At 37.0% G+C, this 133,603-nt stretch overlaps 18 protein-coding genes and 3 long non-coding RNA genes across 32 annotated transcripts; 9 read left to right on the top strand and 12 right to left on the bottom strand.

Moving 5' to 3' along the window:
* Window positions 1–24,404: 24,404 nt before the first annotated feature.
* Window positions 24,405–25,871, bottom strand: LOC110853253 (ATP-dependent DNA helicase PIF1-like). The gene is made up of 2 exons (XM_022101506.1): window positions 24,701–25,871; window positions 24,405–24,610 (listed from the first exon to the last, which is right to left on the bottom strand). Exons 1-2 carry the CDS (start codon window positions 25,869–25,871, stop codon window positions 24,405–24,407), a joined length of 1,377 nt encoding a protein of 458 aa, XP_021957198.1.
* A 12,379-nt stretch (window positions 25,872–38,250) lies between these two features.
* LOC110853252 lies at window positions 38,251–42,544 on the bottom strand. Its single transcript, XM_022101505.2, has 7 exons — window positions 41,788–42,544; window positions 41,541–41,710; window positions 41,180–41,313; window positions 40,799–41,112; window positions 40,438–40,727; window positions 39,704–40,086; window positions 38,251–38,946 (listed from the first exon to the last, which is right to left on the bottom strand). The coding sequence occupies exons 1-7, from the start codon at window positions 41,921–41,923 to the stop codon at window positions 38,379–38,381; spliced, it is 1,995 nt and encodes a 664-aa protein (XP_021957197.2). The 5' UTR covers window positions 41,924–42,544; the 3' UTR covers window positions 38,251–38,378.
* Window positions 41,043–41,903, top strand: LOC118436472. Its single transcript, XR_004835481.1, has 2 exons — window positions 41,043–41,095; window positions 41,217–41,903. It is a non-coding gene; the product is annotated as an uncharacterized LOC118436472 (long non-coding RNA).
* A 2,118-nt stretch (window positions 42,545–44,662) lies between the features above and the next one.
* On the top strand, window positions 44,663–47,992 carry LOC110853251. Its single transcript, XM_022101504.2, has 5 exons — window positions 44,663–45,192; window positions 45,266–45,367; window positions 45,736–45,798; window positions 45,863–46,043; window positions 46,375–47,992. The coding sequence occupies exons 1-5, from the start codon at window positions 45,100–45,102 to the stop codon at window positions 46,524–46,526; spliced, it is 591 nt and encodes a 196-aa protein (XP_021957196.1). The 5' UTR covers window positions 44,663–45,099; the 3' UTR covers window positions 46,527–47,992.
* LOC110853288 lies at window positions 47,284–49,548 on the bottom strand. The gene is made up of 3 exons (XR_002548190.2): window positions 49,209–49,548; window positions 48,864–49,056; window positions 47,284–48,454 (listed from the first exon to the last, which is right to left on the bottom strand). It is a non-coding gene; the product is annotated as an uncharacterized LOC110853288 (long non-coding RNA).
* A 495-nt stretch (window positions 49,549–50,043) lies between these two features.
* LOC110853250 (oxygen-dependent choline dehydrogenase) lies at window positions 50,044–54,195 on the bottom strand. Its single transcript, XM_035854390.1, has 11 exons — window positions 54,052–54,195; window positions 53,713–53,931; window positions 53,407–53,593; window positions 53,196–53,330; window positions 52,779–52,900; window positions 52,431–52,543; window positions 52,192–52,261; window positions 51,954–52,110; window positions 51,386–51,721; window positions 50,641–50,866; window positions 50,044–50,329 (listed from the first exon to the last, which is right to left on the bottom strand). The coding sequence occupies exons 1-11, from the start codon at window positions 54,193–54,195 to the stop codon at window positions 50,194–50,196; spliced, it is 1,845 nt and encodes a 614-aa protein (XP_035710283.1). The 3' UTR covers window positions 50,044–50,193.
* Window positions 54,196–55,629: 1,434 nt separating this feature from the next.
* LOC110853442 (keratin-associated protein 21-1) lies at window positions 55,630–56,228 on the top strand. The gene is made up of 2 exons (XM_022101710.2): window positions 55,630–55,782; window positions 55,852–56,228. The coding sequence occupies exons 1-2, from the start codon at window positions 55,768–55,770 to the stop codon at window positions 56,131–56,133; spliced, it is 297 nt and encodes a 98-aa protein (XP_021957402.1). The 5' UTR covers window positions 55,630–55,767; the 3' UTR covers window positions 56,134–56,228.
* A 1,020-nt stretch (window positions 56,229–57,248) lies between these two features.
* Window positions 57,249–58,709, top strand: LOC110853421. Its single transcript, XM_022101683.2, has 2 exons — window positions 57,249–57,721; window positions 58,145–58,709. Exons 1-2 carry the CDS (start codon window positions 57,534–57,536, stop codon window positions 58,575–58,577), a joined length of 621 nt encoding a protein of 206 aa, XP_021957375.1. The 5' UTR covers window positions 57,249–57,533; the 3' UTR covers window positions 58,578–58,709.
* A 1,260-nt stretch (window positions 58,710–59,969) lies between these two features.
* Window positions 59,970–61,134, top strand: LOC110853389. Its single transcript, XR_002548199.2, has 2 exons — window positions 59,970–60,172; window positions 60,615–61,134. It is a non-coding gene; the product is annotated as an uncharacterized LOC110853389 (long non-coding RNA).
* LOC110853249 (thermitase) lies at window positions 60,970–62,826 on the bottom strand. The gene is made up of 2 exons (XM_022101501.2): window positions 61,802–62,826; window positions 60,970–61,734 (listed from the first exon to the last, which is right to left on the bottom strand). The coding sequence occupies exons 1-2, from the start codon at window positions 62,680–62,682 to the stop codon at window positions 61,227–61,229; spliced, it is 1,389 nt and encodes a 462-aa protein (XP_021957193.1). The 5' UTR covers window positions 62,683–62,826; the 3' UTR covers window positions 60,970–61,226.
* A 3,880-nt stretch (window positions 62,827–66,706) lies between these two features.
* Window positions 66,707–70,451, bottom strand: LOC110853697 (alpha-amylase 1). The gene is made up of 10 exons (XM_022102008.2): window positions 70,180–70,451; window positions 69,441–69,693; window positions 69,244–69,335; window positions 69,014–69,129; window positions 68,277–68,530; window positions 67,862–68,073; window positions 67,562–67,636; window positions 67,178–67,354; window positions 66,905–67,060; window positions 66,707–66,841 (listed from the first exon to the last, which is right to left on the bottom strand). Exons 1-10 carry the CDS (start codon window positions 70,366–70,368, stop codon window positions 66,830–66,832), a joined length of 1,536 nt encoding a protein of 511 aa, XP_021957700.1. The 5' UTR covers window positions 70,369–70,451; the 3' UTR covers window positions 66,707–66,829.
* A 550-nt stretch (window positions 70,452–71,001) lies between these two features.
* On the bottom strand, window positions 71,002–73,614 carry LOC110853404. 3 transcript variants are annotated; one of them, XM_022101668.2, is made up of 5 exons: window positions 73,223–73,614; window positions 72,940–73,126; window positions 72,291–72,400; window positions 71,755–72,056; window positions 71,002–71,217 (listed from the first exon to the last, which is right to left on the bottom strand). In XM_022101668.2, the coding sequence occupies exons 1-4, from the start codon at window positions 73,295–73,297 to the stop codon at window positions 71,772–71,774; spliced, it is 657 nt and encodes a 218-aa protein (XP_021957360.1). In that variant the 5' UTR covers window positions 73,298–73,614; the 3' UTR covers window positions 71,002–71,217; window positions 71,755–71,771. The 3 variants fall into 3 exon arrangements, with proteins under 3 accessions (XP_021957360.1, XP_021957358.1, XP_021957359.1); XM_022101666.2 differs by having other exon boundaries at window positions 71,776–72,056; XM_022101667.2 differs by having other exon boundaries at window positions 71,771–72,056; window positions 73,223–73,609.
* Window positions 73,615–74,344: 730 nt separating this feature from the next.
* Window positions 74,345–78,328, bottom strand: LOC110853470. The gene is made up of 6 exons (XM_022101739.2): window positions 77,877–78,328; window positions 76,517–77,813; window positions 76,214–76,370; window positions 75,583–75,686; window positions 75,366–75,513; window positions 74,345–74,695 (listed from the first exon to the last, which is right to left on the bottom strand). Exons 2-6 carry the CDS (start codon window positions 76,589–76,591, stop codon window positions 74,394–74,396), a joined length of 786 nt encoding a protein of 261 aa, XP_021957431.1. The 5' UTR covers window positions 76,592–77,813; window positions 77,877–78,328; the 3' UTR covers window positions 74,345–74,393.
* A 400-nt stretch (window positions 78,329–78,728) lies between these two features.
* On the bottom strand, window positions 78,729–86,494 carry LOC110853065 (trafficking protein particle complex subunit 10). 5 transcript variants are annotated; one of them, XM_035854251.1, is made up of 20 exons: window positions 86,277–86,494; window positions 86,116–86,185; window positions 85,883–86,026; window positions 85,556–85,806; window positions 84,902–85,291; window positions 84,724–84,835; window positions 84,112–84,653; window positions 83,752–84,039; window positions 83,407–83,639; window positions 83,236–83,345; window positions 82,947–83,172; window positions 82,538–82,876; window positions 82,294–82,417; window positions 82,023–82,229; window positions 81,723–81,911; window positions 81,428–81,661; window positions 81,190–81,348; window positions 80,937–81,106; window positions 80,635–80,804; window positions 78,729–80,415 (listed from the first exon to the last, which is right to left on the bottom strand). In XM_035854251.1, the coding sequence occupies exons 3-20, from the start codon at window positions 85,908–85,910 to the stop codon at window positions 80,222–80,224; spliced, it is 3,966 nt and encodes a 1,321-aa protein (XP_035710144.1). In that variant the 5' UTR covers window positions 85,911–86,026; window positions 86,116–86,185; window positions 86,277–86,494; the 3' UTR covers window positions 78,729–80,221. The 5 variants fall into 5 exon arrangements, with proteins under 5 accessions (XP_035710144.1, XP_035710145.1, XP_021956985.1 ...); XM_035854252.1 differs by having other exon boundaries at window positions 85,883–86,023; XM_022101293.2 differs by having other exon boundaries at window positions 86,116–86,494.
* Window positions 86,495–89,386: 2,892 nt separating this feature from the next.
* LOC110853020 (cytochrome b5-related protein) lies at window positions 89,387–91,533 on the top strand. Its single transcript, XM_022101237.2, has 5 exons — window positions 89,387–89,647; window positions 89,725–90,530; window positions 90,608–90,699; window positions 90,768–90,809; window positions 91,099–91,533. The coding sequence occupies exons 1-5, from the start codon at window positions 89,521–89,523 to the stop codon at window positions 91,376–91,378; spliced, it is 1,347 nt and encodes a 448-aa protein (XP_021956929.1). The 5' UTR covers window positions 89,387–89,520; the 3' UTR covers window positions 91,379–91,533.
* Window positions 91,534–93,328: 1,795 nt separating this feature from the next.
* Window positions 93,329–96,029, bottom strand: LOC110853146 (arginase-1; the record flags this gene model as incomplete). Its single annotated transcript, XM_022101388.2, has 8 exons — window positions 93,329–93,643; window positions 93,786–93,970; window positions 94,039–94,110; window positions 94,373–94,641; window positions 95,264–95,388; window positions 95,467–95,539; window positions 95,636–95,681; window positions 96,007–96,029. Coding segments are annotated over 8 exons (978 nt in total), but the record flags the coding sequence as incomplete, so codon positions are not given.
* Window positions 96,030–96,456: 427 nt separating this feature from the next.
* Window positions 96,457–98,514, top strand: LOC110853245. Of its 2 annotated transcripts, none has more exons than XM_035854544.1 (5): window positions 96,457–96,687; window positions 96,920–97,233; window positions 97,474–97,665; window positions 97,733–97,969; window positions 98,049–98,514. In XM_035854544.1, exons 1-5 carry the CDS (start codon window positions 96,492–96,494, stop codon window positions 98,082–98,084), a joined length of 975 nt encoding a protein of 324 aa, XP_035710437.1. In that variant the 5' UTR covers window positions 96,457–96,491; the 3' UTR covers window positions 98,085–98,514. The 2 variants fall into 2 exon arrangements, with proteins under 2 accessions (XP_035710437.1, XP_021957190.2); XM_022101498.2 differs by having other exon boundaries at window positions 96,463–96,687; window positions 98,033–98,257.
* A 402-nt stretch (window positions 98,515–98,916) lies between these two features.
* On the top strand, window positions 98,917–99,913 carry LOC118436432. Its single transcript, XM_035854546.1, has 2 exons — window positions 98,917–99,192; window positions 99,293–99,913. Exons 1-2 carry the CDS (start codon window positions 99,109–99,111, stop codon window positions 99,761–99,763), a joined length of 555 nt encoding a protein of 184 aa, XP_035710439.1. The 5' UTR covers window positions 98,917–99,108; the 3' UTR covers window positions 99,764–99,913.
* A 2,050-nt stretch (window positions 99,914–101,963) lies between these two features.
* Window positions 101,964–108,681, top strand: LOC110853079 (glucose dehydrogenase [FAD, quinone]). Its single transcript, XM_022101309.2, has 8 exons — window positions 101,964–102,607; window positions 102,689–103,961; window positions 104,228–104,455; window positions 104,870–105,037; window positions 105,268–105,524; window positions 105,590–105,760; window positions 105,853–106,517; window positions 108,123–108,681. The coding sequence occupies exons 2-8, from the start codon at window positions 103,757–103,759 to the stop codon at window positions 108,460–108,462; spliced, it is 2,034 nt and encodes a 677-aa protein (XP_021957001.1). The 5' UTR covers window positions 101,964–102,607; window positions 102,689–103,756; the 3' UTR covers window positions 108,463–108,681.
* Window positions 108,682–108,972: 291 nt separating this feature from the next.
* Window positions 108,973–118,317, bottom strand: LOC110853244. 3 transcript variants are annotated; one of them, XM_035854593.1, is made up of 15 exons: window positions 117,733–118,317; window positions 117,512–117,643; window positions 117,243–117,312; window positions 116,574–116,809; window positions 116,324–116,513; window positions 115,529–115,736; window positions 114,826–114,923; window positions 114,630–114,725; window positions 113,948–114,219; window positions 113,433–113,467; window positions 111,959–112,016; window positions 110,494–111,826; window positions 109,601–110,387; window positions 109,346–109,541; window positions 108,973–109,285 (listed from the first exon to the last, which is right to left on the bottom strand). In XM_035854593.1, the coding sequence occupies exons 4-15, from the start codon at window positions 116,586–116,588 to the stop codon at window positions 109,007–109,009; spliced, it is 3,567 nt and encodes a 1,188-aa protein (XP_035710486.1). In that variant the 5' UTR covers window positions 116,589–116,809; window positions 117,243–117,312; window positions 117,512–117,643; window positions 117,733–118,317; the 3' UTR covers window positions 108,973–109,006. The 3 variants fall into 3 exon arrangements, with proteins under 3 accessions (XP_035710486.1, XP_035710485.1, XP_021957189.1); XM_035854592.1 differs by having other exon boundaries at window positions 117,512–118,317; XM_022101497.2 differs by lacking the exons at window positions 111,959–112,016; window positions 113,433–113,467 and having other exon boundaries at window positions 117,512–118,316.
* A 2,786-nt stretch (window positions 118,318–121,103) lies between these two features.
* LOC110853083 lies at window positions 121,104–122,161 on the bottom strand. 3 transcript variants are annotated; one of them, XR_004835463.1, is made up of 4 exons: window positions 122,091–122,161; window positions 121,902–122,005; window positions 121,685–121,796; window positions 121,104–121,555 (listed from the first exon to the last, which is right to left on the bottom strand). XR_004835463.1 is itself a non-coding variant. In XM_022101313.2 (3 exons), exons 1-3 carry the CDS (start codon window positions 122,037–122,039, stop codon window positions 121,233–121,235), a joined length of 567 nt encoding a protein of 188 aa, XP_021957005.1. In that variant the 5' UTR covers window positions 122,040–122,084; the 3' UTR covers window positions 121,104–121,232. The 3 variants fall into 3 exon arrangements, 1 of the variants encoding a protein (XP_021957005.1); XR_002548187.2 differs by having other exon boundaries at window positions 121,902–122,091; XM_022101313.2 differs by lacking the exon at window positions 122,091–122,161 and having other exon boundaries at window positions 121,685–121,790; window positions 121,902–122,084.
* Between the last annotated feature and the right edge of the window lie 11,442 nt (window positions 122,162–133,603).

Below are 133,603 nucleotides of genomic sequence, written 5' to 3'. Positions count from 1 at the left end.
TAATATAGACCTGGAAAAAGATGTCATGTCGCATAATTGCGAGATAATTTATCACACATCGGTTTAGTTGCCTTGCACCAAGTTCCACCTGTAATCGGAAGCAATTGTACCAACTGCAGTTAATTGCAGGTACATTTAATGCGTTGCTTCAATATTGTCAAGCTGACACAATAACGCATTTATCAATGTCTAAAAACAGAATTACATATTTGTATTAAAAAAATGTTATTCACATTTACGCACAAAAAACAGTTTTATATGTTATGTTGTGTTATGCTATTTAAGTTATGTACTAAAATAAGAGTAAATCGTATATAAGTTGTATTGCAAGTATTAAGCGGTACGTTAATACTTGCACTAATTTGAATTTCTGGTTAATAAAAATAGAAAACCAAATATGCGTATTGATCGGAAGTAACAAAGAGGTTGAAATATGTATATGCCCAAGCTACCACACTCGTCATGAGGATCTCCCAAACTCATCGCCATCGTCTAAGGGGGACATGTCGCAGTGACGACCTCCTTAGGATAGAGTAACGATGTATTGATTACGATGTCAGCATATAAATCTCCTATGGACGTCGTTGAACCGATATCCATTGGATATTGTCGATAGACATTCTACGTTTATCGTCTCATGTTGTCCATTAATGAAAAAAGCGCGCATTTTTACAAGTACTTATTTTGTTTAAGATAGATATATACAATGAGATCGTGTTTTTTCAGCTTCCTACGATTTTCGAGTTTGATGGCTTAAAATTTGCGTAATAATGAGTAAATCAATAATCCGTAATAAAATTGGGGGCGCGCTTAGCCAGTTTTCGAGATAAATGCCAAAATGTAAGAATTTTTTGCAAATTTTGAGATATTCAAGTTTTGACTGAACATTTGCTTTAAAATGACTGGAAACAATTTTTATAATTATTTTGGACTAGAATTTGGCCGCTGCCTTGATTTCTGACCCCAGTTTTCTAATTTGTTGAATATTGCAAAATAATTGCATTTTCGCTATTATTAATTAAGATAGTTAAGATAGATATATACAATGAGATCGTGTTTTTTCAGCTTCCTACGATTTTCGAGTTTGATGGCTTAAAATTTGCGTAATAATGAGTAAATCAATAATCCGTAATAAAATTGGGGGCGCGCTTAGCCAGTTTTCGAGATAAATGCCAAAATGTAAGAATTTTTTGCAAATTTTGAGATATTCAAGTTTTGACTGAACATTTACTTTAAAATGACTGGAAACAATTTTTATAATTATTTTGGACTAGAATTTGGCCGCTGCCTTGATTTCTGACCCCAGTTTTCTAATTTGTTGAATATTGCAAAATAATTGCATTTTCGCTATTATTATTAAGATAGATATATACAATGAGATCGTGTTTTTTCAGCTTCCTACGATTTTCGAGTTTGATGGCTTAAAATTTGCGTAATAATGAGTAAATCAATAATCCGTAATAAAATTGGGGGCGCGCTTAGCCAGTTTTCGAGATAAATGCCAAAATGTAAGAATTTTTTGCAAATTTTGAGATATTCAAGTTTTGACTGAACATTTGCTTTAAAATGACTGGAAACAATTTTTATAATTATTTTGGACTAGAATTTGGCCGCTGCCTTGATTTCTGACCCCAGTTTTCTAATTTGTTGAATATTGCAAAATAATTGCATTTTCGCTATTAGCAATCCACGATGGAATAATGTGGTTTTGGTTAGCATTTTAAGTTAACCCATAAGGTTAATGATTAAACGGACTCGGTAGTTGCTCATTCAAACTTTTGTAAACGAGAATGATGTTAATAGTTTGAAATTCTGTAAATTATTCTTCTGCGTTTGTAATTGTATTTTGCCACCAGTTGAATTTGGAGAAAGCGGTTACAGCACATTTTACTGCAAAATTTGAACGGAATTGGAATTCGAAAATAACGATTCCTTATATGCAATGTGGCCAATTTAAAATGTTGATATTGATGCAAAGTTTTGTTAACCACTCAGGATTTTGTTAATGCCGCGGCGACTTGTTAGTCACACCATGAAGTCCTGCACGAGCTTATCGAAACGCCAATTACGCCGTCGTATCGAAAAAACAGTTGCAGCAACAATTAACAATTTAGAAACCAGTGTTTCTGATCAGTCGACTGCCACTTTTTACCACGACCTAAGTGCCCCTGACTTAATTGCTGACTCATTCAACAACGACCACCAAGTAGAATTAGATTCAGAAATTTATGATATTATCGACGACGACGAAATCATATCTGAGCCGTCTTCGTCCGATTTCAGCAGTGATTCTGAAGTAGAAGATAACCAAATTAATGAAGAACTGCGGAAGTGGGCAATAGAGAATAATGTGACTAATTCTGCAACTAGTTCATTGTTGAAAATATTAAAAAAACATTCGTGTTTCTCAGAATTACCAGCCGATGCTAGATCATTATTGTCCACACGCCGTCATTTTATTAAGCGGGATGTGCTGCCTGGTGCATACGCACATTTTGGACTTGAGAATGGGGTTAAAAGTTATGTGAATCAATTAAAAGTTGTGCCAGAAGTGATTAGTTTACTAATTGGAATAGACGGAATACCAATTAGCAAGAGTAGCAAAAGTGAATACTGGCCGATTTTGGCATCAATATTCCAGGATAGAAACTATAAACCGTTTTGTGTTGGCATATACCAAGGATCTAGTAAGCCTAATGATCAGAACGAATACTTACAAGATTTTGTCGCCGAGTGTAAACAACTACTTCAAACTGGGATATTAGTGAAAAATAAGTTAATATCTGTACAAATTAAAGGATTCATCTGTGATGCTCCTGCTAGGGCATTTATTACGTGTACAAAATACCATTCAGGATTTTCAGCGTGTTCAAAATGTACACAGGTTGGAGAGAGGTACGAAAATCGTACCGTTTTCTCCGATAAAATTGCGTCTAGAAGAACTGATGCCAATTTTGGAAATTCAACATCGCTTGAAGATGATCATCATTGTGGATTTACTATTCTTTCTGAACTTGGGATTGGACTTGTATCAAAACTTCCTCTGGAATCAATGCATTTGATATATTTGGGCGTAGTGAAGAAAATTTTAAATTTGTGGATTGGTGGTAAAACAAAATATCTAAAGTTCAGTGCATTTCAAATTTCCACAATTTCTGACAATTTAAGTGCGTTAAGATTTCATATGTGCTGTGAATTTAACCGACAACCTAGGTCGCTTGTCGAACTACCGAGATGGAAAGCAACGGAATTACGACAGTTTCTATTATATACCGGCTTTATTGTGTTGCATAATATTTTGCCACAAAATTATCTGACACATTTTTGGTCTATCCACTGTGCTGCTACAATTTACTCTAATGACGAATTAATTGCAAGTTATGGTGATTATGCTGATCAACTTCTAAATTTTTTTGTTGTGGAATTTAGTGCACTTTATAGGAAAGAAAACTTGTCCTACAATGTCCACGGTTTACTACATGTATGCGAAGACGTAAAGATGTTCGGCAACATCAATAACTATAGTGCCTTTAGTTTTGAAAATCATCTTGGGATTTTAAAACGATTAACAAAAAGTGGACTTTCTCCTCTCTCTCAAATTTGTGGGAGAATTTCAGAAAGGGAATCCAGTTCGCCATCACACATTCAGCGACAAGAGTTGAAACATATTCATAGCACCGGTCCACTAATTAATGGGTATGGTTCCCCACAGTACAAAACATTTGTGAATGGAAATTTTATATTAAAAATTAACAAACGTGATCAGTTTGTACAAATGAGAACTGGTGAACTTGTGAAGGTGAGAAATTTTGCCACTGATCTGGAGAGCGGGGAGGTTTGGATCATTGGTCACGCTTGCCTGAAAACTGCTCCACTTTACACTTCACCGTGCAACTCTGAATTACTGGGAATTTTTACGTTTTCCAAATTTGGACCGTTGAAAAAGTTTCCGCTCTCTGATATTTCACGTAAATATTTGGTTCTACCGAAAACTGTTGGGATATTCGCCGCCCTCCCCCTCGTCCACTGTTAGTCAAAATGGTCTTCTCGGTGGTCCATTTTCCTGAAACGGATGAGGTGGAAGTGACCCCGGACAGTTGGCTGGATCGAGAAGAAGAGGGACGACTAAAATGTTGGTGGCCTCCTTACAAAAATTCAGACAAGGTGAAGACAGCAGTTAAAAATCAGTCGCCAGTAAATTTGGAAACTTGGAATATTTATAACGCTAGGATTCTAAGGTGTTTTGGTTAGTGAATAATTATTTCATTGTAATAAACTCATTTTCATTAATTTAGATTTCATTAATAACTAATTAGTTATTTATGTACATTTCTAGCAACATACGCAGCAGCACGCGAACACTTATCAACAGCAGCATGGACGTCAAACTTGGAATCTGAGGTTGAAGAAAATGACGAAGGAAGTAGGCGCAGTGCGCGCCCTCGAGCGCTGAACATCGAGTATGAAGAAAGTTTGTCTGGGAGCAGCGGTGAGCTATCATCATTCTCAAAACCTGCAGCGAAAGATAAGATGAAGGCGAATTTCCCGCCACCGCCCGTAATATTTACAAATCGGAGCAACGAGTCAAGCTTGGCCTTAACAAATCCTGGATTTGTATTGGCACCGGGCTCAGGTACGCTTAGTCGGTTGGATGACCACAATAAATCGAATGAATCGAGATGTTCAGGTAAATTGAGTGTTACTTTAAGGATCTGTGGGTTGATGTTGTTGAAGGAGTAATAAATATTTCCTTGTATTATGCAGGTAACGCAGACAAACTTCCAGTATTTGATAATAAGCTACAAAAAAATTCAGGTAATATTTAGAACTCGGATGTTTAAGTAATTCTATATTTATTATTCAACACATCTTTAATTTTGTAGAAATTTCGCCATTTGAAAAGCATGTCGTAAAGGAACTCGCCGAACTTAGGCAACGAATGGATCTTCTGACGACGAATGTAAGAATGGTGTATGATTTATATAGCAAAGTCTCGCCAAGTGGTCGTCCTGAGAAAATTGACTACGGCTTTCCATTTGACACAATGGAAGCTTTTGATGAGCTAGAAACTTCAATTCAAGATAAGAAGATGTTTTAACAATTGGTAATATATTATCTGTTCGATGATTAAAATAGTATAATCGTACAAGCATTGGATTTCCCCTTTATGAATAGATCGTGGAGCTAAAAGAGATCGGTGGCACAAATTACAAGGAAAACATTACTAACATAATGACTCGTATGATGACATACAATCTTGGTAGTAAATTTTGCTGGGAGGGGATAAGAAAAATCAACCCCAAACGTGCATTTAAACACTGCAAGATTAAAGACGCTATTTCTGGTAAATAATTTACAATTAAAATCTGCTTCTAAGTGATACGTGAAAAGATATTTACAATTTGTAGCTGCTGTTAAGGATAATCGAAATTGTGCTGGTGTAACTGACTCGGATATCAAAATTAAGCTGGCTTCATGGTTTCAGCACGCACCAGAGAAAAACAAATCGGTAATATGTTATATAGTTTTGTCTTAATCTATCTATAATATAGGTTCGTAAAACTAGTATTTCAAAAGCGTTTCTAAATAATTGCAGGAGCATAAAGAATCTTAGGAGGAGAATTAACACATCAAAATAGGCGTCGTTGTCGCCTTGTATAATTTAATGATTGTATATTTAATGTTCTTAAATGTTATGGTTATTTGTTAATTGTTATTGATTGTTATTAATGTATTCATTGTCATGTTTTGAATTGGAAATAAATATGTGAAAATATAATATGTTCCCAGTGTGAGACTAAATACTGCGCATACCACACATACTAAGTCAGATGTCATAAAGATGACTTCAGGAATATCCCCAAGACATCCAGTGGCATGCTTCCAGAGACGACTTTTTGGCGGACATTGGCTCGTCTTACGGACGTTTTTATTACGTATCCGTATTAAAACCGATGTCGCTACGACAAACTACTCGTCTCGTTTAGATGTCTTAGAGGAGTGCAAATGACATAGTGTGGTAGCTTGGGGTACATTGATTAGTTCGTAGGTAGTAGAAAGTCAAGAGTGGGTCGGATTTCTGAAATCCCCTTAAAACTAGGGCTCATTCCGTAAAATTGAGTCATTTTTTACCTTTCTCGCACAGTCACAAATCAAAACAAAATATTTTGTTGGATTTATCTTGTAAAATAAATATGTTTATCAATTTCCCTTCTTGCATGACATCCTGGTAATTTTAAGCCTTGGTGACCTTTTGACCTTTTCAACAGTGGTGATATTTACGCCCAAAGACTTTTACAGATACGTATTCTGATTCGGCTACAACTATTAAATTAGCTCAGTAATAAATGGTATGATTTATCTTCCGGTAGTTAATTTTTTGTACATTTTCTTATAATTTAAAGAATGGGTATAGGTTAAGTACTTATTTCTTGGCAATTGAGATATTTTTAAGTATTTTTTTAGTCTGTTAAACGCTTTCCTTGTCTGGGTTTTACTTATTGACCTGAAAGGTCACCCAACTTATATTTTATTCCGATTTAAACTCTGACAATTATTTCCACGTGCATTTTTTAAAACAATTATGAATATTAAAGCGGGTCTTATATGTACCCGATCACTTTTTATTTCGGTATCAAAATGGTCAAAAACAAGTTTTGAAATCTGAAATTATTGTAGAATAAGGTAAATATATCTGGCTACGTGTCCCTAAAATTTCATAAGTTTTCCTCGAAACCAAAATTTCCTATACCATTTCAAAACGACTAAGTCGGGAAATAAGTTTTTGTAAGTCCAAAAATTTGCTCGACATTGACTCGTTGAAGGCCTGACTACATTTTAACTGAGAGGGATGTGGCCGTGCAAAAATTAAGACATACATAAAAAAGGATGGAGAATCCGAAAATGACAACCCCAAATACGCAGGATGAGAAAAAACCATCATTTCGACTCCTCCGAAAATGAAAAACGAAAAATTTGTTTAAGAAAATTCTCCATCCACGTCGGGGCCTGATGCGGCCATGAAGTCAAAGATTAATACAAACCACTTGTATCATATTAAGGCCTATAAAATGGGGGTCAAAGCGTATGCAAAGAAATCTCCAGCAAAACAAAGGGGACTGAAGAAAAAATAGTAATCGCACGACCTCCCAAGCCTTACAACAAAATCTCACCAAAAAAGTTGGTCACTGACGACGAGTCCTACGTTCTTAAAAACGTATAAGAAAATCCGGGAAGGCAATTTTTTCATGGGAAATATATCTCCCAACTGAAAACCGTAGAGAAATTCAAATGTTTTTCGAAATTTCTCAAAAAACCTCAGGTTTGGTTGGCGTTCGGGCAATTTGGGCACGTTTCGGACCCCTCAGTTAAAAAGGGCTGTGAGGAGGTACAAGTTTGATTTCGGGAATGGGGGATAGACCGTCTGATTCCTTTCATCAAGGAGTATTATTAAATAGAAAATGTAATTTTTAGACCGACCTTGGACCATTCCACAATCCAACAACTATCAAGCAAGAAATCGAAAAAAAATTCAGTTTGGCGTCGAAAAATGGAAACCCTACATTCATTCATTCATTCATATTCAATTTATTAGCATTTGATATGGCCATGAGCCCTCATCAATATAGAGATTACAGAGTTAGATATGTAAATGTAAATAGAGTAAAATAAAGTAGTCAGAGGAATAGTGGGAAAACCTGGCTATGGTGTAGAGCCAGGAAAACCACTATCACCTCTGGAAATGTGGCCCAGAGGTCCATTCGGCTCTGACTACCTACATCACCCAGGCAGGACAAATGAGTGATAGGGATCATAGGCAGATCCCGAAAGGTGATGGTGATATCCAAATGAGGACGGCGTCGCGAAGGCGGAAGCAAGACGAGTGAAGGTTGTTGGGCGGGGCGTCCACGGACCACGCAATACCTTAGCGCCCTCCCGGGCACGGGCTACGTGTCCCCTTCACGGTCACGCAGTGTGACCAGGGCCGAGCGACACTACCCACTTGCCCCTTCACCCCTCACAGCACAACCGGGTCATGGGACCCCCGTAGGCCCGACTACGCTGCCCACCGCCATGCACGACCCCGTCCTCACTCTTCCACCAACCACCCCCCACGGTCACTACCCCGATATACCAAACAATGACCTACCTGGGGGAGTCCTCCTGGCGTAGATCCTCCCGTGCACAGAGTCCGGCGAGATCCGTCTTCGCCTGATGGCTCAGCTTGTCGTTGCTGGGACGGGTGTGGCAGGGGGTGTCACCAGGCACGCAGGTGGGGGGTGTGAGTGGACGAGGCTCACAGGGCGAAAAGCCTGGGACACACTTCACTTGCCCTGGCGCACCCGCGACCCAGATGGAAGAGAGAGAATCCAGTTGCAGAGCGAGAGAGAGACACGGTTGGAAGCCAAAGAGGATCCTGGAAACCCTACATACATGCCTCATCTTCGCTCAATAAAAAAATGTGACCTATGTGTAAGAAGGAATACTTCCAGCTTTGGGAAACAGTCGATACTTTAAGAAAATTTTGATTCCGGTTGCAGAAAATTAACAATGAAGTTGCAAAGTCTTCCAAAAAATCAGTAACGGCGGGTGTGAAGTAAAAAGTTAAATGCAAAGTGGATAATGGATTAAAGTCCTAATTGTTCTTGGATATGTTGGGCTAGATATATTTTTAGTATTCTACAGAAATTTGAGATTTCAAAACTCGTTTTTGACAATTTTCAGGCCGAAGTTGCAAGTGATCGGGTATATATAAGACCCGCTCTATGTTTTCTGAATAAATTGCAACATTGCATTTTTAAATGATAATGTGTACAAAAGGGCGTTCATTAAATTTAATATTTGTCCTGATAATTTTTGAAGCCCTGTACTAAAAAACGATGGCACTTATAAAGCCAATATTTTTATCAGTACATAAATATATACATACGTTAGCATCTTACATCGTTATCATCGACCAATCGATATTACCGACTTTAATGAGCATCATTTACATACATACATCAAAGTCAAACCAAAGACTTATACATATCTATATACAACTGTGTAACCCTTACATTTAGTAATACATTTTTGGCAATGATAGGTCTCACTGAACAATTGATTCTTCAACCAGCAAGATACATACGCATGTACATATGCAAAAATGAGCTTAAATATTTCCAATATCTTTCAACTTTACAATTTAAAAAACTACTATCTACATATATACACACATGTCAATGACATTTTCTGCCCGTCTATTTTTTCAAATATTGGTTACATTTAGATTAGGCAGCAAATTGCACGTTTAGATCGAATTTATTTACATTCACTGATACATAAAGATACCGTTGAATTCGAAAATTATAAAGATTAAATAAACTAGAGCTTAAATTTCTTCCTAGAAGTTTGACCTAAAATTATTTTGTCCATTCCATACACAACGATACTCAATGGAAAGAAATTTAATACATACTTTTAGGAACGTACATACATAAACTGCGTAAATTATATAAAACTATTTTTACTGAAATATGTGATTTACTGCGTGTACAATTTCAGTGTTGCATACATACATAGCAGCATCAATTTTTTGAAGCTGAAGCTTGAAAATTTTGTAAACTTTGGTAACTTGGTAAAACTACTTTATTATAAGAGAACCCAGTCGCATTTCAATACGACTTTTCACCTTCTCATGCTACAACTACTTTCCAGAAAATAAATAACCTAAAATGGTTCCAAAACTAAAACTTGGCAGATAAAATCTTTGCAAGTCTACATCTCTCAATTTCAAATCTTATACAATTTTCCCCTAATGTTTGACGCGCAGCTTAGTGTGATATCAGAGAGGAAAATTAGCCACCTCATTTTCTTCCTGTTATCGGTAATTTTCGCAATTCTGGAATTTGGTAGTGCCATCATTGTCTGCGGCGGGAGATGGTTGCGCTTCCATAAATTTGAGGATATTCCGATGTGGCGACTCTACACGACGGGATGCATCGGTAAGAAATTAAAAATATATTTTTAGGAACTTATGCATATAAACTGCGTAAATTTAGGGGTGGCGGGTAGCATCATTATCATTTTCCACACCACAACTTATGCGGTCGCACCTCTTGTTCCAAACATTATGGAACAATTTTGGGAACTGCAGGAAACTTGGAGACGATGTAAGTAAAATTCTAATTTTTATATTTTAGGGTGATAGGGTGATAGGGTAGGGTGCAATATACTTTTTTCTAATTTTAGTAAAAATTTCCCCTTCATCCTCAACTTCATGGACTTGGGAACAAATTTTATACGTATCGCTGCAGCTTATCATTCTAGCGGGAAACTTTTTACCCGTATTGACTTCCCTGATCGGCGTGCTTATCGACGTGGATCCTTTCGGGCTTTTATTGCTCTCAAATAAATACAATACTTTCCCCCTCTTCATGTTCAGATGCTTCTTAACATCGGTTTGTATCAGGGAAGCGTATCGAATATTTTGGTTCGTGCTATTTTTTGGCGTCACAATGTGCCGATTCGCGCTAGATTTTGCCACCACGATTGGCCGACTTTGGAATCCGAAAATGTTTACGGATATTTACACCCAGTACTTTCTCCTTTATTCGGCTTTATCAGGGATATCGGAGTTTTCGCTTTTTTGCGCCATGGGAGCAACTCTCATGATTGGAATTGCAATAAACTTTTTGACATTAAGACTATATTCAAAATTACCGCTCATACTGCACCTGACGACGACCGTGTTTGCGGTGGTCATTCCGATCTTGGTGAACCTTACGTTGCCTCCGGTCGTGATGACGCATGAAGAAACGCGCAAGTTGTTGAAAATGAGGTATTTGTGGTATCGCCCGTTCAGGAGACAAAGTCCAGTTTTGTTCAGGGTGATACGTGCCATGCGACCTTTGGCCTTTCATGCAGGCCTCTTTGACCACAGATTCTTCAAGTTGCAGAGGTCCACCTTGTTCACTTTTTATAAGGTTTACGTGGATTACACGATTGTTGCATTATTGTACATTCCGGTTTAATATAACATATATTTATATATGTACATACTCTCTTTCCACGGCAAGTTGAACCTGGAGATATGGGAGACTAAACTCAGTTCAACGTTAATAAGCATGGGCCGGGATTTAGTCTTCCATATCTCCGAGTTCAACTTGCCGTGGATAGACTATATCTGCACTCAAAACAAAACGGTGTCAATATATGACTTAACCGCCTTGTTTACAATTGTGATTCCGAGTAGTAATGAATTTTTTCCGTCCGGTCATAACATTATAACTTCCGGTATCAAAATCATCATATCTCGGATTCAACATTGTAACCAAGGCGGTTAAGTCATATGTTGACACCGGCGGTGTTGATTTAACAAATTTTTATTTTGAGTGTGTGTATTTTCGAAATGTAGACTTGTCAAGTTCTCATATTTTCAGTAAAGTATAGTTCAATTTATACATAGCAAGAGTATTTAACTTCTACTTATTTATTCTAAGTTTTACTGGAAAAAACGAGAAAAAGCTTTACTTTGTTTGTCAATGTTTCGAATCGTATCTAAAATTAATTATCAAGGCATGCTTACGCAGAAAAACGAAAAGATTGCCGAAAATAAATCTATTTTTCATACATTTACTAGTACTGATAAATAGTTTGACAGAGTGGATGCAGGTATGTCCTACATATTTTTAAGAGTATGTAGTGTCGTCTATTAGGCTTACCTTGCCTGGCTTTCGCCTAAAACGTTCAGCCAACTTGACCTTTGTTTTAATTTTAAAAACCTACATAAAGAAGGACAGGGTTATAATAGCAATACCTAAAAAATTGAACCATTCGGGCCTTAGAAAGTACAGACAAACAGAGGCATAAAAGGATTTCACTCGCTAATAAATGATTTAATGTCAAATATCCAATTATTAAGACTCGCATAATATGTGCAAATTACATGCAGCGAGCAATTTGGAACCAAAATTAGCTTATCGTTTTGTAAATAAATATAATACTTTAAACTTTGATGACAATTATTTGCACACATTTTCTAACCAATTATGAATACTACCCATACATTTACCGATAATTATGCAACGCTATATTTTATTAGCTCGCCCTGCGTAGCACGGGAGCTATTGAATTCCTCTTGTCCGTCCGTCTGGTTGTTAACGACCTTTTTGCATCAATTGATGCTAATTAAACAGCCCCTTGACCATTATAAATTATTGGATACGTTAGGCGCACCATTGGTACTAAACAAACCGAATCAAATTTTTTAACAAGTTAATAGGACCATTGATATCTAACAATCGGGAACACAAAATGATGCGAAATAATTGGAGGCACGGACGCAAAACGCACCAATAATGCAGAATATCCGGGAGAAATGATCATACAATTTTGACATAAATTTTTCAAAATTATCGTTGATCGTTGGTAGGTAATTCTGCACCAGTGATGCACTATTTTTGGACTCTTCTATAATAATTATTGATCCACTTTGTTGGATTTTTCTGCACCATTGGTGCATAATTGCAAAAAATTATGTATCTATTTTGTTGCATTTTTCTGCACCTTTGGGGTAAGTTATAACCAAATCATTATTACAGGGTGAGCTACTTCTAACGTTACTACGGTTTATTTAATACTAAAAGGGCTTCATTTAATTCAGTAACATATTCTGCTCTACTTTTTCCTTCTAGTGATTTTTTATTGTACTCAAAAAACGATATGTGTAAGAACCCCTAATATAGTCCGATTTTAATACACCTCTCTTTTTTGTGAACTTTCGGTGAATAATATCCCATTTTTCTAAGGCGAGACCCAAACGTAACAATGCACCCAAAAAAATACGTGCATGGTTACGGCGAAGCCATAGTATGCAGTTAAGTGCCCACCTCAAAACAGTCAGACAAGATTGTGAGAGAACCATAAGTCGTAGAAAAATGCGGTTTCGACCAATGGGTAGTAAATTCTGTGTAGTATTGTTTATAGATCTCTGGGCTTAATCGGTTCATACCTTCATGGTGTATTTCTCGTTTTAGTGACTTTTTTTTCTGTATCTCAAAATATTCCGCTGAAAGTGAAAAATCGGCAAAGGGAAATCGAAAGGGCTTAAAAAATTATTAAGATCATTCTTTATGGTCATGAAAATCGGATGCAAAATGAGGAAGTTATGGCGGTTTGAAATTTTTAAAATTCAGTTACATCCATAGCAACTATAGTAAGGAAATTCTTTATATGTATGTGCAAATGATGGCCTGAGCCAGGGCTTATATAATCGTCACGTCCGTCTGTCTGTAAATTTGTAATGGCTCGTAATGGAACAATATGAATTAAGTAAAATCGGAAACATATTCATCTGGAGGGACCCGAAAGGATTTATTTTAATCGTCGTATCGAACCGCAATTTGTTAACAATTGCTGCCAATTGCTACTAATGTAAGAATGTGAATTTAAATTAGAACCATTAGTTTTTATTTAAAAAATATTGATATGCAATTATGAAAAAATTTGGTGCAATACTTCGGATTGGGTGATAGCAACCTTTTCTTGACTCGGGCATATCAAGTCTGCAATGTGGGTTTTTAATGACGGAGTTAAAAAATTGTTCACTTAAAAACGACAAAATAAACGAATTAAAAAAATAAAACTAAGGCGAGAGGCGCTACTAGAAACAAGAAACAAGCCCTCCCACCAACACCCCCGTCTCGCCGTGGCCCCATTAATATTTTTATATCTGGGGGGTGTAACCACAATTTGTGATTCAAACCTTTAACTACTAATGTAAACTGCATTTAAAATTGATATATAGTACAATATTATATTGCACTGCACTTTTAAAACCTATTACCTGTAGTTCTTACATTAATTTGAATTTAAACATGCAGTCTAGCATTAATCAACAGAGTCAGGATAAATAGATTCTTATAAACCCCGAAACATTTGTGTAAAATGTTTAATAAAATTGGCAAATATGTATAAAAACATTTTTTTAATTTAAGATTTTTGATTAAAGAAAATCTATATACCAGAACCAAGACCCTAAAATTTCAAGTCAATCGGTATTGTTGTTGCAAAAGTTTGGAACATATACATACCCGGACTCTATTCCTCAATCTTCGTACAAAAAATGAAATATTTACTTCTTAAAACCAACTTTTAATGCAGGCAATCATGTGATTAAATACATTCCAAATTTGCATTCAGAAATTTTAGAATTGAGCTAGCTGCTCTGGTAAATGCGTTAAATAAATAAAGCTTTCGTATTTTGATTTCGGACATTTGTGTAACAATTTTATGACACTTTCATGAAAATGACATGTACCCATGTAGGCATACATCACATTATTGGTTTTTTAAATTGTGTATAATGCAGGAAAGAATTTCAAAAAATAAAATTGTAGTTACACCCCCAGATATAAAAATATTAATGGGGCCACGGCGAGACGGGGGTGTTGGTGGGAGGGCTTGTTTCTTGTTTCTAGTAGCGCCTCTCGCCTTAGTTTTATTTTTTTAATTCGTTTATATCACTACTTTTCACAAAATAAACCCAAAATGGTTTCCAAAACTAAAACCTGGCAGCTAAAATCTCTACAAGTTCACATCTCTAAATTTCAAATCTTATACAATTTTCCCATAATGTTTGACGCTCAGCCTAGAGTGATGTCAGAAAGGAAAATTAACCACCTCATTTTTTTCCTGTTAGCGCTAATGTTCGCAATTTTAGAAAGTGGTGCTGCTTTCATAGTCTGCGGCGGGAGATGGTTGCGCTGGCGATGGTTGGCGATGGTTGCGATAGATTTGAAGATATTCCGATGTGGAGACTTTACACGACAGGATGCATCGGTAAGAAATGTAATCCATATTTTTAGGAACTTATGTCCAAAAATTCGTAAATTTAGGGTTGACGCGTTTCGCCATTATCATTTTTCACATCACAACTTATGCAGTCGCACCTTTAATCCCGAACATCATGGAACAATTTTGGAAACTGCAGGAATCTTGGCGAAAGTGTAAGCAAAATTATAATTTTGATTAATTGTTTTTACACCTGAGGTGCAATATAATTTCAGTAAAAATTTCCCCATCGTCCTCAACTTCATGGACTTGGGAACGAATTTTATACATATCACTTCAGCTTATCATTCTAGCGGGAAACTTCTCACCCGTTTGGACTTCCCTGATCGGTGTGTTTATCGATGTGGATCCTTTCGGGCTTCTATCGCTCTCATATAAATACAATACTTTCACCCTATTCATTTTCAGATGCTTCCTAACTTCGCTTTCTATCCGAGAAGCGTATCGAATCTTTTGGTTCGTGCTATTTGTTGGCGTCACAATTTTCTGATTCGCGCTAGATTTTGCGACCACGATTGGTCGACTTTAGAATCCGAAAATGTTTACGGGATTTTACACCCAGTACTTTCTCCTTTATTCGGCTGTATCGGGTATATCCGAGTTGGCATTTTTTTGCGCCATGGGAGCAACCCTCATGATTGGAATTGCAATCAATTTTTTGACATTAAGACTTTATGCAAAATTGCCGCTCGTACTGCACCTGACGACGACCGTGTTTGCCTTGGTCATTCCGATCTTGGTGAATCTTACGCTGCCTCCGGTCGTAATGACGCATGAAGAAACGAGAAAGTTGTTGAAAATGAGATATTTACGATATCGCCCGTACAGGAAGCAAAGCCCAGTTTTGTTCAGGGTGATATGTGCCATGCGACCTTTGACCTTTCATGCGGGCCTCTTTGACCACAGATTCTTCAAGTTGCAGAGGTCCACCTTGTTCACGTATTATAAGGTTTATGTGGATTACACGATTGTAGCATTGTTTTATATTCCGGTTTAATATCCATTCCAAGGATTATTTGGTTTTTGCTCAATTCTTAAATTTACGGTTTTTTAAAGCGAACTTCAAGATCAGCATATTTTGTTTGAAGTATTTAAAAAATTCACCCGGATCTTGCAATTTATAAAGTCGTAAGCAATATCTATCAAGCAATAAGTACCAATTTGCAGTTGTAGGTACATTTAATGTGCTGCTTAAATACTGTCAAAAAGCTGACACAGCGACGCACTTATTTATGTATCAATGTCTAAAACCATAATTGCATATTTGTGTGTATTTATTTTTAAAAACACAGTTCACATTTACGCACACAAAAAAAACATGTTTATGTAAGTAGGTATATTGTACATAAAGTTATATTTACTGTGTTTTACTAGGTTTTATGTACTAAAATAAGAGTAAATAATTTATACTAAAGTTGTAAGCATTAATGTTTGCATTAATTTGTTTTTCTGGCGGAATAAAAATAGAAAGCCATATACATATATATGGTTTGTATATATGTAAACCAAATATGCCGTATTGATCCGAAGTAACAAAGAAGCGAAAATATATGATTAGCATTCGTCTGAAGATGAAAGTAGTCGGATTTCTGAACTTACCGTCTTAAATAACCTCGTGTATGTATGTACCCGTAACCGTATGTATGTATGTATATACATACCACGTATATATATATACGTGCACAATGGGAAATCCGTCCAAATTATCGCTCAAAATTCCAGGAGCACTTTTCCGGAGATATTTTTGCATTATCCGAGCTCTGAGGGGTCGAAGAACTGCTCATAAAATTGATATCTAGCTTCAGCTAGGCAGGAAAAGTCGGTCGCAAGTGAAATTAACCCATGTCGTAAGGGAACGATGTCGACATGTCGAAATTTCGACATGGAGCTAGAGAGCTGAAATTCATAACGAATACTCCTCTACTCTTCAAAATACATATGCAACAGTTTTTGACCACGTCGACAGCAAATTGCCCGAAATATCAGCCGTTGAATGTCGAAATATCAAAATCGAAATCTAGTTTAGCGCCATATGCTGTCGACATGATCAAAAACTGTCGCATATGTATTTTGAAGAGTAGAGAAGTATTCGTAATGAATTTCAGCTCTTTAGCTCCATGTCGAAATTTCGACATGTCGACATCGTTCCCTTACGACATGAGTTAATTTCACTTGCGACCGAAAAATATCAATTCCAAACCGGACTTTAAAATCGGTTTTACTTCTAATTTTAAAAAGTTTGCAAATATACTAACCAAAAATTTAATGCGAAATTCAAATTAAATTTTAAATTAAGGAATTAGAGATTACAATTAATTCTTAATCCAACAATTAGAAAGATTATGTGTAACCATCACCTCCAAAAAAAGTTCGTTTTAATACAAATTGAAAACCAGTTTTCGAGTGTTAAAACCGGTTTTTCACCAAACCTGTTTTTGTAATTTTGAAAATTGTAAACAGGTTTCGGTTAAATCTAAAATCGGTTTTTATCATTTTTTACGAAATCGGAAAAACCGATTTTGGATGCCCTACTTACAGACCCTATACTCATTTTCTTAGGGAAGAGTTCAATTCTCTTGCTAGTTTCTTGAAATAAAATGTTACATGAGATAATGAATTCGTAGGTCTGAAATTATAATGCTACATTTTGTATAACATATATCAATGTTCTCATCAGCAGAAGGTACAATCTCGTAAGAGCAGATTCGGGTCTAAAATCTTTAAATTGTTGAGTAGGAACATCCGGCCTCGCAAATGAAGCACGAACATTTTCATTTTCATTACATTCCTTACATTTTCCTACGCTTAACATGCAATTATCTTTCGGAGTGTGATAGGACAATTATATCTCTGGATTACCATGGGCCATAAGGATTACCATGGGCCATAAGAATTACCATGGGCCATAAGAATTACCATGGGCCATAAGGATTAGCAAGGGCCATAAGGATTACCAAGGGCCATAAGGATTACCATGGGCCATAAGAATTACCATGGGCCATAAGGATTAGCAAGGGCCATAAGGATTACCAAGGGCCATAAGGATTACCATGGGCCATAAGGATTAGCAAGGGCCATAAGGATTACCAAGGGCCATAAGGATTACCATGGGCCATAAGGATTAGCAAGGGCCATAAGGCTTACCAAGGGCCATAAAAATTACCATGGGCCATAAGAATTACCATGGGCCATAAGAATTACCATGGGCCATAAGGATTACCATGGGCCATAAGAATTACCATGGGCCATAAGGATTACCATGGGCCATAAGAATTACCATGGGCCATAAGAATTACCATGGGCCATAAGCATTACCATGGGCCATAAGAATTACCATTGGCCATAAGAATTACCATGGGCCATAAGAATTACCATGGGCCATAAGAATTACCATTGGCCATAAGAATTACCATGGGCCATAAGAATTACCCTGGGCCATAAGAATTACCATGGGCCATAAGGATTACCATGGGCCATAAGGATTACCAAGGGCCATAAGGATTACCAAGGGCCATAACGATTACCATGGGCCATAAGGATTAGCAAGGGCCATAAGGATTACCAAGGACCATAAGGATTACCATGGGTCATAAGGATTAGCAAGGGCCATAAGGATTACCATGGGCCATAAGAATTACCATGGGCCATAAGGATTACCATGGGCCATAAGAATTACCATGGGCCATAAGAATTACCATGGGCCATAAGAATTACCATGGGCCATAAGAATTACCATGGGCCATAAGAATTACCATGGGCCATAAGAATTACCATGGGCCATAAGAATTACCATGGGCCATAAGGATTACCATGGGCCATGAGGATTACCATGGGCCATAAGGATTACCATGGGCCATAAGGATTACCATGGGCCATAAGGATTACCATGGGCCATAAGAATTACCATGAGCCATAAGGTTTACCATGGTAATCCTTATGGCCCATGGTAATCCTTATGGCCCATGGTAATCCTTATGGCCCTTGGTAATGCTTATGGCCCATGGTAATCGTTATGGCCCTTGGTAATCCTTATGGCCCATGGTAATCCTTATGGCCCTTGGTAATCCTTATGGCCCATGGTAATCCTTATGGCCCATGGTAATCCTTATGGCCCATGGTAATCCTTATGGCCCTTGGTAATCCTTATGGCCCATGGTAATCTTTATGGCCCATGGTAATTAATATGGCCCTTGGTAATCCTTATAGCCCATGGTAATCCTAATGGCCCATGGTAATCCTTATGGCCCATGGTAATCCTTATGGCCCTTGGTAATCCTTATGGCCCATGGTAATCTTTATGGCCCATGGTAATCCCTATGGCGATTGGTAATCCTTATGGCCCATGGTAATCCTTATGGCCCATGGTAATCCTTATGGCCCATGGTAATCCTTTTGGCCCCTGGTAATGCTTATGGCCCATGGTAATCCTTATGGCCCTTGGTAATGCTTATGGCCCATGGTAATCCTTATGGCCCATGGTAATTCTTACGGCCCATGGTAATTCTTATGGCCATGGTAATTCTTATGGCCCATGGTAATTCTTATGGCCTATGGTAATTCTTATATCCCATGGTAATTCTTATGGCCTATGGTAATTCTTATGGCCCATGGTAATTCTTATGGCCCATGGTAATTCTTATGGCCCATGGTAATTCTTATGGCCCATGGTAATTCTTATGGCCCATGGTAATTCTTATGGCCCATGGTAATTCTTATGGCCCATGGTAATTCTTATGGCCTATGGTAATCCTTATGGCCCTTGGTAATCCTTATGGCCTATGGTAATTTGTATATCCCATGGTAATTCTTATGGCCCATGGTAATTCTTATGGCCCATGGTAATTCTTATGGACCATGGTAATTCTTATGGCCTATGGTAATCCTTATGGCCCTTGGTAATCCTTATGGCCTATGGTAATTTGTATATCCCATGGTAATTCTTATGGCCTATGGTAATTCTTATGGCCCATGGTAATTCTTATGGCCTATGGTAATCCTTATGGCCCTTGGTAATCCTTATGGCCCTTGCTAATCCTTATGGCCATGGTAATCCTTATGGCCCTTGGTAATCCTTATGGCCCTTGCTAATCCTTATGGCCCATGGTAATCCTTATGGCCCTTGGTAATCCTTATGGCCCTTGCTAATCCTTATGGCCCATGGTAATCCTTATGGCCCTTGGTAATCCTTATGGCCCATGGTAATCCTTATGGCCCATGGTAATCCTTATGGCCCATGGTAATCCTTATGGCCCATGGTAATCCTTATGGCCCTTGGTAATGCTTATGGCCCATGGTAATCCTAATGATTTTCTGCCTCTCTATTTTTTGAGTATTGGTTACATTAAGATTTATTGCACAGTAAAAATCTCTGTGATACGGAGAAATACAAAGTTTGGCCTCTTTTAACATGTGCTGAGATTATAGAGCGGGAAATTTTCCGTCCCACGGAGATTTTTATTCTGTAATAAAACTTCATTTACTTTCACTGAAAAATAAACCCTTACAAACGGATATAAAAAAAGCAGCGTCAGAATGATCGAAATGTTGTTTAAAATTACATCGTATCTGACAATTATGTATTTCTTGACCTTTGACCTCGCCCTCAAGGTTACTAGGTCAAAAATTTTAACGCCATTTTCGTGGTTAAACTTCCTTTAAAATGACACCCCATATGAAAATTAAGGTTAAATTTAATTTTGGACCACACCCCCTGGCGCTGTTGTCGGACTGAGCCAATTTTCGAGCTCGACCGAGAAGTATAAATTAGAAGCACAATGGTGAAAACGGGGTTTAATTTTGTTGGCTCATTCTAGAGATGTCCTGCTTACAGACGGACGGACAAAACTATCACAATAAGTAGCTGACGCTACTTAATAAACGTCCAGTAGAATCCGAAAATTGCAATAAAATATAAAATAACAATAAATAAAGTAGAGCTTATGGCTCTACTTCATTTTCATAGAGTGTTTAGTCTCACTCAACCCGTGCTCAATGTATTTAAATGTAATTTCTAAAATGGCATCAACTTCACCAGTATTGAGATAAATGGGACTTTTGATATTTTAATGTAAAGCTAATTTTGGGTACTACAAAACCTTGGTGTTTTGAAAAATTAGAAAATTCATTTACTATTTTTGCACACTACATTTCTTCAAAAATGAATTCAACACTCATGAAGTTGATGCCATTTTAGAAATGGCATTTAAAGACATTAACACGGGTTGAGTGAGATTGCGCGCGAACGCGTCATCCACAACAGTCTTAAATTTCTTCATAGAAGTTTGACCATTATTAGCTCGCCCTGCGTAGCAATTAAATTGCTATTAAATTCCTCTTGTCCGTCTGTCTATCCGTCTGTCCGTCTGTTAACTAGTTTTTTGCATCAATTGATGCAAGTTAAATAGTCCCAGCTATATTGTCCTTGGCCTATTTAGCATCATTGTTGTCAAACAATCAGCAACGCAAAATGGTGCGATATATATGGGGTAAATGAGGCAACCCGCATCAATGGGGCATGTTATTTGTTTCTAGTTTCCTTTCGTTGTCGGCCTTAGTTAACCTCGAAATCATGTCAAAATTGTGTACCAATTTTCCCCATTTCTGCTGCACCATTAGTGCAAACTTTAACTTATGTATCAATTTTCACCATTTATTTTGCACCATTAGTTAACAATTATTGCATGGTTCTACACAACACCAACTGGGTTTCGGCTCTCTATAAGCCCAAGACAGGTCGCTACTCCTGTTCATCAGGTAACCAGCAGGTTACGACCCAGTGCGATTTCTATTTATGAACCCATGACATCTTACATCTCAGCTGGGCCCTGGTAATGTCAACATTACCAGACCATTTGACATGCTTATACTATGATATGAAAGTATGAAAGTATATGATAGTGTGGACTGTATGATTTATTTGTATACCTATATGCCCTGGTAATGTATAGAGCAACATTATCAGGGCAGCTTGACGATAGTATGAACTATTTGTTATGCCCTGGTAATGTATGCACTGTTAATCAAGGTTTATGAGGGATGCATGTTAACTACAGCGTGTTATGATAATACTGACCGATTTACGAGTGATTAGATGGCTTTGGAAGTGAAATTACATAGATTTATATAAGAAAATGTTATATAAGAAAGTATAGAGTTATATAAGAAAATCGAGCATCAAGTGCAGGTGCACGAAAGCATTGAAAAATTCAACATCACACAAACAATCTGCCTGGTCGCCCTCCTGATGACTGCCATCATCTCCGTCATCACCGGTGTCATCCAAACCCGACGACTCCCCCCACGCCAACACCAACGCCGCCGCAGCGCCAGCGACATCAACCACTATTGACGCCACCCCCCAAATCAGCCCACGCCTCCCCCCCGTGCCAAAATTCCGCTACCCAACCCACCCCCACCTTAAACAAGAAGATCGCCCCGGTCACCACGTAGGACCCAACCCCGCCCCCCAATCTGTGCCACCACGCCCACCTCCCCGTCCACCCGACCCCAATTGCAACTTTCAAGACCATCCATCCCATCACAAACACTTACATACCTAATCCCACACATTCTTTAATTAAATTGATATATCACAAATTAAATCTTTTTTCTTTTCCCAATCTCAATTTTTATGAAAAACTGTCTAGAGCTTACCCCACACACTTACCCTATACACATTTTAAGATTAGAACTCTCCTTAGCTCAATATAAAAAAAAATACACACATTAATTGTACCTTCATGGGCCCGATGAGGCCTTTAAAAGGATAACTTAATAAATCTTATCTTATCTTATCTTATCTTATCTTATATAAGAAAATGTAGCCATCGTCAAGGCAATGCTTAGAAATGTAGACTTCGTTATCGTCATAGATTATCCAGTCATCCTTACATCTATAATTGACAACATAATGCCCTGAGTTTAAGGAATTGCCCATATGACTAACTATTAGTGTCAAACCGTACACATTATCCGACCCAGGTAATGAAAAACATCTGATGCAAATGACTTCTCCGTAATTTTTGTCCCTTGATTTGTAAAAATTTTAAGATTAACGAATAAAGTTCTTGCCAATACCAATACCAAGTTAGATTTGAAATTAACCAATCCTGAGAACTTGCACCTCTCACAGAGATATACTTGTTGCCCAGTGAAATGATTAACGCACTCTTGTAAATCCTGGGTTGACCTTCCGACGGATAGAGAAGTACACGATTCATTTCTCGTGTTTTTACAAGTGCACATAACCTCAGTTTCAATCGTGGAAACATATTCCTCTAGGGATAACCCAGAGTTGCTTAAGTTCTGCAGATTTCAAGAAGAAATAGATGGGGATCATCTTGCATTCCAATGGGGTATGATGGCATGCATTCAACTAACTGCAGCCTGGTAGTTCTGAGGTAACTCAGTGGAACTGGAGTAACTAATGCCTGGAAGAATCCTTTCAGACAACGAGATAGCTGATCTTCATTAACTTTCAGAAATTCTTGAATAGAGGGAGACTCGTATATTAAGTGAAGAATCGCGCTAATGTAGCATGTATTTCCTAAATTTGGAATTCCGAGATGAACTAAATAGGTTGGTTCGCAAATTACACCGTCTGTGGACAAATTTTCGTCAATATCCATTTTCGACTCTTCAGTTTCGTGACCTATGTCATTTTCGCTCACATCTACCTCCATTAGTTCGGTTTCTTTGGGATAACTTTCTAATTGTACATGTGATGGCAATCTATATCGTTTGGCCGAGTCACACAAATTGGTTTATGATAGCTAAAATAGCTCTCGTTGAACCAAGCCGTATCGCCATTCACGTTAGAGAAACATGCATCGATAGATGTATTTCCGTCGGTACTATTTTCGGCAGGAGTTACTAACCGGAAGCCCATTTCACCGAAAATTTGCCTCATTTGACATCCATCTTTTGCTAGGAAATTCAGGTTGAAATCACCGAAAACAATCACTGGGGTACCTTTTGTGCTATTCAGAAGATTTCTAATGTCAAGTAGAAAAGTTGTCGTACTGTACTGAGGACTACGGTATAACATACATATCTTAACATCGTTCTGTTTCCATTGAACTATTTTCAAATGTTTAGTGAAACTTAAATTGCCTTGGGAGTATTGAACATCAGATATGACTGGAGAGTATGAGTTACTCCTAAGCACCAGTGTTCCAATAGATGACTGGATAGTCGGTGAGTCTATTCGATGCAAAATAGAAAATCCTAGCAGCTCAACCATATCTGAAAGCAAAGTCCGAGTTTCACAAAAGCACAAAATATCCGATTCAATGTAGTTTCTGTCAGCAAGAATATCGTCGTAGTGTGCTCGGAAAGATTGAATATTGTGAAACACGAGTTTATTGGGATCTTCTAGGTCTGGTAAATATTTCAGCGAATATGGGAATGGTAATTTTCGCAACCTGGAAAGCTCTACTGCTACAGGATGTCTTAAAGTATCGATTGCACGTGGAGCATTGAAAGTCCCGCCAATAAATAATCCTGATAAAGAAGGTGCCCGACTCATAGCTACATATATCGCATCCCTTCTCAATCCTCGACTTGGAATATTGTCAACTGTATTTGGAATTGACAGACTGCGATTTATGAATGGAAATAGCATTGGCCGCAACCAAAGGAATTTGACGGCGAACGATTTGCATTCCTTGATAGTGCCCAAACCTATTTAAAGCCTTGGTCTCTGAGAAGATTGAGGTCCAATGCAAAGGAATTTCTAGTTGTTTGAGCAATTCCATATTGTGTGATCTTGCCAGTTGCCCTACCAATTTCTCAGAGAATTCCATAAATACAATCTTAACAGCTTTCTCTCCATTAGTTAATGGCTTTTTAATTACCCTCATTAATTTACCTGTGGCACCATTAAACAATCCGTCAGATACGTCAATATTTGTTGTGATCATATATCGAAGGCCGACTCTTAAAGCTACATGGTATGGCATTCCTCCAGTTTGCTGCAAACTTAAATATTCGGCCGACTCCAGCATTGCTTGTTGGGACGCTAGAATCTTTCCACCCTGTACTCTATCTATGGCATATGAATTATACAATGGACCCTTTGCTCGATTTATCACTTCGCGATTAAATTTATCACAATCAGCGTTGCTGTAAAACAACCATGTTGCATCATCTGGAACAATTAAGTTTTTCCTGATTTCTCTACTCTTGAACATTTTAATGTCTTCTTCTACAAGCATTCCTATTGACCGTCTGTTTAATGCAGTTGCAAACTTAGCATCATCTTTTTGTCTCATGATCTCCTTAAGCTCAAATAGTCTAAATCTATCCCAGACTGGATTTCCAATGATGGGTCCTAAAATGTCCTTGCTATCTTCGAAAACAAATTGTCCAAACACCGGACTAAGCTGGTAAAAGTCGCCAACAACTAGCAGACTAACTCCTCCGAACATTTCGTCGGTGCCTAAAATTTGCCTTAAGCTTTGATCAATTTGGGTGAACATTTTCAAGCTAACTAAGGAAATCTCATCAATTATCAAAAGTTTTAAGGCCTCATGCTTACATCGCAATGTATTACACGAACCATGATCAAGTGGAGGCATTTTTCCTCCGTATTGATTGGGTGGGAGTCTGAATGCTGAGTGCAATGTCATACCGCTAACGTTAAATGCAGCTTGACCAGTTGCTGCTGCTACTAGCACAGGAATTGCTTCACCACTTAATCCAGGTTCCTTGTCCGACATCCTTAATATGCACTGAACTATTGCAGTAATTAGTCTACTCTTTCCTACACCGGCCTGCCCATGAATTAAGTGGAAATTTTGCCCCGATCTTCCTTTCAAATTATGCAAAAGGTTCAGTAAATATCTCCGTTGATCTTCGTTCAAAGTTTTCATTAATTGGAGGTAGTCGTCTGTTGGTATCAACTTTGGAGGTCGAATAGATATAAATTTTGAAGTTGAGTCCCCTAATTCAATCGCAAAATATTGGTCTTCGGCAATGAACTCGATTGGAGTATGGTCAACCAAAGCATTGTCAAAAGTTTCCTCATCTCCCTGCGCCATACTGAGTCCTACCTCTAGCTCATTCTCAAGAAAACTTGGATCATATATTTGCCGCTTTTGTGTAATTAGATCCAAGCTGTTTTGATACACAGAAAGATGATCAATATCAAGAAGATCTTTGCTTTCATCCCGCCATGGTACATACAGCATAATTTGTTCCCTATAAAAATTTTCAGGATCTTGATAGAGGCCGAATCTGCGATATCGAATGATTCTAGAAGTTACTCTCCTAGTTATGCACCCACTATTCAGTCAAGCTTAATGCAGCTGTCGGTAGATTAGTTTGCTTCCGCCGAGGGCATGATAGTTTCGTGAAGTTATAGTTTGCGACATATTCAGCTAAGCAAAGATCATCTAATTCCCTCGGCCGCATAACATAACGCTCTAAAATTCCTTTGAGTGCTATATCGCATGAATCAGGATCCATTTTCTCCAGTTCGTCTGCAGGCTTGACGAAAATTACCCTGTCGTCCGGTCGATTTGTATTGATGAATGTGACATCACGTGAACTTTGTGTCATTGGAATTTTTAATAAACAGCAAGCGGCCTCTTGGGCGGATACCTCTGAGGATTTTGCTAAAGCATTGGCAAATGAACTTAAGCGTTCTTTCAAACTAAAATTACCATCCCTGATTTCTTTGCTAACTTGTCGTAAAAGTTTCGACACGCCTCGATCTGACTTGCTTATATAATTGACAACGTAAGTCGCGCACGCGTACGGGTCCAACACATATTGAATGTCTATATTTGCGCGCCAACATAGAAGAAGCTTCCTATTGTATGCATTTATATAAATTTCATGGGTTGCTCGCCGAAGAAATACTTTGGTTGGAACGAACTGAAAGAATGTAATTTTCTTCAGTCAGATCCAGTTCTTGAAGAAAAGTATCAAAGTTAATTTCTTCTTTATGTCGTCCAAACGTGGCAAGCTTTTCTTTAATGCTGGAAAATAGTTCTTTATATCGCTTCACTTGGTCCGGAGGAAGTGGAAGTAATATTCTAGTCGTCCTCATGGGCGGAATTGGAAAACCGAACCTACATCCTCGTCTTTTGTCTTCACAAGTATGCGAATGATTGTGGATCTGGTATGCAATAACTTCCTTCATGTCATCGGCTTCATCTTTTCTGCAGGTTATGAATTCATCTATGAATTCACAACAAGCTTGATGTGTTAGGGAGTTTTCTTTGTCAAACTTCGGAGCATCCTTAATCCAATCCATTCTATGTGTGTGTATTGACCCACGCTGTTGAACTTCTTTCCTTTTAAAGAAGTCCTGGTGTACATAAGGATGAAATATTCCACCCACGGGCTTGATCAAGAATTTGTCCATTGCCTTCTCTCGCCTGTCGTAAGCCATGACACATCCTATAGGGTCATGTCTTATGAGATCTGCTTTAGCATCGAATGTAAGATTGGAAACTTCTTTATCTGTTAGCTCAGTCCCATACTTTCTAGTGTGAAGCATTGAAATCAACTCTGGCCATTTCGTCTCTGCAGCTGATGTTGTAATAAAAAATGTTGGGAGTCCTAATTGACGAATCATAGCCATCACATCCTTTTTCTTTTCTTCTAAATATGAAGGAGAGTTCACAATGTTTGACAAAAGTCGATACCCATCATCGTGTTGAATTATGCTCTGGACACATTCCTTGTTAAGTAGGTTGCCAACAGTCACGATTCCACGTTTTTTCTTTTTCCGGATACATATATTTATGTTACTAGCGATCCTATGAGTTTGGACCAGACGGTAGCTATATAAGATCTTATCTGATCTTCTGCAACGTGGATCAAATCTGCGAGGTTCTTACTTTGCAATATCATATTATGACAAGTTAGCTTCTGGATTCAATTTCCGTTTGATTCCGCAGTAAATGGAAGGAAATGATAGCTCTTCAGCGTCAAGATCCATGAGTAATGACAGCGGGCCCATTCCTTCTCCAGGTGCTACTGCGAGGATTTGTTGATCTTCTTGCATAAGAGTTTCAGTTAAAGGTAGATCATTATCTTCACGTTGGGCTTTGTCACTGATGGATATATCTTGAATATTGTCAATGTCTGTTTCACTTTGACTAGCATCGTCTGGATTTACTATATATTCTACTATGTCTGTTGAAACACTGTTAGCCCAGTCGGATGAAAGAAATACATTTTCCTTTTTATACAATTCGGTACGTATTAAATAATTTGCAGCATGAAATACTTTATATGGTCGAATTGTTTGGAACATGTATGGATGTTTATAAGTCATGCGGCGCTTCAATTGAACCTGTACTGTACTCGTCTCATCGAATCTGCGGGGAATAACTTTAGCCACTATGTCCATGTCATTTGGAACGTTTACAACTCCCCCTCGGATTCCGTACTGACGGTCGCTCCCTAAGGATCTAATTTGAGCAAATGGTAATCTTAATACCACCAAACGTTCCTCTAAGCTAGTCATGTTCTGTAATTGATGTGGAATTGGAGGAAAATACAGCCCGTTTGACATACACAACCTGGGCACGTCACCACTCTTCTGCGAATCGTGACATGTGCCACATAAGAAGTATTTGCCATCCACTTTTAGATGAGCGAAAGGTTTCTTGGGATGAAGTTTCCTCACGACTTCCATTGTTGTCGGATGCACAGATGATCGATACCAAAGACCTCCACACGAACCACATATTTATTTAGGTTGATCAAGTATCTCAAAATGGAGAGATTTACACAAAATATCAAAATCGATCTCAGCCTTATGACGTGAGATTGTTTTTTAATTGTGTTATGCTGCTGCTCGGTCTGCTTGTAAGTTTGGTCTTCACGGCGAATAGCGTGCTTCATTCTGTCCCTCTCTTTTTCCGCGTCGTGACAGGACTCGTCCCCTCGACGGGTGGCGTGCTCCATTCTGTTCCGCTCTTTTTCAGCGTTTCTCGACGGGTAGCGTTAGGCTTTCCCACGGGACGGGACGGTACGGGATTTCGCTGTTCCGTCCCGTCCCGAAGAATGACCGGGATGAGACTTTCGGGACGGGACGGGATGGAGGCCATCCCGTCCCGAGTCCCGTCCCGAGGCTTGTCCCGACGGGACAGGACGGGATATCCCGAGGTTTTTTTATTTAAATTGAAATTTAGTTCTTTATCAATTTAAACAAACTTGGCTGTGAGTATGGGTTGCTCCTTTATTTCCTTATTGCATAAATTACACAGTATCAATTGCCATTCCTACCGACCGGCCAAATGCCAATGATTTCAAAATTTAAGTTTTAACTACTTATAGTGGAAAGTTGAGAAATCGCCATCATTTCGACCTATTTACATATATCATGCGTATCAAAAGTCAGAACTGTTATTTAGTTAATTTTAAAAACCAAATTTGTTAATTTTTTGAAAATAATTTTTAGCTATGATGGGTAGCATGCAAATATGAATTATTAAGAAATATAAGGACAACCAGCACCAAAACTCAACTACCCACACACGTCTCAAATTTTGAAAATAATATGGAAAACTCCTCAGGGTAAAATAAATATTAGACATATTTAACTATATGCATATGCTTGAAATACAAAATTACAATATGTATTTAGGGTCAACGCATGCGAAAGATTTCCATAAGATATTGTTATTTTGCCAATAACTGGAGTAAGTTTTGAGAAAAACATTTAAGTTCGGGACGTCCCGTCCCGACCGGGATGGACCGGGACGGGATGCCCTCGTCCCGTCCCGAAGCCTGTCCCGTCCCGAGATTCTTCGGAACGAAAAACCTTGTCCCGTCCCGAGTCCCGTCCCGCGTCCCGACGGGACGGGACGGGATTATCCCGTCCCGTGGGAAAGCCTAGGTAGCGTGCTCCATTCTGTCCCGCGCCTTTTCAGCTTCCCGGTAGATATAATCCTTTCTGCGCTCCGCCCACCCTTCTGTGTTTCCTTGTTGCTCCTGATGTCTCATGTTTTCATCCGTCCTTTGTAATTTCTTGGCAATAGCGTTTTTGGCAGCTTCTGCTCGACGAAACTCGTCGTGCTCCCTTTTCCTCCGCATTCTCTCTTTTACGCTTATTTTTCTGCGAGGCATGATAACTAGTCTCGCGTTAGGTAGTTACTAGGAAGTTACGTAGCTTTTTCCACGGCTTGCCACACGTTTCTCCTCCTACTGACACGTTTCCACTCGTTTCGTGCACTTGCTCCTCGTTTCGTAACCTTGCTCCTCGTTTCGTCACGTTTCTCCTCCTCCGAAAAATAGCTTCAGAAATATCCAGCAAGAAATAGCGAGGAGAAATTGTGAGGAAGAATTTTTGACAAATTCGGACCAAGACTTTTTCTCTTATTTCAATGTTTGTTTGAACTTCCGGATGACGTGATCATAGTTACAAAAGTGCAAAATTAAATGACCCAATTTCTATCTATGCTTCTGCATGACACTTTTTACGTTGGTATATATTTGTAGGTACATAGTTATTAGGTTTAAGTCGAGATTATGTAAAAATTGTCCACTTATTCTCAGGGCGAGCTATTTCTAACGTTGCAACGTTTTATTTTGTGTCCATTCCATACATAATTCGCAACGGAAATTTAAAAACATACTTTTTGGAACTTACGTACATAAACTGCGTAAATTTTATAAAACTAATATTGTAAAAATATTTGATTTGCTGACAATGGAGGTCTCCCAACGTATGCTCATGGATTTGGACCAAACTAGCGTCAATCGATCACAAATATAATTAAAATGAAATTTGCAAATGGCACTATCTGCCAATGCAAAAGCTTCGAGGAGATATTTGTATAAAAATAGGAGAAAATGCACCCTAAAGGCTGGCAAATTTTTAATTTTCCATATTTGCTGCGTATTTTCCCCTCTTTGGATGCAAATATCTCCACCAAACCTGAGCATTTGCAGATACTGTCATTTGCAAATGTCATACTAATCATATTTGTGATTGATTGACGCTAGTTTGGTCAAAATCTATGAGCATACGTTGGGAGACCTCCATTGTGAGTGCACAATTTTAGTGCTACCTATGTATATAGCAGCATTAGTTTTTCACTGAAGGCTGAAAATTTTGTAAACTTTGGTAACCTGTTAAAATTACTGTTATAGCTTCGTATCAATTTGATGTATTAAAGAACCTCTAACCAATTCGCATTTCAATACAACTTTTTACTTTCCATTTTATCAGCCAATAAACTTTTACGAAAATAAATAACCCAAAATGGTTGCCAAAACTAAAACCTGGCAGCAAAAATCTCTACAAGTTTACATCTCTCAATTTCAAATCTTAAGGTGCGTTTATGCTTCACGTAATCGTCACGTCCTCCTCCAAATCCGATTTTTTGATTGGTTAAAATTTTTAATTGTCGTAGTGATAATTTAGTTCAGCCAATCAAAAAATCGGATTTGAAGGAGGACGTGACGATGACGTGAAGCATAAACACCACTTTATACAACTTTCCCATAATGTTTGACGCTCAGCCTAGAGTGATGTCAGAAAGGAAAATTAGCCACCTCATTTTCTTCCTGTTAGCGCTAATGTTCGCAATTTTGGAAAGTTGTAGTGCCTTCATAGTCTGCGGTGGGAGATGGTTGCGCTGGCGATGGTTGGCGATGGTTGCGATAGATTTGAAGATATTCCGATGTGGAGACTTTACACGACAGGATGCATCGGTAAGAAATGTAATCCATATTTTTAGGAACTTATGTCCAAAAATTCGTAAATTTAGGGTTGACGCGTTTCGCCATTATCATTTTTCACATCATAACTTATGCAGTTAATCCCGAACATCATGGAACAATTTTGGAAACTGCAGGAATCTTGGCGAAAGTGTAAGTAAAATTATAATTTTGATTAATTGTTTTTACACCTGAGGTGCAATATAATTTCAGTAAAAATTTCCCCTTCGTCCTCAACTTCGTGGACCTGGGAACGAATTTTATACGTATCGCTGCAGCTTATCATTCTAGCGGGAAACTTCTCACCCGTTTTGACTTCCCTGATCAGTGTACTTATCGATGTGGGTTCTTTCTGGCTTTTATCGATTTCATATAAATACGATACTTTCTCCCTCTTCATTTTCAGGTGTTTCCAGGGTTCGGAAAAACCCAGGGTTTTAATCAAAAATTATAAAACCCATGGGTTTTAATGGGTTTTACCATGTTAATTGGGTTTTATTTGGGTTTTAATGGGTTTTAATGGGTTTTATTGGGTTTAAATGGGTTTTATAGGGTTTTATTAGTTTTAAGTAATAACTTAACAAAAATAATTAGGAATTTGTATCTATTCGGAAATTATTTTGTTTTATAACACTTGAAATCTGTGATGCTAAAGGATGGAGTCAATTATTGAATTGTTCCGAATTTTCATATATTAGAATAGTAATGAAATAAACTGCTTTAGAATGAATTGAGATAACGTCTTCTAACGTATAGGAGATGTATTTAACTTTTTGAATGTAGTTTTTAAGTAAAACTCAATTAAAACCCAATAAAACCCATTAAAACCCAAATAAAACCCACTTAACATGGTAAAACCCACTGGGTTTTATTCATTTACAACCCATTAAAACCCATTAAAACCCAATAAAACCCAACCCATTAAAACCCAGGTCGGAATACCCTGGGTGTTTCCTAACTTCGCTTTGTATCCGAGAAGCGTATCGAATCTTTTGGTTCGTGCTGTTTTTTGGCGTCACAATGTGCCGATTCGCGCTAGATTTTGCCACCACGATTGGCCGACTTTGGAATCCGAAAATGTTTACGGACCTTTACACCCAGTACTTTCCCCTTTATTCGGCTGTATCGGGTATATCCGAGTTGGCATTTTTTTGCGCCATGGGAGCAACCCTCATGATTGGAATTGCAATCAATTTTTTGACATTAAGACTATATTCAAAATTACCGATTATATTGCACCTGACGACGACCGCGTTTGCCGTGGTCATTCCGATCTTGGTCAACCTTACGTTGCCTCCGGTCGTGATGACGCATGAAGAAACGAGGAAATTGTTGAAAATGAGGTATTTGCGGTATCGCCCGTTCAGGAAGCAAAAGTCCAGTTTTGTTCAGGGTGATACGCGCCATGCGACCTTTGGCGTTTCATGCGGGCCTCTTTGACCACAGATTCTTCAAGCTGCAGAGATCCACTTTGTTCACGTATTATAAGGTTTACGTGGATTACACGATTGTTGCATTATTGTATATTCCGGTTTAATATGTGCATATATTTCGAAATGTAGACATGTCAAGTTTTCATATTTTTAGCAAAGTATAGTTCAATTTCTGCATAACAAAAGCATTTAACTTCTACTATTTATTTATTGAATTACACAGAAGTTTTAGTGGAAAAACGAGGAAAAGGTTTACTTTGTTTGTCAAGGCATAGTAGGCATACTTAGAAAAACGAGAAAATTTTTCGAAAAAAAATCTATTTTTTATACATTTACTAGTACTGATAGTTTAACAGAGTGAATGTAGGTACATATGCCCTACATATTTTTAATCGAGTAGTTTCGTCTATTAGACTTTCCTTGCCTGGCTTTCGCTGATTGGCCTAAAACGTTCAGCCAACTTGACCTGTTTTAATTTACAAAAAACGCATAAAAAAGAGGGACACGATTATAATAGCAATACCTAAAAACTTGAACCATTCGAAACTTAGAGAGCGACAGGACAGACCAACAGAGGGATTTCACTCTCTAATAAATGATTTAATGTAAATATACAATTATTCAGGCTTACATAATATGTACAAATTGCGTACAGTGATCAAGCAATTTGGAAGCCAAATTAGCTTAATAATTGTCGGTTTGTATATAAATATAATACTTTGAATTTTTATGGTAATTATTTGCACATAGTTTTTAACCAATTATGAATACCATACCCATACATTTACCGATAATTATGCCACACTGTACTTACATAATATGTATTTTAATACTAAAAGGGCTTCATTTAATTTAGCAACATATTCTGCTCTATTTTTTTCCTTCTCGTAATTTTTTAGCATTGTACTCAAAAACGGTGATATACTTACATACAAAGGCAACATTTGTATCAGAATGCGTTAAAATATTAATATACGGTAAAATGTCAATCTTGTTTCGGTCAATCCGGTTTCGGCATAAACATACATACAACCATGTAACCCTTCCATGTAATAATACATTTTTGATAATTATAGCCCCAACCAAACAATTGGCTCTTCAACCAGTCAAATACGACACGAGTACAAAAATGACCTCAAATATTTCTAATCTCTTGTAACTTCAAAATTAAAAAAATTACTACCTACCAAGTACATTTTCTGCCTCAGTATTTTTTTGAATATTGTTTACATTTAGATCAGGCAGCAAATTGTACGTCTAGATCAAATTCATTTTTTTTCACTTATAAATAAAGATACAGTTGAATCGGAAAATTACAAACATTAGATAAACTAGAGCTTAAATTTCTTCCTAGAAGTTTGACCTGGTCATTATTTTGTGTCCATTCCATACACAATACGCAACAAGAAATTTAATACATATTTACATACAACTACAACATACATACTTTTAGGAACTTACACAAACTGCGTAAATTTTATAAAACTATTTTTATTCAAATATGTGATTTGCTACGGGTATAATTTCAATGTTATATGGCAACATCGATTTTGACGTCTGAAAATTTTGCAAACTTTAGTAACCTATAAAGTTGACATAAAAGAACCCCTGACCCAGTCGGATTTCAATACAACTCTCTTTTTTTAACTTTCGGTGAATAATATCCCATTTTATCCCTACTTTTAACAAAATAAAGCCAAAAATGGTTTCCAAAACTAAAACCTGGCAGCAAAAATCTCTACAAGTTTACATCTCTCAATTTCAAATCTTATACAACTTTCCCATAATGTTTGACGCTCAGCCTAGAGTGATGTCAGAAAGGAAAATTAGCCACCTCATTTTCTTCCTGTTAGCGCTAATTTTTGCAATTTTGGAAAGTTGTAGTGCCATCATAGTCTGCGGCGGGAGATGGTTGCGTTACCATAAATTTGAAGATATTCCGATGTGGAAGCTCTACACGACGGGATGCGTGGGGGTGGCCGGTGGGATCACTACCATTTTTCACATGGGCGCTTATGCAGTCGCACCTCTAATTCCGAACATTATGCAGCCATTTTGGAAAATGCAGGAAACCTGGCAACGGTGTAAGTAAAATTCATGCGTACGTTTTTGCCTACGGTTCAGCTAATATTAATAGTCTGAAAAACTAATTCTTAAAAAAAAACTTAGGTGAGGCTTGCTTAAAAGGGGGAAACAAGAGGTTATCATCGTGTAGTAAAATAATATGCTACATCAATGTTCATCTCATGATTTATAATTTTAGGTGAATACAACAACAAATTATATGCGTTTCGGACCATTTGCCTCGCCGTGGGCAATTTTATGATTCAAATAATTAAAATAACTTGAAAATTTGCCCAGTGCCTTTAATATATTAAATGCACTGGGCAAATTTTTTGTGTACACATATGCAGTAATAATTCATATGAAACGATACAGGATTTAGTTAGATAATTTCGTTATCCATAATCTATTGGTGATTTAATGTACGAAGCTTGAGTTAGTTTGTAACATGAAATATTATATTTCAGAACACTAAATGTTAAAAAATTTGACCTATCTTTGAAATATATTCATGTAGGCCATCAGTATAAGCAGAATCGAATAGTAAGAAGATTGCAACTTATGTATATTTAGGTACAAGCATCAATATGGCGCACATACTATATATATACATATATGCATTGGTATGGAACAATTAATCAGGCCCACGGCGAGGCAAATGGTCCGAAACGCATATAATTTGTTGTTGTATTCACCTAAAATTATAAATCATGAGATGAACATTAATGTAGCATATTATTTTACTACACGATGATAACCTCTTGTTTCCCCCTTTTAAGCAAGCCTCACCTAAGTTTCTTTTTAAGAATTAGTTTATTTTTTGTTTTTAAGTCTCGTTAAGTTGTCATCAATAATAGATACCAAATTAAATCCTCATTAGTCTGGATGCGGTGCATATGCAATTAATTCTCCAGTGGGTGTGGATGCGTGGAACACCAAATTAAATTCCCCTGTCACCCGTGGACGTGGACAAGAAATGCATCAACATCATACATATGTATGTATATGCACACACTTAGAAATCTGGTATAATTGAATTCTCAGTGGTACCTATTACTTGCAATATGACGCCAGCGGTCTAGCTCCGATTTTGACGAAAAAATGATAATCATGTATTCTTAGATAAATGATTAAACACGTGTTTCAGGATTTTTCATAATGCTCAGTTTAATTAAACAAAGTTATGATGGAAAACGTGAAAGAGAATTTGCATTTTCACCGTGAAATTTTACTCACATGGGAGAAAACGAAACATGATTACGTCAGAGCATTAGTTATGAATACCATTTTTGTAGTCATTTCTGAATACCACTTGGTACTATTTTAATACTGGATTTCTAAAAGTGCATACATGTACATACATATTTACATGTTTAGATATTTGCATATGTAACTGCAGAGCCTACATGTTTCTATTGTGCTGGTTGCTAATAGAAACGAGTATTTATTATAAGTAATGAAGAAACATTACAAGTAACGTAACTGGCTGCACATGCTACCAAGAAAACTTTTTCATTTCTTATCCGATTTCGCTCGGGTTTGTTTTAAATGACGCGTTATAGATTTCCGCACATTAAAACATAGACGAGTCACAACCTTTGCATTGCAAAAGTGAATTTGCAAGTCGTTTGAAAGTTTAAAATCGATTTAAAATGGGTTAAAATAAGATTGTCATGTTTCTAGACCTGACGGGCATCATCTACCCAGCAAGGTCTGCACGATTGCCTTTTACACCATTTTGATATGATTAGCTGTTTTGCCACAATCTTGAGTGGAATTTTGGGAGGGGGGGTCTGTTTGCATACTTAGGCTTCGCCGTAACCATGCATTTTTTCATGTGTTCATGGTTACTATTATGCCTCACCTAAGAAAAAAAATCTGAAAGGTTTCCTGGCAGATATTTCATAATATTTTCAAAAACCAAAGAACCTCTCAGAAAATTTTCTAAGGAATTGGGACTATGTATATGAAATATATATATATATTTTTTTAATTTTAGTAAAAATTTCCCTTTCGTCCTCAACTTCATGGACTTGGGAACGCATTTTATACGTAGCACTGCAGCTTATCATTATCGTGGGAAACTTCTCACCCTTATTGACTTCCGTGATCGTGGTGCTTATCGATGTGGATTCTGTCGGGCTTTTATCGATTTCATATCAATATGACACTTTCACCCTCTTCATTTTCAGATGCTTCTTAACATCACTTTGTATCCGAGAAGCGTATCGAATATTTTGGTTCGTGCTGTTTTTTAGCGTCACAATGTGCCGATTTGCACTAGATTTTGCAACTACGATTGGTCGACTTTGGAATCCGAAAATGTTTACGGACCTTTACACCCAGTACTTTCTCCTTTATTCGGCTTTATCGGGGATATCGGAGTTTTCGGTGTTTTGTTGCATGGCGGCAACCCTCATGGTCGGAATTATATTAAACTTTTTGACGTTAAGACTATACTCAAAATTACCGCTTCTATTTCATCTGACGACGACCGTGTTTGCGGTGGTCATTCCGATCTTGGTGAACCTTACGCTGCCTCCGATCGTGATGTCGCATGAAGAAACGAGAAAGTTGTTGAAAATGAGATATTTGCGGTATCGCCCGTACAGGAAGCAAAATCCGGTTTTGTTCAGGGTGATACGTGCCATGCGACCTTTGGCCTTTCATGCGGGCCTATTTGACCACAGATTCTTCAAGCTGCAGAGGTCCACCATGTTCACTTTTTATAAGGTCTATGTGGATTACACGATTGTTGCATTGTTGTATATTCCGGTGTAGTATATGCATGGATGTAAATATGGACATGACAAGTTTTCATATACGTAGATATTTTCACCAAGTATGGTTCAATTAAGTAATACATTGCAACAACATTTAATTTCTATTATTTGACTACTTCGATGATGCTGATAATATTATTTATAAATAATTTACGTACAATTAGAGATAAAAATAGTGGTCAATCGAACTTGTAAGATATCATAAATTAAAGAAATTTCGTTGCATGAAGAAAACGTAGACCTGTTATATTCGGTAGTGTCCAAAATATACAAAAATAGTAAAACCAAGGTCATAAAAGTTGCAAAGTTGAGTCGTCCTTATTCTACATATTGTCCATTTATTGCATACGACACTTCCATAACACACGCCTTGAGACCGACTAAATTATATAATTAATATAATTTTATGGTAACATTCACATTTTAAAAAAATTTCAGAATTTCAAATCAATAAGTTTTTCTCAGTCACCAACAAAATTTTCCAGTTTTATTCAATAACTTGTACATCTTTACCTGACTCTTGAATAATTAGCTTTAATTAATAATGCAATTAACTATTTCCACTAAATTAATCCTCGTGCTCCTATTTTTCACAAAAGCACCACAACTCCACCTCGGCGTCCGCTTCACCATTCAGACACCGAATATCTCTAGCGTGCATCCCACTCGCTCTGTGAACCTGAATCACTTTCGGTCCGCGTTTAAATCCAAAGCCGACTTCCGCCTCGATCAAAAAACCTCCGGGATTCGTAACGAATGCGACGATGTAGATGAAGTCCAGGTTGTCTTGACCTTGACCTCGCATTTCCATCCTTCCCGCAGACGTGACCTCGTGGACGGAGAGTTTGCCACATTTCTTATTTTTGGATAGAATCATCTCGTTCACGTATTTAATGGCTACGGACGCAGCGAGGTTAACATTTGGATCAGAGGTGGGGTCCACTATTTTGTGGGGGTAGTGACATGCGCAGTATTCTTTCGGAATCCCTGCCTCGTCGCAGGTTGTGTTTTCCAGGATCAGCGAAGAGAGAAAGTTTGGTGTTGATTTTTCAGGAATTTTGTACCTTTCTGATTTTGTCCCATTTTGTACGGCGTACTTTTCTAGGAGGAGGAGAAGCGTGGCGTGAAGGACGAAGGGGGATGAGAGTCGGCTACAAAATTAGTATAAACGTTAAGTTTTAAAGTTCTGGAATTTTTTGAAAAATTTACAAAACTAAATTGCTTAAGTTCCGGCCCGAAAGGGATTAATTTATAGGATTAAGTTACAGTTTGAAATAAAAGATATCAAAATTATCTACTCTGAAGCAACACTTAAGCTTTTAACCCATTTTACAAATCAATCGAGTTTTTAAAATTTAATTTTGCTGGTTTTTACCACCGAAAGTGATATAATTCGAGTCAGAGTTTTATTATCAGATAATAGATCAAGTCTGTATATCGTTTGATCAAGGAAATTGATGTTACAACTTGATGACAAGGTTTTGAAACAAAAGCAATATTTTTAGTTGACTTGACATCATAAAACATTTACAATTTAGCTGAACCGTTTTTCAAAAACTGTGTCAAAATTCCATAAAAATTACTCTGCCCCAAAAATAATTCTTGATTATACTTTGTATTTCTCTCGAGATTGATTTTCGGACTGCAAACCGACATCCCCCCAATTCAGTCAAGACATACAATTTGTTGCAAAATTTGAAAATATGCAAATTGCTTAATTTTTACCCCGAAATTAAATTAAAATTAATTTACTAAATTAAGTTGCTGTCAAATAAAAGGTTACATAAGTATGGGAATAAATCGACAAATTAATTTCTTTTAAATACAACCTTCATCTCAAAATTCCTGAATACACGTTTTAATTTTCCTCTAAAATTAACCTTCTAAAATAATTTTCAATTTACATACTTTGCATTCTTCTCGAGATTCGTGCCCCATTGCGGAAACCTTCTTACGATATCTTCTCCAAGCCTTATCCAAACGAAGGGCAGCTTATCTTCATACCATCCTTGCAAAGTTTCCCTCACTGGTCCGTAGCGATACCCGTGGTCACTCATGACTATGAGTAGCGTGTTTCGAAGGTGACCTTTCGACCCGAGTTGGTCCAAGGCGGTGGTGTAGGCGTCGTCAGAATGTGCAATCCCTGTTACAGCGTCATGACTCGCGGCAGAACTCCACGACATGGCGAAGGCTGGCGATGACGAAGATGACGAGGCGTCCACAACGGACAGGGCGTAATCAAGTAACGCTTCGTCATTCGTGCGGGGACCGACACAACCCTCGTAATAATTCTGCGGAAAAGGAATTTACATAATTTAAAAAATCAAGGTTTTGTCCGTAATGGAGAGATACATAAGATGGTGAAAAACGAGGTTTTGCAGAGTTTAACCAACCCGATTTTTAAAAAGTTTTCGATTTCAAACACAATCATATTTTGTATTTTATTGTATTTCGAAAACATAAAATTGAACTAGCCTCATAGAATTTTAACGAATTTCCTGCATTTTAATATGTGTATGTATTTCTGTTGCATGCAAATTGCAAAATATTTGCCTTTATTGGCAAATTCTGCTCCCCTCCCAGAGTATTATAGCGAGCCAAATATTCTACAGTTTTCTGGGAAACTTTCAGTTTTTCATTACCCGAATTCGGAACCATCTCGACGCCCACTCGTGCTCATGCACTGCGATCATGAACGGTCTAAAATAGTGGTCGACGGGCTTCTCCGCGAAACCTGTTCTGTAGTGGTTGAACCCCGTCGAAAATGGGGAGTCCTCCGCAAACGAGGTGATATAGCCCTTTTCCGCAAATCGCTTGAAGATCCAGGGACACTTGTCAAGTGGCGTCGAGCGAGAGTAGCAACCGCGTTGCAGAGATTCCTCACTTTTTCCGGCCAACAAGGCGCAGAAATTTGGGAAAGTGTTGTCACCAACTGAAATTTCAAATTGTAAAGCAAAATTCGAAACATGAAAACATGACAAAAAATTGCAAAAATTTGCACACCTTTCGTATATCCTTTCAACTCCACGGCTTTTAGCTCTTCCAATTTCGCCACCGTTCGAGGCATCATTCTCCTAAAGTTTAAGCGAGAAGTGGAATCGATCCCAAGAATCACCACGTTTGGGGGCTTATCATCGAAATCCTTCTTATCGTCATTTTTTCTCTTATCATCACTAATTGTAACAATGGAATGGAAATCCCGATAAATCAGCCACATTTCGAAAAAGCCGAAAATCACTTCGTGACACGTTATCATACAGAATTCTCCCAAAAGTGGTCCGGTTCTCATCTCTTTGAGCGGTACGCATTCAGAATACCTTGAAAATGTTTGATACTTTTTTGTATTTTCCAAATTCTGAATTTTTAAACTTGTGTTAAAATTACTTGACAAGGTTATCCGCGTCTTTATCTTGTCTTTCAGGGGATTGAGTTTGTCTCTCAATTTGGGTGAGACAACAGGACACGCGATCCCAAGAATATCCATCTCGCTCGATGGCAGTCTTATTGAAAATGATTTCCTACAAAGAGAAAATTGAGTAATTGGTAAATTGAAAATTTTACAAGAGAAAATTTGAAAATTGAAAACAAACTAAAATTTAAAAAAATCTCTTCAAGCAAAATGACGAAATTATGTCATTTGCAAAACTATGTTTCATTAAAAATTTAAGTGAATTGAATGCGAAACAGAATTATTATACAAGGGAGTAAAAATAATGTCCAAATAACTGGAAATTGCCATATTCACATTTCCAACGGTGAACGTCCACTTCTTAAATTTTCTACAATCCTGTACTGGTTTTGATATCTTCGAAAAATGAGATTTTATCGAATCGGCCCACGGATCCAAGTTTGGAATTTTACAGTTTAGCGTATCCACCAAAAACGAGTCTTGTTTCACATTCGAGTCTAATAGATCTGAAATAATGTAAACACAAATTTCCTAAAAATTTAGCTTTATTATTGTCCAAAAATTCTGAATCAGAATTTATTACAATTGTGTCTCTGTAACGAAGCAGGTTTCCTATTTTGTAGCACGATTCCACACAAAGTTATGAAAATTAGGAAGAAAATCAAAATAAATTTGAAAATTTTTCTCTTCGTATTTAAATTTCTGAAAAGTCGCTTCATAATTTATGTAAATATTTATCTAATAGTCACGTGTCCATTTCAAAACCATAAAAATATATTGTCACAACGTGTTTAACCTGCATATATATTTAGTTGACACTCGACCTTATCAAAAATGAAATGTGTTTGCACTAATGTGGCGATTCGTGTGACAGGAACATGACGACATGTAACAGTTAAGATAAGATAAGACAAGATAAGCTCATCACATGTACAACATTGTAGTGACAAATATACCATGCAATTAAATGCTGAATCATTTTTTATTGTTATGATTCATAATTTTCATTTTAATCATAAAAATTCGGGTACTTACTGCGGGTCTTAGGTACGTAAACTTTGCAAACATGCAAAATTTTGCATACTAATCCTAAGCTTACAAACTTTTACAAAGCTGTTGACTGACGAGCATATAATTTGAACGGTTTGTAATCTGAATTTGATTTATTTAAACATTTCTATAAAATGTCTGGTATATGTATTTTCAAAAATTTACAAGATTTACACAGTTACAAAGCCTTATATAAATTTTCTTCGCCTACAAAAAATCAGTATTTTTCACACGTCGGTCAAGCTCAGGAAAAAAATATACTTAATCCGTAAATAATTAATTTTAACAAATTGCATGATAAATAATTTATTTAATGGAGTGTGCAGGCAGGTCCATATCTGAGATGATGATTCTAAGTTTAGAAATCACTTGGCCCTTTCCCCGCAATCAATTAATCATCAAAACCGACATCAATTTCCAATTAGGTGACCTAATTCTGTCTGAGGAGTGAAGTGTGGTGAAAGCAGTGGTGCTTTCTCCTCGTGCATGTCTAGCAGATTAATTTGCCGTCACGATTTCCCGAGCATTCTTGGGCTGACTCGTCCCTTAACTTGCTCCTCATCTCCCTCCCACAAATACGAATCCTGCTCCTGAGACAATGCACACTTCCACCAGTTTAATCTACATGACCCACTCTTAACAATGCGGTAACAATTCATTACCAAATTTGGCATATATTTATATGTAATTAATTCGAAATTGGTTTGGTATCGATTTTGATTCCAATACATTTTATCCAGGTTTGTATCAATTTGGTAATAATGCTTATTACCGGTTTGATAATGGCTTTCTACAAATTGTTTTCAACTTGGTAAAAGGATAAAATCTGTTTTTACAACTTTCTATGAAGCGGTAAAATTTATCCACCACGAAATTTGTTTATACCATTCCCTGCAAAACTATAACCAAACCGGTATCAAAACATTATCAATACATAGTTTCATCCATTACAAGATTACTCTAATTACTTATAATTTTTTTCTAAATGTTTCGAAATTATTAATTTGAAATAAAATTGCTGCGACTGAAAAGCAAATAAGAACCAAACGACACAGGCAGAAATCTTGTAATCTGATTAGTGCACTAAAAACCTTTGAATATCGCTTAAAGGAGTCTAAACTTTAACAAAAAATATTATTTTTTACAAAATATTTAACAATTTTTTCAAGTTTATCAAATAAAATAGATTACAAAATTTAGCTTTCATAAAAATTGTTTCCTCCAACCCCTCCCTCAAATTTTCATGAACAGCAAATAAATTCTCTCTTTGACTTTCTCCACATATATTTGTATCTGGATATTTGTATATTTGTATCTATATTTGTATCTATACAAAATATTTGTATCTGGCTGGATTACCTTCATAAACATATAAATACTTAATCTTCATGAAATTCAAATGTATTCCCTCCTCATAACTTAATACCTCTTTGGTAACAAACTATTACCACATTTCCATACTCTCACACCTCCTCAGACTAGGGGGAGAGATGCCTAAATCCGTGATTATTAAGGGTGTCCATTCTCCCACCCGGTTTCATTGCAGCCGACACCGGAGCGAATAGTTGGATTCGGGCGGAGGATGTGGAATGCTGCAGTATTTATGTATTGATTCGGACCCAGTAATACGGCAGGGAGAAAGTTGGTGAAAGTGTCGCATCCATCTCCACCACCATCCACGGACGGAGGAAAGCTCTCTCGCTCTGCTCCTGGGTGGTAGGTTTTAGCAAAAGTTATATAATCCAATCCTTCCTTCCGTGATGTGATGTGATGTTATAGTCGCCCTCCTAGAGCAGTCAGTGCCGAAATCTACCCCACTTTCAGTTCCGGACGGGCCCTAAAAATATGATCTTGGAATAAAACCGCTTCAGCGATATATTTGCTAAATCTAAAATTTTAATGTTAAATTTTCGTTAACATAAATTCAATTTTTTATGTGAATTTATCATTAAAATAATTTTGCAAAAAATTTTTGGCGTAATTCTTTCAAGACTTGTTTCCCAGTATAAAGATATGTTAACCTTGTCACAAACCGCATACAAACTGAAGTTCACAAATTAAAAAAAAAGCTTAAATATTTTCAATTTCATAAAACTAACTTCAAACTTACCTTTGACAAGTTTTAAGTTAAATATGCTCAAAATAGTTCAATAACTTTGTAGCAAAACTGCAAACTGAGCGTAATCACTGCGCTCGTAAACGCTATGCCATCGAAATTTATGTCACCTAAATACTTATGCAGCAAATTGTTAAATTGCTACAAAGCAATTGTAATTTTCACACTTAGTGACTAATTTCTCACCAATTTTTTAAGATTATACACAATTAAAAATATTAGAATGACCCCATTAAAAAATAATCCACTTCTTTTTGGTCCACTCTCAGTCACGCGCCCTCCTTTCCTCCTTACATCCTCCCCTTGCTCCTGCTTTCACTTCACTTTCTCTCTCTCCCTTTCTAACTTTCATACATTCTCTTCTCCACTAGAAAACTAAACCAGACCCGACCACAGAACTATAGTCTCTCCCACATCATCTCTCTCCCTCTCTCTTTCTCTCTCTGCTATATATCCGCTCTCCAAAAAGAGACCACCTCATCTGCACCAAAAAAAAACAAACTTTCTCCATAAACTTTCACTATTGCATTACGTCCTCCTGCCCACTCTCTCTCTTTCCTCTCTCTCTCTCTTAATCTCTCTATCTCAGAATGCTTTCATAATAGTCGAACTTATCAATTGTGTCTTCCCCGTTTTAAGTATTTCCTTGTATCCTCCTCGTCGTCGTCGTCGTGTTGTTCTTGTCCTTCGCGATTACAATCAATTAGCAGCACCCGATTCGAAAATAAAATGAACAAGGCTGGCGGTGGCAGCGGTGGTAATTCCTGTTTACGAGATTACGGCCGGATTTGCACCATCTGCGGGACATCCGCTACCGTGGTGGTGAGTGGAGTGTGATAAAAATATTGGTGATAAATAAATTCGCAATAATTTTTGCAATAAATGATTTTCTTAGGGTGGCATCTACGCTATAGCGGCCCTCTTGATGAGGTATTATCTTAGTCCAGATTCACTCCAATATTTTGAAATGGTGCCTACCTACGTTCCTGCAATTACGGTAAATATTAAAGTGGAATTTGGATGGGTTGAGGAGATTCACTCCAAGATGCTGGTTACAAAATCTGGAAATTTTGTGAGTGGGTTTCACGAAATTTTATAATGTGACGTTCCCATTAAGAGGTTTTTTAAAAAATTACGAAACTCTACCAAGGGTTAAACCCTACTCTGCCAAGTTTATCAATAATATGAAACTTTGCAAAATGTGCAAACCCCACAAAATTTGATAGATTTCCATAAATTTTCAGAAAGATTATTATGAAAAATTCGGATAACCTCCGGGTTACAAACTTGAGTGAATATCCTCATAGTTTTTTTTTCACAAATAATTTACAAACAATTGGAAAAATAATGCCCATTTTTAAACAGTACACCCTTTGCGGATTGTTAACCTTGACCTTTTCCTGGAAGAGATATCGCAACTTTATTATGGTAAAAAATTAAATTTTAAAAATTTACTTGGACGTATTTTTTACTGAATTTGTTTAAATTTCAGCTAAAATTTAGCGCATACTTGGCCCTGTGCAACTCCGTTTTGTCCTCGGTCTTTACCTTAGCAGTGATCTTTGTTAACTTGAAAGTTTTTAACGCCATGAATACCGAGACTTGTGAAATTAATGCGAGCACCAATACTTGCGGGTGTAAAGTGGAACCTTTTTCGCCTGCATTTCCGAAAGGTATGTAATTAATATTGAGCAAGTTGTGTGCAAAATTTTTGCAAAAAAATTATACCAGGAACTATTTGAACAATCACTCCACGCAAAGAACTGGTTCGAAAAAATTATGTAGGAATTATTGCAGAATTACCCCAATTTATCAATTTCTTTCGAAAAAGTAACAAATTTTCCACGTTTCAAATTAATGAAAATAAAATTTCCGTCGATATAAAACCGAATACAAAAATTTTATAAACGTCACAAAATATTGATTGAAAAAGATCTTGGACAACTTTTGTAAAAGAACGTACCTAAAAATATTTATTAACGTCACTATTAATTTTTTTTGCAGAACAAACAATAATATTTGAAAATCTCTCGAGCACGTGTACTTATCCTGTGGCCGTGTTAAGCTTTTGTCTCGTCCTTATGGTTCCTACCTCAATGTGCAGCGTGTTTCTATCTCTCTTTATGTACCGCTTGTTGGACGAGCTCATCGATTAAGGAATTCTTAACTAGTTTTAGCCTAAAGTAAAATCTACAAGTAAAATATTCAAGATAAATTGGTAACAAAATTGTCACCGAGTGTCGACAATATGAAGCTTTACCGCGTTGGTAACGATTTATCACCGAACAGAATATCGAAATTTGTAGCCAACCTTTTACGAGAGTTGTGACATGTGAGTTAGCAAATTTTTAGAGTTTTGCAGAAATTAGCATGCAAATCGTTACGAACGCGGTAGACCTTCCTCATCCTCACTCGGTAACAATTTTATTACCAACTTATTTTGAGTAAATATTTCAGAAAAAAATCAGCAATACTTAAAGTTACGTATGAAAAACTAACTAATCCATGCTAAAATAATTGGTGCCAAAAATCTAAAAATACCAAAAATACGAAAGACTTCTTTTCTCAAAATGTCGATTACAAAAAAGTCGCTGTGAAATCTAAAATTTTGTGCCACACGTAAAAAAAAGACAACGCAAATGATTGTGACAGACGACAGCACAAAAAATTTCTGGAAATTTCGAATATTATTTTAGACATTGACACATCTTATGGCTTGTCAGGGTTCATGGTCATAAAAAAGCTGGGAAATTAATTTATACAAGTTTTACGTAGACCAGAACACCACGACTGCATTATTATTACATAATTGTTCTCATATAATTATGTTCGGCAGACTAACTCAATATTTAATTGTGATGGATTAATGACTTAATTTTAATTAATTAATTATAAATATGTAAGTAGAAATTTATGTAATGGATGAGTACAAATTTATTTATTTATCATACGTACATAGACAAGAATACGAACTTATTATTGAATTAACCGGACAGAAACTTTTCTAGATGTGTATATATACTTTCGAAAACAATTTTTATAGAAATTTATGCAGGCCCAAATTTTTAGAAGTTATATACATAAATGACATTTATGAAATTGTATATTAAATATTGATGCAGATATTTGTAACCGTATAACCTTAGTAAACTTATAAATGGTTGTGCATACAAGATTACAAAGATTACGAAGGAAATTTCGCATATGAAGAGCAAAGTTTTTGGAGAAATTCCAGTTGAATTTTATAAAGAGGTAATTTACGAATTTTTTGGTAACTTTGTAAAATCCGTAAATTTTGAGAAAAAACGTTACACACTTTTACAAAATAAAAAGATCTAAAAATTCGTAAGCTAATTTTCCTTGGAAAATTTTGAAAGAGTTTGTAAGTTTACGGATTTTACGTAGTTACCAAGGCCTGCGTGAATTGGATCTAAGATTCAAAGTTTGTAAACCGTAAACTTAATTCGCAAAATTTCCCTTTTCACTAAATAATCGAAGCTCTTAATATGTGTTAGTTCATGGTTGATTTGTAAGCTTTGTAATCTTTGTAATCTTGCGGAAACATTTGCAAGTCTGAGAATTTTACTGGGTTACAAATATCCGCGTGAGAAACAGTCAGAAATACAAAAGTCGGGACGTTACTTTAATTTGGTATCAGATAGTCGATTAGGGTCGAAAGTTTAAGAGTTTTTGCTCAAATAAATACTCGCCGAGTACTATTTACGAGGTTGTTAACAAAAAATACTCATGAAATTATAGGGTCTAAAAATTAGACATATTAAATATTTACTAGTGTTTTATTATGATACAAAAAAATTGTTAATTAAATTAAAAAATTGTTAAATTACGAACAAATTAATCATCAATTTATGAATAAATATGAGAGAAGGAGATTATTGTGAGAAGAATCGGGGTCGTCGTCCTCGTCGTCAAATGTGGAACTATTATTTGCGACATTTGCCAATTTTACGGTGTTGTTATAGTCGTACCATTATAATTCGGACTTTCTCCAACTCCATGGAAGGTGGGCTGATCCGCCAGTTTGATACCAGACGTAGAACACCGTGCAGGCAAACATGATTGCCTAAAAAAGGTAGAAATACAGTTACCAGTGAATCTGGATATAGGTAGATATGCGCTTATCCAACCATATAAAAAATTTTGCATGCTGACATACCAGCAATTAAGAAAATTCGCTATTTTAACGTAACGATAAGATAACAAAATTTGAGCGAAAGAATATTTCTAAAATTTAATTTTTCTATGCAAATGGTATGTCAATTGACAATTCGCTACGTACATATTTATTCGGATGTTTGTAACTGTGTATATTTCGTAAAATTACTTTATACACTTTACAAAAATCATGGAAGGCTATTAACCTGCATAACTTTGAAATAGTTACCACCTCTGTAGAGCCTTACAACTTGTAAGGCTCGTTTACTGTGTACGGTGTACGTATTCAATTTGCATACAAATTTGCACACACTTACCAGAACGACAATGGAAATGAAGCAGAGCCAAAGACCTTCTCGATTAGCTTCGTCAACTTTGTCGATGGATTCCTTCAGGATTTTCACTTCCTGTCGAAGACTTGACACCGTCGCCTCGAGATGATGCACCAATTCGGCGTCATTATCGCTACCGCTTCCTTTCGACATTGCTGTTTGCGAGTAAACGTCAAATCTACAATATAAATTTATATAAATTTTTGAAAAATAATTTACAACGACTCTAAACTATTTCAAGATGTTCATAATTTTATTAAACACATTAACTAACATAATTATCCCCAATGTTATGCAATTTATACATTTTTTAAATGTGAACAATCTTACCAAATTAAAAACGGCACAAAATCCACTCTTGTTATTCTCTTCCGGCTGGAAGTTAAAAGGATGCAATGTTATGTATGAGCTTGTAAAGAAACCTTTTTATTTTCCGTAAGAAATGCATACATGCACCGGTTAAATAAAACAGAATGAGCAGTGTGACACACGGTATAAGCCTGGCCTGATATCAGGGTTCGTAACTACGTGTTCTGTAATCTGATTTTTTCGTTCTCTAATGAGGCATGCACTTTTTTCATTTACACATTTTCTCACTTTTTCTGTCGAGTTGGGGTATTTTATTTGTAAATCGTTGTCCATTGTACGTGTAATGTTATAGATTTGTAAGTATTTGTACATACGTGCACGATTTCTAGGTACTTTAGATATCAACTAAAAAAACGTCGGTGTTTTCATTTATCTAAACTACACCGTGATGTTTTTTAAAGAACCCTGATGCTTAGTATGTACAAATATAGACATTATTCCTCTCCTCCCACAGTACTGAAAGATCGCTGTATGTACTAATATATATGAACAGATGTACATGTAGGAGTCCATTTCATTGTTAACTCACATCCCAGTAATAAGACTTTGGTTAAAGGTTTTTATGAAAGAAAACAGCGTGGGTGGACTAGCTGAGATTTGGATGCGGATGATTAATGGAAAGATAATATTAACGTATTTTCCATACAATTTAATTTATTTCATGTGCCTTTATCTTAATTAATTATTAATTCTTTATCTTATTTAATTAACAAATGTATCAATACAAAATTTTACTAATTATCATGAAAGCATGATCATGTTATTAATAATTTTAAAATTTTAATAATCTCACCATCAAAAATATTGAAATATAATCCAGATTATTATCAGATCTGAGTATTTGCTAATAAGACACAAATACTTTTTAATATATACAAAAAGCGTATAAATTTTACAAAAACGAAGTTTTATAACATACTCATCTCATTTTTTTAGTCCGACCAGGTCACGTTGTCCAGTCTTGTAAAATAAAAGCTGCACCTTTTTCTCCTAGCAGGATGACTGGTGCGTTAATATTCGCATTCGTAATTATGGGAATTACAGACGCGTCCACGATACGAAGTCCATTGATGCCTTTCACCCTGTTGTAAAATTATAACAAAATTACTAGAGACAAATTAGCGTGTAAAGCACACTTTAAAAAATCCAGGAATAAAATTTTGCTCGAGTGACAAGTTTCGATACAAAATTATTAAAAAAAACAATCTTAATCCGTATAAAATTTGTAAAAGTTGGTAAAAAAAAACTGGTGGAAAAATGTTACAAACATGATAAACACGCTACTTGGTAATAGATTATTACCAAGTATGAAAATCTGTTACCAAACGGTGACCATATCAGTTTGGTATGTAATCAACTACAATTTGGTAGTCAATTTTAGTTTTTTTGTTACCTTAATTTGGTATCCACCACGGCCAAGGGATCCTCGGCCTTTCCCATTTTGCACGTTCCGCAGGGATGGTAAATAGTGAAGGTCAAGTGGCGAATGTAGCACTCCAAGTAATCCGGCGATCTCCACTCGAATTTTTCACATCCCTGCAATTTTCCAGGTGCCAATTTGGCCCCCACTTTTTGCCACGTATCCGTCCCCTCATACATTTCCAGGAGGAATTGCAACGCTATTAAACAAAAGTATGGTAAAAAATTTCGAAAACTTAAAAAAATACACCATTTATAATTAAATTATTACTATTATAAACATAATTTTTGGTAAAAAATCTCACTAAATACACAAATTGATGAAAGGGTACTATCATTTGGTAACATGCTTATTTCTAAACTAATCGAAAACGGAATAATGTGTTGAAACCTATTATTTATCTCTTGATAGCCAAAATTAACCGATTTTAATACAACATGTAACGAAACCAAACAATGGGCAGATTTTCAATTTTTGTAAGAATATATTATTTATGAAAGTTTTTAAAGTTTCAAATCTGTGATGACTAGCATAAAATTATTTTTAAAATTTTAAAACAAAATTATATTCATCGTCTACTGTGTGGGGGAATTCCTTTTATCTTTAGTTAGTAATTTGACTCGCTCTCACCATAAAATTGTCTACTTGGAGTGCAACTATACCACATAAATTCAAATTGCTGCTTCATTAATTTGCAAAATGGAATAGAATTTCTGACCTTCCTTCATGGCCACCATGTCGCCCGGATGGCTGTAATATTTCGGATCGATTAAAGGAATCCGAGCAGGGTCGGAACTTGCCAGTTTGATTTCGCCCGTGCTTTTCGGCCTGCCCAAGTCGACCATGACGAAATTGGCGTCGTGACCAATCCAGGGATCCAACAGGGCTTCAAGAATGCTGGGTTTGAGACCAAAAACTGCAGTAAAATCGCCCGCAATCGACTGTCGTAGGCCAACGGGAGTCTGATGAAACTCGATGTCGGGCCAATTGGGGTCCACACTTTGCGTCGTGGCGATATATCCCACTCCTGCGAGTTGGTTGAACGAAAAGGCGCCTGTGGAATAGTCAATTTGCTAATTAGTTCGTACTTTTTGATAGAATTTGCAAATTACAGAAATAATTGTATTCGGTAAAAGATTTTTATTCAGCGCACACACGAAATAAATATCTGCAAATAGTTTTAATCCTGGTGTTTCAAAATCAGGTTAGTTTGAATAAAATTATTTGCAAATAATTTTGCTGCTAACTTAACGAGTTTGCCAATTAATCTGCATATTTCTACTCACCCGTCCCATTTTTCACATATTCTAAAACACTCTGATACGTGAGATCTCGATCCGTTAAGAATGAAATGGATTCATTTAATAAGAACGGGCCGAACAAGGTGAGGACATGATCCTGTAAATTTTGACCCACACCTGGCAAGTCTAACACCGGGGTGACCTGGATAAATTAGTACTTTCTTATCAATCAACAATATAAAGTAACCTGAGGTTCCTAAATCACCCAGTTTTTTAAGCATACCCCGACCGACGCCAAATGCTCGCTTGGTCCGATTCCAGATAACATTAGCAAATGCGGTGTTCCGATCGCCCTAAAGAAAAAGTAATCAAATAAAAGTCCGAGTTAATATTATTCTCTCGACCAAAGTAATCGACCACTGTGCAATTTTGCAAATTTACACAGTTCTTTAATTTTGCAAATTTACACAGTTTTTTATTTCGCATCATTGATAAGCTCTACAAAATAAAATGACCACTTACCCCGCACTCAAGATAATTTCCTTCCTCGCCTTTGCCGTTAAAGTTTTATCGTTTTTGACATAAGTGACGCTCCCTGCGTGAAGGGACCCATTTTCGTCCTCGTCAACATTGATCTACATAAAAAATCATGAATATTCTTCATTGAAAAAGCTATCCTGCCAGCTTTAAAATGTTGATCCGATTCAGATTGTATTTATATATTAAGGTGAGACAATTCATGCCCTCAGATGTTTATAAGCCCAGTTCAAACTGTAACTTTTGTCAAATTACATAAATGTTTGAAAGTTTACGGAGTTCTATGTGGTTACAAATATCTGACTGAATTGACTCAAACACATATGTGCATACCTTAATTACACGTGAATATCTGCTAACGATCAAGTTTTCCCGACCGAGAATCGGGTGAAGAAATGCGCGATAAGTGCTTTCTCTGTGACCCTGATAGATTGTAACGTCCATTGGGTAAAATCCTAAAAAAAATTATATTGCACAGGAAATTCAGATAGACTCATGCGTTATGACTGCTTAACATAATAATTATAAGGAGTGATCGGATGATATCCAATCCGATCGGATTATCTGGCTGTTTACTATAACATGGATCCGACCTGATCCGACAGATCGGATTTACGAACCCTGCTAAGGAGTACATAAATGGATGTTTAAAAATGACGAACACACTTTTTTTAACAACGACGGCACAAAAAACTTTGAATTTTTCAAACAAAATTTTTCAACAATAATATTCTGTAAATACTTACATACCAGGGACTTGTCGGCTGTTGGGGTCAGTCGTGGTATCGAATCCCAACTCTTTCCCACCCGCAACCCATTCCTCTTGTGATGGATGATAACTCTGCTTGGAAACGTCCAATGGTCCACTCGACCCGTGAAAATCGGCTGCCATAAAAAATCATTTAAAATTTCTTGTTTAATGAAGCAAATTCAGAATTTGAAAATACAGTTTTCCACATACGATTTGGAAAAGATCCATGATAAGTTTCCGACTTTTTGAAAAATGGTAACAAGTTGTCGTAACTCCATTCGTCATCTCCGGTTGCTTTGACCCACTCGTTGTAATCTTTGGGGTTACCGCGTTGGTAAATCATCCAATTTAGGGAGCTGCATCCACCCAAAATTTTTCCACGAGGCCAAGCCAGTTGCTAAATCAGGGCAAGATAAGCATTTCCAGTTCGATAACCAATTTGATAAAGTTCTACAGTTATCTACATTGTGGCACCAAATTTACTACTTTCCACCATTTCTTATGCATACGACTTACATTGTTGTACATTGATAAGCACGCGTTATCCTGGGGCACTGTCTTATACCCCCAATCCGTCGGAGGATGGTGCAAATTATACGGGGCGAGTTCCGGAATGGAGTTCAGGAGGCTGGGGTCACCTCCCGCTTCTAAAAGTAGGACTGTAAAGCGCCCATTTTCTGAGAGACGATTCGCCATCACACACCCAGCAGAACCACCTCCCACTAAAAATAAAACCTTAATTTCAATTTTTTTCTTAAAAAAATCATGTAAAAACTGCATGCACTCACCAATAATAAAATCATAGATGGGAACTTCGCCGAAGAGAAGGGTCGAAAATGGGATTGGATGAAGCACCAAATCCTCCAACATATTCGACGCTGACCAAATATTTGTCAAAACTGAAATTATAAAGACCAGCGAACCTGCCGACGTGAGGGGGAGAGGCAGTTGGAGGAGGTTAAATAAATGGAGATGCACTTGAACAAAGTTATCTGCCATTATGCCAATTTTTTTTAATTGTATCTAATTTGTATGCAAATTACGCTAATTTACTGTGAATATTCAGATTTTTGGGATCAGATTGTACCCATATTTAGAAATCAATCACGTAGAGCAAGTCTCGTTTAATGGAACGTTGCTGAAGTCAACAACGTAGGCCAGTCATGACACGTTTCAGTTTCAATGTATGTAATAAATTACTGTAAAATTAGCATGAAAAGAGCTCATAAGCTGACCGAAAAGAGTTCCAATTTTGAGTATCCCTTATTTCAAAGGGTAAAAATAACTGTTGTTTTATTGCTGGACTTGACATTGTTAAAATCAATATGCTTACATACTTATATCTAGTTGCTACTTTACTATTTGTACTATTGAAAAGCCAAATATTTAACAAGTTTATTCCAATGTGACCCAACAAATTCTGTTAAATGCGTAAGCTTACAAATGTGCAAATTTGCCAAGATTATGAAGTAAATCGGGTTACAAGTCTATCTTACACATAGATAAATTGAATTTTCCCATTATAAACTTATACATATTTTGCCTACATACAAATTTTAGGTATATGTTTTTGAAAAGTGGCAATATTTTTATAAATAGAAATGCACACTTTTGGAAAAATTTCAGCGATAAATGTCCAGATTTCAGGATGCTTGTCTTAAACTGGAAAAAATAAACAATGAATCGCATACAAAGGAAACTGAACAATTTTGCACATTTTAGTGGGTTGCAAATATGTACTGATATATCCGAGTGAATAATCTCAATTATTTCATGCAAAATTTCATCCATCCATCCATCATAAATTAGGAGCTTCATTTCAATTTTCAGCAATTTTTGGAATTCTTTATCCAAGTTCTATGGATCATTTATATTACATAGGTATGTATAATCCTGCTTCTACATATTACTATATGAAATCAATACAATTTACACCAATTTTAAAATTATATCTTCATTCAATTGAAAGAAATTACAAGATGGTATGTAACACTGAAACATGATCCCGACCTTCACAATGACAATAGCTTCGTCTAGTCACTTTGTTCTTCTAATTTTTTAACTTTTAATTGTTTTGGCATGATTTGCAGAAAATCTCACTTCTGCCACAGTTCCTATTTACGTATTTAGTGTATCACTAAATAAAGAGTTTATTGTTTTGGGCATATAATGTAGTTCAAACTGTGTAGTAATCGCTACGATTTGATTCCCTTTTATTTTCTGCCTAAAAAATCTTCTTCAACTTGAACTCCAAATTAAACCAAAATTGGTACCATGACGGGAATCGTGCCTGCCTAAAAACACGTGCATAATTTGACAATAAAATGGACCAAACAGTATGAGGAAATCAATCCCATGTGCCATTTAGTGCTAATTTTATGGCGATAACTTCATTCAAATTCAATTGTTTTTTGTGCTGAAATAACTGGAGTCGTGTCGGCAAGAATGTCACCAACTGGAGACCACGTTTTGGTATAAAATGCCACAATTTTTCCCCAAAAAGGTACAAACCGTTATTCAACCCAAGTTAATTAACAACTTCTTCGCAACTCATCTCATCTAAACAGAAAAATGGCCAGAATTGTTGTAAGATACTCCAAAATATTTCTGAATAAACGATCAAAATTTAAATTTTTCTCTAAATATAACTTGCAGGCAGCAGTCGCTTTCATCGCCGCCGCCTTGGTGGTCGTCGCTAATGCCGCCGAGGAAAAGAAAAACGACCTTTCGACCGCTTCCAGCGTCGGATTTGGTTACGGAGCTGGTCTTTACGGGGCTGGTCTTTACGGTCACGGGTTGTACGGGGGACTTGGTCTGGGCTACGGCAAGGGACTCGGACTTGGATATGGTCTTGGCTACGGGTACGGAAAAGGGTTCGGATTCGGACACGGATTAGGCCTTGGATATGGTTACGGCTTGGGAGGGTTCTACGGTTAAGACGAAGTTTCGAATTTGAGGAAAGAATTTTGTAAAATTTTGTATTAAAATTTTGAACATTGAAATAAAGTATAATTGGAATTTTTTTAGTGGAATTTTGAATGCTAACCAATACCACCGTAGATGTAGGTCATAAAAAAGATGCATCCATTTTGCCAAGCCAAATAGTTTTAAAAAAATTGCATTATTATGAATGACAATGGGCTTCCTATTGGTTGAATGTTTTCATTCCAAACGTTGATTACACTTGCGTTAGCTTAATTGAATAAAAAATAATGAACTTCAAAATAAAAATCAATATCAAGGAAATATGAAAATTTCGAAATTTTTAAATCTAAATAATAAACTTTATGCGCTGTTAAAATAATATTTAGCATCAATTCTGACATTTCTCCAAGAACAAGACTCATTCGATATCCAATTGAATAGATAAGCTATATAAGTTTAAAGTTGAAGTTTTTTCCAAGAACTTATTTATTACTACCAAAAATTCTGTATATATGGGATGATTTCTGTATTCTGCTAAATAGGTATATAAATACATAAGTATGTATGTATATACATTCGCTATCTTTATCAGATTGCACTTATCCCACAGAGTATGATATAACAATGACTTATCCATACTTCATATTGTGCAATTAACGATATTTTCATGAATATTGATTACAGTTTGGAAATGTTTGCTGTCACAAGCCCAAGAAAAACGTTAAATTATCACTTCTGCATGGCTGAATATCTCTGATATATGTAGGGACTTATCTAGATACACGTCGTACACATCCCTTAGAGTATTATGAGTATCAACGTTATCAATATATTTCATCATTTTCCTACTCAATAAGATATCAATAGCAAACAATTGACAAAATTTTCAATGAATTACAGCTTTCATATTGACATGTGTGGTTTGCAATATTCTCCGAATAATTTGTTTCAGCTAGATGATATGAATTTTATTTCAAGTTGCTGTCAAAGTGGTTTTCAATGAATTGGGTGTAAATTTCCACTAAAATTAGATAAGGTATTCGTTTTAATTTTACACCTCGTACACCTCGACGGATATAAAAAGAAACCAGTACTGACTGCTTGCCATAAATTCAGTCCTTCTCTGCCTCAAACGTTCTAGAAGCATCTGCTAAAAACTTTGATAACACAATTGTCATAAAATTAGGTTCTACTTGGTTACGATTTAGTCACAGAACGGTAACGATAACTTAGGCGAACTTCAACTTATTACAACACTAGAAATTTCCAAAGTTTCCAAGAAAATTCTAAATATTTAAATTATATTACCTGTCGGTAGTAAATCGTTACCAAATTTGGTGGAACTTCATTTGTCGAAAATTGTGTAACCGACTTAATCCTAGAGAAGTTAACAGCCGAAAATACTTCTCGTCATGATTTTTTCAAGAATTACTATCTTATTATTGCTTGTGGCAAGTTCAACTGCTTTCGTACAAGAAATGACCCTTCATTCAGGGTTGAGTTGTACAGGACCAGGATTCACTTTTGAAACAAAAGAGCCAAACTTGGCAAATTGGGAGTTTTTCTTGCCCTCAGTGCAATCCATAAAAGTTGTTGGATGGTAAATCACTGAAAATTAGTATATTGTTTATTTACATATTTTGTAAGAAATTTTTAATTAACTTCATGGCATTAAGTTAGGAGTAATTTTTACTCATTTAACGGCGTTGCTCAAATAAGAGGTATAATTGGTGTTTATTACTACCTACTTAGATTAGACTTTCCATATTTTCCAACTTTAAACTTAATAAATTCGATTTTAAGCGATTCTGAATGTAAAGTTTAAAGACGATTATCCTTTAACGGCCTGTATTAGTCTCCGACCACCCGATACTCACAGGGTAGAATTGAATTTCCTGTCGTTAATATTTATCCATTGTCACATAATTTTATTGAAATTGCCTCAAAATAAAAATTTAAGCAATTGTGGGACTTCGTTCTTGATGAAGATTGGTACATATTCATTGTAAGTCTTTTTACGCAGGTGGTACTTTTACACTGGAGTCAACTTCAGCCCTTATCAGAGTCACACTAATTTCAGGTCTTCAACATACTGCTTCAATTCTACGTATCCCACAGTTTCAAAATCTTTGAGATACGTAGGCCCCTTGGAGACTACCACTCCATCTATTTCTATTTATGATGGAGCGAGTGCGGTCAGCACAGAAAAAATATTCACAACCTCAGCTGCAAACAATTTTGGCTTCGAGGCAGAATATGTCATAGTTTCTGGCATGTCAAGTTGGACGCTGTATTATAATGATGACTTCACAGGAAATACCACATGTGTAAATGGTAACGGCGGCCTGGTTGGTTCTAACCGCAACTTTCGGTCTGCTACAATGGGATGCAACAGCCTCGAGAATAAAGGAAACGCCACGAAAATTGGCAATCCTCCAACGTATACTTTTTCATAAAAATTACAATTTTATTTTACTGAAATTTCACTACAAATTGCAAAAAAAATTATAAACACAAGGAGAGTAACAAAAACATTACACTAAAAGTCAATTTACAAATTAAAAGATAATAAATATGCATAGTCGCAAACGGAAACTTTTACGACTGATTCATGTATAATATAATCATAATAATCATTTAAAGCGTTGTTTTTTATTCAACTTGGTGAAGATGCCTACGAGATCAAATCATCAATCTTGAAAATTTCTTGAATGGAACATTCTCATAAAGAAAGAAGTATTTAAGTGAACTGAAATTCGATAAGATTTGTTCCCCAAAAAAATTCCAAATTCAAATCCAAATAATATAGAATTCATATGCTGCATTACTGAAGTTATACCTCATACATACATGGAAAATCACATGGTTAAACTCGTAATAAGTACATTACATGAGTATGTAAGTACTAATACACAAACATGAAAGCAACGATTTTATTCCAATTACATATTACACCACAATTAAATATATAAATAAGCAATCAGATCATTGGGATGATGACGATTTATGCTGGTTAAAAAAAGCAACTGAATCAATAAATCACTGTTTGGTTCAATAATTAAGTTGGCATAATCATATTCTTTAGCCTTCCCAGTAATTAAGTACAACCTCATAATCTTCAATACATCCGCACATACTGTGCTTGACTACATAGACACAACCCAAAAAATAATTAGAACTCTCATTTCTCAACTGAATTGACACCTCGATAACTCGTGCACGTAAAAGTTTGCTTTGGTTGACGTACATACATAAGTACGAACACTCTAAATAGTCTGGTAACAAACCAAATATTTTAGCAGCGTTTGATTTATTTATCAAACCTGGTAATCAATTTTAAGTTATAATTTTTAATTTCAAAATCAAATAGATCGTGTACTTGATACGTACATGCAAAATGTCTTAAATAAATCTTGTCTCATATTTAATTTAATTCACATATTACACGGAACACCAAAGATCTTTACATTCCAAGAAAATAGAAAATCTTCATTTTTCAAGAATGCATATGACAAAAACAACTTGCTCATCAATCAACCAACACATTTCAAGTAAACCTTGCAACAAATCTTCTTAAAAAGTGTCCGTATTTTATACACGTCTTTAATTTATGTGACTAATGACATTGACAGGCTAGTTCTCTTCCGCTGTAATATTTGTTAAATTGCTCCATCAAAAAATTAAAATATATATTTAAACTTCGTAAAATGGGAAGACATTCGTTGACAAATGTGTGCACAAATATGTAAAATAATTTGTCTTCAAATTTGAAGTAGTGGAACAAGTGGAAGTTGGAAATAATTTTTGCAACTATTGCAAAAATAATTGATTGCTTAGAGTGCATTAATTAAGCTAAGAAGCTCCAGTAAATTCAGAGATAACAAATTATACTCTGACTGCCCATAAATAATAAGATATGAAACAACTCATGGTCATTTTGCTCTGCAAAAACAGTTTTGTGATCAAAGTCTCAAAGTCGTAGCATCATTCAGACAAGAATATTCACCACTTGGTTAAACAATCTCTCAAAACTTATCCCAAAACTATATACGTAAGTTAATTAAAAGTTTGAGTATTTAAATTTAAGGTACGAAAATTTTTTTTAGAAAAGAAACCTCCAATTTAATATTTCAATGTTGTATTTTTAATTTGATTTTGGACATTTATATTTATTTTTATACATTTTACGCCATGCTACAGATGAACTTTGATGGCAAAAATTTATCGCTAATTTTTGCATACTCTATAAATTATCAAAACGTATAAAATTATTGCACAAATTTACAAAATCAATTGTAACTCAAATTTGTTAGTTAAATCTTTATCTTTGCAACGACAAAATTCAGACAACTCTTTAAAATTTTGTTAAAAAAATGAAAGTACACTCTGTAAATCTCACGTTTTATCCTCATTTTAATTTACTAGAATCTCAATTTACTCCACTTTGTTTGTAAATTAATCAAGCAAGATCACATACAATCTCTGATTTTCAGAATGGCTGGACAAACACAGTTTCTTATTTTCGCCTTGGTCATCCTCTCCATGGGTTTGATGTCCGCAGTCGACGCTGGATATGGGTGCAACGGTCCGTGGGACTACAACCACAATTTATGCTCCGTCCACTGCCTGTCGACCACCCTTTCCACCGGGGGCTGCCGTTGGTTCACTGGATTTTTTAGGTGTCACTGCGACTAATTTGCAATTTTTGAGTGGTGTTGTTTCATTTTTTATGTAAAAAAATTTAAAAAATATTAAATTTTGAAAATGTTAAATTTTGTACCTATGTACATAGTATCTTGAAAATTTGTCTGTCATAACTAAAATTTGAACTCTACAGTCTATTGCGTCTTAAAATTATTGCAATCTGATTTGTGTACCTGTTACAAAATAAAGTTGAACGTTTCTCGAATATTTTAACTAATTCCTTTTATAGCGGATATTTGGAACCAAGTAAAATTCCATTTATGTAAGTAATTTTTAAAGCTAATGAAATTAATAAAAATTACACAAATATTTATTTTCCAGTAGAAAATAGATGAATTAACTAAGCTAACAATTTGAGCATATCATATAAGATCCAAAATGATGATTATTCTGAAGAATCGTTATTTGGAGGCATTAATCAGTCGTTGAAGGGATTTGAATGCGTTGATCCTGCCTTCGCCGTGATGATGGTTGGGAAATTGGTTGTCGGGGATTCCGCTGCAGACCTTTCCCATGTCGACGAGGTCCTGGTCAACCCCACCCCGCATGTGGGCCGTCACATTGCCAAAGCTGATGCTCGGGTTGTAGGCGAGGAGGAGAGAGGTCAGTCCGGCGGCGTGGGGGCAGGCCATGCTCGTTCCGGAGAGGGCTCGATAAGCATCGTCCGCCGTGTTGTAGGCGGAAAGGACGTTGGATCCTGGTGCAGAGATGTCGGGCTTCATTCTTCCGTCGGTGGTAGGGCCGACCGAGGAGAAGGAGGACAATTCGTCGGTGACCGTGGTGGAACCCACGCCAATCACGTTTCGATCTCCGGGTGAATTTGCCGTGTTGCAGGGTGGGCCAGAGTTTCCGATGGAGAAAAGTGGGATGATTTTAGCAGTGTGGAAAGCAGCGATTGCACCATCAAACCTGTAGAGTTGAAAATAATCATTAAAACTGGGTATCAGTAGAGTAAATTTAATTGTATGAGACTGACCAAGTAGCACCGCGACAACCTCCCCAACTATTAGAAACGAGATGTGGGGCCTTGCTGCAGTCAGGCGCGCTTCCGTCAGGGCGTGTTGGACAGGTGATGAATTGGGCGCATGCTAAAAGAGCGTTCTGGGCACAAGATGAAGTCGCACATCCGCGACAAGAAGTCCATTTAGCGTCCGGATAGACTCCGATCCCTCCAGCGCCACAGATCGTCCCAGTCGTGTGAGTCCCGTGACCGTTGATGTCCATGGGCAACGCGTTGGCATCGTAGGGGTCGAACCATCCATAATCTCCGAACCAGTTGGCTCTCAAGGCTTCGTGGGTGTGTCGAGCTCCAGTGTCAATTGTTGACACCACGATTTGCGACGCTTGAGTCGTGGACCCCAAAAGTTCACGAGCTTCGGCCGCCTGAATTTTCTTGACGCCCCATTCGCCCGATGGATCTTGTCTTCCACGAAAAATTGGCCCCTCCACGATCGTGTCTAATTCGATGATTTCCTCCAACTCCAAACTCTTGACTTCGTTGAAGGAGGCGAGGACCATGATCAAGTCCATCGTGGCTCCCTTGACGTAAACCTGGTTGGTGATCCACAGGGATTTGAACTCGAATCGACCCTGGAGATAGGACAGGACGTTGGACTGGACACGACCTGCAAGCCGGACGAGGGCAGAGTTCATGGCGTCAAGTCGGTCTTCTCGACTGTCGAATCGGGTGTCATCGATCGCCTGCAACGTTCCGACCGTGCCTTCTTGAAATGATACGAAGATGTCGGCAGTTTCGGCTTGTTTGGCTGCTCGGAGGAGACGGTAGTCGATTTTGTCGCCATTTTCAGGTCGGCCTTGCGCTAAAGCGACAAGTGCGAGTACTAGAAGTAGCTTCATTTTCAAGTGAAAATATGTAATTGTTCTTAAAAATGTTATTTGAAGTTGTAGTTAATATTTCTTTTCAGTGATGAATGATACTCTGCTCCAAAGTTTGGATGCTTTTTATACAGGGTTTGGCACGTAGGTGGATACGAATTTGACCTTGAATAACCCCAGAACGGTTTGTCGCAGCGGGTCAAAATTTTGAACAGACGAGCATGTTATCCTCAAATACTTGTGTGCAAAAAACCAACTCTCTACTTTGTTTGTAAATTAATCAAGCAAGATCACATACAATCTCTCTACTAAGTGAATGGAAAACGGTTTCGAAATCTACAATCAATAAGGTATTGAAAAATATAGGTGAAAAGCGATAAATTTTGAGTAAACGGCAACCACCACCCCCTGAAAGAAGGCAAAAAAAGTGTTAATTCCGGCCGTGTTTAGGAAAAGTGACCTCTTGACCTCAAAAGACACTCCACCGACCCAAAGGGAAATTTTCCGTAAGGTTGGGGTGTCTAAGTGTTGAGTGAAAAGAGAAATTTAGATTTTGAAGAAACGACGTCGTCGGAAAACTCGTTTGTATCAGCTGGCCGAAAAACAAGAAATAACTCGCGCCCGTGTTTACAAAAAAAAATTATTTGAATTTTCTGTCAAGGAATCAGAGTGAGTTATTGGTGACATTTGACGAAGCACTAATTTCTCTACAAGTTACTAATTAGGTTCGAACAGTTTACTGCACGACAAATGCCGAAAACAATTCACGCAAGTTGGTGCTTCCGCGTGAGGAGAACTTTTTTAAACAGTTTATGGTGATGGGTGCAATGTCGGGTCGTGGTATCCTCCCACTTATCAAATTCCACCAAAAAGTGAACGTATCTGCGAAGTATGATGTGGACTGTCTATTTAAATCACTTTTAGAATAACATTTTCCTAAATTGCACGGTAAAAAAAATAATTAAGGTGATTTTTCATCATGACGTAGCGTCTTCCCGGACGGCAAAGTTGACCTCAGATTATGCAAAGGACCTTGAAGCTAGGTTGGTGATAAAAATCATTTTGAATAGTGAAATACCTGTACAATCCCCAGATATAAGTCAAATGAACTTATTTGGGGTCGAATACTTGAAAACAAAAATTTTTCTGCGGAGACCGAATTTTTTAGACCGAGTTTGGAAAAAGTTAAAATTACTGTCTCAACTTCTGGGGGCTGTGGGGGAGGCATTTTTGAAAGTAGAGAGTTGGTTGTTTGCACACAAGTATTTGAGGATAACATGCTCGTCTGTTCAAAATTTTGACCCGCTGCGACAAACCGTTATGGGGTTATTCAAGGTCAAATTCGTATCCACGTAAGTGCCAAACCCTTCTGTACATAAAAAATTCGCATTAGTCCGATTATTATGGCGTGATTGATAATTGAATTTCTGGAATTGGACTGATTATTTTTACCTGATCCGTCGCAAATTGACGTCAGTTAATGAATATGTAGTGCTGTCTTAAACCATATCAGACGTAATTATGTATGTAGGAATATTTTTTATCTATAAATCTGTGTTCCAGGTAAACAAATAATCGGTCAGTGTGGTGTGACCACGAGCGATCGTCATGTCCTTTGTCTTTAATATTTTTGCCTGGTCGTGACTGACAGGGTCATATATATCGATTTCATGGTTGTAAAGTGATGATCATTTTTATGAATGGGGTAATTGAATGGTCATAATATTAATTACTCACCTACATTTACGTATGTACATAACATTAGAAAATTTCGTATTCCTGGAAATTGATGAACAATGATTTTCTTATCTAATCTGTCAAACAATGTGACTCAAAGTTTGCATCTGTTCAACGTTCATGCATAATATCACTTAATTATTTATGATTCTTACTTTGTTTACTGTGATGCGATCGATATGGATATAGAATTATTTGGCAATTTTGTAATTACCATATTTTTTAAACTTGTCGAAGATTTTTTTACTGGACTAAGCAATTAATGTTAATTGAATTACGTATATGATATATTTAACAAAAGAATGCGGCCCAAACATATTTTTCACACAAAAAAAAATCATCAAAGCTAATATTACTTTTATTCTTATCCGTACTATCCCGTACATACAAAACACATTTTAATGTTCAAATCCAATTATTTAATCCAATTAATTATTTAATTGGGCACATGCCAAAAGAGCGTTCCGGGCACAAGATGACGTCGCACATCCACGACAAGAAATCCCTCCAGCGCCACCAATCGTGTCCAGTTCAATGATTTCCTCCAACTTCAAACTCTTGACTTCGTTGAAGGAGGCGAGAACCATGATCAAGTCCAACGTTGCTCCCTTGACGTAAACCTGGTTCGTGATCCAAAATGATTTGAACTCGAATCGACCCTGGAGGTAGGACAGGACGTTGGACTGGACACGGCCGGCGAGGCGGACGAGGGCAGAGTTCATGGCGTTAAGTCGGTCTTCTCGAGTGTCAAATCGGGTGCTCTCGATCGCTTGCAATGTTTGGGCCGTGCTTTCCTGAAAAGTGATGAAAATGTCAGCAGTTTCGGCTTGTTTGGCTGCCCCGAGGAGACGGTAGTCGATTTTATCGCCATTTTCGGCTTGTTTGGCTGCCCCGAGGAGACGGTAGTCGATTTTATCGCCATTTTCGGCTTGTTTAGCTGCCCCGAGGAGACGGTAGTCGATTTTATCGCCATTTTCGGCTTGTTTGGCTGCCCCGAGGAGACGGTAGTCGATTTTATCGCCATTTTCGGCTTGTTTGGCCTCCCCGAGGAGACGGTAGTCGATTTTATCGCCATTTTCGGCTTGTTTGGCCGCCCCGAGGAGACGGTAGTCGATTTTATCGCCATTTTCGGCTTGTTTGGCCTCCCCGAGGAGACGGTAGTCGATTTTATCGCCATTCTCGGCTTGTTTGGCCGCCCCGAGGAGACGGTAGTCGATTTTATCGCCATTCTCGGCTTGTTTGGCCGCCCCGAGGAGACGGTAGTCGATTTTGTCGCCATTTTCAGGTCGTCCTTGCGCTAATGCGAAAAGTGCGAGTACGAGAAGTTTCATTTTCAAATGAAATTGTCTATTGGTTCTTGGTATTGTTACTGTTTCAATATTTGAAGTTGTAGTTAATATTCCATCGGAGGGAATGATACTCTCTCCAGCGTTGGAGTGCTTTTTATACTTAAGAAATCCGCATTACATAAATAGTCTGATTGTTATGGCGTGATTTATGATTCAATTTTTGGAATTGGGGTGATTATTTCTACCTGGTCCGTCGCACATTGACGTTGAATATGTAGTAATATCTTAATCCATATTATCATAAGTTCATAATTAAGTTGTTATGTTATTTAGTTGACTGGTGCGACCAGCAGTTTTTTTAATAAGCACTTAAACTTCTCTAAATCTCTAAATCTGTGTTCTAGGTAAACAAATAATCGGTCAGTGCCTGATCGTCATGTCCTTTGTCTTTTAGTATCTTTGGCTGGTCGTGATTGGCAATGTAATAATCGAATAATCATAACACCAACATTTACTACTTCCGGACCGTCCATAAATTATGTCACGCAAGAGCAAGAGGTGGCTTCAATGATATCACGCCTATGTGACACATCTTAAAGGGGGGCCTCTAGAAAGTCGCGATTTTTGCGTGACATAATTTATGGATCTCCCCTTTCTCTTTTACGTACATAATGTTAGAAAAGTCCGTATTCCTGGAAAATGATGAACAATGATTATCTTAATCCGATCTGTCAAACGAATGTGACTGAAAGTTCTCATCTGCTCAACGACTCATGCATAATACAAGTTAATGTGTATTATTTACAATAGTCTTACTTTATTTACTGCACTTGGACCTGATGTATGCATGTGTATACAGCAATTCAGTAATTACTATATTTTTTTGTCAAAGATTTCTCACTTAATTATGCCAATAATTTAAATTGAATTACGTTGAAAAATCTGTGGCCCGAACGTATTTTTTCACACGGTTGACGGTGTGAATCACACCACAAAATAGAATAGAATATTATCAAATCTAAGGATCGATATTAATTTTATTCTTATACATAAATACAAATAACGTTTACACAATTTTGTAATCTTAAAATTCCAATTATTTAATCCTTGTCAAAATCCAATCAATGGTTTCCAGAATTTCCTTAAAGCTTGGACTATAATAAGGAAAAAGAATATTAAAATTTCTAAATTCATCACTTTTATCATAAAGTCCTTACTTCCGCATGAATCGCAACCATTGGATCTGGATCGCTATTGTTGATGTTGATATCTGCCATCCCGTTACTTCCGACTGTAATCGTTTTACCCGTGCACCTCCCACCTTCCACGTTTCCGGAAATTACGTCACAATATTGACCGGGGGAGAGACACGTCTACAAAAATTTAGGACAACGTAAATGTTGTTATTAAACTGTCACTTGACGTCAATCTGACATCAATTCGCATGAATTTCATCCGACAACTATATATTTGATGGACAGAATTGATACCTGAAGGCTCAAAATGAGTGGCGAGTTGTCATTATTAATCGCAATGAATCCTCGATCTCCACGACAAAAGGCGATCTGATTGTTCCCGTTGTCCACCCAATCGTTCACCCCAGTTCCGGCCACGACGTTACGGAACTTGACCATGTTGTAGATTTGACGCCAACGATGTTCACAGACCTTGAGTGGCACGTGGAGAAATTTGTTAATATTACGGGCACTGGTAAGTACTTTTGCGAATTATGGTAGGATCCCAAAGTTCCCGTGCTGAGGAGGTATACAGTTAAGTTAAGTTAAGTCAGACCCCTTTAGCACGGCAGCACTGGGATCCTACTGTATTCATGAAATACTAAATTTCGAAACTAAAAACTTGAAAAATTGACATACCCAGCCACCACCGCACGTCAAATCAGCATTGATTGGGACATCGTCAATATTTCCGTTCGTATTTGGTGGTCCAATCTAAGTAGTTCAGAACGTTTTTAAAAATCCACTGACAAAAGCCTACTGGCAGTTTAAAACTTCGATTCGTCTAAAACTACACAGAAATTTCACGGGAAAAACGACATCAAATTTAAAAAAAACTTGGTGTTTCCAGAAACAGGAGTTGAAAAATGGTTTTTCAGGAAATTTCTGTCAGCAAAATAAAAAGGAATCGACGGCATATTTGCTCCTTCATGTTCATACCCAGTCATTCTCGAAGGGTGACCAGTCATAGGACGACATAACCCTTGTAATCCCATAGGGATGGGCCAACATGAAGGCGACAGCCATTTTATACAGACGGGATACTCGATAAGTTAAAATGTTTTCGCCACCAGCGCCATGACCTCGCTGGTTATCGTGGTTATCTATGAAGACGAGGGCATTACTGTTCGGATACATGCCCCATCCTTCACCTGAAAGGTATAAATGTAGTAGAAATTTAAGTAGTTTTAGTGACTAGAATTTATTTGGGTAACCATTTAGGAAAAATACATATATCGGAATTATTTCACTCAAACTTTACAATTATTTATGTATTTAAAGTGTTTAAACTCTAACGGTTTTATGAAATTTTTGACCTATTTCAAGCTCTGGAATAACCATGTTTTCTGCATACCCCAATTGATGAGCCATTTGAGCTGGTTCAATCCACGGAATGCTTCTCCCAAGAATTTTCCATATTTAAACTCAGTAACTCGACCAAGGCCAAAATATTCGTCCCCACTGATCGCCTCGCCCCCCAGGTCGATCACTTCCTGGAAGAGGAAAGCTCTAGCGTTGGCAGGAAAACCGTGGTCCGTTGGCAGGTTGTTTAGTTGAGAAAAGATGGCTTGCATATCGCCAGGCCACATGTGCTTGCTCGCGTCCACCCTAAAAATCAAATTCATTTAAAGTCACACTAACTTTCTTAAATTTTCATACTTTCTCGGATTTCGAAATATTTTGAAAAGCAAGCTTTTGATTGACAAATATCAACTATGTACATACATATTGTAAAAACGCGTCAAGTTTGCAGCTCTGACGTCACTGTGCTCCTATCCTACGGTGTTGGCTCACATGGTAAGGATACGAGCACAGTGACGTCAGAGCTGCAAACTTGACGCGTTTTTACAATATTTATAGACTTGCACGACACCAATTTGGTTATCTAATATTAGCGTAATAAATTCAAAAAATCCTGAATTCTTTATTCGGACCCTAAACTTATACAATTTAGAGTATTTAACCGATGTTGACAATCAACCATAAAAATGCTATTTCTGCATCCTTCAAATACCTAATTAAGTATATTCCAAATATTCTCCAACAAATTGGCACAGCTAATAAGTAAAATATTTGTAAATACCGCATTACCTGAAGCCAGCCACACCGTAACCAATTAATTTATTGAGATAGCCGATAAGCATTCCGCGCACGTAATCCGTCCCCATTTTCAAGTCTCGGAGACCAACAAGCTCACAATTTCTGACCTATAGTAGAAATAATTCGGAAACCAAATTATCAAACTTTCGAAATGTTTCGAATTTCATTTTTTCGTAAGTTTCCGTATTGATATTATTCACATAAATAAGCCTGCTACTTACCTCGATTGGATTGTTATAGTTATCGATTGATCCTGACGGATTTGGACATTCGTTTGGATAACTGTTAAAATCCAGCGGTCCGAATGGTACACCTGAAAAATTTAATTATTAAATTAATCTTGCATTACTACAAAGATACAAAAAATTGCACTGCACAAAATTGCAAAAATTTGCAAGTTACACCCAGAGCAACATACCCGGGTATTCCTTCGTTCCTCCGTTGTACGGACTTCCTCCCGTCCCGGTGCCAACGCTTCCCGAACCAGTCATGTGATTAATCACGGCGTCAACGTAGATACGAACACCGACCGTGTTACATCGACGAACCATCGAGGCAAACTCTGCTTCCGAGCCTGATCGAGTATCTAATTTGTAAGAGACGGGCTGATAACGCTCCCACCATGGGCGGAAGGGGTCATTGATAACCGCATTTTCACCCGGGGGAGAAACCTGGAAACATTTGTAGAAAAGTTTACACATAAATATTATCAAAATTAAATTTACGAAAATTATCATATTTAGTGTTTAGTTTTCAAAGTAAAAGACTGTAGTCTCATAAAATATTTCAAAATTGTGATAATTTAGCAAAATTTAAATAACTCAATTTAATTTCAATACAAAACTTAATAATTTCTATTTGTTAAAAGAGCATTTTACACACTTAAGTTGACTCACATAAAACTCAACGAAGGCTAATTTCGACCATGAATCTATATTTCTACTGTTATAGATTCATGATTTTGACGCAATGGATTGACTCGTTACTGATCATTACAATAAATACTCCCTCAAAATTTCTTCTCAAAATTCGACTCAATCTACTCAAAATTCGACAGGACTTTCAACTCCTGTCCTTAATTTCGAGCTGAATCTCTCATTCCATCCATTTCTTCAATTCGACTTACTTCCACACCCAAAACTAAATACCAGAATTACCTGAACTCCACCATATCCATACGGCCCCAGGAATCGTTCACACTCATCCGCAATATTATTCCACTTCCATTCAAAAAGATGCACGATCGATGTCCTCCCACCCGTAAAGTGCGCTTCCCATTGTCCCCGAACGGCCACCACGGCTAACGACACAATCACCAAAATCGGGACCACCCTTTTCGAAAACATTTTATTTTTATGTGGTCACAAACTACACTCTAAAATCCAGAGTGGTCCAGTCCAGTTATCCAAACTGCTTATCAATGACACTTTATATATGCGGGTCTATTTTTATAACTGAACCAGTTTGCATAAATCAATTAAATTAGCGATATGTCAGCAGTGACAATTGTGTGATTAGATTTCGAATGCCACACACATTTTTTTCACCTTATCATGAGATGAACACTCGTGAGTTGGATATGGTTAAATACTTATCAAAGATTATCTCCCGTACATTTTTTAAGGCGTGATATGTTATAAATCTGTTATGTAAAAAGTTGTGTCTGGTTTATGTAATTGTTTGTATTTCTATGACCATCCCTGATGTGAATTCACATTTTGACAATTATTGATCACTCTGTGGGAAAAAATTGTGTAATTCTGACGCCAAAAGAAGAAAAAAGGAATTTATGAATATTTTAAACGTAACGATAGATCAGTTTGTATGCACAGTAATTATACAACCGTTTACAAAATAAAAACATTTGGAGCCGATTTTCCTCCCCAATCTTTGCTATTTTTTACTACGGTGAATGTATAAGAATATTTCGTAGCATTTGCAATTATTTCAAATAATTCAATGAAGCCGTAGTCGATAAATATGGTTATGAAATTTATTTTATTTTATTTCGGCAGGTTATATAGCTTACAATAATTTTAAACAAACAAATTCATCCCCCGCCATTAATCTTGACCAGTAATTTAATAATTATAATATTCATAATTTTCATACGTATATAATCTCACTATTTTTAATGTTCTTCGATATAGTAGCGTTCATCAACTTCAAAGTCTCGTCGTGACGGCCCATACATGCTGCGGGGACAGAACAATTACAAAATAATTAATGTGCATGTATTCATTAATTAAGCAAATGTCCAGAAATCCAACTATTTTTCTCGAATATCTACTAACAGAATTATCTAACCCTATTAAAACGTACAAATGTTTTCAAAATTTTAGAAAAAGGCGTACAATCATATCAATAAAGTAAAATATGATACAAAATAAATTAATCTTGGATTAATGTACTAACAGTTGCAAGTTGAAATTTTTAAATTATGTACTGTGTTAATATTTTTGATAAAATTGCATAAAAAATTTATCTCTCGTTAGCAAAATTTTTGAAAATTAGTGCAAAACGGCTGCGAAATTGTGGGCATTTTGTAAATTTAAAAATGAAACACAATTTGTGCAGATTGTTGTTGATAATTGGTCAAGAAAGAAAACATTTTGAGGAAAAAAACTAAAACTCGTAAAAACCCACGTCTGACCCAGTAAAAATTAATTGGATTTCAGGTTTTTACTCATTAAGCTTAACTTAAGCTTTCTTTTTAGATAAGATCTTTGTACACGGCAACGAAATTACATTACAAATGGAGACTGGCCGGATCCCTAAATTTCCCATCGGTCCCATCCCTCTTAAACTCTGGGTGGTACCTGACCCCTCTCCGAGAGTGGATCCTCCTCAGAAAAAAGTAGACGAACAAAAGGCCCAGGAAATTGTACGCAACAAGAATTCCTTGATAAATTTGGAAATTTAACGGCTTTCGACGCAAAAGGCCGAGACTGGCGTCCATTCCGAGCAGCAGGGCGGAGTGGAGGGCCATTGGAATGTTTAACGCGAACCAGGAAACGACAAGGTTGTAACTTTTCTGAAATTTCAGAAAAAAAAGTTTTTCTATTGGGAAACAAAAATTTCTGAAAGTGGAAATATTTTTTTAGTAGACGTGTAACGCAGTTGTGAATTACAATTTGTGATACAGATATTTTCAGTGGTTCCCAACTGGTTTTAATCGAACGATTACGAAATAATTTTTTATGAAATTTTTTTATGAAAATCTAATAAAATAAACCAGATTTTATGAAAAAGATTTTACAACGCTAACCTTTCTCGCCCCCGTGTACAAAACCACAGCGTAGGCCAACATGACCACCTTCACGAATATCCAGGACGCCCAGACATGCAAGTCTGACTGTAGCGGAGAGTGTGGCATTCCTGAAAGCATCGGAAATGTTTTTGCATGTTCATAATGCTAATCATAAGTTTGGTAACAAATAAGTTTACCAAAAATAATTCCCAATTCAAAGCGTTTTCGGTGACTGCATAATTTTTTTATGCATAAATCTCTATTGCATAATTTACCTGATTTGAACTGATAATGTCCTACATGAATATTACACAGTAATTATACAAAAGACGTGTTATGCTATTATGTAATGAAGGATATGGTCATTATCTGAGTGTGCATTATGCAAAGTCACCTAGGATCATTCAAAGAGGTCTGTTAATTTTGCAGTTTTTAAAAATGACTCATTTTTAAAAACTCATTTTCTCATTTCAAATGAGACGATTCTCTCAGAAATATAGAAAACCCTGCTGTTGTTGAGTCGTAAACTTTAAAAAAACCTGTTCTCAATTTTTTTTGCTAGTTATGGAAAATATAAATCAACGGCGTAAAAGTTTGTCTTAAAATATTCAATTAAATTTTTACAAATGTTTGTAAAGTTATATACATTAAAAATTTTGCCAATTACCAACATCCTCCACGGTGATTTGACTGGAATCCGGTGGTCGTAATACGATGGAAGGAATTCGCTGAAAAATGCTCATTGTTTCCTCATGTAAGACATACTTGGCTTGAAAAGATTGCTTCGTTGCGGTGAAATAGAGGATAAAACTGGACGAGATCATGGGAAGGAAGAGTTGAACGGTGGTCAGAAACTATTAGTTCACGAAAAAAATTGACACGAATTAACCACGATTTCTTTAAAATACACGAAAAAATCAAATAAATAAATAACCAACGAAATTGCTTACGACATTTGTCACCGCAAATAAAGTCACCCGGGTTTGATACGTTACGCAACAACATCGGCACCGTCCTTCACCCATTTTTTAGTTTTAAGAAAATTTTTAGAAATGAACAGAAACTTGCAATTTTTTATACATGCATTTGAAATCTGTAGTGCCCACTAAAACCACATCTTTAAATTTAAAAAATATGTATACCCATAAAATGTATACCCATAAAATTTACGAATGTATGAATTATGAAACAAAATTTCCTCCAAATTTTGATTTCACAACTCAACTAAACCTAAAGATCGTATATACAACTTGACGAACAAGACCAAGTCGAGGAATGATTTTGGCCATGACGGTTTAACTGGCTTTGTCATTTCGTTTCATCCAACCAAATCTAGCATACTATTTACATGCATTACATGACACTTCCACTAATAAAAGTGACTTGTGGAAAAAAATCTTTGCAAAACATAGCACCCGACTTCAGTAGTTACATACAAAGCAAAAAGCGGACAGAAGCTTGCCATGAAATGAGTGCAACTTATTAAGCCAATTCACAAATTTTTTATAAAAGCTTTTACATCTCATGCAACACATAAGTATTTCTCGTGGATTAACAAACATCAACTATTCGCATCCTTTCGTTGAGTCTAATTTATCTCCATGAAAATAAAATGCCATCAAATTCATTTGTCACATGTTTACTTTACCACCCCGGTCCAGTGTCACTCAAAAACTGAGTAAATTAAATATGTACACACAGGGTTCTTTACACGGTGCTTGTTTTGTGAAAAGCGATTTTTATGTGATAAATCGGCTAGTGTTTTTTGTTTTATTTTTACAAAATTTTCTACAATATTTGCTACATTTATTATTGGGAAAGCACAGTGAAATTTCTCTGAAACATTTGTCAAAAATAATGCAATTTGAGTGGTTGTATAAATATATTTAAATATTTGACTGCATTCACAGATTTTTCGAAAAATTTTCGAAATTTAAGAATTTAATCTTTCTCCCTTAAAAGTATGTATTTAGTTAAGTTACATATATAGGCATGATCTGCTTATTTCATCCTGTAATATAAAAAGTTTGATGTTTTATGAATTCGAAATATGCAAATCATACAGAATCATACTCCTCTTAAATCTTTTATTCATTACGCAAATTCATTGCACAAAAAAAATCATTTTAAATCTGCCGTGACTTCCTCGATCTGAAGACCTTGTTGGCTGAGACCGGACCTTGGCTTCCCATTTTTATCCGGAACGGTTAACGTGATACCACCACAGGACGAAGTTGCCGAAGAGATTGACCCGTGACCTTCCATCCCACCAGTACTACCAGCACCTCCACCACTTGCGCCAGAAATGGCAATTGAGGGTAAGTTCAAAAACGACCCGGTTCCGGTTCCAAGTCCTTTTTCACTCGACGCATTTTTATTTTGGGCCTGCAATTCGCGCAGAAACTTGAATCCGATGTACAAACCTGTTAAATGGAAAATTTAGACATCAGTAAAGATATTGTGCAAAAATCATTTGTCAATCTTCTACTGAACAGACTTGTTTTACAAATGTTATTTGTAAAATGTTAAATACAATCATTTATAAACAAAATTTGGGCAATTTTTTCAAGGTCTTCTATTCAATATTGACGTTTTCTTGTTGTAATCAAGCTAAATATTAGTATCTTTCCGTTTGACACTTTTGTTTATGAAATTGAAATTTGGGACTTTTTCATGATTTATTGCAATTTTTTAAAAAAATGATACTAAATATTTGCCTTGCAATTTCGCAATAAAGAATTTCCATAACATGGATGGACTACTAAGCTTACCCAGTTCTTCCCAATGACAAGGTAGTAATCTTTTACAGATAAAATGCATAAATGATTTCTTGAGTTTTCTAGTTAAAAGTGTCAAACTTCTTTAAAAATGAAAATTTTTATAACATCTGTGACACAAGTTGGAAATTTTGTTTCGTAAAAAATATAAAAAATCCTGAAATTCTTCATGCCTGTCTCAATTTTTATATGATACTTGCATTTTCAAGTGCATCTAAAATATAATAACATTTTGGAAAAGTTGATGCAATTGTTTGATATTTTAATATTAAAATTGCTAGAAAATGCTTGCAAACGGATAAAATTTTGAATTTACCTACGAGACGATACACCGTAAAAATCATATCGGGTATCGCAGACATCCACGAAGTTCCATACACGAGATTGATAAGGACCACAATTTTAAACACGACAATGATAACCATTCGGATGTTCAGCCAGATCTGACACTTATTCGCGTCTCTCTAAATAAATACACATTTTAAAAAGTATATTTTGCACGTGCAAATTGAATCCGCAATTTAGTAACAAACCGATTTCACCCCATCCAAAAATATGCAGGAGATGATGAAGTCAACAATTGTTAGAAACATTATAATCAAAAAGACACCCATGTCCTCCGCAACGTCCTTTTTCTCTACAAAAGAGTAAAAATATTTGCAAAAACTGTGCCAAATAGTAATTAGCTTTACAGCGAGGAAATTTATTATATCTATCTATCACCCAGTACACTCATTAAACTTGCAAGTTTTTGAGGAAATTCGTAGATTAAAAAACCACATATCATCAAATTAATTGTCCTGATCCAGGTTTCTTAATTTAATTTCGCTCGCTATATTTAACTATTTTATTTCGCTATTTTATTTATCCGATATATTTCGAATTGGCATTTAAGCGATTCGTCTAGGTTTGTTTGAAACCAAAAAAATTTTGCAAAATTTGTGGAAAAATTATTATAAAAATTAGGAAACGCCCTTGATCGGGATAAACTTTTACGCTGATTTTATTTCATGGTAATTGTGAACTTGTAGGTTTGCAAATTTACTGGAGCATTTACTGGTTTATGTCTGAAATTAGTTTACTCTATTCATGACGAAAAAAGTGCAGCAAAATACGCAGGCGATTCACATAAAAAATGGTGCACAAAAACTAAAAATTGCACACCTCGAACCGTATTATACGACGCTTGCCTCTGTCCAAAAACATCATCCGTCACGATATCCAGCACCCTTGTGGCGTTGTGGGACTTGCCGATAATTTCAAATGCTAACATCATACTCGACCCAAGCACGAAAAGGATGAGCAGGACGGAAGTGCAAATCTAAATCAGATTACAGAAATTCGGAATTAATAAAATTAAGTAGGAGTTAAAAGTCGTTTTAGAAAATCTTGCAAACTTTGAATAATACTGAAAGTGTTAGATTGGACCGAATGGCTGGCGACATAAAATTTATATTTATCGCTTACCACATCAATAATCGCAATCACCATCGCCGCATTTTGCAACGAGTGGGTCCCACACTTTAAAATTTTTAGTGGCATTTTTCCCCAAAAAATTAAAATTATGAAGTATACAAAACTATTAATTCTTAAATAAAATCCAATAGTAAAACCGAGCCCGCAAAGTATGTAACAAGAACTGAAAGTGTTTATTGAATTAGTTGCTTACAGAAAAACGTACAACTTTACAATTCACACAATTATCTCTTCTTCTTCGTCGTTGCTTTACCAAACTAAAAACGGTGCATAAGTAAACATAATATTTAATGGAAGTAACATACCATATCATATGTAATGGAATGGAGGGCGAAGTGATAATTAAAAGTAGACGGGTGTTAATTGGATTTCTCAGCGTAAGTAATATTTACCTAAAAATGTAATGCATACAAGATTTGAAGTTCATAGGAACGACATTGGCATACTACAAAAGCCACGAATCTCTTTAGAGTCAGTCTTAAAATCAGAATTTCTTCCTTTATGTTTAGTAACAGGAAAGGTCAAGGCCAACCCATGACAGTGACACTACTGGTCTGGTCATATTGACCATGACGCTAAAAACGGCACACAACACTTGTTCATATTAGCACACTAACGAGGATAAAAAAAACATTTACAAAATTACAGAATTTCGTAACTTTTTGACATCAATTTTGTAAAAAAAGAAGTCTTAAATAGCCTTAAAAGTTGTTCATAAACCTACTCGATTGGCAATATAAACTTATTTTTTATACGATTTCCATCTAAATTTCATGCCCATAATTTACATTTTATACTAAAAGCTAATTTTACATGGATACGATTTGCGAAAAACTATATGTAAAATTTCAAAAATCTCAAAATTTCCTTTCACGGATATAACGACGATGGGAGATAAGTGCTCGGTCCTCCCATCCCAATACTCCTCTGGCAATCGTGACACTGTCGTTCGCCCAACAATCGGTCTCTTTCTCCGGGGGATGAAGCAGTTCCCCTGTCAAATCTCCTCCGAAGAATTATCTGAGCGACCAGGATGACCCCCAAAATTGGTAAGTTTACTCCCCCCGCGATCACAAAAACGGGCAGAAAATCGTGCTCGTGTCCCGGGACGAAGTGGAGAACAAGGAACGTTGCCAAAATTCCCAAAAGGATACAAATGAGGGAAATTAAGCAGACGAAATTTTGAACTCGAACAAGGAAACGTTGGTTGGCCGAGGTCGTTGAAACGTCTCCGGTCAAGACCCGTTGACACGTGTGACACGTGGGAAGTGGCATTGTCGACAATTTACTGAAATTTATAGTTTTTTATGTATCATGATAAGATATATTATGTACAATTTTTTCTTCTTACCCAGTTCGGTCAAATTTGCACAAATTCGTGTCAAAAGTATAAAAATAGTTCATGCAAACTTTTCATCTGGCTGATTTTTTCTGTATGTAAATCCTGGCAACTTTAACGGATTGGAGTGAACTGAAATGGATGAGCTCTTATCTGCACGAGTTAGTAATATTCAATCCTGATTCCAGCAGGGAATAATTTACTGCCTTGGGTTCATTGTGTACAAAAGATAAGGAAATCTCGAGTCTCAAATTCTGGTTTGGGTTTATTAACTAAAATTATTAGATGATGATAAACTAGAAAATGTTTAAACTGCATATCTAATGACCTTCCCTAAAATTTATATTGATAACAGTAGCAAACTGAAATATTTACAGTTAACGAAGTCTTATCAATATTTACTTGGAATCAATTCTAGCGTTTCGTTCGTCAAACTAAAACTGGACACTTTCCAATTTCATGCATCCATCTCATTTGTGTTTACTGTACTGTACCTCAATATGTTTTCCACTTTCCTTATTTATTTTAGAAGCACAAATAAATAAGTATTTGATACTACGAATGTAAACTGCTCCATATTTCCCAATCAATCCAGAGAGGGACGTGCATAAAGGATGTGACCGATTTGATGGTGCATATGCATGGGTCAAGGCCTCCCACGTGTAATCTCACAATCACTCAAATTTGTCCGAAAACTTGTCACATTCTTCACGCAACGTCCAAAGGAAGCAACCCATCACAAATTACGTTCCACTTCATCGAAATGCATAAATATTCCAATAAATCGATACCCCAAATTATTAGTCATTACCTGATAAATTTGAGAATATGAGTCATGAAAAGAACAACTTTTACATTTACATGTAGTCTTCAACATCGAAATGCATATGTATTTCTCATTATTTTTTCAGCTCCTTTTAACGTGATGATACAACACATAATATGTAAATTTATAACTTAAAACATAATTTCCGGAATAAATAATATGTATGATGCAATACCATACACTCTCTTAATTTTTGCAATTCAGTAAACTGTGCAAGTTCTGTAAAATTAAATTGCAAGTAAAGTGATGTTCTTGATCGGTGTAACAATATTCATAGCCCGAACTACATTCGTAATCTTTGGAAACTTTCGGAAACTTACAAAAATTCGAAATTGATAAATCTTAATTAATATGTGATGCATGCAAGTCGTGACTCCCCTTAAAAAGCGAACTAAATAATATATAATAAACTATAATAATTAAGCCTCTCAATTAACTACAACAATTATATTGAGCTTCTCTTAACATTTAAATAAATTCCCCATTACACAAAAGCGAGTCCCGTACCAAAATTAATTCCATAATTAAAACAAAATCATCCATTTCTCCCTCGAGATTTCCACATCTCATTGCATTTCCTCCTTTTAAAAATGTATTTAACAACAAGGCCACAAAGACGACAACGATTTGCCTACAGTTTGTCCACTCAATAATATATAAGCAACTCCGAGAGAGATACATTCCTCCGTTAACAATTTCTACAACTTTTACTACTACGAGGAGTTAACAACAATTACTTTTTTCACTAGTGTGGCTTGGTTTTTAGTAGTTGCATTGATCATCAACTAACAATATCCATCCAGTCCAGCAATAGATATACTAATTAATTAAGTGTATGTAATACATATTTAGTTCCAGAGTTCGTAATAATCTCGTATCATTGTCAAATACATGATCATTTAGCTAACTGTACTTATAATAATTCATGTCATGTCATCTCGTCATCACTTAATCACATCCGCCCTTCATATTCATATGTTTGTGATGATTGCTGTGAATTTGCCACTTCCTAATAATCATAATAACAATTTCTCTTGTGCAGTTTTTAGCACGGATTCCATAAGCAGAACAATGCTAATTATCACTACATAAATATTTTCATAATATTGCACACACCATTTCCATTCCATTCTTGTCCTTGAATCGGATTGGAGTTTTGGTTTGGTTTGGTTTGGATGGCTATTTATCATTATTATTCATTCGAGTCTGGCGTGAGTTCAACTTATCTATAAAAAAAATAACTGCCAACTATGACATATAATATTCCGTGATATGACAAAGCTCACATAAATTCCTGGGAAAAAGAAAACAAATTCACATTTTTCAAATGCTACCCTTTTACATTTTAACAAGTATGGCATTTAGTAAACTTTTGACTAAATTGAGTTGAACATTGAGGATACGAAACTTGTGCTTAAATCGAAATCGATATGTCACTGGGTAGAAGTTTAACTGAACTTGATTAATTAAGGAATGTAATATTTTGGAGGAATAATTTAAAATGATTAAAGCTGGATTTTTTTAATCTCGATTAAAAATGCGAGTCAATCGCGGTCAGCGATGATCCTGCACCGATGCTGCTGCCGCAACCTCCACTCAGACCAGTGTTACTTCCCATAGCCTGCGGTGGGGGGAGGATGTGGACTTGCGACCCTTTGCTTCGATTGTAGACTTGACCGATGTTAAAAGGTTCGAGTTTAGGGACGTTAGATACGGAAGAACCACCTAAATTAGCATTAATTTAGATTTAAATATCCCTTGAGTTTATAACTGAGGAAGAGTACGTAGACTGCGTAAAACAAAATTTTATAAAATTTCAGACTTTAGGTTACAAATGGTACGCATCTTCTCGAAACTTCGTCTTTTGAAAGATTCTTTCGAGTTTTTTGTAAAGTTCACGCAGTTTACATACAATTGCAGTTAACAATCAATCAATCAACCCACTTTTCTGATCCGCTGGAATATAGTTCGACAAGTGAACCGTTGGCAAGGGAAGATACCCCGGAGTCATCGGCATCACGTCGAGATTGACTTGTTGCAAGGTGGCGTCGTCATTTTCGTCGTCGAGTGATACGATGCCTGAACTTCTTCCACAAATAGCCCACATGTGCTGACTGAAAAAATGAGACTGAATGAGTTTGTGTGTATGGTTTAAAAGTTTTACAGCTTATATAATTTTGACCGTTTTTACAGGTCAATTAATAAAAACGAATAGTTTTAATAAAAATGTTTTAAATATACCATACCTCGCTCGGACCTCGTACATCAATGAGTTTTGTGGTTGCTGAGAATTTCCGTCGTCAACTTGCTTCTTCCCAAACTTTGAGATTTCGATCAACATTGAGCACATATTTCCCACTCTACAGAATTCTGTCCCCTTGTGCGGCTCTACTTTCGATTTTAGTTCATACAGAGTCTGACCCCGAGAAAAAAACATAAATTATTTTTTAAAAGACCATAACTTTTTTATATGGAAAAAATATTATGATTAAACCCCACCTTGAATTTCTGCAAGCAAATGTAATACTTGTAAATTTCCGCCTCCCTCCGGTCAGCTTTAAATTTAACTGAAAATTCGAGCCGGAATGGAAGTTGATCTTCCAACTCCAAAACTCCAATCTCCCACATGTATGCAGCGCTCTTGCCAATATCCAAAATCTAATCATCAGTCCAGAAACATTGTCAAAACTTTACAATTGGAAAATCCGGTCGTACAATTATAAGTTACGTTATTTACCAGCGATTGTGACCTCGGATTCAACGCGACTAACGGAATATCTTGGGAATTAGGTGATTGCACGGTCAACTGGTGTTCCGAGACTTTTAAAGAGTTGTCCGAATTCCCGAGAAGAAGGACTTGCACGAATTTCCGCTGCCCGACAGAATGCAGTTTGTACGACGAGATAAATGGGGGGATGAAAGTGAGGGAGAGCTTCTTCTCGTCGCCGGTCCATGGACATTTTACGATCAACTAAAATTAGAATAAATCGTTAACTAATTTTCTCAATATGACAATAAATTCGGGTTAATACTTTATGCTCAAATACGGTGCTGTCCTTTTGCGTGGCGAGGTCTGCTTTAACCGTGAGTGGGATCGAGGCGGAGACGAAGGGGTCCGTAGGTGGCATGGAGATTGCAATTTCAGACGATGCGTCGGACGAGGACGATGAGATGTGTTTCAATTTTAGGCCTAACGACGACCTTACGAGTAGCACCATTCCCTAGAATCGCACAAGTTTGAAAATATTTAGTACAGCGTTTTAATTATCTCGGGTTTAAGCTTACTAATTACAAAATTAAGTTATGATGCATAAAATCATCACAACTTGTACCTCATCGATAACCCGACTCCCCGTGTCCACCCTGATCACGACTTCTTGGTCAATGCCCGCCACCAAATTTCCAGCCTGCACCGAAATGTTGGGTGGTTCTCGAGTTGCAGAAAATTTATACCGGCAGCCCAGTCGGGGAGAGAGAAGCTCAAAATGCTTGACTCCAATGGATACCTGGGCGAGACGGTAGTTCCCCGGAATGGAAACCTAGTACCCACAAAGGCATAAATTAAAATTATAGCCATGATTTCAACCATAATTTTCTCTATACCTTTGCCGACAACGTGATATTATTAGCACCGGGATGTATTGTGATATCTCTCGTGTTGGCCACTTGGCTAAAATCAGTCTTGAACACTTGCGTCTCTCCTTGTACTTGGCTGCTGTCTTTCCTCCTATGTGAGAAAAAAAATCCCTCAGGTTAAACTTACAAATATTACGAAAGAAAATCAGATTACAGTGTTTGCAAAAATTCTGATAAATCGTTGCCTATTTTTTGCAAATCTCACACGCACCTTAACGATTGATGAAGATTATGGCACGTCAACTTCCCAGAAATATACTTTTCATTGTTTTTCACGTCTGTTCCCACACCCACCATCGTCACTTTATTAGTTCCACTCCCTCCAGATTCAAATTGCTGTCGTAAATCGACCATGTTCACGGCAGGGTTCATTTCCATAAGGGCGAGCGCGACGTCCTCGTCTTCGCAGGTGTATGCAGGCGTCGTGCTCTCTTTGCGGGCAAGAGCTTGTTTTCCGGACAAGTTTTCAACCACATCCGGCTCGGGTAAGGAATCTTTTCTTCTCTGTTGCTTCCCACCTCCAGATTTTCCACCCTTGGAAATATTCTCCCTAAAAAATAAAATTCAAATTATCAAAATGTCTCCGACAATTGCAAAATTTTAACTAAACAATTCCTCACCCTTGCACAAAAGTGCCTGTCGTGAAGTAATTGACCTGTTTTGGGACATGGTCACACACAACGATCGCCATTTGCACCAAATTACTCACAATTGGGCGAGGTAGGTTTGAAACGAGGCTCAAATCTACGACCACATCGCAACTCGGGCCATGAATTTTTCCAGAAGATTCCACTTTTACCGAGGTGATGAGAAACGTCTCTTCCGTGGGTGACATGATGAATCGATCTGCAATTAAATTACTTTATTGGTTACAATAATTAACTACGTAATTAAATAAATATAACACACCATTATTCTCCAACTTTGTCAAACAGGTCATCATCTCGTCGAAAAAGTGACCCCTTTCCGGCTCGCTGATCGCTTTCGAGCATGCGATTTGTGCACAGGTTCGAATATATCTGCAAAAATTAGAATTATTGTCAAGTTTGATAAGCTACACATCACAATTAGTTAGATTACCTGTCCGTATCGTTCACAGCTTCGTAACACTGAGCAAGTTTTAGCAGCACATCAATCGTCAATATTGTCCACCTGTCCTCTTTGAACGTGTTGAACGCCTCCGTCAGAAAGACGATGGATTTTCCGTAGTCACCCAACTCCATGTAGTAAGAGGCGAGGCTGAGGCCTACTTTTCGGGCAGAACGAAGACGTCCGATATGTTTATACGTCCCCATGGCCAGCTCGCAGAGCTCCTGAATACAGGAAATCAAAATTACAGTAACAATTGTTAAAATTACAATTAATTAACTTTTTAATAATTATAATTTTTGTAAAGCTTTCATAATAAGTATAAATTTTATTAACCAGATAATGATGTTGAAACTTCTCCTTTGACGATAACGCATTTTTCAATTTTTCAATCGGAGTTTCTTCTCCTGGGGGTAATTCCGGGAGGGGAAGTTGCATCTCGTCACCGGAATGGTTATTACAATTAGAATTATTAATCTCTCCTGACCCATTTCCGTTTCCATTAGAGTTGGAAAAATCCTCAAACGGGCTCAGTCCAGACGACAGACTTATCACTTTGTGGAGATGATCACTTTTCAACTGACTTTTTGGCAGCAGGCCGCACAATTTGCCCAGTTCGTAAAGCTGTAAGATTAGAAATAGGATAAATACGCGTATGCATGCTCCAAGTAATCATTCGCAAAAAATCTGTAATACCTTCTCTCTCGCGTAGTCCCACAGGGAGGCAGTATGGACGGAAAAATCTAGCTGATTTGCATGATGTTGTGGGGTCTTTCCTTTCCGTTTAGTTCCATCGTTAATCTCCACCTGGCTCGAATTCACTTCCGAATCTTCCTCCAGTTTATTATTCGTCATAGAAGAATTTGCATTTGTAGCTGACAATATGGCTAAATTTTGGTTTGAAATAGTCCCCAGTATTTCTAAACACGAGACAAAAACCCAACACGAAATTGACCCTTCCTCGCTGAACGTCACGTCCAAAATGTTGAGCTCATTAATACAAATGTGGAGGAAGGCTAAGGACCTTTGCGCCAACTCGTTGAGTCTCCTCTGCTTCACAAGAAGAATGGCTTGTCTGGCGAATAAATAGTTGCGAAAATTCAATAGGGAAACGCTCGAGTTTCGTATCGTTTCCCGAATTTGAGGAATAATTTTGTTTCCGCCCGAATTTGAGGACAGGATTAGCGCGGGCCAACGGTCACCGAAGCGTTGAAAGGATAGCAGCCATTTTGGAGTGTCTTTAGAGGAAAAACATCATTTTTTTTAGAAATTATAAACTTGGCACAAAGAATTTGCAAAAAAACTAACCCGTAAAGTGCGAATTTAGCACAAATTGCGTAAATAAAGCGTCCAATTCGTCATATTGTACTAAAGATTCGTCATAAACTTGCAACATTTCCAGCACAAAGGCGAGTTCCTCCTTAAAAACGAAATAAACTTGTTAATTAATTACTCTCATACTTATCCTCACCTTATCCTATCTAACCTGGAGTAAAAAGTAATGACAAAAATTCCACCCAGCCTCATTTCTCTTTTCCCTCTGGGCTCGCATATTCTCTTCAAATTTGATCAAAGTTTTTGAATACGAGGCCAAAAGTAATTGACGAATCCGGTGCAGCATCGAGTTTAAACTTTCAGCCGATTTGGAATCAATTTTTGCCGGATCGGCGACACAGACACAGCGTTCGGTCTGTTTTTGGGCAAAATCATTCTTGATCTTGTCCAACACAGAAGAGCGGGGGAGTAACTTGTTTGTCTTTTTATTGTCCGAGGGTTCGACGAGGATAATGAGCCATTCTTTAACGGGACAGGATTTCACAGAGTTGAGCCAGCTTTGAATTACGTCCTTCGTCGTGGCCCGATACACCTCGACGTCCTAGAATTTTATAAGGTTTCCAATTTAGCAACACATTTCATAAAACTTGTTAATTGATTAGTAGGAAAAATTACAATAAAATTTGTATAAGCAAATACGAAATTTATCATGACTTGTCCCAAAATTGTAACAATCGACAAGAAAATTTATTATTCATGGATTTCCTGTTCAAAAACTCTACTTTCTGAGACATTCCATCTGTTGGAATGTTATCAGCACCAGCCAATTTTGTGCCCAACTTATCCTCAGCATTAACTAACTTACAGAACAATCCGTCCAAAAAGTATGGAGCATGGGTTGATCCAATAGTGACGTAAGGACCGGGCTTTCTCCACCGGAAGTAATACTCCCACCCTCCCCAGTGGAAGGAGGAGGGTCAAACGGGACAAATCTAGGATGGAGGTGAACATGTTTCGTCGTCCTGCCATATGCCCTCTTCCACTCGACGGCTTCCACCCCGATCCCCTTTTGCAGGGAGGGAACGACTCCTTGGAAAACGGGAATTTCACCAGAATCTGCACCAAACCCAAGCGTTTTCAAGTTAATTCCAAGTAAATCGGTTACAGAATCGTAGTAATATTATCAAATTACAAGTGATTAGAGGTTTATTGTCGGTCATTTTCGTCTTAATTTTAAACAGTTGCCAGCCTCATCCTTTCCGTTTTTAGTGGTAGTGGCGGTAGCAGAGAGCAGGTTTCAGGAATTTTCATACTTATCAGGTCTCATGATAATCTGCTGAAGAAGATAATATTCAACATAGTATAAATAATAATATTTTCTACTGTTTCTGCTAAGCTTTTTTAAGAAGTTTATAATTTACTAACCATTTTAAATTACAATCGTCCGCCGATTGATGTTAAATTAAAGTTAACTCTCTCCCTCTTCAATTAGCGACTAATTTTACCATTTACATTAATTCCCAATTTACTAAACACTAATTAAATAAAGATATTTCACTTAAAAACAAAACATCACATTTTTTTACCTTTCTTCGTCACACAAGATACACATCATGTCCACTTTTTAACCCGTCTTTTTTACACCAGGAATAATTTCCTAATGTCTAATGAATAATTCTGTCAAGATTTCAATTCAAAAGCACAACCGGAAATGAATTGAAGTTAAAAATTTTCACTTTACAATTAAATTAAACATCCACCTTCTTCCGAATAGACAACACAAAATTCGGATCTACTGCCGACGCAGACTGCCCCACTCGCCATTTCGCCCATAATATTCGCAAATGTTGCAAATCCGTATGCAAAAAATTCGCCTTTTCATAAAAAAATTCTTCGTTTCAAATGTCTTTTTTATTCCTGACCTTAACTAATCTAAACAAGAATGATGTTTTTTTAATGACCTAGTGTTTTTGGTCGACACCAGTAAATCCGATTTTTTAATATTTTGCCTATGATGTGATAATATGCATAAGATCCGACAACAGTATAAAAGAAGTGCTTTTAAAGAACTCAAAATTTGTTTGGACAAAAATGCTCTCTTTCACTAGTCATAATTCACGATAATTGTAGATAATTGTCTGTTAAAGTTACTATTTTCCGAAACTAGTGAAATCACGTTCTATAAAAAAAAGGTTACGCTAAAAAATCTTCGAAAAAATTGATGTGCAAAAAATTAGGAATGACAGTAAAAGTCCAAAAGGATGAATTAATTACATAAATTATTTGCATTGTTCGAATTACAGAGTATTTGTATAGCTTCTAACCGCGTTTCAAACCCCGTCGGAGACATATTGATTGAGAATTTTTTATTATCTTGCAAGCTTTCGAATAAACATGCAGTTATTCTGCATCAGGCAAAGCATAATTGAGAATCTCAATTTGAGATTGACAAACTAAAAATCATGTCAAGTTCTATGAGTAAATTCAGTAATTCAGTTGGTAAAAAATTGCCTGCAGTGATATCATATGTAAGGGGCCAAATGGTGACCTCGGACGCCTATCCGGATCAAGTAGATGTTTTTCAATTCCACTATATAGCATCGGTTTTTTTTCAAGCCAATTAAGCATATTTCTTATATTTTATTTATCAATGTGTTAATAAAAGATTCAGTGACTTGTGAAGAATAATGTGAAATGGTTTAGAGAATTCCCACAGTTGACATACTTGCATAACATAACATGTACCTTCCTCATATAGCATGTCCAAATTAAATTAATTGAAAATTCGGAGCAAACTCTGGAACTTGTCGAAGAAGTCGGATCGTACATATCTACAACACATGTCAGGTTTCTAGTAAATTGATATAGTGACATTGCACCCTCCAGAATATAAATACATTCATTTGCGTATATTTACATAATACTGCGGCGCTGGTTAGCTTTTCTAAATGATGATGTAAAATGATAACAATGCATACTCTGCGAGTATATTACACATACAATTTATTTATATTCCAACACGCAAAATCCTTAAACGCAGCGTAATTGCAAAAAATCCAGACGTTGTTTGTCCTTGATGAAATGTATTCTCGTTTGTGGGCGTCAAATTCATCATTTTGTCCTCATTTTGATTCAAAAGTTCACACAGACTGTCACATACGTATGTACATATGTATATATATATGTGCATACATAATGCCTCTTCAGATATGCATGCTGCATGGGAATAATAAGTGATTATATAACCTACTAGAGTAGAGGCCCGTTCAAGAACGGGTTCTAGGCTCCCAGAGGGGGTGTGCCCATAGCGCAAAATCCCCTACGCTACACTTCAAATAATTCCCAGTGGAGACTTTGTCCATTGTCATAATACATATGTACGTGCATCAAATCATACATTTCAATTTCCCTGATCACGGAACAATTTGACTTCCCCCTCTTGTAGTGGCTGCATAGGTAACTACTTAAATTCCCATCGCGTGGGGGTGGCTGCATAGGTAAACACTTAAATTCCCATCGCGTGGGGGTGGCTGCATAGCTAACTACTTAAATTCCCGTCGCGTGGGGGTGGCTGCATAGCTAACTACTTAAATTCCCGTCGCGTGGGGTGGCTACATAGCTAAACGTTTAAATTTCCACAGGATGTGGTGGCCGAATGACAAAAACCTTAAATTTCCAGAGAGGGGGTGACTAAAAAACAAAACACTTAAATTTCCAGAGAGAGGGGTGATTAACTAACAAAAAACTCAAATTTCCAGAGGGAGGGGTGACTGCATAGCAAAAAAGTTAAAATTCCAGAGAATAGGATATGAATTTTATGCTGCTGGTATGTTTACAATTCTACTGCAAGAAGATAGAGACAAAGTGTCGCGGCAGAGTCATCATGGGTACGCTCAATGGTGTAGCGGAGCACACGCTGGTTGCGTAAACTCCATTCAATAGTAGTGGGGCGAGTTGCATTGAGAGCCACAGGGACCCAGCCAGCCAGGCAGCCAGAACTTAACAATAGCTCTTTATGTATATAGATAATGTATGCATGTATGTAGTTATTTATTTTGTTGGGTTGTGGTTGGTTTTAAGTGGGAGGAGGAGGTGGGCGTGAAACTTGGAGGACTTGTGGATAAATGTGTTGTTGTCGGTCTGTTGATCAGATCCGACTGAGCGAGAAGAAGAGAGTACCGCGGTGGCCAGTCACGATGGTTCAGTGGTGGGGCGAGTTGCATTGCTGGAAGACGGACCCAGGGACCCAGGGATCATACTAACACTTTATTATTAGTGATTTACATGTTAATCCTACCAAAGTTATATCAGAGGCGTATAAATAATAACAGCTTTACAGATGCCAGTACCAACTGTTTTTCAATTTTGTGGTATTATGTAAATAAGTATTTTAAGCCTGATCCGCCATCCATCCACGAACAAGTTGGAGATAAGCACTGATCTGGATTATGAGAACTGAAAGTGAGGGAATATGTACAGAAATGAAATATTATATACGACAGTATATGTACATCGGTCGAGAGTTGACAGTACGGCGTATGGCACTATCTACATACAATAATGCAATATCTTAAACCCAATAAGTTTGACCTTCTGTTGATATTCGAGGTCATTCGATCATGCTTACATTCCATGTATAAAATTTACACATCTATCTATTATTAAGGCGTTATATGTATGCATTCATAATATCATTATTGTGTGTATTCATCCGTAATTATCATTCTGTTTCACTCATGCCAATACCTATTTCATAATTGGTCGTCGTACGTTGTGGAGGTGGAAATCCTTCGTGACAATTTAACTCCGATTTTCATTTCAATCAAGAAAATGGCTCCTAATTTGTCGGGAAAAATCGCCCAAAATGATGAAGAACCACCTTCTTCATTTCCCGGCATATGGAAAACACCTTCTGGAAGGGAAACCCCATTTCGGTCCGGGTACAACTGGATGGAAAGTATGTTAAATTCAAAATTTAATGGAATTTTCAAAAAGAAATTCATGCATTTTACGAGGACAACTTTATCCCAAAAGGCAAAAGACTAGATGACGATATCGGGAACCTATGGCGCGTCCATGATAAGCTGTACGACCTGACCCCATTCATCCATAAGCATCCCGGAGGTCCAGATTGGCTCGAGTTGACTCAAGGGACCGATATCACGGAGGCATTTGAAACCTCCCACATCGTCAATGTGGACCTCGTGGAGAAAAACCTGGCTAAATTTTACGTCCAAGATGCCACTAAACCTCGCATTTCGCCATACACGTTCAAGGAAAACGGCTTTTTTAAAACACTCAAAAAGAAGATTGCCCCAATCATGACGACGGTTGGGACTGGCCCCACGAACCAAGTGATCCTTATGCAAGACGGCATGGTGGCCATGTTTCTGGGCTGTATGCTACTCGGGACATGGCTCGACTCCACCGTTCTGAAAATCATTTCCGGTTTTTTCCTTGCCGTCCAACTTATCGGAGCACACAATTTTTTCCATCTGAAGGACAATTGGAGAAAATACTATTTTGATTTGGGCTTGTTGTCCTCACACGAGTGGAAAATTACGCATTCCCTCAGCCACCATTTGTACCCGAATACTTTAATGGATATTGAACTGGAATTGTTCCCGACGTACCAATTTCTGCCGAACAGACCGAAGAATTTCATCCTTCGGTGGTATGGACCTGTGATATACTCGCATTTGCTATACATCGTCGGATTCTGGATGGAACTGGGAAGAAGGATTTTTAAAATTGCGATGGGCGAACAAAAACTACGAGTTGAAAATGGAATCGTATTTTTACAACTTGTTCCACTCGTCATGATTGCTCCAACGGTTCAAGTAAATAAAATATTCAATTAAAATGAGCATATTTTTGTAATGCCCAAATGAAATACGGGATGATAATTATGTAATAGGCTGGTATTTGGTCATGGATTTTTATCCATTCGGTAGCATCTTTTACTTTCCTCACTCAAGGAGCAAATGCTGCCCATCATCATCCCGACGAGTAAATGGAATTATAGTAAAATTAATTAAGCTAAATGAAGTTAATTATGACTCTTGTTTTTCTGAAAGATTTCATGATGGTGATGAAGCAAGACCGGATCCGGATTTTGGGTAAAATTCTGCTATATAATACATATGGGCAATGGCCGCGGAAGCCGGGAGGACATTTGGGACATTATTAATAACATTGTAGGATAGGGGAGAGAGGGGTTTATATAACATGGACAGATGGTGGGGACAGTGAATAACTGTGGGGACATCGTCCCTCTGTCAACTCCGCGGCCATTGCATATGGGTCGATAATAATAATTATTATCGATAATTAATTAATTATTTCTATAATTATTATAGAAAAAAGTTGATTAATTAGTAATTAGCTTTTTTCCTGTTTTATGATTAGTTTATGCCAACTCGACGCGACCCGAGACAAGATTGGAGATCATCATGAGAATAATCTCTGGGTGATTCTCGTGACCTTTGGGGCACATCAACTGCATCACCTCTTCCCGACGATATGCCACTCGAAATTGGTTCATATTAAGGATATATTTGAGCAAACAGTGGCTGAATTTAATGAAAGTTATCCTCGACGTTATCAATGGGATATGTATTGCGGCACTTTTAACCAATTGGCTAGAACTGAGACCAAACAAAAGAAGTATGGCAAAAAACGCGAGTGATGCTAAACAATGGTGATTTGTGGTCACAAGAGTGTAATATAATTTTACAGTTTAGTATAATCCTTAATATTAAACGGTGTGTATATAATAAATATGTAATACGTATTATGTATTATCACGAATTAAGTAAATAAATGCAGTATGTAAATTTTTAATTTGTTCATTTGAGTTTATGAAAGTCAAATGTCTTGAAATAACCCGCATCAACAAGTTTCGCAAATACATAGCTTTTGATTTTTTAAAGAATTTAGAGTCCGGTTTTCTTGTTGAGATTTACTTTAGGAATTTACGAAATACAAATATGCACACTAACTGGATAACTGGAAATGACAACACGATTATTTATATACTAGCGTATAGCCCGGCCAAGGCCGGGTTCTAGAGTGGGGGGTGTGCCCAAAGCGAAAAATCCGTCATACTATACTTTAAATAATTCGCAGTGAAGACTTTGTCATACTACATACATACATCAGAGTGAGGGTTTGCCCAAATCATACTGCATTTTAATTAACCTGGTCACAGTACAATTTAATTTCCCCCTGTGGGGGTAGTTGAATAGTTAATTACTTAAATTCCCGTCGCGTGGGAGTAACTGCATAGCTAACTATTTAAATTCCCACGCTTCACGCTCCCGTTAAGTTCCATAAACCCCGTTAACTTCTACAATTAACGCCAAGCTATTGACGGATTCAGCATCAAAAATACATTCGAATTGATATGCGACATAACGAATAAGCCATATTTGGACACCACGGTCATGGCAAGGTCACGGGGCCTCGGAGGTCAAAACCATTAATGGCGTTGGATTCAGCGTAAAAAATACATTCGAATTGATATGCCACTCGCTGTGGGTAGAGTTTCTCAAACTAAAATAATTAATTAATAGTGTTTATCAAGATCACTTATCATGATAACCACTATTGATGAGTGATGTATGTATGTATACTGCTCACTCACTCAATTTACTTGCACACTGCAAATATACAAAGACATTTAATTTGAGATTGATGGCAAGCGTACGTGAAAGTCACGTGCAGGCGAAGTGAGACTCATGCAGAAAATTCATGCATGCAACCGTTGCTCCGCGTCCTTCTTTGTCTCCTCTACGGGGCAATTTGCATTGAGAGCCACAGGGACCCAGGCAGAACTTAACACTAACGCTTTATGGAAGTAGATGTATGAATTATGTACATATGGATAAACGCTTTAAGGATAAGTCCGATCAATGTAATCAATCAATGTAATTCCACGGTCTCATGCCACAAAATCAGTATTTTTGCTGTAAACTTATATGGTTTCGGACTTACGTAAGAAGGGTGAAGTGAATTGCTTCAATGCTATATTACAATAGGTTTGTATGCATATTTCCAACCTATGCAAGTTTTATAGTTACTGCTCAATAAAAATAAAACTCGGGAACAACAGGTAGTAATGTTTTTTGTACAAAAGACTTATGAAATATGCATGAATTTCATGAATTGAAATATTACGAGGACAAATTACGTCAATTTTGAGTTTAAAATTGTATTTCGGAGAAATATTTGCAACGGAGCTAGCACATTGCTCAATGAGTTATTTCTGGCTATTAATTTCTATTCTCGTACTTATTTTAGGAATTTCGCCAATACAAACTTTACCTTGGAATCCCTCATCAAACTCGGGGGTACATACTCGTAGCTGTATAAATACATATAATTAAAGCGATTACAATGTGATATTCTTTTTAAGCGGAATATGGAGGATCCAGAATATTCAAAATTTCAGCCGATTCCAGGCCCTATAACGTGAGACTTTATGATCCAATTGTGGGAACTATTTCAGTTTTTCCCAAACTAGCGAAATAAATTTATATAAAAAAAAGTTACCCTAAAAATCTGATATGCAAAAATTAGGGAATTATAATAAGACTGCTGAGTTGAGGTCAAAATGTGTACTGTGAATCGTCAATCGTAAAATTGAAATGAATAATAAAATTATATCGCTTAATTTATTTAATTTCACAACATTTCGCCATAACTTATGACTCTTAAGTTACATATTGCAATTTTTAAAAACCATGCTTTAATTGTCCAGAATTTGATTATAGTCCAGCTCGGCGATATCCCCACATCGCACCGAGCAAATGTTTGCAAATATCCGCTGTCCGCTGTCTAGACTCAGGATCTCCAAGTAAAGGGTTGGCTTCGACGAAATCGGCTGAAACGAGATGACCGTGACACATCTCGAGTAAGGTGAGCGCCTCACGGAGCGTTAAACCTCCTACAACTGATGTCAAAATAGAAGATAAAACCACCCCATTCCAAATTTTTATTCAAACTTTTAAAAATGTTCGTAAATCAAATCGGAAATTGACAAAAAAAATTAACATCAAAAATATTTATCAAAATTGAAAGATTGTTGCTCTCACCCGACGTTCCTGTGCAACTGCCAATTTCAAAGTCGTCCATGGAATCAACATCGAAAGAGAGGTGAACTGGTCTGCTGCCCCCGAGCGAAACGTGGTCCAACGCTTGCTTTGTAACCTCGCAAATTCCGAGCCGATCTACATCCCCCATCGTGTAGGTTTTGATGCCGAGACGCTTTATATTCTCTCTGTGAATATATTTCCATTTTTGAGAGGAAATTTTAAAATTTGAAAGAATCGAAATGAAAATATGTACCTCTGCGCTTTGGGGTTAAATCTTCCACCGATCTCCCGGAGGCCAATGTAGGCAATATTTTTGGCAGGAATTCTGCAAATTCATGAAAAGTTGATGATTTAATTTGATGCCAAAGGAGTAGTGAAAATCTACTCTGACGGACAAATCCTAATTGAAGCGTTAACCAATTTTTGACCAAAGGCCACAAATGAAAGCAAATTCTTGCAAAAAATCATTAATTGTATGTACTTTTGCACACTAGAGTTCACATCGCTTACAAAACGGAGACCGAATTTTTGCAAATTTTTCTTGATGAAAAAGTCACCGTGAATTTACAAACTTGAAAATATTTCACCTCGGAACCAGCCAGTTAAATTGAGTGGCCAAACATTTGAAATCATGGGCCAACTCTTTGACATGAAACCCCATCGGAAGGCCATGCAGATTTCCAGAGTTTGTCGTGTATGGCGTGTTCAGATCAGCATGGGCGTCCACCCACAGGATCCCGATGTCTTGACGCGCCTCCGACACCGCGGCCAGCGTCCCGATCGAGATGGAATGGTCACCGCCCAAAGTGAGAGGGACACGGTTGTCGGACAGGATTTTACGTGTGGATTCGTAAATCTGTAATTTTCAAAGAAATTGCATCTATATCGACAATTAGTTTCACACTTAAAAAGAGTAACTTATTCAACTTTTGGAATTTTGATGCAATTTCAGAAATTCGGAGATTAGAACTGATAAATGGAATTATGTTCAAAAAAATTCTTTAATTTGCTGGAAACTATCTAAGATTTCCTCAATTAATAAACACGACAACTTCTGAAGATACAAAAAATAAGAAAGCAATGAGAATAGATAGACTTTGGTTCAAATCGGGTTTCAAAATTCATATATCCCATCAAATTCACGTGTTAAGAAACAAACAAAAAATACGAATCGGGTTATTTTTGGTTGCGAACAAAATAAAATGAGTCAAACCTTAGACTCGAAAGATAAATTGCCATGTTTTGACGCCAAATGTACAAAATAGATGATACGCTACATGATTTGAACTTGTAGATTTATTGGAGTACTTGGCGCAAATATGTAATTAGAGAAAGTAATAGCAATACCTGATACTTGTAAAAAAATACGCAAGTTGTTGGTCAGATTTATTGCATTTATTTGCAAACTGGCTTTCTTTCGTACACTGATTTTATTTGCATAATATTTTGAAACATAAAATATGAACTGGATAGCTCACCTGAAAATTAGCTCTTGAAATCGACCCGACATTATTTAGTGGGACACAGCCTTCAACAATCGTTGGGCTTTTGTCCCTCGTCTCGTCAAAGGTCAAATCTCCGTAGTCCTTAATGTCGTGGCCAACTGGATTAAATATATATACAAATTTTTACATGATAACCTAACTACAAAGATAAAATGTTATCAATTTTTATGTAAAACCTTCGTCCACCAAAAATTGAATAAATCCAGATCCTCTAATCAACTCTGGACCATGGATTAGACCCGATTTTGGCTGAAAAATTAAATTATTATGCAAAACTCCCATCGATAAAAGCTTATCCGCTCCTATTATAGATAACTTCGATTTAAAAATGTCAAATCTTGTCACCTGTCCTCCACCATATCCGGCACCTTGCACGCCAATGTTTAAATTTCTGGTGAAAAAACAATTCCCAGTGTTAAAATTCAGATCCTTTTTTAGTGCACATTGAAGCTTTGCAAGATTTCGCCGTAAAACTGAATTCATCTTCGTATTTTTGTAGCGTTATAATTTAATATAAATGTCGCTTAATAAGTAATTACGAGTCGTTAATAGCGAATGATTTAGACGAATGTTCACTAACTAAATTAATGAGCAATGCGTTCACAAGTGCATACAGATTAAAGTGTTTCTACATAAATTGAGGTGTGTTATTTTGTCAAGTGCTTGTTTCTGATTAATAAGTGCTTGAAAAAAGAGGGTTTGGTGTATTTACATACTTATGCAAGCAATATCGGTGACATTACGTCACACCAGATCAGTTCTTCGAGTGCATCTGTTCTTGAGATTAGTTTTGTCAAATTATAACAGCATCGATCATGCACATTTTACATTTCTCTCTTTATATAATGGCTTTGTAATAACTAAATATGTGTGATAAATTTTATTCCTGTCTATGAAAACGAGGGCAAATTGATGTTATTTTATCAAGTTTGAAAAATTCTCAGCGATTGCTTCCAAATTTTTCACACCCGGAAACGATTTTTTTTAGATCAAAATGTCTATTTACTATTGAAATGAATCTGATGATAATTTAAATATTGAATAAACTTCATCTGCATATGCAACTAACGATTGTTGTAAACCAGGCAAAAGTAACTGTACAATTGTATTTACCGTCGCACGCCAATATTTATATGTATGTGGCCTTTATTCATTCGTACTTTCAATATTTGTACAGCTTTTTTGCCATAAATTTTGGACCATGCAGCAAATCTCCTTCAAGTTTATAACAATCCACTCATACATAAAAATGTATCACATTCCTACCAGAAATTCGGGAACTTCGGACCCACCAAAAAAACGGAGTGGGTCAAAACCGTGTAGAGTCATCATTTTGGCTGGATGTCTCATTCTCCTGTATTTTCTCACTTTTGGAAATTTGGGAATTACGGACTTGGGTAGAATATTTAAATCAATTTGAATAATAATTTGAACAATAGTCTGGGTACATATGTTATTTACTAAATCAATTTGTTACAGAATTCATAATTCACTCAAATATTTGAAATTTTGTAAACTTATTACAAACGTTTCCACCAGTTTACGAAAGATATAAATCTACTCATACATACAAATATATATTAAACGTACTCTGAGAAACCTTCTGATTATTATAATGATAACTTGCAGACTGGAGAAAAGATGCCTCGTCGACCGCATTTGTAAATGTTAAGACAGCTTCACCGTCATCCGAATTAACCCAAGAACCGGAAGTTGAAGCAGACACCCAGACTTCCCTTCCTGACGACCCTTTCCTCCAAGAGATTCAATTTGTGCAAGAAAATTTCGAAAAAATGGAGCAAACTGATCCGAAACTGATTCGCTACGTCCGAGCGAGATATTTGACACCACCCCCACCAAAAGAAAAACCGTATAACTTAAAGTACCCAGAATATCAGAAGACCACGTTGGGAAAGTGGATCAGGACATTCTACAAGAACAAGGTAGCATAATTTGACGCACTAAAACAAATGTTGATTCAATGCAATTTTTCGCCAAATTAGTTTGCCAAATTCGTCAAAGGAGAGAAATTGGCGAAAGTTTTTACAATACAGATCAATCTGTATTTTGCCTATTTTTTTAAATGTATTCTGTCCAATTTGTCCAGCATTTTGCTCAGATGAAAGGGTTTAACAATTAATTCATAAGCCACAATTAAATATCTTAATTTTTTAACTACGCAGCGCAACGGGGTCTTTTTCGAAGCTGGCGCAAACTCTGGCGAAAGTACGAATACAATCGAGTTGGAAATCGAACTTGGGTGGAGTGGAATTTTGGTCGAGTGCAACCCCAGAATAACTCCGGAATTGAGAAACGTGGCGAGAAAAACGTGGATAGCGACGGTCTGCTTGTCGATGAGCGGATATCCAAAAGTGGTACTGATAAGTGGTACATTAGGCTAATTCATAGCTTTCCATCACTAAATTAATACCGCAAATTTAGGAGAACATGTCCATCCCGACGACGTGGACGTACAGCGCGAGACTCGGCCCGGCCTGGGACCTGGGAAAATTCGGCGTCAATTCGACTTGGTCATATCTCGATGGGATCGAATCTGTCCCGCTGTATTCCATCTTAGCAGCTGCTGGAATACAGGAAATTGATTATTTCTCTTTTGATATTGAGGGTGCAGAATTCGCCGTTCTTAAAAGTTTCCCCTTTGATAAGGTGGTTATCAAGGTGAGTCAAGTGCAAATATATCTTTATGAATGTTTTTTTTATTTGAAATGAAATTTTTAAAAGGTTCTCATTCTTGAAGTTTACTTTTACTCGGCTGAAGAAAAAGTGGAATTGACAGAATTATTGAAACGAAATGGGCTCATTTTCATCCGAAATATTGAAATGGATCAGATTTATGTGCATGAAAGCGTCATGGCTGAAATGGACGTGGGGGTTGAGGACTTGGCAAAGTTGTAGTTATCAAAATAAATAAATAAAATATTGGTGTGTTGTATTTTCGGTAATTAACGAATGCTGATATTATCAATTTCATTGTGATCTGCATTGTTCTCAACATTTTGTCCCGATTATATTGAAATTCTTGTCCCCAAGACTTGGGACAAAATTTACCATAAAGGACGTAACTATGACGTAGCTATATTTTTAACACATTGATAAATTCAGAAATTTTGCACCACAAAAAAAATTATCCTGAAAAAACTAGCGAAGTTCTTTGCATGCAACAAAATCGAATCAAATAAATCACGAAAATGATGCAAAATGGAGAAATCTTCTCTGGAATATCCTTCCCAATATTTGGAATTATTGGTGGCACCATATGTCGCACCCTCATCAACCAAATAACACCCGCATCCCCCGACGACGCGCGAAGAAGGGTCGCCACATCAAAAAATTGGGAATCCTTGCTCCCCTTTGCATTACAGTATTGCATCTGCGGAACCTTTCTACTTTACCATGTCGTCATTTGGTTGGGAAATGGGGTCATATTTTTTATCAAGTTTGGCAGCTCCCGAATCTGCAATTTCCTCGAGACGGTAAATCATTTCATAATTAATCACACCACAAAAAACAAACAGAAATGATTTTCCTTCTTAAAAACAGTGGAAAAATGGTCACATTTCCGTCCACATTTGGCGACATACCGTATTAGCGGGGACATTGGGGTTCACGTGGAGCAGATGGGACACCAAAACAGTCAGATGCCTCGAGACTTTGGAAGAGAGGGATACCGACGAGTGGTGGAAATGGCTCATGCAGCTCGAAGTGTATCCCGTGGGGCTAAAATTTAATTGGCAATTTAATTATTATCAATAATAACTTAATTAATTAACCAATTTCAGCGATGGAGTCGAGCCTGGATGCGCACGATGGTGGAAATTTACTCGGACGTTATTGCTGTATCATATTACGTATTCTTCCTGGCGATAGGCCTTCTCGCCGTGGTATTGGTTTTTGTTAAAATTCAAGCATTTCAAATCTTGTAAAGTTCGCAAGGTTATAAAATTGCGCGATAAAATAATCAATCGGTTATCGACATCGCAGCGGGAAATTCTGCTTCCTCTCCTGATCTGTTTTGAAGAACATTTCCTCTCTCCAATCTTGTCTTGGGCTTGGCGTCGGGACACGATAAATTACGACAGCAACACCACCATCACGACGATCTGCGCCGCTGATGCAGACATTCCACACACCGCGACGCAATTATTGAACAAGAAGATGGAACGAATGGAGAAAATGAGGAATGAATTGGAAATGCTTAAGAAAACACGGACAGAAATTGAACCGGAAGTGAATATTAATACAGGAACAGCGAGCAGTCAGCTATCGTCATCATCATCGTCATCATGTCGAATTACAAGTCGTAGGACGAATCGAAACCAGGTTCCAAGTCGAGGACGATGTTTATGGGGTCATCTGCGTGATGAAGTCGGGAATCGAGAACGATCTGGATTTGTCCTTAGAAATCCTTCCCAAAATGTTCGTGAAGTGCTGCTTGTCGAAAAAAATAAGTGATAATTCTTCTAACTAGTTCTAACAAACTCGTCATTTCGCTTTGCTCATTAAGTTATCGGTGTCAATTACGTAATTACTGTACGGAATCTAGAATAAAAAATGCAATTGGTTTTCTGAGAATTTTGGCTTACCAAACCTTAAACAAACTCAGACGGAGTTGACCTTAAAATAAATTAGTTTGCTAAAATAAGAGCTTTAAAGCAATTTTAAATTCCTGGAAATATTTTTTGCAAATTAAAAATGTGTATTTGTAGCCTACAAATTTTGTAGGTTGTTTACATTTGCGTCTCATTTACTATTCATTTGCAGACTGCGCAACTAATTGTTAATTGTCAATTTTGATTGAAAATTTTTCAATTCACAAAAAATATTCTCAGGCATTTCAGACTAGGAAGCTTATTTATGGCATATTATTAATAGTAACTCTCTCCTTGACCTCTGCTCTCTCAAATTAATCACATTTTTTTGTGCACGGTTCTTACATAATTAATGCACATATGTAGTGTCAATTAGTAGTTTTAATTATCCGTCTGCGTCGTAAATGAAAATCAGCGCATAAAATCTTACGTAAATTTGCCAGTGATGAGAATTTGCAAACTAATAAATCCAACTGAAATGTCCATATAATGATATAACAATCGTTTACATACATCTACTCGACGGACAGTCTTGATTATAATTCTACAGATTTTTATTTACAAAATTCACAATTAAGTACCTGCGCTATTTTTATTCTCATATCTTTTCCTCATTACAGGGTACATTCAGTCAATTTCACTCAATTTCGCGTCTTGTGCGCAAAAATGTACTGCAAATAATTATTAGTTATACAATACGCAAATATCTATGCATTCACAAAATGATATAATACGCGTGCCTCGTGGTGTGCATGCAGTCTCCACTTTTATCCGCTTCGTTAATTATTATGTTTAGGTAATTTAATGTGGGTGGCTATATAATTTCCTTAATAAAGCAGAGTTAATTTTAACTGAAATAACAAGATAAAGCGTGAAAGATAACATTTCAACCAAATCCATTTCGTGCAGTTGAGCTGGGAAATTAATTTTATGGGTCGTGCTGCAAGCATGCGATAAATCTATAAATTTCGCAAATTTCGCTCTTCTTCTCTGATTATCGATTGGTGAATTGAATTAATTGAAGATGTTGTTCTCCTGAAATGATCATAAAATCCTGTGTGCACAACCCCCTAAAATATTTCATACATTCCGTGTGCATACATATTTACGGAACACTGCTACATTAAATATATATCAAAAACATATCCGCGCAAATATGTAGAGAGGAATCGTTTTTGCAGAAACTCTTGGAAAACAACTTTTTGCATAAATGCATTCATACAATGTCAAGTTCTAGAATTTTTCACCAAAGCATACAAAAAAAATTGTGCCGGAATCTGAAAAATGGTTATATTTGCTTGCACACCGTCTTTGATGAAATGATATAAATTACAGCAAAAACAAGGAAAATAACAATCTAACAAGATTAAATGCGAAGAGAAGCCTGCTTGTCCAGCATAATAATTAACTCCACAAGTTCGGACTCGTCTGCCTGCACAGGGCAAGTTTTTACGAGGTGCTCAACACCTGCAATTAAAATCCTTGAATGAGAACGCAATAAATTGATATAAATTCGCACATCAATTTCTCACATATGCAAATATATACTTGACTGATTCGCACAATATGGTGCCACACAAGAAAAAAATATTCTCACAGACGCATGTTACGAACAAAAACTTATGACAAAGATAACGCCAAGGATTACGTATACCTATGGACAAATGCAGATTCTTGGTTGGATTAGAGTGCTGAATTTTTAATGCTTTGTCTACTACAAATGTGCAATTTGCTAATTAATGGAGCATTTTTATTGTAGAAATAGACAGAGAAAAAATATAGATGTTCTTGTAATGACCAAGAGGAAGGGAGTCAGTCAACCTTCCATGAAATTTAGGTTGTACGTTTATATCGCTTCAAATAAATATACACTAAATTTGCTCAATCCAACTCTAATTATGAATGTGAATTGATCCCGTGATAATACAAAAGAAGGAAAACTAGATTTTTAAGAAGTTACAATTGGCTTCACATAACTTTATGTAATACTATTTTCGTTGTAAAGACAGAGTTGAATCATACTTAAGTACATATGCTTAATTAGTCAGACACGGCTGGGCTCGAAATAGAATAGAGTTTTTTCAACTCCAGACTTGATTTTTCTTATTTTTTTATCAAGCTTTTCATAATTTGGGTTTGTGCTGATCAGATTGGAAACCGAGATTTAACTCGTGTTTCACATCCTGTCCAGATTTAGACCACGTGAAGGGTCACTAGTTTGGATAAAAACCGGTTTTTGCAATAAATATTTTGCAATTTGTGGTAACATTGGCTATGATTGCGAAAATAAGTAAGTAAATACACCAACAACCAAGTTCTCCATGTTCAAAGTTTTATTAGCCTCGTACTACAAGAGTTTTTTACTCGTCATAAACTTCTCTTTACTTGCGTGTAAGTTCAAGCCAAGTTTACACCTAAATTGTGATAAGTTATTTAGTTAATTCAGTGTCATCATCTTTACAATTTCTGGATAAAATCATCACCTCACTTAAGTAAATAACTTCCGCTATAAGAAACATCAAGATGACACTGGGTCCTAATCATCCTTAAATTACCGCCGACCACAGGCCATGATTTTACCAGAAATCTCGATTCAATGCCCTCCCCCAAACCGAAATCCCTTTATAGTTTTTACTAATTCGCAACAATTTGCACCGTCGTGTTATAATTTCGCGAAAAACAAAAGTGACATTCAACCCAGTCATTGGTACGTAAATATTGACATTACATTTACATGTAGCATTGTTCGCCAGAAAGGAAACGATGTGCGAATGTGAATCGAATCAAGGTGCACGACGGACACGCCACGCCAAGTGAGATGGATGAGGACATCAACAATATCAACATTCCGTCAAGATCAAGAGACCACAAGGGCATAAATACAGTTTGTGATCCAAGAATTTTGACTTACCAATGTGTCTCATACTACAGTTATGATAAAGATAAGATGGCTTATCGATCATGCTGTATGCACGGCCCCCAAACCTGACGCTAACTTCTTACTAATCAAGACTTTTTATTAACACAATTGTCACAATTTTACCATCTTACCGTCCTTTATCTAAATACACTGTTTGTCTGGCGGATGCGGTATACGTACAAGGCGCGTCTAATTCTATACATGTGTTGACACTTGGTGACCATTTCGTTTCATTCATTGTTGTTCAAGTTCAGATAATATTAGACATTTTTTTCTACTCAGTGATAAGATACCACGGATAAACGACCCTTCGGTGGATACGACCAATTAACGACGAAACTTTATTATTACTGCGCTAAAAGAATGATTACGCGTGTCTTTATGTAAATTACATAATGTAATGCATATTCATAGCGCATATGTATTTAGGTATGTACATATGCATTATGATACCCGTCGTGTTGTTTTGTTATTAAGTAGCTATTAAATTAATCTAGTAAAAGTTGCGAATCTGCATATCACACATATGTACGTAAGTACCTGTCACGATTTTTACGTAATTATGCAGTTTAAGAAGCATTTACTACTGCTGGACTATTATTTAGTGCAGAAGAGAGAGTGGTGAGACTCGCTGGACCAGTTTGTATTAAATATTTATATGAAAATATTTAGGTTAGCCGGTTCCCCTTGTAACTACATAATTTGTGCATCTTGATGTTATGATCAACAATTTGGGACAACAAGTTTTTCAGCAAAATCTGTACCTAAGATCGAGAGTTGTCCAGTTGAGTGGGGTAGTCCAGTCGGTGTATCTTAATTGTTGGCAGTGGTCACGTCGCCTTTTGTTACTCGCGTCGGAACATATTTCATAACAGGATCTCCTGGTTTTTTTGTGCATAAATAAATTGATCTCGGACAGACCGGTTTTTGGGGAAGATGAGAATTCCCCGTCAAATCATGACGACGGCGTCCTGGCCGGTCGCCTCGGTGGGTGTGCCGCTCCTCATCACGGCCGTCTGGGTGCCTATTCTTCTCTCCGTGATGAGCACGGTTCCCACACAGTTGAGACTGTGGCGAAGAGCAGATCAACTCCTGGACAGAATGGTGCTCAAGGACGGGGAGAGTTTCGACTTCATAGTGGGTAAGGGAGGTGGCTTGATAAGGTCTTATCGTAAAATGTGGGACGAAATATTAACGCCATAAGGTGCGATTATGCGAAATAATCTGTGATTTATCTATTTAAAAGGTGGCCACATTTTGGATAAGGTCTTATTATAAAATGGCACACAAAATAGTGACGCCATATTCCGCGATTTTTTCACATTTTGAATTTCAAAATATTTTCCCTCAAAATTAAATAATGTTCAAATTTTGAAACAAATTTCATGAATTTTTTCAATACTTTAGTTGGGGCTGGTCTAGCGGGAGGCGTGGTGGCGAATCGTCTTACCCGGTCGGGTGCGAAAGTCCTGCTTCTCGAGGCGGGCGGAGAGCCACACCCCTTCCAAATCGTGCCCGGTTTACTCATGGGGATGATAAACTACCCCGAGACGGACTGGATGTTCAGGTCGGTGCCACAAACGAAAGCGTCGCTTAACTCGATACGTGCCGAGAGCAGTTGGAGCGTGGGAAAAGGTATCTGCTCAGTAATTTAATCAATTAATTTAACAATTTTCCTACCTAAAATCAGTTAAATATAATTAGATACCAAGTATGATGCATTTTTGCTTAATTTGTGGGTGCATGCAATGCAATAATTGCATTTAAATTACTAGCAAAATTCTACAAGGAATCGGGCATTAAAAAATTATTTTCAGAAAAATGCAATTAAATTGATGTAGTCATTTTACTTCATATCGATTAATTTGATAAGATTTCAAGCCATTAAATTATTCTAAGCAAAATTTATTTAGCTGTGAAGTTCTTTCAGGTGTTTTTGAAATTTCCGTTAAAAAGAAATAAATAACAAATAGTAAACGAAGGAAATAATCTATTAATAATTTTGATGTAATTTTTGTGATAATTGTGGAAATTATGATTCGCTTAAAGGGCTAGGTGGTACCGGGACCCTGAACATCATGATCTATCTCCGGGGTCATCGGAAAGATTTCGACAACTGGGCGAGTCTTGTGAACGACTCGTCTTGGAGTTTTGAAGGGCTTATGCCAAACTTTAAAAGTATTGAAGAGTACTCCGGAAAAATGGTAAAAGTTGATGGTGAGTGAGTAATATGATACAGACACACATCAGTTTGCAAAAAATATTATCAAAATCACATTCGCAAAAAAATAAATATCTCACAATATCATAAAAAATGGATTCAGTGTTTCCATTTAGTGCAAAAACTATTCGCAAAAATTTCAAAGCATTTTTCCCCCATATTAAATACGTGTTAAAACTTTTATTTAATGAAATTGAACCGGAAATTGACCCAATATTATGACCAGAACGCTACCACGGCCGCCGGGGCGACATGCTTATCGACGAGCCAGACTATCTCGGAATTTCGGACGAATTCATCGCCGCCGCCGGTGAATTTGGATATCCTAAGGTCGACATGAATTCACCCTATGGCGCCGCTGGCTTCGATCGGATCAAATACCCGATCCGAGAAGGGAGAAGGATCGCATCTTACTCTGCTTTTATCCAACCCGTTCGACACATGGAGACGTTAACTGTGCTTAAATATGCAAACGTTAACAAGGTCGGTTATCAAAGATATGAAAAATATTTACATAAGTAGTTAATCATGATCTTAACAAAATTCAGGTCCTTATCGACTCGAATGGAAACGTGTATGGCGTCGAATACGAGAAATTCGGCGAAATCAAAACCGCTCTGGCGACGAAGGAGGTCATTCTATCGGCAGGGACGGTAAACTCGGCCAAAATATTGATGTTATCGGGTATCGGGCCAAAGGAGGAGTTAAGCCGTCACGGGGTATGACAAATTATTATTACACAATGTCCAATTATGACAAAAACCTACACGACCAAAATTATGCCTCATTGTCCCCTTTCTCCTGCCCCCAGATCCCCCTAAAACAAGACCTCCCCGTCGGCCACAATCTACAAGACCACCTCGGCGTCTACCTTGGCCCTTTCTACGTCTCCCCACCAGCTCAAACCCTCCGCATGGAGCGTGACCTTTCCCCCTCCTCATTCTCATCCTGGCTCACATCCGGCACTGGACCTCTCTCCTCGTCCGGTGTGCAAGCCTCGGGAACTTTCACTTCGTCCATCGCCGCCAGCCGAGGTCAACCCGCCTGGCCGGACGTGCACCTCTTCCTCTTCGGCTACTCGTCGACATCCTCCGTCGCCAACCTTGTCGCCCACGCCTTCAACCTGGAGCCCGTCGAGATGCAGGAGTACTACAAACAGGGCGATGTCGACGGGCGTGACTCGTTTTACCTCATTGTCACGGGTGCGCGACCCTTGTCCCGTGGGTGGGTCAGGTTGAAGTCCTCCATCCCTGGGGATCCACCCCTCATCCAACCCAACTATTTGGGCGACGGGGGAAACCAAACTGATCTCGCCGTGTTGCTCGAAGCGGTGAAGAGGTCGGTCGAAATGGTGGAAGATTCGACCTCGATGGGTAAAAATTTGGGCGCCGTCTTCACAAATGATAAACTTCCAGGGTGTGAACTGTTCGAGATGCGGAGTGACGAATATTGGAAGTGTTACATTAGTCGGTACAGGTTAGTTGACGTGGTGGTAACAAAATAGTGCAAAATCTGTGACAATTTTGTTACCAAATTTACAATAAATAAATTTTAAAAAACAAACTTAGGTGAAGGACGCGCTTAAAATATTAAAACAAGAAGCATTAAAAAATGTCATAAATCGTTTAATATTTACTAACTTTTACTTCACCGGAGGCCCAACTAACACAGGAAAAAAGGTATACTTTCAAGGATTTGGAACAATTATACGAAATGCGTAATATGTATTTGTATATTAAACTTGCAAGATTTGAATGATTATCTTTCAATAAATCGCGACACCTCTTATAGAGGAAATTTGCTCATGTTCTGGCGTATTTTTAATAACTTCTGTAATGCTGCCCTTCATATTTAATCAAGTCGTTGGTTTAGCTACATTTATTATTGATTATCATTGCTTTGAAAATTTAACAGTTGGGCCCCCGGTGAAGTAAAAGTTAATAAATATTAAGCGATTTATGACATTTTTTAATGCTTCTTGTTTTAATATTTTAAGCGCGTCCTTCACCTAAGTTTGTTTTTTAAAATTTATTTATTTAATTATTTTTAGTGATTTGTGAACTTATATGCATAAAATCATATGCAATTATAAAATCTTAAACGTTGTTAATTCTCCTGTTTGTGGACGCTTGGCATACCAATTTAATTCCGCAGTGGGTGTGGATGCGTGGCATGCCAATTTAATCCCCCAGTTTCAAAATTTTAAGGATTGTTCTGTTCTGTCAAGGATGCCTTGACACTTAGCGATCTAATAATAACGTAATTCGATTGTCTAGCAACATTGGATATGTTGAGTATTGAATAGCGATGCTGAATAAACTATCACCGCACGTTAGCAACCAGTAACTTAACACGTAAATAGGTTGCCTAATGCAAATATTTCAAAAAGCTCTAATTCCGTCAGTTTTGATCCGATTAAGTCGAACAAAGGCTTACAATTTGCGTATTATCCTGGAGAATAATAAAAATGGCAAGCCCCCGGTCGGAAACACTTCCTTGATGCCAAGAAATGGATTTGAAATTTTAGGCATCGGACTTTCTACCTGAAGGAATTAGAATTTTTGAAAAAATAAAAAAAAACGTATCTGTAAAACAGAATTCTCTGGTTTTTTTGTTTCAGCATGTTTTCCATGCAACGAACGGTTTGGGCGAAATCTCAGTGCGACCTTTTCAAAGTTGCAGCTGATTGCATACCTAGGCTTCGCCGTAACCATGGTGATCTTTTAACATGATCACCTTATGGTTACTTTTCCTTCACCTAAGAAAAATTTCAATTTTCAAAAATTTCAATTTTCAAAAATTTGAAAAGTTACCTGGATCGGAATAAATCAATGTTCAATTTTACAAATTTCGCTCGGGTCAAAATTTTCCGAAAAATCTTCAGCGTCCAAAATTGATTAAATTTCTCCAAAAATTTGGTAATAAAATTGTCACAGATTTTATACGCTATGTCGCTTTATACGTAACGATTTACTACCGAAAAGAGGCAATAATTAACAAAAGCTACACAAACTCGTTGAAAATTTTACAGTGTACATATGTTGAATTGATAAGTCATGCTTATATTTTTTTACTCAACAGCGTTTCTCTCCATCATCCCGTCGGCACTGCTCGCATGGGTCGGGCGGACGACCCGCTTGCCGTGGTTGATACCAGACTCAGAGTTCGTGGGATTAAAGGACTCCGCGTTGTCGACTCTTCTATTCAGCCAGTTATCATCGTCACAAATTTGGGAGCGTCCGCCATGATGATTGGCGACAAGGGGGCGGAAATGATTTTACAGGATTGGGCGCAGGTTAAGGTCAAGGAAGCGAAAAACCGACAGGAAGAAAGACTTGACGCTGGAAAAAGCAATGGCATTTCGGAGAACGAAGAAGACCTCGATTTTAACAGGTTGAAACGCAAACGAAGACTTGATTAGTTGAAAAATGTAAATTTTAAGAGTGGTCCTATTAGATTAGTGCTTATTTTGTGATATGTACAGGTTACGAAGTAGTATTATTAATATTAGTTATATAATGTGCAGCCTATTTATTTCCAAAATATACAAATCGATTGCAATTACTATGTATGTCCCATTTATTAATCAATATTTCGTGACGTTACATCAATTAATAAACTAATGCAATTAAATATAGTACCTTTATTGGACTAATATCTAATTCTCAATTCTGACCCGCACGGTATATTTAATCAAATTCTGCATCGTGTTTAATTTCGGTTTATATATGTTAATTCCGTCATGATTTCTGTACGCAATTTTGATGGTAGTTTTCAGATGAATGTCTGAAAAGATGCAACAAAATTTGACAAAAACCTAAATTGTATTTTTTATTAAATACGCAAAAAATGTCACTCTTTATTTATTCAATAATTTCCTCAGCAAGTAACATACATATTTCAGTTTACATATTTAATATAATTGCTAAAATTTATTTATTATAGCCATTCATTATTTCGACAGTTTAGAAATGTCTCGTCCTATTGGGAAAAATACTGTTATTATAATTTTGAGAACTTGAAGATGAGTATCCTTGCAAAGTATTGTTGTAATTTGTCATGTTAATTTGTGGCGGACCAAAATTTTGATAAGGTGATGCATTCTGATAAGGTGGATGTGTCGGGTGATAAAACACCTCTGGGGGAGTTCTTTGTCCAGGAAATATTTGAGAAGAATGCGACATTGACGTCGGCACGATATGGTCACTCGAACAGAACGACGACTGCTGTGGTATCATCGCTTCCTAAAAAATGAGGCAGTATTAAATTATCATAATTTCAGAAAATTACGAAAATTTACATACATCACATGAATAGAAATCTGCTCCACCACGATAATCACCACGTCCATAGGATCGATGTACACTCGATTCCCCAGAGGAAAACTGGTCAAGAGGAAGCACAACTCCGAGTGGTCTTTGGTTATGGTGTTGACCCGAGTTTGACCCCGTTTTCGGTGTCACTTCCTCCCGTAATCGGTGACCATACTCAAAATTCATCCTAAAAAAATCATAATTTTAATTTGTTATTGAAATTTCTCAAAATTTTAATTTCCTCACCCTGCAAATGGATCACTTTGTCTCGCTGCCCCCTCAGGAAATGTGAACTGTTCCCCTCCCGAAAATCCTGCCCCCGTATGAAATCTATTCCCAAGTGCTGTCTCTGACCAGGAATTTCTTCCCGGATTCCTCCCAAATTCGGCCGACATAATTTGTCCCCTTTCCGACGCGGAGGTTGGTCTTATCCTCGAAGATAAGCCAAATTGATGATACTCATCTCCTCCCCTGGCCGCTCGAGGGGAGGGGAAACTCTGACTCTGCGTCGTACCACTGCACGTGGTCGAAGAGGCCCGGGAACTTTGAGAACTCGCATTTGAATCACGCCTCGGCTGCCCGCGCGAGTTTAAAAGCCTGCTTAGCGCTGTCATCTCCTTTTTCACGAGGTTCAACTCGGTTGCGACACTCCAACCGGAACATTCTTCAATATGCGTGTCCAAACTGGGGTCGGGTGTGGCGTGGTCGGTGGTTTCCAACGTCATAATCTCGTCCAGATAGGGTTTTACTACGTTAAAGCGGTTACCTTGGGTGGAAAGTTGTTTCAGTTGCGCCAACTTTGCCCCGATTTGTTCCATTTGGCTGAGTTCACGGGAAAAATGGGTACGGAATTTTGAGTCGTTTCCACCACTATCGAGGAGAGGAGGAGAAAGGTCGTTGTTGGTGAGGGAGTCGGCTTCAGATTCGATTTCGGGGTCGGAAGGAAGGTCAAGGTTGAGTTCTAAGGTGGATACTGGAATTGGATTGGCGTTGACGTCTTTCACCCATTCGGTGATGGATTCGAGTCGGAAATCTGGAAAAAAACACATAAAAAGTACTAGTTACTTAGAAGTTTGACCCAAATTTTGTATAAAAATTTCAAAATTCTTCCAAAAATGGAGAAACCTTCGACCATTTACCTTTCTCCGCGTCTCCCTCTTCCGGCATAACCTTCACCAAAACCGGAATCGTTCCAACCCTCAAGAAATTCCACCCAGATTCTGAAGAACTTGACTCTGATCCATCCTCCGAGTCGTCACAATTCGACCAACTCCTCCCATCCACTGGACTACAGCTTGCAAACTGCTCTACACAGATCAACGCTTCGTCGGCATTATCATCCTCCCCGATTATTTCCTCCCGCAGTGGAGGCGGTGGCGATTTCCTCTTCCTTCTGACGGGAATTATTTCCATCTCGTCCAACCCATCGTCACTTGTCGTCCTCTTATCCAAACTGTCATCTGAAATATTGTCGTCCTCCTCGCCCTCGCTGATATCTTCAAACGTCACGACTTTCTTATTTTCTCTCAGCTTATCAAAAATTGACGGAAATCTGGGCAATTGCACCGTCCCCGGGGACAATTTCTTGTCCTTGTCCTTATTCCTCACCAACCGGAACTTTGACCCTGTCCTTATCTCCTCCACTTCCTCCTCCTCGTCACTTATCGCCTCTTCCATCACCTCGACGCATTTGTGGTCCTCCACCGTGACGAATTTTCGCACCCATTTCTCCACCTCGTCACCACTTTCTTCATCACTCAAGCTAAAAAAATCTTCATCCTTCCTCACCACCGGAACCCTGATGACATTTTCACTCTCCTGGAAAACCAAGTGTTCCACTTTAGGCTCCAAAATCCTCTCCGCATTCACCAAAGTTGGAATCCTATGCCTGATCAGGGGCGAATTTCCTTCCATCAAGACATCCGGAACGATCCCTAATCGCGCCTTTTCGGCGACCGGAAGTGCGGCCAGAGAGCGATGAATCTTCTCCGAGATTCGTGACGGGTGGTCTAAATGTTGTGGGACTGGGTATTGCACCGGAAGCAGGAGGTTGACCTGGTTTTCTGTCAATTTCTTCACCACTTTCGGACAATCCTCGTCGACATCGGGATCTTTGACGGGGTTCAATCTGACCTCTTCTTGTCGCCATGTGAGACACTTGATGGAATTCGAGACTGGGATAAAAACCTCGTTTCCCACCGTGGTTTTCTTCGTGGTTGGACTGCTCGGTGCGGAGGACGGTGTTATGCATGTCGCCGCCTTTTTGATGATAAGGTTGGCTTGACTTGTGGCGTCACTTTTTCCCGGGGATGAATTTCCCATCGCCGTGTCGACAGATCCCGCTCGGGAGCGGGCTTCTTGTTCTTGTTGGATTTTTAGTTGCTCGCCCTCAATCGCGTTCCAACCCTCGAGCGCGTTTACTAAGCGGTTCCAGGACGCGCGTGGGGTCAAACTTCGCAAGATGCCGCCGTTCTGTGGGAAGATAGGTGTACGGTTAGGGCATGATAAGTGTTTGTTAACTGTGTAATGTTAAGTTCTTATCAGGCATGCAAATTAAGCAGGCAAAAATAAGTAAGAAAGAGTGAAAGAAAGTGAGAAAGTTACGTGTAGAAAGTTCCACCGTGCCCAAACAGTGTCCCCGTTTGGAGAAGGGTATTGAACACTGGGAGTCAAAGTGGTAACATGATTTCGAGGAGGATGCAGCATTTTTTGGAAAATAATAAAAAAAGTACAAAATTGAGAGTAATTAGGAAATTGTGATTAAAAATTAAAACTATTTCAGTAATACAGGTACATAGCACGATTGCTTGACTTTTAGTGCCTAGTTACCCTTAACGGTTGCGACAAATGGTCGAGTTACAAATAAAATAATTATTTTTAAAATAGTTGGTGTAAAAGTCCCTTACAAATACACCAACTATTTTGACCTTTAATAACTTTTGAACGGGCAGACATAGAGACTTAATTCTTAAAGATGAAATCATCGTAATTTTTAGCTTGATTTTTTAAGCTAAAAATTTCGAGGGTACTATTTCGAAGATTGAACTTGAAATCTCCAGTGTGCAGCCCGAGTCAAGCTCGCTGTTATCGGTCAAACCGACCATTTTGCATAGAATTTTATTGTACCAAATACATTTTACTAATGCACTTTACGCCTGTTTTTTGTCAAATAAACAATGCGTATTATGCATTGGTGAAAATTTTAACTAAATATAGGTTTTTAGCCTGAATCAGGGCTTATGTACCCGTTATGTCCGTCTGTCCGTCTTGCGATAACTGTCGTAAAACTAATCGTAGCAATATAAATTAAAATAGGAAAAATTTTCCGAGTTTATTAAGTTCGTGTTTTGTAATGGTTTATATACCAAAAATAAATCACAAAATTATATGCACATCGTTCATTACGAGTCCTGCTCTCAGAATAATGCCATCTTACAAGGCTCTGCAAAATTGTTGCCTTTTTAGCCTAAGTCAGTTCTTATGGAACCATCATGTCCTTCCGGAACACGATAGCCAAAATGGCTGAACCGATTTAGCTGAAATTTTCAGAACGGGTGAGACCGTAGGGCTTGATCCATACAGATTTTTCAAAAATATGTCACTCCACAAGTTTAAATGCATTTGGTACATTACAATTTCATGGAAAATGGTTGGTTTGACCGACAACCACAGAGTCTGACTCGGGCTCACTGGAGATTTCAAGTTTAATTTTCGAAATAGTACTCTCGAGATTTTTAGCTTAAAAAATCAATCAAAAAATTACGATGATTTCATCCTCAAGAATTAAGTCTCTATGTCTGCCGATTCAAAAGTTATTAAGGGTCAAAGTAGTTGGAGACTCAAACGCCCTTTTTGAACCAACGATTTTAAAATGAATTTTTAATTTGTAACTCGACCATTTGTCGCAACCGTTAAGGGAGACTAACGTTACCTAGATACTTAAAGTCAAGCAATCGTGGGTACATAGGTATTCGGGTTTTTTTGTTGCTTAGAGAAATTAATTCGGGAACTTATTCAAATTTTCCGCGCATTTTACTACTAGTGGCTAGGAAATTTAATTGAGGTCTTAATTAATTACCTTTGTACTGCCCAGTAACATGCAATGGAGGCAAACTATTAAAACACTTATTAGGAAATATATACAAGGCAAAGTTTACAGTGAGGCAATTCACTCAGATATTTGCAACCTACTCTGATTTGCAAAATTATTACAGATTTTTTGCAAAATATTGTAATTTTTTTGCAAAACTATTCCAGATTTTATGCAAAATTATTTAAAAATTTTCTAAAATTATTCCAGATTTTCTGCAAAATTATTACATTTCTTTTACAAAATTATGACACTTTTTTTGCAAAACAAAGAGTTTCGCATAGTGAAACCTGATTTTTCTTCCGAAATCTAGATTTCAACGTTTCTGAGTTTATGATGTTTACGTGTTGGGTTACAAATTATAATAATCTGAGTGAATTGCCTTGATAATTTTATTAGAAAATTTTGAAGGCAGGAAGTAAATCTTAAGATAAGAAATAAATGCAAATTATGCAAATTATTAAATTTTTGTAACGAAAATTTTATGGAAAAATCGTACTCACACTTTGCGCCGTCCTTATAATTTTTGAAAGTTTGGAAATGTCCTTTTTAATCTCAAAGGCGGACATGATCGAATACAGCGCTGCTGCCGAAGGGGTCGCGGAAGTTGACGCCACAGACGATGCGAGTCCGATACCGATTCCGTTATTTAAACCGAGTAAAGGCGACAAATAATTCAAATTTATTCGTGGCTTATTCTCAACAAGGCGCGCTCTCTGCGCAAACCGGAAACTGTTCAGGGTCTGAGCGTGCGAACAAGACGCGGGAGACGCGGCTGTAATATAATTAGTTTATTAATTTATTTTGCAAAAATTTCGACAAAAATGGCACGAATTTTTATAACACCAAAATATACAACTTTTTCCAAGGTCGCCGCCCCGGAAAATATTCTAGCAAGAATGGTTGGTTGGTAGTCATTTATTCTCATGCTATTTCTTGATCAGACTGATCAGATCAGTACAATTTAATGACTAGCAAGAAATTTATCGTCGCGAAAAAAAATGCAAAATTTTTTTTTTTGCAAAAATGAAATACCTCACTTTTGCAAATATCTGCACAGTAATTTTAGTTAAAATGATGCAAATTACTAATTAAAGAACATTGCAAGTTATTCATTTACGAATTTATTTAAAATCATGCGCTTATAAAAAAAATGTGTTAATTACTGACGGTTTTTTTACTTACTAATGATAATTGCAGTGGTCGCATTTCCACCCAAGGAGTCTTTTAGCAGCCACGTCAATGCGGAATCTCTATACGGAATGTACTGTGCTTTCTCGGCTGAATTAAAAAAAAACAGGCCAAAATAGCTTAAGACGCACAAGATAACAGAGAAAGATAACACGTTATCGTTGTTCCAATTACACGTTCCTTTACCTACCTAAAGATGAAATGACGTTTCCCAACGCTACAAGGGATCGATTGATATCGGCCCCTTCTGCGAGCAAGTTCTTGGCTGTTGCGAATCCTGCCTTCTCACTAAAATTGCAAAAATCAATAGAAGATCAATTAGCCTTCATGGGGGCGGATTTTCACCAGGGTTCAAAAAAATAGCGAAACGTAGAGCATGCCATGATCTTCTAGAAAGTTACTTCTCTTAAAAAATCATTACAAGCCTGACAAAATTCGTAATTTTCCTTCTTAAAAAATAAATTAGCAATTTTCAAACTTGAATAATTTGTTTCAAGATTGTATGCAGAATTTGTTGATGTATGAAATTATGATAAAGTTTACCCATAAAGTCAATTTTAGAAAAATTTTAATTTTGAATGTTACTTAATGATTTCTACGTCGTCTAATTAACTAATAATTAACAATACTCGTTAACAAATTTGACTGAAAATTTCATTTTTTAATTCAAAGCAAATCCGTATACCTCCTTACGTAATTAAACTTCATATTAGTGAAAAAATAATAATCGGAGTTTTATTACACCAAAACCAGCTCAATTTACATCACATTTCAACATAAAACGGCACCCTGCCTCCCGACAACGAGGATGACATCCCATTTATTCAAATTTATTGCCCAATTAGCCACCCGAAAAGTTCAGACAATTACAAACTGAACAAAACAACACCAACCTTCCAGCCAGATCGACCAAATGAATCCGATTTGTAATCGTGGTTGAGCAATTATCCGATTTTTGTCGCGTTAAGTAAATCGTCCAAATGGCGTGACTCCGACTGCTCCGATGGTTCGAACCCGTCGTCCCAATCGCTCGACGACATTCACCTTCCCACAGTAAATCTGAGAGGCAATGTTCTTCCGTAACCTCCAAACGACGGAGATCTATTAAAACAGGATCAATAAAATGAGATCAATACAAGTGCACCAAAGTCGCGAATAGCCTAGTAAAACGTGCAAATTTTATTTAACTAATTTGCACAATTTGGATGAGTGATTGAAAATCATATTTGCATTGTAACCCGATTTTTTTCAAATTCTTTGTAACTTTGTGTATTTTCTTATGGAGGGTGTAAACCTCGGAGTATAAATTTGATAATTTATGAAGACTTATAAAACATTAAAGGGACGTTCTTCGTATAATCAACTTTGTAACCCCTGTACGTGGTTTTTATTTCATAAAACTACAAATCAATTCAAAACTGAGAAATGTAAGATTTTAGCGACGTTTAAGTAAAAATAAAACGATGGAGTAAATTGTAATATTTTAACAGATCGACTCTACACGGCTTGCGCATCTAAAATCATAATTTTCTATTCAAATATTTATGAAACAATTATCCATGTTTTATCCAAAATTCTTAAACATCTCAAAAATCATCTAGAACTTCTATTTATTTGTACAATATGCAAAATATTTGCAAAACTTTTTCAGAATCGTTGTTACAATATAATTATATAGTTCACCTTACCCTGCACAAGTGGCCCGAATTGGGGATGTTCTCGCAGTTTTAGCACACCCCCAGAAGGATTCAACAAGTCACGAACTTTCTCCCTGTAAATTTCCATAAAGCTGACTTCCATCCGAAACTTATTACCCCCATTTCCTTCCAACTTGTCCCAAATATTGAGACAGAGGCGTGGAATTAGACCAGGGTCGTCCTGCACGATGGGCGAAATTTAATAATTTAATCCGAATCATTGAGACTGAACATATCTCACCTTTGACCCCAACATGGTATGCGTTTTGCCCGTCCCACTCTGACCATAGGCGAGGAGACAAGCGTTGTAGCCGTCCAGCACGGACGCTTCCAAGGGGGACCCATTTCCTTATAAATTTCGGACTGCTGGGCTCCTTCCATACGAGCAGAGTTACACCCCCTGTCCAACCTGAAGGCATGGTCGAATTGAAATTGGCGATATCTCGGGCGTGAGTCGGCACTTGGACTTTCGGGAACCTGGTTAAAAGTAATGTACATGTTTTCATACTGATTTACTTTGTAATCTTGCAAATCGTGTGAAGTTGTAATGGGAAATTAACACAGAGTTGTAAATATATGTATTTATACAAAACTTAAAAACAAATAGTTTGCAAATGTCAGCATTATAAGTTTACGTAGACCATGGTGTTTTTTATGTTATTTGAGTTTGAAAACTAATTTAGTAAAGATTACAGATTTTATAGCGTTAGGTGCCAATTGAATTGTTTTACGAGCTTATAGACTATATAACTTGTAAAGTTTACTTTGTTTCTGAATTTTCGAATTTTTAAAAATTTCGTAAACTCTATAAGCTCGAAAAAAATATATGCAATTTACGAAGTGACAAAATTTTCACGCATCGTAAACTAACTTACAAAGCACACTAAATATTTATTATGACCCGATTTACCCGAATATCTGTTACGAAGGCAGAATTATTTTCAACCGAGAGAACCACCGGGTATCCACCGTTCAATTCTCTGCAAAGAATTCAAGAAATCAACTATTTTAAATTGTTTCAATTTAAAATTACATTAGATTTAACAAACTCTTTAGACAATTATTAAATTTTAGTGTGATTCACAATAAAATTTTGAGCATAAGATTTACTAAAATTTTGAGTGATAACACAACAACTGATCTTTTGCTTTAAATCAATTTCTTGACATAATTTATTACCGTTCGGAGAGGGGACGCACGCGAAGGGCGACTTTAATCGTGCTCATTTCACCCAAAGAAGGGGAAAGTTTCCACTAATCCGTTTCCTAAACTTGTGGCAACGTAACCCTTTTTCGTGGTCGGAAACAATCCCTTTTGTTTAAAAATATATGAGGTACAAACACAAAAATATATTCCTCACTTTAACAAGTTAAATGACGTAAAAAATTATGAAACTTTACTTTTTAGCTAATAATATCACATTGGTACAGTTTATGCGTCGTATTAAAAATGCGTTTCACATTTACTTTTGTTCAAAGTATTTACAAGATTCGATTATATCGTTCATCTAATGTGACTCAAGATATTAATGCATTCACTTCATTTGATGTTTGTATAACCCAGCAGAACTCGTAGTTTGCATTGCACAAATTTACAAAGATTACATTGGAAGATCAGTTTCCATTGTCAAACTTGCACAGATGAGGAATTCACTTTTTCGTAAAATTTTATAATTCTATAGATTTATAACTATCCAAGTAAATTATTGGTATTTTTTAAATTTCTCAACGCCATGCTAAAAATTCCTTTCTACAACTTATGGATTTTTTCACAAATCATGTAAAAACTCCAGCTTGAAACTTGACACAAACTCCGACACAGAAAAATCTCAACATGAAGGTTATAATAACCAGAAACCAAGCAGTCTGCTGTTCTTATCCCGATTCTACAAAGCGGAACATCTTTTCCGATTTTTGTTTTTCCCTTTACAGATTTCTTCTTCCTTTTAAGAGACGAGTCAAGCTGGGAGACGAATACTAACTCAAGTCAATCATTTCATTTCACTAACCACATTTCTTTCCTCACGAGGAGGAAAGACTTATCAACAGTTTTGTTAAGCAGAAGTGCATGCATTGCATCCATCTCAAATGAGTACACATACTCGAGCTGGTTAAAATAAATCGTAAATAAATACGTACAATATCTCGCCTCGTTCAGTAAGTTAGGCAATGTTTGACTATAAAATTGTGCTCGTAACTCCCGAACACATTTTCTTACAGGGTTTCTAAACCATTTATTTCTGTATTTCACTCAAACTTTGTAAATTTTTTTTACCCAGATTTAGAAACATCTCTTTTAGGCTCAATTTGAAATTGGTATGCAATACTTTGTCCATTGCAATTTTTAAAAATGTGCGACGAAATTTATAAATAAATACATTGTGGAAGTAAACTTTGTCAAGAGTCATCACTTTAGCACACTTTAAGAAATAAAATAAAACACAACTTTTAAAGGTGTGTCATGCGTCAAAACGTGGAATGATGCAGGTACATGTATATTTTGATTAGCTCTAAATCTTGAAATAAATTAGTGCTATAATTCGATGAATCGTACATGCTTCTGTTTTTATCAATCAAAAATTTAATACACAAATCATTTTACAAAATTTTGCTAGACATTTCTCATTTGTATCTTAATATGTATTTGCCAAAGTTTATTCTAGTAATGCCCACCAAAGATTACAAATCATGCAAATGGTAAAATGCATTGGACACCCTACAAATTAAATCTCTTCTACTTCATGCGAACCCTGCTACACGAAACCCAACAATAATATGAAACATCCGATACCAGTTAAAATTCATTCTGCGCTTGGATCCACACTTCGAAACTTGTCTATTTATAGAGAAGACTGCTGCGAAGGGGGGAGCAAAAGAGGCAGAGCGAGAGCATGGTAGTCTGTCAGTTAGTTAGCAAATGTTGATATTTTCCAACCAAACGTTACTCATTGCGATGAAATTGAATGGAACAAGATCAAATTTCATTTTTATCACAGATTTGTTCCCTGATTTATGAGAGGAACAAGTGCAGTTGATGAAATGGCGAGAGGCGATGTAAAATAACACGAATTATATGCAAGACACAAATTTTTATGGGGATTTCCTGGAATAACAAGTTGGAATGTTGCATGAATGTTGGATAAATAAATATGTAGGTACATATTCCGATCTTTGTAAACTGCGTAAACTTACAAGTATGCAATGCAAGGATTATGAAACGAAAAATATTGTAAATTTGCACAGATCAAGGGAATTCTTTATTTTGTATGTAATATATCTACATATTTACGTAATTGCTTATGCAATTGAATGTAAGAGAAAGTTACGGATCGACGGGTTGTAAAAATAGAAGGCATTACCAAAAACAATTTTAACTTTAATTTCAACACAAATTGTCATCGATAATTGCCCAAATTATTTATTAGGAATTGAACAACAAAAACTAAATTTCGCAAGAACTTACATCTTTCGTAGTAAACAGGTCTCCATACATATTTGTATATTAAATATTATTGCCAAAAATTTGCCCAAATTTTTCAACAAATATTTCCAAGCATTCTAAATAAGTATAGGAATTTCACGTAATCCATAATCAGACATATGTACATCCGAGTTATTTGTCTCACAATCAGTTTAACCATGATTAATTTTCGCAGTACTTATTATTCATTCCTATTCGACAAGAATTTTATCCTCTCCACGGAACAGTTTTTTTTATCACACGACTAGCAAAACATGTTGACACGTCGTTCTGCCTTAGCGAAATAATAAACATCGGTGTCCTCTTAAAAATTTTAAACCAAACTCAAAGCTACTCGATTTGTACGTTCTTTTTAATCATTTAAAACCCAACTTTCAGCCAAAATAGCTTATATTTTTTACTACCTAGATACTCAACCATAAGTGCTTCTTGACATGTTGTGAAAAGTACTCTTAAAAATTCCCTGGAAGTTTTGCTATTAATTTTGCTAATTCTGAGGAATTACCTTTCCGGTATCAAGACTTTCACCATTTGGGGATGTATAATAATTTGCAAATTCTTAATTTACACAATTTTTATATGTGCATATGAAATACTTAATTGAGGTGAGATTCACTGAGAGATATTTGTAGTCAAATCTTGTGTATAAAAAATCACATCGACATAAATTAATTGAAAATTTGCATCCTTGTAGAAATGTAATTCTCAGCAAACATGACCACCTACAAATTGTATGTACATGCATAACGATTTTCCACCAAATACTTACAAATTCATAACCTTTGCTACGTTATTAAAATGAGATGACAATCACCACAAGATGACAATTTTGAAATAGAAAACTTGCTGTTTTCTTCTAATACAATCTGAAAATGTGTGTCCAACAGCTGCTTAAATCTGCTAAAATATTTCGAAGAGTGAAGTGAACGAAGGGAGGACATAAACTGTAATTTGTTTCAAGATATGAGTTCTCAAGAGATTACTTTTTTTCGGGTCGAGTTTAATTTGGATCGGATTTGATGACATGGAAGAAGACATGTCTTCTTCTTCCGCATTGCGTTCTTAAGATCCTCTCCAGCACAAAACGAAATCAGTTCAGTTTCTCCTATTTGAAAAAAATTGGAAACGAATGAAATTCCTGATGTTTCGTTAAGTAAACTCGCCCATACGTAAAATTACAGCCTTGAAACTAACGAGATAGAAAGGTTCATTGAAGGATTGAGATTTTAGGAAATAAAAATACTTGATTTATGTAATTGTAATTTGTAAATTACAAATTGTAATGAAAAAATTGATTTTCATTTAATTGCTGCTTTTATTTGTATGTATTTTCAATAATCCAATTCCAATTTATAATTCCAACCCTAATTAATCCAAATAAAATTAGTATTAAAGCTGAAATTTATTACTCGTAGCTAATTTACATTTCGTAAAATTTCTGACAAATGAATCTCCTCTTTTCTAAACAATTCGAGCTTGCCATTGATCCAATGGAATGGATCAAGCGAGTCTTCCATCCACAACAACCAGGACAATCGCCACCCCCATCCCCAATGACGCAGGATCTGACAAGTGGGGGGCACTCGTACCAGACGTATGAAGATTCGCCAGGCATGGGTCCTCGAAACAAGAATGGCACATCGGGGTCAAGGGGTTCATTTGTGGTACTCCATCTCACTTCCTGGGTGAAATCTGGCCCTAGATGGGCTGAAGTCCAAAACATATCGCTTTCATTGCGCTCACCTGAGAGAAATAATTCGGAATTTGGAAATCGAAATTAAAAACAAATATTACCTTATCCAAAAAAAATGGTCAAAATTTGGATCTTTTGACCCGAAAGGTCACAACGGGGTGAAAATAAGTAGGTCTTACCATATACAATTTGCAGGTATGAATCTATCAATGGCATCTCATCTCCTTCAATCGCTGCCAGTTTCATGTTGTATTTATGGCATTCAAATTTAGCTTGAGCATAATCCTATTTCTAAAATTTTGAAAAATTATGGTAAATTTTCTTGATTTTAATATGTAAACATGATAAAATACTGTTATTTATAATCGCGTCGGCGTATTGTATGTATGTTCTTACGGGTCCACTCTCCGACGAATTGTAGTAAGTTTTAGGGCCAACATTTCCAATGGGAACGAGCCATCCAGGATATTGAGAAATTACGGGATTTGTAATTCCACAAACTATTAAAGCCAATGACAAGATGGACTTGATCATTTTTAATGAGGTACTTTTTGTGCTGGACTCAACGAATTGATTTCTGAATACCTGGAGCTCATTTGCTTTCTCTTTTATACCGGAATACCTGTGAGGAAAAGTACAGAATTGTGATGTAAATGATGTGACAAAAAAATCAAAATGTCATCGTCACAGCACCGTACGAGTTGTCATAAGCGTTGTGGTTTACGTATGTACAACACTTGATTGACATGTACGTCTGCAATATCATCAATCATATAGATATCAGTGTAATGGATTAAGGATAAGGATAAGGACAGGATGGTGCTTATGCATGCATACCCATGCCATGCGTGCAAATGTCAATAATTTCGTTTTGTATGCGTCAATTGTAAGAAGTATTTTTAAAAAATCGCGAAAACAATGTATTTTGACAGCGATAAAAAGTTAAACCTATTTTCCTAAGACTGTTTTATTCTTTATTCTCCATGCAGATTCTCATCTTTTTGTGGGTATAACGGCCCTGGAAATCTAACCCCTGAGAAGAATGGAGCTCAAAATACTTTATTTTGACAAAGTATTTTCCTACCCCTGTAAATTATAAGTTTTTAAATTCCGACTCTTCTAGACTAAACTAGCCGAAATCGCCGCCATGCGTGGAGCGTCCTCCAATGATTACACCGCTAATTACTAAAGTTCTGGAGGAGTACAAAATTACAACAATTACAACAATGAATATAATCAATACTCTGGCGACGATACGTACGACGAGCTGAATAATATGTTCAACAAGTGGATGACCCCAATCAAACGCGAAGGAACAACGCACCATGAAAATTCTGCAAGAAAATAAGCTCGAAGAATCGTCCTATGTCCGAGCGCCAACATGCGATCTTGTAATAATCTTAGCTTGTATGAATCATGTAATCTTGTGTAATAAACTACCAGATTCTGTGAAATAAATTATACATTATGAAAAGAGACTGTATTTTAAATGTGATTTTATTTATTTTTGGTGCATATTTGTATTACATATATTTGTTACATAATTAAACCAAATTATTCACTTTCTGCTGGAGATTGAAGCTAAAGGGAGACTAGAATTTTATTTGAGAGCATAATTATGTATTGGTTCATCAACAATTTTAAAGAATCAAATTAAGTAATTAAATGAGCATGCAGGATTCTTCAATCACTAACGGCTACGGCCGGTGTTTCTGGGTTCGGCCGTAACTCAACAAAGTTATTTTTTTTAATTATTTTTAATTGTTGGGTAGCAGCGGCTACCCAGCCTTATGTAACTGCTTGTCCGTTCGTCTGTTTGTCTGTTTACTCCCAGAAATTAAATATGTAAAACAATTTTGGGTAACTATGACTCGGGCTATACACACTCAATTTAGAAATTAGCCAGCAATTAAAAAATAGTTAAAAATTCTTTCGTTGACCCAGTTACGGCCTCACCCCTAGTGTAAATTGTTTCAAATCATCCTGATGAGCATGCATGAATAATAACAGAATGCATAGTAACTGGGATATTATTATTACGGTTATTTTACCATTGAGAGAAATTTTTGTAAAACCACAAGATGACAATTTATATTTTTTAATTTCTATATTTCATAATAGTATTTCACATAAAGCCGAGTTTTACTGCAAAGCTAGACTTTTTGAAAGAATGTCAAGATTTTAATTTCATTACTGCGTACGAGTGCACAATTCATTAATTTTACTTAAATCGACTTACGTCTATGTCCTCTACGACATGTACGTCAACGTCCATGTATGTGATGACAATTGATGTTGGGGTGTCGTCACTGTCAAAATTATTAAATTAAAATTGTCTTTTGTCTAAAATGGCATATAGTGAAACAAAAAATCAGGTCAAAATTTGTATTACTCTTGAAGAAAGTCCTGAACCAACTCGGGTAACTCATCCTTGGGGTACGGAACAAGCGTCGTGGTAATTCCATACGTCACCTCGTTGCATCCTGGCAGGCATTTGCAATCTCGGGTGCCGTTCGAGTGGGCTGAAAAATTACAAACGAGTTAATCAGCAATAATTGTTTGTGTTAATTAACTACACACAAAAATTGCCTTCTTACATTCTACGCCGTTTGCACAAATTCATCTGATAGGGTGGAACAGATCCGGTCATCAGAATTCCCTGAACGAGCGTCAAAAAATAGATTATTTAATTATTGCGTTATTAATTAATATGAATGAGAAAAACAAATATTTAATTTCTTTACGTGGGTGGTAAACTCTGCTGCATTTACACTCATTTAAAGTCGCATTGACAGTGCATTCTCGCCAACAATTGCTTTCCGTGTAATAATTGTAGAATGCAAGCTACATTTGCTACGTTTGAGCTACGTTTGAGGTTAGGGTTAAATTTATGTTTCCCTCATAAATGTGTTTGCGGCGCACAAGTAGATGAACTAGGCTTACATGGTCTTTCATGTAAAAAAAGTGCTGGCAGGCACTCTAGACATACGCAAGCCAATGACATTATAAAGAGAGCCTTAATTTCTGCAGGCATACCAAGCATTAGGGAACCATTAGGGTGTTGTAGGACAGATGGAAAAAGACCGGATGGTCTAACACTAATACCTTACAAACAGGGACGCTCACTAATATGGGACTTTACATGTACAGACACTTTTGCCCCCTCTTATCTCTCTCACACACTTAGACATGCTGGCACAGCAGCAAAACTAGCCGAGACCAAAAAACACAAACTTTACTCTGAACTTGAAAAACAATATATCTTTGTTCCGGTGGCTGTTGAAACATCTGGAGTATGGGGGACGGAAGGGTTGAAGTTCCTCACAGATGTTGGGAGGAGGATGAAGGATGTCACTGGACCAATGTCAACAACATTTCTCATTCAACGGATCAGTTTGGCAGTTCAACGCGGGAATGCGGCATCAATCATGGGAGCTGTCCCCAGTCAACGAGGATTAGAAGAATTATTTTATATTTTAAATGATAGGTCGTTTTATTTACAAAAATCCTGTAAGGGGCCGAATGGTGATCTCGGACGCCTATCCGGATCAAGTAAAGGTTTTCCCAACCCACCAACATCGGGTTTTTCCTCTACTCCCCAAGCCAACTAAGTGTATTTCATAGTTTATCAATGTTTATGTTAATAAAAATTAGGTATACATTGTTAAAAAAAAATGCAAGCTTTCTTTCGTCAGTGAAATAGCAGCCCCTCTTTTCCTTTTATATTGAAAAGAGGAAATTTTATTGTAGGTATTTATTATGTAAATATGTACTTAAGAGAGAGTTGACTAAAAATAACTCACGGGAGGCGCAGATCGCGAATCCTCCTCTGCCATTATAACGCTTGGTTTAATTACATTGATCACCTTATAACCTGGAGGAATGTCCCATCCATGATCTCGCAAGTTTGGTTCATCAAGAGGGAAGTTTACCGTCATCTTAAAGAATTATAAATTAGCAACTGGTTAATAAAGATAATTTTAAAAATAGTTGTTTCCATCCTCGTATTATTATTGAAGCAATTTCATCGGCATCTGAGGACATTTTCTTGAAATATTTTTATTGCGAGCTTTCTTTCACAAACTGTGAACTTCGTCAGGCAAAGTTTTTTGATAGAAAATTAAAAAGTGTTGTACATCAAGATCATAATTCATCTCTTAAAGTATTATTTATTATTAACATAAACATTGATAAACTATGAAATACACTTAGTTGGCTTGGGGAGTAGAGGAAAAACCCGATGTTGGTGGGTTGGGAAAACCTTTACTTGATCCGGATAGGCGTCCGAGATCACCATTCGGCCCCTTACATGATTTTTGTAAATAAAACGACCTATCATTTAAAATATAAAATAATTCTTCTAATCCTCGTTGACTGGGGACAGCTCCCATGATTGATGCCGCATTCCCGCGTTGAACTGCCAAACTAATCCGTTGAATGAGAAAAGTTGTCGACATTGGTCCAGTGACATCCTTCATCCTCCTCCCAACATCTTGGATGAACTTCAACCCTTCCGTCCCCCATACTCCTGATGTCTCGATAGCCACCGGAACAAAGATATAGTTTGTTTTAAGTTCAGAGTACAGTTTGTGTTTTTTGGTCTCGGCTAGTTTTGCTGCTGTGCCAGCATGTCTAAGTGTGTGAGAGAGATAAGAGGGGGCAAAAGTGTCTGTACATGTAAAGTCCCATATTAGTGAGCGTCCCTGTTTGTAAGGTATTAGTGTTAGACCATCCGGTCTTTTTCCATCTGTCCTACAACACCCTACTGGTTCCCTAATGCTTGGTATGCCTGCAGAAATTAAGGCTCTCTTTATAATGTCATTGGCTTGCGTATGTCTAGAGTGCCTGCCAGCACTTTTTTTACATGAAAGACCATGTAAGCCTAGTTCATCTACTTGTGCGCCGCAAACACATTTATGAGGGAAACATAAATTTAACCCTAACCTCAAACCTATTGCAATCCTGAAGGAATTATCGTCTAAAAGTGTGCCTAAATTCCTCGATGGTAAAGCTTGCAACCATGCACCTGATTCTTTTGACCTTGATGCCAAAATCCTAGCAGTATTTATTGGGGTGGTGGATGATTCCAGGATACGTGAAGATACGTAATTGAAAATTGGACTTTCCCAGGATGATTGAAAAGAAGTAATTGTACTGCGAGGTAGTTCTTCACAACTAATTGACTTCCACAAGTCCTGCGCCTCGGTCACAAGTGAATCGGACAAAGCAGTGACATACGAGGGCAAAATTAAAGAAACCAAGTCAGTGGTGGCAAATGAAGATGCAAGAAAACATGGAGTTGCTAATGTTTTAGATTGTCTAATTCCTAAACCACCTAATTTAATTGGTAATGCAATTTCTTCTAAAGACAAAGGATTAATTTGGCAATTTGTAATTTCTTCTAAGGCATTATGGAGCAATGAATCAAACTCCTCTAGCAAATGTAGAGATTTAAAAATAGGGGCTGCCCTTAGTAGATAAACTAATCGTGGAATAGCTAGTGAATGTTTCAAGAGATAATACGCAATATGGCTTGGAATGGAATGCAATCGACCAGCCATGTTAGTAAAAGCGTGAATCTTTTTGCGGAAAACATGTTCAATAGATTCAAGAGTCAAAGGTGCACCTAAAAGTTCAGCATTTTCCTGAGTCATACATGAAATACCTGGTGCAACTGATTGGAAAGATTCTAGTATACATTGCGTGTTAGTTTGTGGACCTAAAACTGAAACCTCACATTTATCAAAGTTCAATTCTAAACCTACTTCATTTGCACATGAGATAATATGTTGAAAATCGTCTAACACTGTAGTAGGATTGCCACCTAATGTACCATCATCTAAGTACCACATATTAAATTCTGACCCTAAATTTGAAATGACTGGATGCAAGGTTAAACAGAAAAGTGGTGGACCTAACGGATCTCCTTGTTGAACACCTCTACATGAATCAATTAAAGAAGAATTCCACACAAGACTGGATGAGAATCTATAGCACTGATTAATATAAGGATGCAAAGTTGGTACAAGTTCGTGAACGGATGAAAGCAATTTCCCTCTATCTACCATATTAAATGCATTCTTAAAATCGATTTTAAGGAAGGCTGTAGGTGATTGATGTGGAAAGGAAAAGAATCTACGGGCAGCGTGTGCTCCTGCTTCAGCACCATTTTTTACGTTGAAACCTACTTGGACTGGACTAAAATAATCCTGAAAGACATGATTCATGACCTTCACACAAATCTTTGAAACTATTCTACGATAAGTGCAACCTACCGCTATAGGTCTAATACCACCTGATTTCTTTTTAAGGGCCGTAAGACTTGCACCGTAAATGAAAGGACAAATATCTAAAGGAACTTTTCCTGCTAACATAAAATTGCAAAATTTTGTAAGAGATTCTAACAATTGAGTTCCTACGTCACCAGTATGTTCTAGATCTTTCAGAATTTGTGGTCGTAATGCATCTAAACCCCCTGCTGAACCACTAGGAAATGAGAATATTGCTGAGATAACCTGCTCTGTTGTCGTAGTAAATGGTGGAATGTTAGGCTCATCTAAAACAGTAAAATTGTCTAAAGATTGTTGTGGGTGCTTTTCTACAAGTGTGTCCAAAGTCGCTGAAGAATTGGGAGCGACAACATCATCTGATGTTAAAAGCCGTATCGCGCCACGAATATTTCCTTCGGAAACTTTAGATATGACTTTTGGCCCTATGTCGTTGATTTTGCTACCTGACTTATCAAAGACTGAATTTTTGGATGAAAGTGAAATGAGATAGTCCTGATAAGTATTTTTATCTAAGGATTCAAAAATAGATAAATTATTTCTAATTTTGTTGTTAAGACTTTGACCATTCTTTATATTTGCCCTTGAATCACATTGTAATGTTACATATGGAAAAGTCAAAATAAGGTGCCATGCCTCTGGTGTGTTTTCAGTTATGCATTTATCTATGGCTGACTTGATTGATTGTGCTACCGGAATTCTACAGGCCTTGGGGCATTGTTTGAGAGTTGGACAATTTTGCCTAAGAGAGGAAATAATAGATTTGAAATCAAAAACAGTTTCTGGAACTTGTTCTGATTTTAACTGGATCCCTACGTAATGATATTTCGAAGCGCCATGAAATTCTGTCCTAAGTCTTGAAAATGAATTTTTTATCAATTTCCCAATTTCTGCATCGTTTAAGGGTTTGAAAATGCCTAACGAGTCCTGTCCATACGCTTCATGTAACAGATTTTTCTCAATTATACCTCCTGGGACTATATTGTTATTTAGCCACTCTAATGTGAGAGATGTACATGTTGCCTTGCTAGATATAAAATTTGAAAGTGGTGTACTTAATGTAGAAATTGGTTGTGATGCACGTGGATTTGTAGAGGGGCTTGACTGTGTAATTTGACTATGTGTGCCTAGAGTAGACTGATTTGCAGGCGACGGTGTGTTTGAGTTTACTTGGGGGCCTATTTGTGTATGTATTTGGGACAGTTTGCGCAGAACCAGTCATCTTCAGGAATGGCCTGCAAAAGAAGACAAGAGGTGTGATACCACAAAAGACATGCAGAACATTCTATCCACTCATCTGTTGCTGAAGATGATGGTCCTGGGCAGCCCGACACCGGACAGAAAAGGTCATCGGAAACGGGATTTAAACCCTCGGTGGTTTGGGGGAGCGGTCGGGAGGATGTGGGAGGAGGACATTTTCTTGGTCCTGTCCTCTTCTTTTGCTTATTCCTCTTCTTTCTTGGTCCTGGATGTGGTCGTGGTGAGGATGATGATGGCGGCGGCAGCGGGGACGATGACGGCGGCAGCGGGGACGATGACAGCGGCAGCGGGGACGATGACAGCGGCAGCGGGGACGATGACAGCGGCAGCGGCAGCATCTCTTAAACAATATTGTTATCGTAAATACGGGTCATGGCTAGTAATGATCAAATTTTAAAAAATTTAAAAAATTAAAAAAAAAAATTAAATTAAATTTAAAAAAAATTAATTTTAAATAATTTTTAAAATTTTTCCGGTAGCCGATAGTTGTTGGAGTCAGATTGACGACAATACGCCCCACGCTCGGGATATTTTATGATTAACTGAAAGCCGACCCATTGCCCTTCTTGCTCTTGATACTCTGGAACGCGGATGTTCCTGCCCCCTCGAGTAATATTTATTTGAAGATTTTTATGTGCATTCCAGGATTTCCAAGCATTATTTTCTGTTTCACCAATATTACGCTGCATTTCCTCGAGCATGGTGATAATGTTTGTTGCCTGATTACGCAGTACATACAATTAATTACTATATAAAATATGGTGCGAGTAAAAGTGTAAGCATACTTTCTCAATAATATGGATGGCATGACATTAAAATGCAGGACCAGATTCTGTATAGATATCCTTAAATACTTCAGAGCAATCCACTGGTATCGAATTGAATGTGCAAGCCAACATCATTTCAGTACACTTGGTGGTCCCCTTTATTACAATATACATTTGTTTATTATAGTACATCGTTATTAAATCCTATAATTTAATCAATTTTAAAACCTCGATTATCTTTGGAGCAAGATTCTTCTCAAAAGTATTGTCTTTACCAAAATCCATTAATGGAAAGTTATTCAAGTCAAAATCTAGTCTGAGACCATCTCCTTGTTTTGGAGGAGATTCAGTTGGATACCAGTTGGAACCTCTTAACCATGGTTGGCAGAACATTTTCATGAGAATTAAAGTTTTTTTTACTTGATTTCGATTCAATTCCAGATCGTTATATTTGATGATCTCAGGTGTTGCAACGTCATACTGTTTCTGAAGCCTAATGTAATAAATGCAATCGTGAATATTTCATGCAAACTTGTAGATACGTGATCTCATCGAAAAATTTTAATTGCATTAAAATAACTTACTCTCCTACTTCTTCAACAAATTGGTCATTGATGTTATTAAGCTTCCCAATAGTTAATTGTGGAAATGTGACATTTTGAATTGGAAGCCTGGGTGGTTTGAACTGTATAGCGACTGGGTTGTCCTTGAATTCTTGGTGTGAATGAGCAGTCATAAAAATGGCAATGGCAGTGGTTACAACAAGAACGAGGATCCAATAAAACCTATAAAAATGATTGTTACATAAAGTAATTAAAAGGCGGATGCCGCTGACGTTAATAAAGGCTAGTAAATAATATTAATAAGCGGCCATACATTTGCACGTATGTAGCACCAACCCCTAGGACTTTTGAATTATACAAGTAATTCATATTCAATTGTGAATTGTAGCTGTGTAATTGCACACTTGAATCCATTAGGAGAAAATGGGGTTAACTAATTGGTTTTTATATTTCTGTGTACTACAGATTGACGTACTTCAGGTACTAGTACACACCTTGAAGAGCCTAAAAATTATTTCTTAATTCAATTTCTTCCAGGCTTGCATCTGCCCGATGGAGTGGAAATACGGATTGCCAGCACAAATATGCGGCAAGGAAATCGCAGCAGTCAATAATGATCATACATGTCAACCGCAAGCTATCTACGTCTGCACAGAGCTGGGAGGAGTGGGTTCAGTGAAATTTGAAAAGGACTGTCTCGGGCTAAATTTCTGCGAAATGATTTTAACTCGAATGTGTAAAACCGAAGAATGTTGCAAAGAAGAAAGGCAAAAAAGGGGTTGCGAATACGCGGTCGATTACAGGTACAGACATCAAACTCTAGGAAAACCAGGTCAACAGAACCCAGTTAGTCCTTCCCAATATCCAGCAGTTCGGGAAAATGTATTCGAAGCATGCCTAAAAAATTACCTCGCCCGTGTACCTTCTCCATAAAATTCAAAAACTCGTCAAAGGGATAATTTGTCAATTTTTTCTGTATTCTAGTAAAGCCTAAATAAAGGTCTAGTATTTGACTACTTTGCTTGATTTTTCACAAAAATTCTTACTGGGCTGTTAAGTTGCCGATATATTTATTTATAATCAGGTGGAAATATTGAACTTGATTAAAAACGCTCAGGCTTGGTACATTTGGTTAAAAATGTATTTATTCCACGAAACAAGAAAGTTGATAACAGCCTAACTTTCATTCATGATTGTTAAAATTTTTAATATCGCCGCACGACAAATGACAGGCTTGTCCTCTTCTTGCCTTAATCGAACAGTAATGAAAGTGGCAAGATCCAATAAAATGTATAAAAATGATGACATAAAAATCTGCAGGATATGTATGGTAATGGGTTTGAAAATGAACAATAAGTAGTTATTTATTACTAAATGACGGCATGGTAGCATAACACCAAGAATTATAACTTACACAATTCTACGCATAACTACAATTACTAACTACAGCTGTATACAGCAGGAAAATGGTCAACACTAAGTTGCTGCTATATTTCTGGTTACTAGAGATTTCGAAACTGCAGGTACAGATTATTTCATTTGTTCTTTGCCAACTAGAGAATTTCAATATTTAATCTGTCCTTAAGGCCTGCACTTGTCCGAAGGAGTGGAAGTATGGAATACCAGCCGAAATATGCGGCAAAAAGATCAATGCCATCAATAACGAACATGCATGTGAACCTCAATATGTTTACAACTGCACAGAACTGGGGGGCGTGGTAATTCCTGACCCAAAAATGAGCTGTAAAATTTCTCGGCATTATTTCTGTGAAATGAAATATAGTCTAACATGCAAAACTGAAGAATGTTGCAAAAGAGATCGACTACGAAGGGGATGCGCCGATGACGTCGCTACTATTCCCCTCAGACACCTAACTTTAGGAAAACCAGGACAACCCAGTCAGTCCTTCCCAATATCCAGCAGTTCGAGAAAATGTATTTATGGACTGTCTAAAGGGCCCTACACCTTCTCCGTAAAATTCCATATCGTCAAAGTGATGAATTGTCAATTGCATCTGTATACTAGTAACCTGAATAAACGTCAAACCATCCTTGATTATATTTTTACTGGGCTGTTACTTCACCGATACATATTTACATAATGTAGTAGATACGGTATTTAGAACCTGAAGTTGATTTTATTTACATACTTAATCTGGTATACGTAATGAACCTGAATTAGAACGCTCAGTCTTTATTGATTGGTAAAAATCTATTTAAATCACGAAACAAAGAAGTTAACATCGACACAGCTTCCATTCACAATTGTTAAATTGGTAAAATATCGCCACACGACAAAGGGACGAATAAACCTCTTGAGTTCAACTAGTCCACAATATTTCGAATCATAAAATTGCAATCAGTTAAATACTTTTGTGCTATAAAACACCGAAGTGGAAACATAAATTTAATCGTGGTGGATGAGAAAACCATTACAATGTAAAGAATGGAAATGGGCGATAAATAATATTTATTAACGAGTAGTAATATGCACAAAGCATGGACTTAGTTTTAGGACTTTATCAATTGTGAGTAACCTATGTACTCTCTTTCCACGGCAAGTTGAACCCGGAGATATGGGAGACTAAACTCAGTTCAACGTTAATAAGCATGGGCCGGGATTTAGTCTTCCATATCTCCGAGTTCAACTTGCCGTGGATAGACTATATAGCTATTCAGTACAAGAATGGAGTTGACTACTTGGTTTCCATATTTCTGCATACTCCAAGTGAACATAATACAGGTGCATGTCATCAAACATGCGTCCTTTAACAACTTGAAATTATAAAATAATTCTCTTTCAGGCCTGCATCTGTCCGAAGGAGTGGAAATACGGGTTGCCAGCGGAAATATGCGGCAAAGAGATCATAGCCATCAACAAAGATCATTCCTGCGAACCTCAATTTGTTTACACCTGCACAGAACTGGGGGGGAGTAGGAATAGCTCACCCAGAAATGAGCTGTGAACTTTCCGAGCAATATTTCCGTGAAATCATATTGCCTGTAAAGTGCAAAACTGAAGCGTGTTGCAAAAAACAACGACGAGAAAGAGGTTGCACCGATGGCGTCGCTACCGTTCCCGCCAGGCACCTAACTTTAGGAAAACCAGGGCAAGAGAATCCAGTCAGTCCTTCGCAATATCCAGTAGTTCGAGAAAACGCATTCCAAGCGTGTCTAAAAAATTACCTCGCCCATGTATGTACCTTCACCATAAAATCCAA

Source organism: Folsomia candida, unplaced genomic scaffold (genome assembly GCF_002217175.1).
Source record: "Folsomia candida strain VU population unplaced genomic scaffold, ASM221717v1 Fcan01_Sc008, whole genome shotgun sequence".
NCBI classification, from domain to species: Eukaryota; Metazoa; Arthropoda; class Collembola; order Entomobryomorpha; family Isotomidae; genus Folsomia; species Folsomia candida.
Note: the sequence above shows the minus strand (reverse complement) of the source record. Positions and strands in the feature narration are given on the sequence as shown.

Coding starts and splice junctions, on each gene's coding strand:
- LOC110853249 (XM_022101501.2), bottom strand. CDS start 62,682: ATGAAGCTACTTCTAGTACTCGCACTTGTCGCTTTAGCGCAAGGCCGA. Junction 61,735..61,801: donor GGTTGTCGCGGTGCTACTTG/GTCAGTCTCATA, acceptor TCAACTCTACAG/GTTTGATGGTGCAATCGCTG.
- LOC110853250 (XM_035854390.1), bottom strand. CDS start 54,195: ATGGCAGATAACTTTGTTCAAGTGCATCTCCATTTATTTAACCTCCTC. Junction 52,262..52,430: donor GAAATTATCTTGAGTGCGGG/GTAAGTGGTCAT, acceptor CTTTTTCTTTAG/GGCGATCGGAACACCGCATT. Junction 51,722..51,953: donor ATATGTGAAAAATGGGACGG/GTGAGTAGAAAT, acceptor ACTATTCCACAG/GCGCCTTTTCGTTCAACCAA.
- LOC110853083 (XM_022101313.2), bottom strand. CDS start 122,039: ATGATCAAGTCCATCTTGTCATTGGCTTTAATAGTTTGTGGAATTACA. Junction 121,791..121,901: donor ATTCGTCGGAGAGTGGACCC/GTAAGAACATAC, acceptor TTTTAGAAATAG/GATTATGCTCAAGCTAAATT. Junction 121,556..121,684: donor ATACCTGCAAATTGTATATG/GTAAGACCTACT, acceptor TATTTCTCTCAG/GTGAGCGCAATGAAAGCGAT.
- LOC118436432 (XM_035854546.1), top strand. CDS start 99,109: ATGCGCACGATGGTGGAAATTTACTCGGACGTTATTGCTGTATCATAT. Junction 99,193..99,292: donor CGATAGGCCTTCTCGCCGTG/GTATTGGTTTTT, acceptor TCGACATCGCAG/CGGGAAATTCTGCTTCCTCT.
- LOC110853251 (XM_022101504.2), top strand. CDS start 45,100: ATGAACAAGGCTGGCGGTGGCAGCGGTGGTAATTCCTGTTTACGAGAT. Junction 45,368..45,735: donor CCTACGTTCCTGCAATTACG/GTAAATATTAAA, acceptor ATTTTTAAACAG/TACACCCTTTGCGGATTGTT. Junction 46,044..46,374: donor TTCGCCTGCATTTCCGAAAG/GTATGTAATTAA, acceptor TTTTTTTTGCAG/AACAAACAATAATATTTGAA.
- LOC110853253 (XM_022101506.1), bottom strand. CDS start 25,871: ATGGCGCAGGGAGATGAGGAAACTTTTGACAATGCTTTGGTTGACCAT. Junction 24,611..24,700: donor ATTGTTTAATGGTGCCACAG/GTAAATTAATGA, acceptor AGAAATTGGTAG/GGCAACTGGCAAGATCACAC.
- LOC110853020 (XM_022101237.2), top strand. CDS start 89,521: ATGGCTCCTAATTTGTCGGGAAAAATCGCCCAAAATGATGAAGAACCA. Junction 89,648..89,724: donor CGGGTACAACTGGATGGAAA/GTATGTTAAATT, acceptor TTATCCCAAAAG/GCAAAAGACTAGATGACGAT. Junction 90,700..90,767: donor GCCCATCATCATCCCGACGA/GTAAATGGAATT, acceptor TTTTTCTGAAAG/ATTTCATGATGGTGATGAAG.
- LOC110853404 (XM_022101666.2), bottom strand. CDS start 73,297: ATGGGTGAAGGACGGTGCCGATGTTGTTGCGTAACGTATCAAACCCGG. Junction 73,127..73,222: donor TATTTGCGGTGACAAATGTC/GTAAGCAATTTC, acceptor GTGAACTAATAG/TTTCTGACCACCGTTCAACT. Junction 72,401..72,939: donor AATCACCGTGGAGGATGTTG/GTAATTGGCAAA, acceptor CGATGCTTTCAG/GAATGCCACACTCTCCGCTA.
- LOC110853065 (XM_022101293.2), bottom strand. CDS start 85,910: ATGACCGACAATAAACCTCTAATCACTT. Junction 85,292..85,555: donor CTTTTTGGACGGATTGTTCT/GTAAGTTAGTTA, acceptor ATAAAATTCTAG/GACGTCGAGGTGTATCGGGC. Junction 84,040..84,111: donor GGGACTACGCGAGAGAGAAG/GTATTACAGATT, acceptor CTAATCTTACAG/CTTTACGAACTGGGCAAATT.
- LOC110853244 (XM_035854592.1), bottom strand. Junction 114,924..115,528: donor TTGGTCGATCTGGCTGGAAG/GTTGGTGTTGTT, acceptor TTGCAATTTTAG/TGAGAAGGCAGGATTCGCAA. Junction 109,542..109,600: donor CAAAGTGATCCATTTGCAGG/GTGAGGAAATTA, acceptor TGATTTTTTTAG/GATGAATTTTGAGTATGGTC.
- LOC110853252 (XM_022101505.2), bottom strand. CDS start 41,923: ATGAAGCGACTTTTCAGAAATTTAAATACGAAGAGAAAAATTTTCAAA. Junction 41,711..41,787: donor TTCGTTACAGAGACACAATT/GTAATAAATTCT, acceptor ACATTATTTCAG/ATCTATTAGACTCGAATGTG. Junction 40,728..40,798: donor GTTGAAAGGATATACGAAAG/GTGTGCAAATTT, acceptor TTGAAATTTCAG/TTGGTGACAACACTTTCCCA.
- LOC110853079 (XM_022101309.2), top strand. CDS start 103,757: ATGAGAATTCCCCGTCAAATCATGACGACGGCGTCCTGGCCGGTCGCC. Junction 105,038..105,267: donor AAAAATGGTAAAAGTTGATG/GTGAGTGAGTAA, acceptor TATTATGACCAG/AACGCTACCACGGCCGCCGG. Junction 106,518..108,122: donor TGTTACATTAGTCGGTACAG/GTTAGTTGACGT, acceptor TTTACTCAACAG/CGTTTCTCTCCATCATCCCG.
- LOC110853470 (XM_022101739.2), bottom strand. CDS start 76,591: ATGCCACTAAAAATTTTAAAGTGTGGGACCCACTCGTTGCAAAATGCG. Junction 75,687..76,213: donor GTCGTATAATACGGTTCGAG/GTGTGCAATTTT, acceptor ACTCTTTTGTAG/AGAAAAAGGACGTTGCGGAG. Junction 75,514..75,582: donor TTTTGGATGGGGTGAAATCG/GTTTGTTACTAA, acceptor GTATTTATTTAG/AGAGACGCGAATAAGTGTCA.
- LOC110853421 (XM_022101683.2), top strand. CDS start 57,534: ATGATTTTTTCAAGAATTACTATCTTATTATTGCTTGTGGCAAGTTCA. Junction 57,722..58,144: donor TCCATAAAAGTTGTTGGATG/GTAAATCACTGA, acceptor CTTTTTACGCAG/GTGGTACTTTTACACTGGAG.
- LOC110853697 (XM_022102008.2), bottom strand. CDS start 70,368: ATGTTTTCGAAAAGGGTGGTCCCGATTTTGGTGATTGTGTCGTTAGCC. Junction 69,336..69,440: donor AGGAACGAAGGAATACCCGG/GTATGTTGCTCT, acceptor TAAATTTTTCAG/GTGTACCATTCGGACCGCTG. Junction 67,637..67,861: donor CACCCTTCGAGAATGACTGG/GTATGAACATGA, acceptor TGAACTACTTAG/ATTGGACCACCAAATACGAA.
- LOC110853245 (XM_022101498.2), top strand. CDS start 96,492: ATGCAGCAAATCTCCTTCAAGTTTATAACAATCCACTCATACATAAAA. Junction 96,688..96,919: donor TTTGGGAATTACGGACTTGG/GTAGAATATTTA, acceptor GATAACTTGCAG/ACTGGAGAAAAGATGCCTCG. Junction 97,666..97,732: donor TGAGCGGATATCCAAAAGTG/GTACTGATAAGT, acceptor CCGCAAATTTAG/GAGAACATGTCCATCCCGAC.